The sequence below is a fragment of the Oryx dammah genome, unplaced genomic scaffold (assembly GCF_014754425.2).
Source record: "Oryx dammah isolate SB20612 unplaced genomic scaffold, SCBI_Odam_1.1 HiC_scaffold_28, whole genome shotgun sequence".
In the NCBI taxonomy this organism is placed as follows: Eukaryota; Metazoa; Chordata; class Mammalia; order Artiodactyla; family Bovidae; genus Oryx; species Oryx dammah.
Genome location: NW_024070212.1, coordinates 20,566,934 through 20,711,112, shown reverse-complemented (window position 1 = coordinate 20,711,112; position 144,179 = coordinate 20,566,934). Strand labels below are relative to the sequence as shown.

The following is a 144,179-nucleotide window of genomic DNA, read 5'->3' as shown; positions in this document are numbered from 1 at the left end:
AGATTGTTAAGAATGATGGATTTTAGATCTTTGTCAGACCAACAGCTAAGTGTGTTAAGTTAAATACTACAAATGTACCACTATCCCCTATTGCAATTTTCTTTCGTTGATTATATTCAATGTTATCATCACTGTGGTTATTATTTCAGTGGTTCTTAAAGTTAGAGCCACATTAAGTCCAGTCTTAAACTAAGCTAATTAACTCCTAAGCAGGTATAATCACGAACTCTATTTGACTATGCTAGTGGAAAAAGGGCCAGTTTAAAGAGGTTATAAAAATTATTAAACTTAAAACTAACACTAGGGAGAAAAAAGATCCCTTCAGGGCAAAAGCTTTTTTTATTTCTAAGAATAGAAGATATGGCAACAGGCAAAATCATACAGTTGGAAGTTTAACATTTTATAAGGCATCTGGGGAGAAATCAGAGGAGAAGGCAGTCCAAGGTTGATCTCTTAGGGACAGTACGAAATGAAGGAAGACTGGAGACCAGAAATCCCCAGACACTATAATCTTCTCAAGGTTCTTACCTTGCTCTCCCTGCACAGTTCTTCTACAGCCTCTTCTTCCAATCTACTTTAGCAGTCAGCCAAATAGCAGCCGACTGGTCTGGTTACAAAGGAATTCCCCACCCCCAGGAATGGCTACAATAGGGTTTCAAAAATGCAATTTATAAGCAAAAATTTACAGCAGGAAACATGAAAGGAATCGGGTTATGCATAAACCATGAGACATATCTGCCAGGGCTCTCTTCCTTAAAAGGTTGGATCTAATTATACAAAGAGCCATAAAGGAGATGAGTTAGCGTGAATGACCCCCAGAGTTTCACATTCCCAAGACTAAGGGACAAGGGGAAGGGGAGGACTTTGGTGTCTCTCTAAACAGAAATAACTCCAGCTTAGCAATGAGCTATGTGTCCCTTCTTTCTGTGATCCTCTGGGTCTTGGTCCCTTTTATGCTCTTGTATATTTGCCCAGTTATGTGTCTCGGTTTCTTTTATCCGAGCCCTCTCCTGACTGATTACATTTTATCTCTCGCTTTAATGGGCATGTTAGAGTACAGGATCTTCCACCCCCATGTCAGAGCAGACATCTTATTTCCTAGTCTTTCATTCCAGTGCCCACCTAATAAAACACGCTGAGCTTAAAATGATGTAGGATCTGCTTCCACGAACCCCCAGTTTAAAGCTTAGTTGTAGACTCTTTCTTCCCCTCCCCTGCTTGTCTCTTTAACAAGGGAAAGCAAATAATGTTACCAGAGTCTTGAACTCCAGCTCTTATCTCTATCTCTGCATTCTCCAAAGTATCACGTGATGGAAAAAAACACAAGCTTTAAAGTTCAGGGGGACTTGGGTATAAATCCTGATTCTGCCACCTCTTAGCATTGTGACCTTGGACGAGTGAATCAATATATTTAAACTTCATTCCCCCCCATCTGTACAATGGGAATAAAAGAGCTACTTTGCAGGGCTTACATGATTTAATGAAATGATAAATGTAAAGGTGCGAGCCATATAATGTACATTTAGTAAGTGCTAACTATTAGAGAAAAAAAACTCTTCAATTTTAGGTATATACTTTTTTCATCCTCACAATAACATTGAGGTTCATATCCACAGATGTCTCACTCTTAGAATGTTATGGCAAATGAGACCTACATTGTGTCAGTTCCTGATAGCATGAGTGATGGACAGTAGCAAACCTTCTTACTTATAACTTTGGTCAAAACGTTGTCGTGCTTTCTTTTTGTGTCAGATTTCCAGCCAAACCAGGTGATGAATTCGCAGAGCTGAACCCGTATCTCTGCTCCAGTAATGGACAGAATAATTTCTCAATCTAATCCCACCCAATCCTGGGGTCTTTCTTATTCACCATTTGGAGTTTGGAGAAGAAAGTTGGCCTCCTTCAAGAGAGAAAGTTCCAGCACAAATAACGGCCCAGATTTTAACCAGGAAAAACCTGGTTCAGAGACTTATCATGAGTCCAGAAGCAGGGAACTGCTCTATCATTCAGTAAACACTTGAAAAGGGCTTTCATATTTCTAACCTTCTGGGAAGGCCAATTCTTAATTATTTGCATATTCAACTCTCCCCATGTCTCCTCCATTGAGAAAATACTAATTAGTCTGTTACTTATCCATATTATTTGGTCCATGTCAATCTCCAGGAGGACTGACACCATGTGTAACTGATCTAACATTGTATTTCTAGCTTCTAGCCCAGTGCCTGGTACAAAGTGGGTACTCAATAAATATTTGGTGAATGAAAAGAAGTTACAATACCCATATGCCCATCAATCTCTAATAAACTATTTTTTATCAGGCTAACAAGTTTAGTTGGAAAATTAATCTAATGTCAAGACAAATGTCATGACATTTCCCAAAGCCAAAAGTAAGTATCTTTTTGGATAATCCCAGTTACTGCTTCACAGATCATCAGAAAAGGACTGTAGACACCCCTAACTCTCTCCACTAATGAATTATCATCTCATTTAAGAAGCCAGCTGAGTATTTTCTTCCCAATTCCATTTCATCAGTTTTACTTAAACAGCTGTCAACTCTAATAGGTTGTTTCTCCAGATTAATTCTGCTCACTTTAAAAAAAAAATTTATTTTATGTTGGAAGTATAGCTGATTAACATTGCTGTGATAGTTTCAGGTAGACAGCAAAGGGATTCAGTCGTACATATACATGTATCCATTCTTCCCCAAACCCCCTCTCATCCAGGTTGCCACATAACATTGAGCAGAGCTCCTTATGCTGTACAGTAAGTCCTCATTGGTTATCCATTTTAAATATTCTGCTCACTTTTTTAGAATAACTAATGACACATCACCCCCATTCTGATCTTTCTATTCTTCAAGATCTTCCTTCTAGAAGACAGAAATATCATTTAGAGACTGTCTTATCAAAGTGATCCAGGACTTAGGAAGCATCCTAAAATTCATTATACATATTTTTTTAATTTTAAGAAATTTTTAGATTTCTCTAGAGTGGTCTTTTCTGATTCCTCCCCCATAGCTTTTTCTTTTTCTTTTTTTCTTTTTTTTAACATTTTCCTGTTAGAGACTCTCAAAATAAACAAGTACTGAGGGAGGTGTGATAGAAGCCCTGAGATGTGCTTCATTCCTGGCCTTACCCCAGATGCACTGCAGCTGTGCCCGAGGCTGCCAACACGGCTGAATGACATGTCATACACACTGTCCATGACCTGTCCTGTCAGCCAATGCCAAAAGTTGCTTTGATTAATTTTATTTTTAAATGCAATTGCTGTGTGGGTGGAGCATAGATCCTGCTTCTGCAAGTTTGGAACAGGGCTCATAATCTGTCTCTTTCACCTCTTTGTCCACTTGCAAAACTGGTATGGCAATAAGATTTGTCTTTACACATTGATATATAGTAAGACATAAACTATCCAGGACCACTGATAGTTTGACCGTGAAAAAGTGCCATGCGAACAGCTCAAAATGATGTTTTCTGAACTCTCTGCATCACACCTTCTATCTTTAACAAGGTTCCCTTGGCTGTATACTAAGTCCCCAGCCCCAGCCTTTAATAATTGTATAAGCAACAAACACAGATTCATCTTAGTGCAAATGAAGTCAAAAGAATTCCCCTAAAACATACATCGTGGCATTCAAAGGAGTTTGGATCATCTAACCCACAGCTCCACAGGCAATGAAGGCTGGCCTCCTTTGGGTACTTACTCTGTGCCAGGAACTGTGTTCAGTACTTTACATGCATTAACTATTCAGTCCTAACAATTACCCTATTGCTACTGCTGCTGCTAAGTCGCTTCAGTCGTGTCCGACTCTGTGTGACCCCATAGACGGCAGCCCACCAGGCTCCCCCGTCCCTAGGATTCTCCAGGCAAGAACACTGGAGTGGGTTGCCATTTCCTTCTCCAATGCATGAAAGTGAAAAGTGAAAATGAAGTCGCTCAATTACCCTATTACACAGGTGCTATTATTAAACTTCATTTTATAGATCAGGAAACTGAGGCACAGAGAGATTAAATGGTTTGCTTGATATCACACATCTAGTACGTGGCAGAGTCCAGATTTGAGCCAGCTGGCTTAGCTGTCACACTGTACTGCATTTCCAGATAATGAGAGTGGTCATTCATGTGCCAGCCATCGGGCCAAGTACTCTACAGAGACTATCTTGTTAAATCCCCATAACAGTGATCCCCATCTACAGATGATAACACTGGGACTTCAAAGAATAAATCTGCCAAACATCACAGAGCTAGAGAGTGGGAGGCTCAGAGACAGGCTGTCTGATTATAGTGTCTGAGAGCAAAGGAAATACTAGATCATGTTGAGAAAGTCAGTGATGAACTCTAACTACAGGGTCTTCCATGCAAGACACCCTCATCCTTCAGAAGGTCATGCAAATGTCCTTGCTGGATCTGGTGAGGAGGGAGATTCCTCTGGAGTCTGCACTCTAAGGAATGTGCAGACAAGCCAAGGGCAGAATGAACTTCCACATAGGCTCCTGGAGTCTATTGAGGCAGGCTTTCACCTGTGATGAGCCAGCAGGCTTTTGGAGGGCCACGCTAAGGGGGGGTAGCTCACAGCTGAGGAAGCCCCCTCCCAACACCTTCCACATGGCCCCAGCATCTCCACCCACCCACCCCCAGCAACAGAGGCTGCGTGTAGCATTCAGGTGGATGGGTTAGATTCACAGAATCGCAGCCTTAACTCTTAAAATGGACACTCTGCTATTCTCACCAGGATGGCCCAGAATGTTTCTGTCTTCTGTGAATCTAATCTCTGAGATCAGTCTTCCATTTGCTGAAGTTTATCCTTTGCCATCACATGAAGCAACACTCTATTCAATCCACATTTGCCTTTTTAAATTTTTTTTAACTTTTTATTTTGTATTGGAGTATAGCCAATTATTTCATGGCATCACTTCATGCATGCATGCTCAGTCGCTTCAGTCATGTCCGACTGTGAGACCCTATGGATTGTCGCCTCTTCTGTCCATGGGATTCTCCAAAGCGAAAATACTGGAGTGGGTTGCCATGCCCTCCTCCAGGGGATCTTCCCAACCCAGGGATCAAACCCGTGGCATCTCGTGCATCTTCTGCATCACAGATGAATTCTTTACCACTGAGCCACCCAGGAAGCCCTGGCATCACCACTTCATGGCAAATAGAAGGGAGGAAAGTGCTAACAGTGACAGATTTTATTTTCTTGGGATCCAAAATCACTGTGGACAGTGACTGCAGCCATGAAATTAAAAGATGCTTGCTCCTTGGAAGGCAGGTTATGACAAACCTAGACAGTGTATTGAAAAGCAGAGACATCACTTTGCCAACAAAGGTCCATATAGTCAAAACTATGGTTTTTCCAGTAGTCATGTATGGATGTAAGAGTTGGACCATAAAGAAGGCTGAGCACCAAAGAACTGATCCTTTCAAATTGTGGTCTTGGAGAAGATTCTTGAGAATCCCTTGGACAGCAAAGACATCAAACCAGTCAATCCTAAAGGAAATCAACCCTGACTATTCATTGGAAGGACTGATACTGAAGCTGGATCTCCAGTACTTTGGCTACCTGGTGTGAAGAGCAGACTCATTGGGAAAAGACCTGATATTGGTAAAGACTGAAGGCAGGTGGAGAAGAGGGAGACAGAGGAAGAGATGGTTGGATAGCATCACTGACTCAATGGACATGAGTTTAAGCTAACTCCAGAAGATAGTGAAGGAGAGGGAAGCATGGCACCCTGCAGCCCATGGGATCACAAAGAGTCGGACATGACTTAGTGACTGAACAACAACAACATAGCCAATTAACAATGTTATGATAGTTTCAGGTGAATAGAGAAGGGACTCAGCCATATGTAATACATGTATCTATTCTCCCCTAAACTCCCCTCCCATCCAGGCTGCTACATAACATTGAGTAGAGTTGTCTGTGCTCTACGGTAGGTCCTTGTTGGTTATCCATTTTAAATATAGCAGTGTATACAGGCAACCATAAGTTTGTTGTCTAAGTCTGTGAGTCTCTTTCTGTTTTGTAAGTTCATTTTTAGATTCCACATATAAGGGATGTCATACGATGTTTCTCCTGCTCTAACTTTACTCATTACAACAACCTCTGGGTCCGTCCATGTTGTGCATAGATTTGCCTTTTTATGATCAAATATTGCCCCCAGTATAATAAGGAATACAGCAGAATTGTGCAGGACCAGAGGAAACAAAGACAGTCCTGGGAGAGGGAAGAGAGAGATGTAGAAAAGAAACTCAGGTTTGGTGGTTTGGAATTCTGGGGCTGTGGGAGACAGGACAAATATTTCAGTGATGAAAGGGGCTAGTGAGTAGGATGGGGGAAAAGGGGGCAAATGGGGGATATCCTCCTCGACTTCCAGCTCCACCAGGGAGGGCACCAGAAAATGTGGTCACACAGTATACAGTTCACCAAATGTGGCCGGCCCGGGTCTTTCTCTTTTGCATTTCCTATCATCTCAGCCCTTCCCACTGAGACCAAGTCCATCTATTCTGGTGTGATTAAAAAGAGCTCATTCAACTCCCTCCTCCTTCTATTCAATAGACGGTCTACCGTCTATTGAATTATTTTTTGGCCGGCCCTCTGAATTTGTCCTAAAAACTGTGCCTAGAGCAAAAGAGAGACAGCATCGCCCTCTAGTGACTCAAAGCCAACCCCTGTGGTGCTCTGGAAGCTTTCCTGGACACCTAGGCAGAAGCACATCGCCAGAATGGAAATAACTCCCTTAGAACCTCTGACTGTTAAATGGCTTTAACAGTTGTTTTACCCAAGTGATGAGGTCTCCACATATCCCCCTGTTCCCCCTATCCTGCCAGCCAGTTTCCTGTACAGACAAATGAGGACTGACTGTCTGCAGTGTTTAGCTCTTTTTTCTTTTAACTATATTTCAAGTTGATTTACAGTGTTGTGTTAGTTTCTATTGTATAGGCTTCCCAGGGGGCTAGTGGTAAAGAACCCGCCTGCCAACGCAAGAAATGTAAGAGATGCGGGTTCTACCCCTGGGTCGGGAAGATCCCCCTGGAGAAGGGCATGGCAACCCACTCCAGTATTCGTGCCTGGAGAATCCCATGGACAGAGGAGCCTGGCAGGCTTTGGTCCATAGGGTCGAAAAGAGTAGGATACAATTGAAACAACTTAGCACATAAATATATGCTCTTTTTAATATTCTCTTCCATTATAGATTATTACAAGATATTGAGTCTATTTCCTATTCTATACTGTAGGTCCTTATAGGTTATCTATTTTATATATAGTCGTAGTTGTTGTTGTTTATTCACTAAGTTGTGGCCAACACTTTGTGGCCAACTCTTTGTGACCCCATGGACTATAGCTTGCCAGGTTTCTCTGTCCATGGGATTTCCCAGGCAAGAATACTGGAGTGGGTTGTCATTTCCACCTCTAGGGGATCTTCCTGACCCAGGGATTGAAAATATGTCTCCAGCACTGGCAGGCAGATTCTTTACCACTGAGCCACCAGAGAAGCCCATATATAGTAGTATGTATATTTTAATCCCAGACTCCTAATTTATCCCCTCCTCTTCCCCTTTGATAACCATAAGTTTGTCTTCTATGTCTGAGTCTATTTCTGTTTGGTATATAAATTCATTTGATTCATTTTTTTATGTACATTGCTTCTGTAAGAAAGCTTGTGGGTTGGTAAGTCAGCAGATCAGGACTGGAAAGAAAAAGGGAATTCTGATGTCTTTGTTTCCATTTCAGTCCATTTAGCCAGGTTGAAGCAGTCTCCCTTTCATTTGTCTTAAGTCCAAATAAGTAAATAAACCTCTCAAATCAAACACCATCACATATTACTCCTAAGGAATAATGAATTACCTTTTTAGGTAAGGGAAAGAAAGGCCCAGGGAATCCCAGCCAAGCCGGAGGTGAGTGGAAGGAGGCAGGGAATAAATTTTGTTGACTAGGGAAAGGTCTGGGTCTTGAGCTCAGAAGCCAGTCTAGAGGCATCAAGCTCTGTGCGCCTAGGTCTGTGCTGTTCCCGCTGCAGACAAATGCTCTTCCTGCTGCAGGTCGCTCTGGGACCATCGGAGGCTTTGCCACCACACTGAGGTCACCATCCTCCCAGGACCTCCTCTGCCTCTGATAGGAGGAGGTAAGTGGAGGGTGGATACCAGAGGACAGTTGGGGTGCAGCTGGAGCCACCCCTCCATCAGAGCGCAGAGCTCCATCAGAGGGCAGAGTCTAGACCCATCTTGGCCAATGCAGAAGCGGGGAGTGAGAGAGGCAAAAGGAGCCAGCCCGTTTCCATAGATACGGATTGCAGTTGCATTTTATGACAGCCGTGCCCGGCTGCGTGGAGAGGCATCGCGTTTGGATGCCTGGGGACCCGCTCAGAAGGAAAAATGAAGAAACAATTCAACAAAAAATAAATTCCAAGTGGCTTCCCTCCCAGATTCAGGCCAAGAGGCCCCTGTGCCCTCCAGGGAGGTTCCTATTTGAAATTAAGAGGGGAAGTCATTTGCCTCCCTGGAGCCCTGGGTTATGCGAGCAAAGCTGGCCATGAACTGCACTTACCCACTAGCGGAATTCTTCCTTTTGGAGGATTTAGAACTCCACCTCTGCTTTCTCAAACCTCTTCTCTATCCTTGGCCAGCTCTCACGAATAAGATAAAATAGGACCTGTTACCAGAATGTTCCCCTAGACAGTTTGGGGGTGTAACTAAAATGCCTTGCTGTGTTCCAGGGGCATATGTGAGGCCCTCTGACCATGGGAATGCTAGAGTGGGGGGCGGTTACAGGTCCCTCCTCTGGAGCTCCCGCAAGCCTCCCTGTTATGTGTCCAGAGTCCCTTCATGCCTGTGAGACTATAACCTGGCTCTGACCTATTTTGATGGACAGCCGGGGGAGAGAGGGCCAGGTGTCTGCAGACGTGTCAGCAAGTCATGTCAGAAGCACAAAAGTTAAGGGAAACCCCAACTTCCTCAGAAGCCACAGAGTATCTGAGGAAGTATAGAGACCCAAGATAGCCAGTGTTTTGGAAATGGGTAGCCTTTTTCCCCAGAGAAGGCAATGGCACCCCATTCCAGTACTCTTGCCTGGAAAATCCCATGGACAGAGGAGCCTGGTAGGCTGCAGTCCATGGGGTCGCCAAGAGTCAGACACGACTGAGTGACTTCCCTTTCACTTTTCACTTTCATGCATTGGAGAATGAAATGGCAGCCCACTCCAGTGTTCTTGCCTGGAGAATCCCAGGGACGTGGGAGCCTGGTGGGCTGCCATCTATGGGGTCGCAGAGAGTCGGATACGACTGACGTGACTTAACAGCAGCAGCAGCCTCATTCCCAGCATTACCTGGGAGAGTGGGGTGGGGTATTAATTGGCCAGAGACCTTCAAACTAAACTTTCTCAGGTCTTTATAACCTCACAAGGTGAGAAAGTAAAGATTCCAGGTTCCAGATGACAGGACACTGTGGTGCCATCCTCATGGGAGAAGCTCAGGAAGAGGCAATGGGAAGGCGACATAATACCTCAAAAGGCTGACCTGGAGCCATTTAGCAGAGTGAGTCTGCTGCTTAGGGAGTACCAAGGCAGTGTGTGTGTGCATGCTAAGTCGCTTCAGTCATGTCTGACTCTTTGCGACCCCATGGACTGCAGTCCACCAGGCTCCTCTGTCCATGGGATTCCCCAGGCATGAATACTGGAGGGGTTTGCCATGCCCTCCTCCAGGGAATCTTCCCAATTCATGGATCAAACCCATGTCTTTTATGTCTCCTGCATTGGCAGGTGGGTTCTTTACCACTGGTACCACCTAGGAAAACCCAGTGAGTACGGCAATTCCATTGCTGTTTTCAGAGGGAACACAAGTCACCCAACATTCTGAAAACTTCATGCCCTATAGGGCCAGAGAAGGTGATGGCTTTGTGGTCAGCTCTCTTTGTCCCCACACACAGTGCTAGCTCAGGACTGAGTCCCGTATCTGAAACCTACATCAGCCCCTCATAGCAAGGTCACTTTCATTAACCCCAAGGGATCCTGTTCTATCCTTCTCAGGTACCCTCAGTGGACATTCTCAGGTATCTTCTTCTCCCAGGAAAGGAAGGAAAAAGAGGATTCTGGCAAGGGATCATCCCTGGCAGGATCGTTTAAGTACAGCCTCTATCACTCCTCACCCTCCATCCCAGAGTGAAAGTGAAAGTCACTCAGTTGTATCTGACTCTTTGGGACTCCATGGACTATATAATCCATGGAATTCTCCAGGCCAGAATACTGGAGTGGGTAGCCCTTCCCTTCTCCAGGGGATCTCCCCAATCCAGGGATCAAACTCAGGTCTCCCGAATTGCAGGTGGATTCTTTACCAGCTGAGCCACAAGGGAAGCCCAAGAATAATGGAATGGGTAGCCTATCCTTCCTCCAGGGGATCTTCCCAACCCAGGATTTGGACCAGGGTCTCCTGCATTGCAAGCAGATTCTTTACCAACTGAGCTATCAGTGAAGCTCAGGTCAGTCAAAATGATTCTTAAGAGCAGACCACGGCTGGGGCTTCTTTTACAGCTGCCACAGGTCTGAAGGAGTTAACAGTCCCCCAACCCCTAGTGACCCATCATGAAGGTTACTATGGGAGCTGTGAGAGGAGAGGTTTCACCCTGGCCTCCTGTGGGTGGCTCAGCCTGCAGCCTGAGAAACTCATCTTACTCCCAGATACAAACCATCCACTCCCTGAAGCACTCCTTCCCTTTCCCACTTATACGTCTTCATCTCCTATCACCTCACCTGCTGGGATGACTCTTCTACTTTACACTTATTCATATATCTGTTTACCAAAAAACCACATTGAGTTCTTTCATTTGCCTGGCCTTCCTAAATTAGACACAAGGAAGACACATTTCCTGCCACTCAGAAACCTCATAGACTAGTTGGGGAGACAGAAACATAAATGAATTATTGAAAAACAAAGTAGATAAGGTCAGAGACGAATTCCTGGAGAAGGTAAAGCCCAAACTGAGCCTTAACAGATGAGTCAGAGTCAAGGGAGGGAGGATGAAGTAGAGGAGACTGCATGGGCAAAGGAATGTAGGCAAGAATCAGAGTGACATGTACAGGGAACGTGTAGATCATAGATGATGAAGGTCAAGTGCAAAGCTCTGAGCTGGGAAAGATGGGCTGGAGTAATAGGCAGGCTTCAGACAGCAGAGGGCCCCGTTCACCTTGTTAAAGGGCACAAGCTTCCTGCAGTGATTCTTTTTTTAACGATTCCAAGTTTCAATTTATTTTATTTTATTATTGGAGTATAATTGCTTTACACTGTTGTGTTCATTTCTGCTGTACAACAAAGTGAATCAGCTGAATGTATACATAGTATACATATTCTCCCTCCCCCCTGAGTCTCCTCCCACCCCTCTAAGTCATCACAGAGCACCAAATTGAGCTCCCCGTGCTATGTTGCAGCTCCCCACTGGCTATCTGTTTTCCACATGCTAGTGTATCTATGTCAATGCTCCTCTCCCAGTTGGTCCCAGCCTTCCCTTTGCACCCCGACACTGTGTGCATATGTCTGTTCTCTACCTCTGCATCTCTATTCCTGGCTTGCAAATAGGTTCATCTGTAGCATTTTTCAAGATTCTATATATATATATATATGCGTTAATATGTGATATTTGTTTTTCCTCTTTCTGACTTACTTCACTCTATATGACAGACTCTATCTCCATCCACATCACTACAAATGACCCAATTTTTTTTTTCTTTTTATGGCTGAGGAATATTCCCGTGTATATATGTACCACATACTCTTTAACCATTCACCTGTTGATGGACACTTAGGTTACTCCCATGTCTTGGCTATTTCAAATAGTGAGGCAGCAGAGGGCCCTATTTGCTTTGTTAAAAGGCACAAGCTTCATCCTGAAGTGGTTTTTGAACCTTGTTTCCTGGAGGTCCTGAGAGGCAGGACTTGGGGCCCATCACCCCTGACTCAAGTGACTCAACTACACAGTAAGGTTTAATTTGAAATAAAAATATGGAACAATACCTCTATGTGCAACCTACGGAAGGGTTTTTAGTATAGGGAAGGCCAAATTTGTGTTTCAGAAAGACCTCTCTGGCCTCTGGGTCCCACTTCCAACCATTCCTTAGGGAAAGTCTATTGTTTAAGAAAAATTTTGACAGTAATAAATTATTTGAAGCAAAAAATGAAAGCTAGACCGTGATAACTGTTGCCAAACTTATTACATTCAGAAGAAAATGAAATAAGGATCCCCTTTCTCCACTTGGACGGCAGACAGAATCATCTTCGTCAGCTCGCTGTGTTGATGACGCCATCTAGTGGTATGAGTACACCATTACCCTAAAAGGAACCAAGATTGCTTCCTAAGAACCTTGGTGTCACATTTGTAAAATTCCCTATTTTCTTATTTAATCCTCAAAATATCTCGGTAAGGTATGTGCCATTTTTCATCCATGTTACAGGTCAAGAAACAATGGAATTTATGGGAAATAATGTTTCTTTTCTTTTTTTTTCAAAACCACTCAGATGGTGTCCTCTCCCTCTTACTCTCCCAAAGGAAGAAAAGAAAGATCATCAATGGCCAATGGCAGCTGCAGAAGCAACACCAAGGACCGGCTTCCCGCTCAGGAGAGAACACTGCACCTCCTCCTCGTGGAATAATGTTTCTTTTGAGTCTTCTTTGGATTAGGAGCCATGTTAGATGATTTACAAGAGATTGGCATTATCCCTACTTCAAGGATGAAGAAACTAAGTCCTTAGTGATTGAGAGATCTGCTATATTAAGCCATAGACAATGAAATTTTTCTGCTGCCATAAGCATACTCTTTCTAATGAATCTGGTCAGATTCAAACCCCTTACTTAAGTCAAAAAGAAATCAAGTAGTAGTAAAGGAATGAGTAAGAGGCAGGCTTTTTTTTTTTGGAATTGTGGGTAACTGTCCCAGACTATAGCTATTTTATTTGCCACCAAATAGAGGGTGGGGAGAGAGGCAAAAAGATAAAGATAAAAGTTGCTCCTTATAAAAGGGTAGAAAATATGACTGTATCATGCTCTCTCTTTCTCCACCCACCCATAATATCTGAATATAAGTAAAAAATCAGGCATTCAGAATGATAAGGAGGCAAGACAAAAACACAAAAGGACACAGATTATTCCTACGTTTGGTTTCCTGATTTGTAAATCAGAATAGGTCCTTGAAAATGGTGATGATGATGAAATCTGTTGCCACTTACACCAAGTTGATAAATAAAAATTGTAGAATTTCTTTATCAGTTTAAAAAAAAAAGGCCAATAGAAAAAATAAAGAGGCTAAAAACTAGAAGGAGAATAGACAGTACTCATATCGCTCTGACAATTCAGTTTTTTCAAGGGTCCAGGCTTAAATGCTGAACTAAAACAGAGTCTACTCTGGCAACTTTTTTTTCCTAATTGATTTCCTGAATTTTAATGAGACATAGAGGCCTTTCCAAGCCAGGCACAAAGTCAGGAACCATAAATTTTCAAATGAGAGATTCAATTATATAAAAAATATAAATCCTCTGTATAGCAAAACATGCTAAAAGCGAAGTTACAGAAATTACAAGTGATAGTTTTTAAAAAAAAGTTACGACATACATGACAGAGAAATAATAACCATAGTCTATAAAAAGACCTTATGAATCAATGGGGGAAAGCAAATAACCTGTCAAAACTGGACAAAGGATATGAGTGGGCAACTCAGAGGGAAAAAGAAGCAAATGGCTAGTAAACATGTAATGAGTCACTCCATGTGTCTAGTAAGCAGAAAAATGCAAATCAAAAAATACTTTCTGCCCAGCCTATTGTCAAAAAATGTAAAGACAGACAATAGTAAGTGATGATAAGAATATGTCATGAAGTGCCCTCTCACAACCTATATCTAGAACACTGGTGCAGTCTGGCTTGAGAGTAATTGGAAGTATCCCATGAACTTAAAAATTTTACCTATCTTTTGAATAACCAATTCTACCTCTAGGAAGACATCCTTCAAAAATATTCCAGTGCATGCTGGAATATTGGAATATATGTATTCCAAAAATATCTATATGTGGGTATTTACTTTAAAAATTTGTAACAGCAAAAAAAAAAGAAGAAGAAGAAGAAGCAACCTAAGTGTCCTTCAATAGAGAACATACTGAACAAATTTATAAGATGTGCTTTTGATGGAATACTACTGCAGACATTAAAAGGATGCCATTGCTTTATATGTATACTTCAAATATATCAAGATACATTAAGTGAAAAAAGCAAAAAGTGTCTGAGAAAACACATAATGAATTGTCAAGCACGGTTACAGTGCTCATGGGGAAGAAGGGGGTAAAAAGAGATCTTTACTTTTTATCTTATAGGCTCCTATATTGTTTAATTTTTTTTCAATGTGCAAGTATTCATGCAATACATTTGTAGTTTTTTAATATGGATATATGCCAAGAGAATTCATCTATTTAGGAAATATTTGCAGCTATGTTGGTTGTCCAGAACAAGCAAAAAAAATAAAAGTTAAATACCCAGATATTAACTGGTTAGAACAAAGACCAGAGACCCCAAATGCTCTGAAAGGTCAGCACTGTAGTACTGAATCTCCTAAATAAAGGAGACAAGATGAGCAGCCAGAGCAAACACGGGCTTTGGAGTCAAGCAGATGTGATTTCTGTTCTTGCCCTGCCCCTTTCTTTCTGTGACCGTGAGCAAATTACATAGCCTCACTGGGGCTTGATAAAATGGAGATAAAAAGTATAAAAATGTTTTTATCCCCTTCTGATTTATGGTATTATAGACGGTTGTTGTTGCTGTTTAGTCGCTCAGTCGTGTCTAACTCCTGCGACTCCGTGGATTGTGCCTGCCAGGCTCCTATGTCCATGGGATCCTCCAGGCAAGAATACTGGAGTAGGTTGCCATTTCCTTCTCCAGGGGCTCTTCCTGACTCAGGGATCGAACCCACGTCTCCTGCATTGCAGGCAGATTCTTTTCCACCGAGCCAACAGGGAAGCCAGTATTACAGATGGAAGATGGGCTAATATGGCAGCTGAGAGCCATCAGGGAAATCACAAGAGTTGTGTTTTCTGGATAGACTCAAAGGTTTCTAGGGTTTTGTCTTGGCAGCAGAGTGTCAGGAAAGGCAGTGGATATGGGAGAAGGCTATACAAAGAAAATTCTGGGTACCAGGACTGGGATGATCAATTCTAGTAGTGGGGGCTACCTCCAGCAGTCTCAGAATCACCTGAAGAGCTTGTTAAAACAGTTTGTTGGACTCTCACCCCAGAGATTTTGATTCAGTAGATCCAGGCTTGGTCCAGGCTTGAGAGTCTGCATTCCAGAAAGTTCACAGGCAGTGCTGATGTTGCATGCTTAAACTATAGTGCTGATGCTAAAACTACAGTTTCAGGCCCACTGCCTAGAATATCAATAACTGCTCCCACACCAGTGAATTTTAGGTGGCAGCAGCCTCTTTCCCTACCCTTCTGCTGAGATGTTGTCTCTGCGAGCCTCTCTTGGGCACCTAGAATGCCAGGACGCTCCCTAGGCTCACCCCTGGCCAGCCAGTGGCCACTGTCTGCGGCCTGTGCTCCTCTTGCGAAGATGATGGGGCAGCCGAGAAGAGCCCAAGACTTTGAGCAGGGAGAGGGAGGGAGATGAAGAGAAACGCCCACCCGCGGCCCTGGCCCGGGTCCTGTCTGCTCTGTGTGCTCAGCACAAGGACGGGAAGTGTGTCCCTCTTCTGTCTAAGCAGATTGGGAAAGATAACTTTGTTAGCAGAAGAAGCCAGTCTAAGGGGTCGTGCTCTACAGAACTGGCACAATCTGCTCTCATGCATGAGTTGCTCTGCTCAATAGAGAGCCCGGCCTTGTCCTGACAGCTCGTCTGTGTGTCTGTGAGGGAAATCCTCTCCCCAGTGAAAGTACCCCAGATCCACCCTCCACCCAACCCTTTGCCCCTCAGGGCACAGGAGCCCTTGAACTTCAGCCAAATAGCTGTGATGAAGAAGAATTTCTGTCTGACAACCAAGCTTGCCAGGGAGGAGGCACAGAGAGGGCCATGTGGATAACAAGAAGCAGCAAGTATTGATCCCAGTGCTGGTGAAGCAAGGGACCCTTGACCTCATTCCAACAATATCCAAACCTTCTTCTTAACAGTGGGAATATGTATCCTGAAAGCTCAGATGGTAAAGAATCTGCCAGCAAAGCAGGAGACCCAGATTCCATCCCCGGTTCAGGCAAAGCCTCTGGAGGAGGAAATGGCCACCCACTCCAGTGTTCTTTCCTGGGGAATTCCACGAACAGAGAAACCTGGCAGGCTGCAGTCCATGGGGTTGCAAAGAATCGGGCACGACTGAACAACTAATATACACGTTTATCAAGAGCTTCCTGAATGCCAAATACTGAACTCACATTGGTTTATTTTTTACGCACATTGGTTTATTTGATCACTGTAACTCTTTTTCGGTGGATATGGGTTCTCATTTTTCATAAGAAAAAGCTGAGGCGGAGACATGGAAGTCACTGACACAAGCTTAGGCCATGTGCTAGTGGCAACACTGACACGGTCTCATTCCAAACTTGGCATCATGGCTAGTCAGTCTCCTACAAGACGGAGGCCCCATCCCAAGGCCTGCTCTGCAGGGGTGGGGCTGGGAGGCTAGACTCCCATGGTCCGCTGTCTCCTTGAGCAGATCTGCACGTGGCAGCATCCCATCGGGGCCTGTGCCTTATGCGTCTTTGTGCTCCCAGCACAGCGCCAGGCAGAGTGACAGCTGAGCAAAAAGTATGACAGCTGAATCACTTTGCTGTACACCTGACACTAATACAACATTGTAAATCGAGTATAACATAAAATTTTTTCAATTTCTTAAAACCTATAAGGGCAGAGAATCGGGAAAAAATAGATTTATATGTATGTATGACTGAATCACTTTGCGATACACCTAAAACCAGCGCAACTGTGTAAATCAACTATATTCCAATATAAAATTTTTAAAGTTTTTTTTAAATGTGTAAGGAAAAATAATCTTCAAAAAAATTTATTTATATGTATGTATGACTGAATCATTTTGCTATACATCTAAAACCAACACAACCACACAAATCAACTACATCCCAATATAAAATAAAAAAGTGTTTAAAAAAATCTATAAGGGAAAATAATTTGCAAAAAAATAGATTTATATGTATGTATGACTATGACTGAATCACTTTGCTGTATACCTGAAACTAACACAACATTGTAAACCAACTATACTAAAGCTTTTTAAAAATTGAAATTAAAAAAAAAAATTTTTAAGTGTGTAATGGAAAGGAAGAGCAAATGTGCACATCGGATGCTGTGTAGGATCTCGTCTCTTGGTGGTACTGCAGTTTTAAAGAATGCAAGTGAACAAACCATATGTGGACAAATAATCAAGAGACAAAAATTTTCATTTCCCAACAATTTCTGTCCTTGCCTACTCTGATTCAGCCCCTCGGGCCTGTTGCCATGGCTGACAGCCTTCCCTCAATACCCCACGGCTCCATCCCTTCCAAGCAGACCTTCTTTATAGTCTGTTCAAACCTTATGTTCTCAGTAAGTTCTATGTCAGTACCACCTCCCCTCCCTCTGACTCTCCCAATCCCTCGACTCTGTCATAGTTTTTTCATATTTGGTAGCACTTATCAGCTTCTAATCTACTAAGTGATTCCCCAGCTTTTTGTATTTAATGAGTATTATCTGCCTCCCCCACAAAATATAAGCTCTGCTGTGACAGGGATCTTTGTTTTATTCACCAATGTGTCCTGAACATCTCAGAGGGTAGGAGCTTAACAAATACTTGTTGAATGAATCTCTGAACATTGCCCACTAACTCAGAACCAGACCTAAGACGCTCAGGAAAGGGACCCAATTTACCCACAAGGTCCGGTCCTAGGTTTCTTAGAGGCTCACTCCCTCTTACACCTTAGCAGCTGGAAGGGAATAGATGTGTGTGTATGTTCGTTTCTCAGTCATGTTCAACTCTTTGAGACCCCATGGACTGTAGTCCATTCCACTGTAGTCTGTGGAATTATCCGGGCAAGAATACTGGAGCGGGTAATTCCCTTCTCCAGGGAAATCTTCCGAGACCAGAGATCGAATTTGAGTCTCCTGCACTGCAGATGGATTCTTTACCATCTGAGCCACCAGGGAAGCCCAGAGGGGAGGAGATACGTGTCCCCCAATTGCAGTCACTGGGATTGACTGAGGACGATCTCCTCTGGCCCATGTAATCACTTGCCCTTCTACTCATGCCCAAGCTCACCTGCTTCTCCCTAAAGAACCCTCTGCTTATATGAGACACGGAGGCACCAGAGCCATGGACAGTGCCTGAACCTCAGAGCTGCAACAAAACATCAGTGTCATTTCCACACCAAGCCTGAGTTTCCTCGTCTATAAAATGAAGGCAGTTGGAGTCAGTGATCTCTTCTGGTCTTTCCCAGTTCTGACACTTCCTGCAGGAAGAGGGGAGTGTTGGACCTTGATCAAGGTACACTTTGAAACAAACCAACTCAGGTCCCAGGAGTGTAGGACTCGGAGCAAAAAGAGATCACAGCAAACATGACCAGCAAGTGAACAGGGATTCACAGCATTGCATGGGCTAGATTAGCAGCTGCCACCATTATAAAAGGTTCTCTTTACCAAACAAAAAGGCCGGTATTAGCCTGTCTATTTCACTAATGAGAAAACTGAGACTCGGAGAGGCCAAATAAACAGCCCACAAACAAGAAGCAGAAGAGCCACACCCAGAGCCAGGCCTCCTGACTACAAACCCCATAATCTTTGCACACATGTAACTGCTTCACTGTTTCCAAAATGCACCCTGGTAGAAAAATGCCACCATTGAATTATTTAAAATGTTAATAATCAATTCTAAATAATTACGGAATATAAAAAAATTGGAATTTGCATTTGAATGTGGTTATGTGCCATGTTTTAAAGATTTATTTACATCCAATGAGCTAATAGGGCCATCATGAGAAAACATCCCTCTGAAAGACCTGAGAAGCTGACTCTGATTCCTTTAGGATTAGGCCGCCCATCTCTCAGCAACAGCTAAGATGAGTCTCTCTCCCCACGTCTTTCAAAACATTCCTCAAGAGGTTTGGGATTAAGTGTTTATATTTTCAAGGACTTTGCAGCTGCCAACAAATATATTTTAATCAATTGGGCACTATTAGCAGAGTGTCTTCAGTGTCAACAGAATAAATAAGCAAAGAAAGTGCTCGATTAGAAAACTTAATTCCTCCAAACCAGAGAGACTGACTGGTTCAGAGCAATGTGGACATTCTCTGTTTTGCCAGACACAAACATGTGCTCTACTATCATCTCTCACACAATGATGTCAGGAGATGGGGCCACCCCAGCACATAGCCAAACTGGGCCGGGATGCCTTGAGTGAGTGAAGTTCATTTTGAAAGTTCTGGGATGCCTCAGGGAAAACACAAGCGTCGGGAATCAACAGTTACTGAATGTTCTCAAAAGAAAGAATGATTGGATTTCTTTCCCTCTCTGCTCTATCTTCTTGCCTTACTGATATAGGGAACTACTATGACTGGCTGTTTTCAACAGAGGGATTCCCTGGAGGGCATCATCTCAATCACTGTAGGCCCTTAAACCTAGAAGTTGGAAAGAAATCAGAATTCTAGAGAAAATAAGGCTGTGGGCTAGTAAACATTTTAATAAAAATAGAAGTTGAGACCCACAACCTTGGTACTCTCCTTCAAACTGCCACCATCAAAATGCAATATGCTGGAGAAGGAAATGGAAATCCATTCCAGTATTCTTGCCTAGGAAATCCCATGGACAGAGGAGCCTGGAGGGCTACAGTTCATGGGGTCACAGTGAATTGGACACAACTTAGAAACTAAACATCACCAAACTAACAATACCTAGGGCAGTGGTTTGTTGTGAGATTAAAAATAAAGTATGCCTGCTGCTGCTGCTAAGTCACTTCAGTCGTGCCCGACTCTGCCACCCCAGAGACTCTGCGACCCCAGAGACGGCACCCCACCAGGTCCCCCGTCCGTGGGATTCTCCAGGTAAGAACACTAGAGTGGGTTGCCATTTCCTTCTCCAGTGCCTAGGACTTGAAAAATAAAATGCAATATGCCCATGATACCAGAAAGGACAGGAAATAAGGCGTGTGGCTGAGGCAAGTGCCCTTTTCCCCCTGGCTTCATCTCAAAGTTGCCTTCGATTTAGTAATCACACATTGCAGATTTCTTAAAACAATTCCAGTTTCAACTATTTTGCTCTATTTTTCCACAAGTAAGTTTGTAGAATAAAATGCCCCAATTTTTGTTTTGGAAAATGTGGTCACAACAACCATTTTAACATAATACCAGTGCAATAGTGGAAAGGTAGCAGGCTCAGAGAGGCACAGAACATGCACTCAAGCCCTCCGTGCCAGCTTCCCAGCATCATTCCTCGTTCAGTCATACTCGTGTTTCATCCACCATTCTCTTGGTGAGCAAAACTATCAAACCCTCATTTCACAGATGGAGGCACTAAAGTCTAAAACTCTCACTGACGTTTCTTCAGCTTTCTTCCCCTTGATTGTTCAGCTTCTCAAAAGTATTTATGAGTGAAACAAAGCGAGAAACGTCGTTACCTTGGAAAATGGTGCCAGAATTCTTTGGAGTATTAAGACTCCTTTCCAGTGAGGGAGACTGCCCTGCTGAAAGTTATGAGACACAAGAACAAACCACCAATGGAAGATGAAATATCATCCTTTAAAGGGATCAAGTTTACTCTTTCTGGAGTGGCTTTGGCCCTGTCTGACTCAGTGACCTCTGACTGTCCCTACATCCCTAAGATTCTCTAAGCCCACGATAAGGTGCTGGGAAAATACGCCCAGGGCTCATGTCCTCTGGAGAGAAGTCAAAGATCTCCTGTTGCAGAGGGCCAGTCTGCTGCTAAAAGAAACTTTTGGAGCTGCAGAAGGCCCAGCTAAGCTTTCCCACATCAGCTTTTCCCCACTCTCCTCCCCTCAATGCCTAACACAGCTCTCCCATTCTCTCTCACCTATTGTTTTCCAAACATCCCTCCTTTCATAAAAGCTGTCTGGCTGGGAGCTTAAAATATTGCTGGACAGTAAAACCTACCCATCAGGGCCAATCCAGTCATATCTGCTCAGTCGTGCAGCACAGTAGGGGCGGGGTAGAGAAGTGGGAGGTGGGCTTTTAGGCGCCAAAGGAAAGAGGCCAAAGTTGCCATTTTACCGCTGAGCGCCAAGAGACGAAGAGAACACGTATCTCTCCGGGAGACCTACTCCTATTGGCAAGTTTTCCCTGGGTGATATTAGCTTGAAGGCTTCCCAACCCCTCCCATCCCCCACTTCTTTCCCAGCTTAATCTAAGGGCTACATCTGGAATTCTTCAAAAGGAGAAAGGTTGCCACTAATGTTCAGTCTTGGATTAGGATGGCTGGATTTCGAGTTCAATTCCAAAAACCTTGAAATTGGCCTAAGAGTTGGCAGAGGTTTGGAAGGGAAAGAAATGCGAGAATGGAGGGACAAGGTGGGGTGGTGGCAGAGATGTCCAAATTCTAACTACAACTTGACTTTCTAAGGCCTTTCTTTTATCAGAATGAATTAACATGCCCCCGGGTAGCCCAAGGGATCTAAACCATGTATTTGAGGTTATGAAAGTTTTCTGTACTTTTTCATTCAAACTCTGCCATAGAAGTAGCAGTGATATTAATATCTGTTGAGTGCCATGGGGGTAGGAGAGGCTTCATGCTCAGCATTTTCAATGTTGGAGTATTTACTGGAGCATAGGAACGGGTTTGTTAAGCACTGCTAAGATCATCCTGGGGGCAGGTTCTGACAGCTGGTGGTTAAAGGGGCTGTTCGAGAAACGTGGCGGCACATTTACACTGCCTTACCCACTGGAGTGGTGCTTGCTTGCTTGCTCAGTTGCTCAGCCCTGTTCAACTCTGCAACCCCGTGGACTGTAGCCCACCAGGTTCCTATGTCCATGGAATTTTCTAGGCAGGAATACTGCAGTGGGTTTGCATTTCCTACTCCAGTGGTTAAGTGGCCTCTAATCCTTTTTATGGAACTAGTTAACACGGATGTATATGTGTTGTTCTGCCTCTTCAAAGCCAGAAGAAGGCTATGCTATCCTGAAAATCACCCTGGGCTTGCACGGCTCATGTCCTGGCTCTGCCTTCACTAGCTGAGCTCCCTTGGGAGACTTAACCTCCCACTCCATCTCCCATCCTGGTAAATGGGGCTGATAATGCCAGGTTCCCTGGTTCTCAACTATCCATCTGTAGACCTGTCAGCTCTGGTCCAAGATGAATTATTCAGCTGCCTGTGACTAAAATGTGACAGTGATGTAGTAAAACAATGGAGTAAATTGTTCACCAAGTTAAACGTGTTCGATTTCAAGGCCTATCTTTTATTCCAAAATTTTGTCCTATCTAGGTTTATAGTCTTATAATTCCCCTTTTTTGAGATGATGGTGAAAAAAGACTGCAGTCATAGTAATTTTTAAAGTTTTTTGGCAAAATAAGGAGTCAGTAGCAATATGTTGGAGTCAGTACCCTATTTTGTTGTTATTGTACTAGTCTCTGAAATCCAGGCCTGATGACCACCGGCCTTAGTTCACAGGTTGTTATGAAAACTGAAATAAGATATGCTAAAATGTATCAGTTATAAATAGATAAGGGCTACCCAAACATAAGGTATTATTTTAATCATGACCTAAAACCATAATCCTCTGGTGGGGTGTTATGGTGGATAGCTTGAGGGTGGAGGCTCGAACTCTGTCAATTTATTTTCCACCTGTAATAGATTTTAACAATAGATTTTAAAATAAATGAGAGAGTTGCCTCCTTGAAGAAAAGGGAAATCCTTTGCTTCAGATTTTGCCATTCCAATGAAACAGTTTGCCCAGATTTACTCTTATCTGACTTCCTTTAATTATAATTTTCACTTTTAGAAGTCAAGAACCCAGAGCACCTTTCCTTAGCACTTCTAAATCTTTTCTCCTTAATGGTATTGTTGGCCTGTTTCAATAGCATGGAATTGGAAAGATCTTGTCCTCAATTATAGTTTCTCTTTTTTCATTATTACAAGAAATTCTGTAACATAGACATTTAAAAAAGAAAGAAAACCAGTCAAACAATACTAGCATTGCAGGGTGAGGTGTGGAAGGACACAGCTCTGTCTGGTTTTAGTTTGGAAATTACGAATGGGGTAGTCAGGAGGGTCTTTATGTATCATGAATGTGTGTCATGATACATGTCAAGAATTATTGGCCTTACAGCTTATATCTTTAATTTTATACAAAACAATACCTCAAAACAGTATTAGTTCTGGATCCATTTACCATCCTTTTTTTGAGTTTACTATTTCTTTTTCAAGTTTTCAATCTCCCCACTGCTAGCCACAGCAAAGAGGATTGAAGTTCCTTAGGAATTGGAGCTCCCTGTAGGTAAGACTAGTATTACATGCACTCAGGGATTGAGAATTTCAGATTTCAAATGATTACCACTGATCCTATCCACTGGTATCTATGGAGCTCCCACTCTGTAAGGTCTTTGTTCTGTGTCATGGTGGTTCACAGAGGATAAAGACAAAATGGTCCCTGTTCTCCAAGAGCTTTTGATTCTAAAAGGGGGAAACAAGACTAGTAGACATACAGTCCTGAGAGTTGGTGCTCACCACACACATTCATGTGGGTACATGAGTGAAAAACACAAAATTTCAAAGGGACCAATATGGTACAAAACAAGTAAGCTTGTAAACTGAGTTGATGTATCAATGGGGATAAGACACTAGCAACGTGACATTTAGAGTTCATTAAAGCCAGACTTGATCTCCCAGGAGTAAATTACATAAATTATTGTTTTGACATGAACTTTAGATTGAACTAGTTGATTAAAAAATATTGGATGTTCCCAGCTCTGTCACCAGTAGGATTTATGCATAGACTGTTTACATGATTGTTTCCCACCTTCTTCCAGAAGGCAATGGGAATGGCTGCCACTTTTCATAGGGCAAAAACTAAATTTGATTGCCATCTGAGGAGTATTAAAGGCAGTAGTATCACTAGATGCATGTGACTGGGATTCTGAACAGCTAGTTTTGAGTCAAGAACCCTTGCTGCTGCTGCTGCTGCTACTGCTGCTAAGTCACTTCAGTCGTGTCTGACTCTGTGCGACCCCATAGACGGAAGCCCACCAGGCTCCCCCGTCCCTGGGATTCTCCAGGCAAGAACACTGGAGTGGGTTGCCATTTCCTGCTCCAGTGCATGAAAGTGAAAAGTGAAATTGAAGTCACTCAGTCGTGTCTGACTCTTTGCAATCCCATGGACTGTAGCCTACCAGGCTCCTCCGTCCATGGGAGTTTCCAGGCAAGAGTATTGGAGTGGGGTGCCATTGCCTTCTCCGAACTCTCTCTACTCTCCACCAAAAAAATAGATAGCCAAGAGCCTAGGTTGGTCACTGTTCACCCCTGCCATCAGTATCTGCCACCAATTCTTTCTGGCCAGGCTCCAAACTACAGGTTGGAAGAAAGCTTTCAGATGTAATTTTGTTTACCCTCTCCTAAAAATGACAATCCCACTTAATTTAAGATACCACATTTCATCACTCATCCAAATGTTTAGCAAATATCACTGTCATTAAATGCGATGGGCATATCCTCTGGCCCCAAGGACTTCTGACCCTATAATATAGGGGTCGGCTAGAGAAGCCCAGACCAGCATCTCTAGCATGGGCTCTTGCCCTGATCTGAGGGCAGTGATGAGTAAACTCCACAGCTCTAAAGATGTTCAAGCTGGAGGAACATAGCCAAGGTAGAGGTTTTGACCACAGTCTTTCAGAGATTACCAGCTTGCACCACAGGTTTGCACTGGACAAATGACCTAGTTTGCACACATCACCCCCATCAGTTCAATCCCATGTCCATTAGTCATCGCCATTGCTAGGGGCATTGTATACTATCATGTTTAATGGTATTTTTTTTTCTGACAGATGAAATTTTAGCTCTATTAAAGCAGCCACATGTTACAGACCCTAAACCCTTTTCACTCTGTGGGACAGTAAAACCATCTTAATGGATTTTTCTCACCCTGTCACATGATTTCTTCCCAAAGCACTCTCCCCGTTCTTTGGATTTAAAAGAGTGATAATAAATAAATATAAATATATATGTACATATATATATCACTCTCAATTTGAAAAGCTATTAAGAAAGGTTTCCAGATTTCAACCTAGAGAAGAGAAAACATAAATGAAGAGCACAGGAGTCACAGAACTGTATAGCTCCAATCACAGGCAATGAGTCCCAAAGGGGTGGCAAAAAGAACCTAACAGAAAGAACTGCTGCTAGCTATCTGATCTTGGACAATTTATTTAAACTCTCAGAACCTCAGTTTTCTCATGTGATAGAATCAAATTAGTTAAACATTTATCAAGTTTTCATTATGTGCTGGGCTCTGTAACACGCATTGAGTAGGTCTCGAAGTATCAAAATGAATGAAAAAAATGTCATGTCAAAGGTCGGCAACAAAGCAGATATTCAAAAAACATGTTTCCTTCCACTTCCCTTTCAACATAAGATCATTGTATACCCCAACACAGTCACAAGTAAGGTGACTACAGGCAATTTCATACATAGGAAAAAATTTGGCGGGGGGAGGGCAGACACCAATGGATTAGAATATTTATTCAGCATTACGCCTCATGAACCTCAGTTCAGCTTGTGGTCTTGACTTAAATCCATGAAACCATGACTTTCTATTTATGATCAACAATGATTTATTTGATATGTAGTTCAAGGCTTATACAGACGCTGCCTCTTTTATCCTTTCAGGCAGCTTGTGAAGTGAATGGGAACCCATTTTACAGATGAGAAAGCCAATGAAAGCAGATTCTTTTATGCCTCTTTTGTTCCCTAGTACTAGTACTAGTCTGCACTGAGGAAACACTCAAAAGATACTGCTTACCCACTGACCGTTTCAGCCACCCATGAAGGGAAGGTACCCCGAGAGTTAGTTTAAAAAAAAAAAAAAAAGATGGATTGCACTGTGGCCGCTCAGCTTTGCCTTCTCCTTCCTGTAGGTAGGTGAATCATGGGAGACTGGAGTTTCCTGGGGAACATCTTGGAGGAGGTGAATGAGCACTCCACGGTCATCGGCCGCGTATGGCTCACGGTGCTTTTCATCTTTCGGATCCTTATCCTCGGTACTGCTGCAGAGTTCGTGTGGGGGGATGAGCAGTCCGACTTCGTGTGCAACACCCAGCAGCCAGGTTGCGAGAACGTCTGCTACGACGAGGCCTTCCCCATCTCCCACATCCGTCTCTGGGTCCTGCAGATCATCTTCGTCTCCACGCCGTCGCTGGTGTACGTGGGGCACGCGGTGCACCACGTCCGCATGGAGGAGAAGCGCAAGGAGCGCGAGGCCGAGGAGCTGAGCCAGCAGTCGCCGGGCAACGGCGGCGAGAGGGCGCCCCTAGCGGCGGAGCAGGGCAGCGTCAAGAAGAGCAGCAGCAGCAGCAAGGGCACCAAGAAGTTCCGGCTGGAGGGGACCCTGCTGAGGACCTACGTCTGCCACATCATCTTCAAGACCCTCTTTGAGGTGGGCTTCATCGTGGGCCACTACTTCCTGTACGGTTTCCGGATCCTGCCTCTCTACCGCTGCAGCCGGTGGCCCTGCCCCAACGTGGTGGACTGCTTCGTGTCACGACCCACCGAGAAAACCATCTTCATCCTCTTCATGCTGTCCGTGGCCTCCGTGTCCCTCTTCCTCAATATTCTGGAGATGAGCCACCTGGGCCTAAAAAAAATCCGATCCGCCTTCAAGAGGCCGGTGGAGCAGCCACTGGGGGAGATTCCTGAGAAGTCCCTCCACTCCATTGCCGTCTCCTCCATCCAGAAGGCCAAGGGCTACCAGCTCCTCGAAGAAGAGAAAATCGTGTCCCATTATTTCCCTTTGACGGAGGTGGGGATGGTAGAGGCCAGCCCCCTTTCTGCCAAGCCTTTCAGTCAGTTCGAGGAGAAGGTGGGCCCGGGTCCCCTGGGAGACTTGTCCAGGGCCTACCAGGAGACCCTGCCTTCCTACGCTCAGGTGGGTGCCCAGGAGGGAGTCGAGGAGGGGCAGCCCATAGAGGCGGCCGCAGAACCAGAGGTGGGCGACAAGAGTCAGGAGGCAGAGAGAGTGAGCACAGAAGGCCAAGAGACCCTGGCCGTGCTGGAAGCAGAGAAAGTGGAGCCCCCCGATGTGGAGAAGGAGGCTGAGAAAGAAGAGCCGCCGCCTGAGAAGGTATCAAAGCAAGAGCTGACGCCTGAGAAGGCGCCTTCACTATGTGCGGAGCTGCCAGGGGACGACACCAGACCCTTGAGCAGGCTGAGCAAAGCCAGCAGCCGGGCCAGGTCAGACGATCTCACCGTGTGAAGCGGTGCCAAAGAGAGAAAGAAAACGCCTGAGCTAACACAAGGCAAGATGAAACCTAAAGTTGCCGACACGATTTGAGTCTTCTCTCCCTCCCCTCACACCCACCCTGGTTGGACGGCCCGTGATGGAACCGTGGATGCAGTACAACCAGGAAACTGCCTTTCCCGTGTACAAAGGCTACCCAGATAAACCCATTGTCCCATCAAAGTTCCCAGTCTCATGACTGCCCTGGCCCTCTCCACAGCCACGGGCAATTCTGCTTTCATCCTCAATTCCCCATAGAAAGCCTTTCAATCAGAACTGATTGCCTCAGAGCTTTTTACCAGCCTTGTGGCAACTTTACAAACTCAGCTGAACTTTATCAACTCAGCACTTCCCTAGCAGACACCGTGTGGCATATATCAGCGGTCCCAAACTTAACCGCCTACAGGATGCAGGCGGTTTAATTGGTGAAGTGGTTTAAATTGGGGAAGTGCACCTGTTCTAATGCCATGCGAGGGCTGGGGCTGTGAAATTTGGAGAGCAGAGGGCAGCTGCTCGGTTTCAGGTAGCGATTACCAGACAGTGTTACCTGGCCATCTGATTTTTCAAGAAAAGCCAGAAATCCAAACGTTCAGGTGAAGTTTTCCACATTTTTAACGTTGCCAACTAAACTTTAAATATGCCATGTGAGCCTCCCCCCCCAAAAATGTGCAAGCCAAATTTAACCTGCAGGGCACCAATTTGCAAGTTCAGCTTATACTTGTGAGCCCAGCTTTCCTATGGAATTCGTCATATTATTTATGGTCTCAACTCATTTCTGTGGCTTCCAACCTCATTTTACCATTTTGGAGTGTTTAGTTTAAATCATCAGTCCAGGAGATGTCCAGAGTTCTCACTGGCCTTTTTTTTGGGTCACTGTAGCCCTGGGTTCTGATGCAATTACATCCCTTATATTAGTGGGAATTCTGCACTGGGTACCATCAGAAAAGGAGAACAAGACTCCATACCCTCTCCCTGAACTGCTGCTGCTACTGCTGCTAAGTTGCTTCAGCCGTGTCCGAATCTGTGCAACTCCATAGACAGCAGCACACCAGGCTCCCCTGTCCCTGGGATTCTCCAGGCAAGAACACTGGAGCAGGTTGCCATTTCCTTCTCCAATGCATGAAAGTAAAAAGTGAAAGTGAAGTCGTTCAGTCGTGTCCGACTCTTAGCGACCCCATGGACCGCAGCCTACCAGGCTCCTCCGTCCATGGGATTTTCCAGGCAAGAGTACTGGAGTGGAGTGCCATTGCCTTCTCCGTCCCTGAACTGAAAAGGTTTAAAAATCCTGGTTGCAGTTTTCTTCCCTAAAGCAGAAAAGGTCCCTTTCTTTCCTGTCCTCTTATAGGTGCAATACTCAGCCTGAAATCTACACCTCCTTTTATCAGGGACTGGGAACAAACCTAGCTCTGAGCTAGACGATACCTCCTTCTGGCTTGTCTTGAGGAGAATCAGCCCTCAGGCCTTGCTCAGGCACAAGATGTATACCAAAAGAGTCATCAGAGGGCCACCAGTGTGAGCCTCTTACAAACAGGTCAGACTTCATCCCTGGAAGAGACCTAGAAGCTGAAGGGAAAGATCTTCTACCCTTTGTGCCCTCAAGCAACACTCCGCATATCTAGAGGCCAATTAGAGGAAATCCTCAGGTATAACTACATATTTCTCACACACAGTAATTTTAACTAGAGCCAACCAGTTCCCAAAGCAGAGGGAGAAATTGATAATCAAGATGGTTCATCTAATCCAAAGCTATGCTTCATGGGTTGCAGTGCCAAGGCTAAGGTAGGAGGGATAGAAACCAAGTTGACATCACAGGGAACTGGACAGGAGAACCCCAGAGACCCAGAAAAACGGCCTTCGTTGTATCCCCCCCATCCAGCACCCTCCCCACCAAAAGCCAAATCCCTTGTGCTGACCTCTGGTTAGCACCTTCCTTTTAAGATACTCATTCTAGATATGCCCTCCAGACCAAAGCCTCCTCGAAAACTATTCCTCCCCTGTGAGAGTATTCCCACTCCTTGGTGCTCCAACCTAAAGCAAAATGGTCTAAAAATTAAATTCATTCTAAGGTATGATTTTTTTATAATTACTCCAGGGAAATTCTACATTTTAAAAGAGAAAGCCTAAAATGTATTTTGCCTAGGTTAACTCAAAGTGACAAACTTTCAGTGAAGCAATGTATCAGGCGGTGGACAGTTGAACAGGTGTATTTATCTTGTGGACCTGTGGCTTTCTGGCTACTACCTGAATCTTCCTTCCCCTTTCCATCAGTGCTATTCCAAACAGAACTTCTCCTGGATGGTGAAAGAAATAAAATCCCACGCCTGAGAACTGAACATCATCACACTCCCCTGCCCCCAATGGCTTGCACTATTGCTCCTACAGTTTTGCTCCTGAAGACTCATTTTAAGAAGATGTAAACTCAGAGCCCGAGAATAGCTCGATCACTAGCAGAGTAAAGTATCTATCTCAACTAGGACCTAATCCAGAAAAGAAAAAACATTTCATCCTCTTCTAAGTGAAAAGTGCTGGTGCTCTTTGGGACCAGCAGCAGATGTATAGGTGAAGGCTGCTGGTCTCCTTGTCTTGTTGCTTGTTCAGTCACTCAGTAGTGTCTGACTCTTTGCGACCCCATGGACTCTAGCACGCCAGGCTTCCCTGTCCTTCACCATCTCCCAGAGCTTGCTCAAACTCATGTCCATTGAGTCAGTGATGCCTTCCAACCATCTCGTCCTCTGTCACCCCTTCTCCTCCTGCCTTCAATCTCTCCCAGCATCAGGGTCTTTTCTTCTCGTCTTGGCTGAGGCCTAAGTGTGTGTGTGTATTTCCTTGAGTAAAGTGGCATCCTGCTTCAGAGTCCGTACCTACCCCACCATCGTGGAAGTTGCCATTGTCCCTCTCAGGCTTCCCAACAAGCAAGGAAGCCTCTTTCGGAAGAAACAGACCCAGGCATCAAGGGACCATGAATTTTTCTTTTTTTCGCTCTCTGCCACTTAGGAGTTGTGTTATTGTCGTCTCTTAACCTCTCTGTACCTAAGTTTTCTGTCTGCAAACTAGAGATAGCATTTGCCACCAACCTACCTCCAGGGGTATCAGAAGGATTAATGAGTTGGCTGCCAACTCTAGCCCCTGCTGAGTGGTGCCTGACTGATTCCTCAAACAGCAGGAAGACTGAGAAGAAGGGCAGGTGGGTAGCTTCTATCTGTCAGGTGGGTAGCTTCTATCTGACCCTCCTGACCTGCCTTACAGTTTTCTGGTGACAGCTTTTCAGTGTGGACTGGACACTCTGGAGATGTTTTCTCAGAGAAGACTCAAAACGGAATCTTGACCCCATATGTTTTGTAGGAACCTATCTGACCTTGAGACATAGCTGGGGACAGAAGGGTAATTACTTTCTACCTGGGGAAAGTGTTCCTTCATGCTCCATCTTAAGCTACACACAACTGTGTCAGGTTCCATTCACAGGCAGCAGTGTGTCTGTGGAGGATCTTACCCAGCACATCTGGATCCCTCAGCATCTATTCTGAGGCAAATAATTATGACTGACTCAGGATTATCACCATCCCTGGGCTCCATTAAGGCCAAGCTTTCAATTCTAATCCTGGTCCTGCCTTTGTTAGACTAAATCTTTACGGTACATGGAACTACCAGTACAAAGAAGCATTACAGAAGGCCATCAAAGGTGCAGCTCTCTCCAGAAGCAAAGGACTAACTGCCCAATAGCAGTTATACCACCTTCATTAGGAGAGATCTGTGACCAGGAAGGATAGAGTTCTTCAAAGCTCAGTGAGAAAGTTTCAAGCTTGGCTCTGGTAATCCCTGGGTCTCATGTTTGGGTCATTGTACAAAGGCCTGTCCACTTTTCATCATGACTTGGTTACTTGGCACCCACATGAAGCATGCAACACAGAGTTGGGCAAATATTACTGAAGGTCAGTGCAACCTGGGGATCAGATTTTCCCACAAGGAACACTGAAGGTCAAATAAGAAGTGTGGGCTGTACCTCTCTGACTCTGGGAACCCCAAGATGTCATTTACCTGCTCCATATGACAATTTTCCTTAGGTAAATTGTGGGTAATAAGTTCTGCCCCTCCTCCACGGGATAGATCCAGTGAATTGATATGCAAGAATTTCAAGGAGCATACTAGAAGAAATAAGTGGGGTTTTTTAATTCACTTATTGGAAAATGAAAGGGGGGAAGGTCTTATCCAAATCTGTCATAAGTCCTTATTCTAAAATGTTGACTGAAGAAATAACAGTCACCACTTTCAAATGCTTCACAGACTGTAAACTAAGCAACTGATTAAAATTGAGCCAATGAGTAAAAATGAAAGAAGAAAATGAGGGTGATGGGGGAGGTCAATTTTTCTGTAGTTTTGAATTCCTGAGAATTATAGTGCAAAAAAGAACATCTTTGATCATGCATGACATTCATTTTTGAAAGTGGTGCTGAAGGATTCAGCTCACTAGGACCGCTGCGGAGAGATGTACCAGCTCTGGGGCAGTCTTACTCCAGGTGGAAGGAAGTTCATGGAATCAAAAGAGCTGCACATAGCAGCTCTTAGTTATAGCCGTGAGGAAGGCCTGGGGTGAGACTTGGACAGCTGCATTTCCTGAGTTCCTAAGGAGGGTCTCGGAGGCAGCTCCGATACCACTCAGACAGCACCTCCCACCCACCCCCAACTCCTTCTCCCTCCTTCCCCTAACCTTGAGTTACCCCCACCATGTGTATTGTGTGCAAATGATCACACAATCCAAAGTAGCAAAGTGTAGATGAAAAACATTTGCTTGGTTGGATGGAAACTCTTCTAAGCATAAATAAAATGTGTAAAGTGAAATAAGTATGTGCCTAGAGATGATAGTCAAATAGGCAGGGAGACTGTCCCTTCTTATAATTATTGTATTATAACTAAGCATGTAATTGGGGGAGAAAGGAGAAAAAGGACGCAAATTTCTAGGTTCAACAGTTAAACAGCAGGAAAGATTTTTATGAAAGACAAGTCATCTCCACCATCTTAGACATTGCTGCTCCCAAAGTCTGGAGAGAGTGGTACTCAATACAACCAATGAGGGAACAATGGGCTACATTGCAAATCTCCAGCCAAGGCATTCTGAAAGTTCTCCAGAACAAAGGATATTCTGGAAGAATTCATAAAGTCACCTGGAGAGAAAAGTAGATAGCTTCATTGCCTTTTTCTGCAAAATTTCCATCTATGAAACAGGATTAGTAAAGACTCAGCTAAGAAACATAATCAAAACAAACTTCCTGGGGAAAACCTCTGGCAAAGGCATTATTGGGATTGTGTCCTGAATTCTCCAACCTTCCACATCTTTATGTCAGAGCTAATAGTCACATGTTAGACTGTTACAAAACAATAAACCTAACTTGACTTTTCACTGTCTTTGTGTTTTCTTTTGTCCTGTCAGCCACGCTACCCTGTCAACAGACTTCCCAGTATCTGGTGTTCTTCCTTTGAAATTAAGGGGTTGAAGAACAAGAGCACCGGGAAAAGGGAGGGAGGCAGTGGTAAGATTGTAAATGTGTAACAACCAGCTCTTTCCAGGGTAAAGAGGCCCTGGTTTGTAGTGTTTGTCAATTTCCTCGGTGTAAATTCTCCCACCATCTCCAATTTCAACTCACCAACATAATGCCACTGAACATAGAGATGAGATGTACAATAGCACAACTATATAAATATTTCTATCATACAATAGATATAAATAATATCAAGAGCATAAATAATAGTAAAATAATTAAGACGTGATAAGCTTTGAGTATTATCTTTATATCATTTTTAAATTTATATAATTTAATTGTTAATAGGGAGGCCTGGCGTGCTGCAATTCATGGGGTCGCAGAGTCAGACAAGACTGAGCGACTGAACTGAACTGAATGACTGTACTTAGAACTGGCTCACAAAATTCCAAGAAATTTAGCAAATAACTCTTACAAGCCAGTACAAGTAGCTCCAGCACACCGCTAGGTGGAATGGAGGAGACTCTGATTGAGAAAGAACACGAACACTCTCTTTATTAGCTGAAGTTTGGTCAGTCTGTCCCCTCCCTTATTCTACACAAATCTCAGGAAAAATCAAAGTATACTACTTTGGCCATTTGAGAAGAGACAAAAGAATAGGATTTGTTCGCTCTTATGTCATTGACAACTGTAGAAAGAAGTAAAGTTATTCATTACAGATAAAAATACATCAAATAAAATTAGCCAAAATATTCTGCCTGAGATTTATCACGTCACTTCTCTGCCTAAAATCCTTCAGTGACTCAGTTGCTTACCTCAAATTCTAAATTCCTTAACATGACTTACAAAGCCTTTGTAAGTGACTACAATCCACTTAGAAAAGACCTCTGTATTTACTTGCCCAGAATCTATTCTCCCTTCTGCTCTAAAAACATCTCTATTGAGATTTATGCTTTCTCAATTGGATATAATCTTGGTGGGATTCTTAGTAACATTGTTTTTTCTTCTGTTTACAGCTCAGAGTTTTATTCAGCAAACAAAGGATAGTACACCCTTGAGGCGGGAGGGCAGGCTGACCCCAAAGGAGAGCCCTCAATCCATCATGGGTCAAGTTTTGTTTGTTTGAACTCAAATGGGCAAATCATACACTCTCTCCCTGGAATGTGAAACTTGAGTGTGGTAACAGAGACTGAAATGTAGTTGGGATTCATTTATCTTGACAGATCCCCTTGAAGAGATTCACAATTAGTTCCTGCTTACCTAGATTTCTGGCAAATGCTTAGTTCCTCTTTTTACAGATCATGGTTCATCAACCTTTCTTCAGTTTGCTAAGCTACTCCAGAGTTCCTTTTTTTTCTAATTTAATGTTGCCAAAATTATTCCTGTTGCTTACAAGCTTCTGACTGATAGGCACACCACATCCTAGCCTCATCTCTCACATTTCTAGCCTCATTTCCCACATCCATCCACACATGTATATGCCCCAGTCTTACAGAGCCATTGGCTGGTCCCCAATATGGACAAGCCTGACATTTAGTGATGAAGGAATTTCATAGTATTTCAGGACTCTGCCCTGTCCAGCCTTTTTTCTGTAATCAGCTCCTTCTCATCCTTCAAGATTCAACTCAGTTGTCTCCTTCTTTATGAAATTGCACAAAATTCCCTATGTAAAGTGAGTTGTTCCCTCTTTTTGATCCCTTAATATTTGTGTACACTTGATCATAGCACTTATCAAAAGTGACTTCAAAAAGAGACTTCATATCATCGCTCCAAATCTTTGTTGTGATGAGACAGAACTGAGGAGAATACACTCGCCTGACAATATTATTATATAATCTCTGAATATTCAGTACTTAGCACAGTGACTGGAACATAGTAATGTCTGGGGAATGAATGAATACTACTCCCAGGGCAGAAAAGAGATAATTGGCTATGCCCCAGCACCAGAGCAGGCTGACACTATAAGGAATGTATCTGAGGAAGAGCTTCCCTGGAGGTCCCAGGAATTCCAGGTTTAAGGCACTGGGCTTGTTTTATCATAATTACAGGAAAAAAGAGAAATTTTTGGATGAATTGCTGGCTGTCATCACCCAAAGCAGCCTTGGAAGCCATATGTCGACAAAGGCAGTCAGTCTTCAAATAACTGTAGACTAGAGGATCACTGCCACCCCCACCAACACCTCTTCCAATTCCCATGAATTGGACTTTTGGATTTCACATGAAACAAAAAATAAACTTGTGTTGCATTAATTCTCTGAGATCTCAAGATTTATCTGTTACCGGGCCTAGCAGTATCTTTATAGAAATTGAGGTTAGATGTAGATAACAAAACCCTAAGATATGTGGCTTTATCTTGACAGTTGAACAGTGAGTGGTGAAGAAATGAAAATCAAAGGTTACAATGATTGAGGGCTTCCTTGGCAGCCCCGTGGTTAAAAGTCCAAGCTCCCAGTGCATGGGGCCTGGGTTTGATCCCTGGTCAGGGAACCAGATCTTACATGCTGCACCCATATACCACAACTAAGACCTGCACATGCAAACCAATAAATAAATAACTTAAAAAAAAAAAAGGTTACAAAGATAGAGCCTCAGACTATGCCATGCAAATATTTAGTAAAAAATGTAGTCTGTGATGAGTCATATATTAGTTATCTATTGCTTTGTAACATATCACTCCAAAACTTCATGGCTTGAAACAGCAATGTGCATGTGTGCCAGCTGCTTCAGTTGTGTCCAGCTCTTTGCACCCCCATGGACTACAGCCCATCAGGCCCCTCTGTCTATGGGATTTTCCAGGCAAGAGTGCTGGAATGGTTTGCCATGCCCTTCTTCAGGGGGATTTTCCCAATCAAGGATCAAACCCATGTCTCTTACATCTCCTGCATTGGCAGGTGGGTTCTTTACCACTAGTGCCACCTGGGAGCCCCTGAAACAATAATATGTATTATCTCTTATAGCTTCTGAGGGTCAGGAACTCTGGAGCAGCTTGGGGTCTCTCATAGGTTTGCAGTCAGATATTGACAAAATCTGCAGTCATCTGAGGCTTCCACAGAAGCCCATCCCTGGGATTCTCCCGGCAAGAACACTGGAGTGGGTTGCCATTTCCTTCTCCAATGCATGAAAGTGAAAAGTGAGAGTGAAGTAGCTCAGTCATGTCTGACTCCTAGCGACCCCATGGACTGCAGCCTACCAGGCTCCTCTGTCCATGGGATTTTCCAGGCAAGAGTACTGGAGTGGGTTGCCATTGCCTTCTCCAAAATGAGGCTAGATAAGAAGAAAGAACTAACGCACATAGCCAAGAAGTTTTGGAAGAGTGGTGACCAACTTACAAAGAAGTTCAGTCACGTGGATGTTTATCTACTGTGAAGATTTTTGGAGACATTCTAAAATCAAAAGCAGGGGGTAGCAGTTCCTTGGGTCACCCACATCAGTCCTTGACCTGGACACAGGTGTTAACAGTAGGGAGAATTTTGAATTGTTGCTGTTTTTCAGTCACTCAGTCATGTCTAACTCTTTGTGACCCCATGGACTGCAGCACACCAGACTTCCCTGTCCTTCATCATCTCCTGGAGCTTGCTCAAACTCATGTCCATTGAGTTGGTGATGCCATCCAGTCATCTCATCCTCTGTCATCCCCTTCTCCTCCTGCCTTCAATCTTTCCCATCATCAGCGTCTTTTCCAGTGAGTCAGCTCTTTGCATCAGATGGTGGAAGTATTGGAGCTTCAGCATCAGTCCTTTCAGTGAATATTCAGGGTTGATTTCCTTTAGGATTGGCTGGTTTGATCTTGCAGTCCAAGGGACTCTCAAGAGTCTTCCCCAACACCACAGTTAGAAACCATCAATTTTTTGGCACTCAGCCTTCTTTATGTCCAACTCTCACATCCATACCTGACTACTGGAAAAACCATAGCTTTGACTAGATGAACCTCTGTTAGCGAAGCAATGTCTCTTTTTTATATGCTGTCAAGGTTTGTCATAGAATTTTGAATGGTGTCTTTCAAAGCTTTATACAGCCCTGGGGCCAGTGGGATTGTATGTATACCTTTTTCTGCTGCCAGCTTCACTGAGACCCTGATCCCCACCATGCATTCCAGTAAGCCACTAAGGTAAAATGTTTGCCTTGATAGCTAACACAGCATTCTGCACTATCACACAGCCTTGATAAGTGAGAGTCTAACTCATCATCTGCTTACACAGATGCTACTTCTTCCCCTATAGATGTAGCCAGGGACACACAGTTCTCTGGCTAAGACTCTCCCTTAGTATGGATGTCTCCACTGCTCCCTGGCCTTCTGGATTGGGGACAGGACATCTGAGAGGTGTTTGGGCTGCTTAGCATGAGTAGAATTCAAGTCTAAGAAAGATACATTTCTTTGTGTGTAATAAATCTGAGTCTCAGTTATTCAGACTGTAGTAAACTAAACACTCTGGTCCAAGTTGCAAGTATTGACTTCCAGGTATTGACTGTAGCCTTGAATGCAGCCAGTTTCACATTGGGTGATGGCTGGGGCCAGCTTCAGGATGAGATTATAGGTAATTCATGGACTAGGTAGAGGCCTGGTGGGAAAGGATAAGCCCCACAGCAGTGCATTAGGCCTTCACGAAATGAGTATTGACTCGATAAATTAGTGATTCTGTCTACATTTGAGCAATTCCAACATGGGTGGGGCAACTATTTCCTAAAATAACTCATCTTCAAACTCTTAAAGAATTATTCCTTGTTTTGAATTAAATCTATCTTCATTTAACTCCCAGTCCTTTGCCCTACAAATATCTTTTGAGGCCATATCAATTCTAGCCATTCTTTCAAATAAAGACAACTGTCAATGTTCCTGAGCCTTCTTTCTTCATTTCCTTTCATCTGTCCTTATCTGGTGACTCACCTCTGAGCATGCTCCAATACATCTATTTGCCTCTCAAAAGAGTGATAATAGAATCAGAAATTTATTTGATTAGCTATATGTGCTAAAACCTGCCTTTATATTCTTCCCTCTTTATGCCATTGTTTGTGGACCCAAGCTAAGTTGTGACATGTAGAACACAATGCCTGATTTGTGGTATAATCCATTATTATTAACTCCTCCATTATGAGGACTTCACTGGTGGCTCAGACGGTAAAGTGTCTGCTTACAATGTAGGAGACCAGGGTTCGATCCCTGGGTCGGGAAGATCCCGTGGAGAAGGAAATGGCAACCCACTCCAATGTTCTTGCCTGGAAAATCCCATGGATGGAGGAGCCTGGTAGGCTACAGTCCATGGGGTCGCAGAGTCGGACACGACTGAGCAACTTCACTTTCACCATTATAAAAGAGAATTAAAATAAGACGTTATCTCAGGCCCCACCTCCGTTAGCCTCAGAAGTGGAAATGCTACCCTGTATTACATCTGCTTTCGAATTTTCAGACCTCGTGGCTGTACTTTGCTCCTTTTAGCCAGGCCCCCTCTAATTAAGCCCCGCCCCCAGAACGCCCCTGGCCGCGCCCCCCGCTCTCAGCTCCTCAGCGTCCCTCCCACTCGTAGCCAGAGGCGGGAAGCGCTGGACGTAGTTGCTGATTGGCTGGCTGGGGCGCAGCTTGATGGCGTCGGGCTGGCGAACCCAGGCTCCCGGGCGACTGACGCCTGTGTGAGGGGGTCTGTGGTCTAGCGTGCTGTGGCTTCGGGGAAAGTGGAGGCACGAGCCCTCCTTACTCTTGGCCATGAGTTTCCTGATCGACTCCAGCATCATGATTACTTCCCAGGTGAGCCACCGCGTCCCGCCTCAGGACTCCTCAACCTCTCTCCCGAGTCGTCTTCTCCAGGCCTCCGTGGTGCGGGCTGGCCCGGAGTCTCGCCCTTCTCGCCTGCGGCTAGTGCCTGCCGCACCCGCGCTCAGCTCCGAGAGGGTGTGGGATTTGCTGCTCCCTGCTCCCTCGCTGTCAGGAGGAGTCCCGCGGCCGTCCGCGCCCCACTCATACTCCATTCCTCCTCCCATCCTACCCCACCTCCCAGTTTCCTTTCCATTTGGGGGAGAGGTCAGGTGGCCTTAGGGCTCAGAGCCGGTGCCGCGGGAAGGGAGCTGTCCCCAAAGCGCCCCGAAGCTCTGGGCTACGCGGCTGATCCATGGATTAGGGAAGAGTGTGGTTCCGGGTGCAGAGTGTGCCACTCGCCAATCCGGCTGGCTCCTGGGGACACGTGAGGGTTTGGTTGGTTAGTTGTCAAATTCTGAATCCGGATGCGGAGGAATTTGTCGCCGTCACTTCAGAGATCTAAGTATCCGTTTTCGTTTGTTAATACCTCCAACGTGTATCCTCTGTTTGCGGCCACGCTTTCGGATCTTTTTCTGACCCTCTTTCCTTCCAGATTAGCCATCTTCATTCATTCGTACAGTCAACAAACACGTTTATGGAGCATTATATAAAGTTCTGAGGCTTGTCCCTGCTGTATAGAAACTTCGCCTAGTGAGCTTTTTGTTTTTACTATGTAAATTTTTTGAGTTACTCTTATTTTCTCCACAGCATTTATCATAGCACTGATATCATTTATGTATTCTTTTATTTATGAATTTATTTTTTTGAGAGCCTATCTTTTTAATAGCTCTACCCTCCCTCCAGGTGCAGGCGCTCAATAAGTATTTATTGGCCAACTGTTAAAATTTGTAGAAGCTCAGACTGCCTAATTACTGATCTCCCCCCTACCTCATTTCTCCACTAACTTAAGGTATTTTTCTTTAATTGCTCTTTTTTTCAAGTGGCACAGGACAGAAACAGTTCCTTCTAGGAGTTTAAAGTAAACTAAATCTTAGGGTTTTTTTTTTTTTTCCTGTGTTTGTATTACTTTATCCTAATGCTTCTGTCTTTGGAGTGGAGCATTGTCCCTGTTTCTTGAAAAAGTTTTATTGAAATACTTTATGAAACAACATCCCGATAACAATTTTTTTATTTTTAAATTTACCAACTTTTATAAGTTTTCATATTGCTTTTATTGGCTACATAATATTCAGATGTATCAGTGTACAAAAATCTGGACATGTAATTCTCTTGCTTTTCTAACTTTTCTAAGGCTTCCTGTTTGCCCTTTATGACAACTCAGGGTTATTTTTAGCCCAAGTATCAACTCAGGAAAAATGACAATATTTAAGTAGCATTTTTTTTTCATTTAGAATAAAAATAAGAATGTCATTGAGGAAATTGGCATTGTATTGTAACCTTTAAGATTTATAGTATGGATATAATTGATAAGTTAAGCCAAGAAAGTGGCTTTCTGATCTTATGTGCCATATAATATTTTAACTTTCACACATGCATTAACATGCAGTATTTAATTCTCAAAGCTTCTCTTTACAAAGGAGGAACTAAGACCCCAAAAATCCTTTGTGTGGTATGTTCTCTGTCCAAATATTTATGTGGCTACTTCATCATCATTTAGATATCAGTAAAAATGTCACTTCAGGGAGGCTTCACCTGACTCCCTACTCCTAGTCAAGGTTAACATCCATTCTAGCCACCTTCTGTCTCATGTCCTTGTTTTAGTTTCTTCTTCATATCTGTCACTGCTGTTTGTTTGTGTTTGTTAGAGGTAAACTTCATGAGTTCCAGGATACTCTCTGTCCTTGTTTCTGCTGTATTTCCCAGCATCTAGATCAGTTTCTGGCACATAGTAGAGGCCTTTTTGTTGTTGTTGAGTTTCTAAATTGTGTCTGACTCTTTGCAACCCCATGGACTGTAGCTCACCAGGCTCCTCCGTCGTGGGTTTTCCCAGTCAAGAATACTGGAGTGGGTTATCATTTTCTTCTCCAGGGGATCTTCCCAATCCAGGGATGGAACCCTTGTCTCCTGCACTGCAGGTAGATTCTTTACCACTGAGCCACCTGAGAAGCCCTATGGTAGAAGCCTAATAAATATTTAATAAAAAGCACCTTTCTGGAGAGGTGTGATTGCCTTAGAAACATCTCCCCCTCATTTTTCATGTTTTATATGAACTGAAAGATTTATTTGAAAGGAAATCTGAAATCAGAGATCATATATGGAAGCTGGTTCACCGCAGGCAACATCTTGGTATAGAGATTGTTCATCATTCCACAGGATAAAATTCACATCCTTAATTGGCTTATGTGGTCTCTTATGATGAGATTCCACTCTTAACCTCTTCAGCCTTGGCCTTCACCATTTCTCACTTCAGTTTATACACTAGCTTTACTGAACTTCATTTAGTTCCTTAACCTGGCCATGCTGTCATGCCTCCAGGTTTCCGCCAGTCTGTTCTCTTTCTGGACCTTTTTCCCATACTCCTTCTTTCTCCCGACTGACTCCTACTTAGCCTTTGTTTCTCAACACGGATATCCATAAAACCTCTTCCAGACTGGACTAGATATCCCGTGACACGTTTTCCTAGTACCCTTTGTCCACTTGCCTTATAGTAGCACTATAGTAGCCCTGTCGCATTGTTTCATAATTCCTTGTCTATCTCCTCCATAGGTTACAAACCTTGAGACAGTGTCCATGCTGTCTTGTTCACCCTTCTACCCTTAAGACCTGGTACATATTAGATACCAATAAATATTTGTTAAATAAAAGTGTAAATAAATGATCCAAGAAAGGAATCTTTTTCTAGTCAGTTCTTTAAATTATCCTGCTAATGGCCTTTTTCTTTTAAATTCTGTAGCTAATTTTCTTTTATTTATTTATTTATTTATTTATTTTTTATTTTACTTTACAATTCTGTATTGGTTTTGCCATTGTAGCTAATTTTCAATTTAGGAGTTATCTTTCATGAAAGCAACTGTTATCTAACCTCTGTTTTCAGCCTTCTCTACAGTTATAAGACTTATCAGTTCAAGTACACTCTAAGTCTCAAGGTCAAGACTGCACAATTTCAAAAATATTCTCTTTTTTGAATAAATGCAGTGCACATTCTTGTTTTATTTGCAAAATGTTTAAAATTGCTTTTCCCTTTTGCATGCTTTTTAGATCCTGTATAATCTTGCCAGAATTTGTATTAATCTTGGACTTCTTGAATTTTCCTGGTATTTTTTTATATTAGTTGTATAAAAGTCTTTTTAAACTTTGTCAATATGAAAGGAAGCCACAATGAAATACAAAGGAGCATATCTCTTTTCTCTTTTTCTCCCATTTCCCACCCCCTCATAAAGACTTATCAATTTCATTTGTTTTCTTTTCTTGTCTAAAGTCCCATTTCAGAGTGATCTTGGTGAAATATTTTATTTTTTATTATCCATCTCACCATATACACTACCCTCTAAATGCCTAACTTCAACTGCAGTCATGACTTCAGAAATCATTTAAATATGGCCTCTAAACTATGAATTTAAATGTCTCCACTGGTGATGATTTACAATAGCTAAAGGATCTCATAAGTAGTCTAGGGGTATTTTGTCCTAATCTATTCACCCTCTTCCTTTTCTACTCGGTCTGAAATCATGGATCCAAGCTCTTTCATAGTCACTTGTTTCTTTGCCTGCATGTAAAGTCCACAACTGGATCACTGCTGTAGCTTGTGTACTGCTAACTTAGGAGCCAATACTTTGGCCACCTGATGCAAAGAACTGACTCATTGGAAAAGACCCTGATGCTGGGAAAGATTGAAGGCAGGAGGAGAAGGGGACGACAGAGGATGAGATGGTTGGATGATATCACCAACTCAGTGGACATGAGTTTGAGTAAGCTCTGGGAGTTGGTGATGGACAGGGAAGCCTGGTGTGCTGCAGTCCATGGGGTTGCAAAGAACTGGACATGACTGAGTGACTGAACTGAACTGAACTCAGGAGCCTGAAGGCTTTCGTAGAAAATCACATATGTGCAGATTGCTAATGCCTTGAGTTTATGGACACCTTCAGGTCACTGATTCTTTTTTCTTCCCTTGACTTTAATCAGCTCCTTGTTCCCTTCCTTTCATAATTTCTCTGAGTTTTTAATCACTCTTTTCAAAGCCCCTTTTTTCAATTTCACCTCTCCTGCCCTTAGCAGATGACCTTGCCTCCTACTTGATCAACAAAAGTGAGGCCAAAAGGTGTGAGCTCCTTCTACATCTTAATCTAAGCAGTTGTCTATGTCCCTGACCATCCCCAACTCCTTTCCCCCCATGTCAGAAGATAAGGTGCCCGTTACTCCTGTTTAAAGTCATGTTTTCCACATGTACCTTAGATTGTGGAGCAGCTTATTGTGAAGTGATTATAAGCACAAGCTTTGGAGTCAGCCACACAGACTTCAGCTTGATCTTGATTCTGACACCCGCTATAAATGAGTTAACTTCTGTTAAACCTCAGCTATCTCTGTAATGCTGCTGCTGCTGCTAAGTCGCTTCAGTTGTGTCTGCCTCTGTGCGACCCCATAGATGGAAGCCCACGAGGCTCCCCCATCCCTGGGATTCTCCAGGCAAGAACACTGGAGTGGGCTGCCATTTCCTTCTCCAATGCATGAAAGTGGAAAGGGAAAGGGAGGTCACTCAGTCATGTCTGACTCTTAGCGACCCCATGGACTGCAGCCTACCAGGCTCCTCTGTCCATGGGATTTTCCAGGCAAGAGTACTGGAGTGGGGTGCCATTGCCTTCTCCTATCTCTGTAATGAGGACAATCAAACTTATCTTGTCAAGTTTTTATGATTTAATGTAATTGCAAGGCTAAGCACTTAAGAGTTCCTGGAATATACTAAATGGTCAGTAAAAGATAGCTGTTGCTAATAATAATAATAACTCACATCCAGTGTTTCTTCTCATATTAGTTTATCTCTGTACTGCTTTCTTCCCCTTGGCCTATAAATTTTTCTCTTTACCCCACATTCTTCTTTAGGCTAACGGTCTAATGTTTTCTGTCTTTCTCATTCTTGGCTGTCCCTTGAGTAATCTGTGTTTATTGTCTCTACTGTGTTACCCCGCATGCACCCCCAACTCGGTGAAGTCTAGTTCCTAGTGCAGTCACATTAAATCATGGATGGAGGAGCCTGGCATATTGGCATATTGCTCTCTTCACTCTATATACTATTCCTGAATGATCTCATATTCTCTGACGGTTTCAACTCTCAGGTGTATTTCAGCCCTCCTGTCATAATCTTTTATGTCAACTTGGATGGCCCTCAAGCACTTAGCATATCTAAAAGTGAACCCGTCATCTTCCTGTCTCCCATCCACATTCCCAAAATTTTTTTTCTCCAGTAGTCTTTATATAAAGTGGATGGCCTCCTTCTTCATCGTATATTCCAAACTAGTCATCCTTAATTTCTCCCTGCTGATTTTACCTTTGAAGTACTTAAATCCGTTGCCTCCTCTCCAACCACTGATGTTTTAATTCATTTCAGTTCAGTTGCTCAGTCGTGTACGACTCTTTGCAACCCCATGAACTGCAGCACACCAGGCTTCCCTGTCCACCACCAACTCCCGGACTTTACCCAAACTCATGTCCATTGAGTCGGTGATGCCATCCAACCATCTCATCCTCTGTTGTCCCCTTCTTCTCCTGCCTTCAATCTTTCCCAGCATCAGGGTCTTTTCAAATGAGTCAACTTTTCACATCAGGTGGCCAGAATATTGGAGTTTCAGCTTCAACATCAGTCCTTCCAGTGAACACCCAGGACTGATTTCCTTTAGGATGGACTGGTTGGATCTCCTTGCAGTCCAAGGGACTCTCAAGAGTCTTCTCCAACACCACAGTTCAAAAGCATCAATTCTGCACTCAGCTTTCTTTATAGTCCAACTCCCACATCCATACATGACCACTGGAAAAACCATTTTTTACTGTTTTAATTCAGGCCTTTGTTATCTCTCATCTGAACTGCTGCAGCAACCTCCTGTTCTGTTTCTTTCTCTACAGTGTTGTTTCCTTCAGAGAGCCCCAATAGTTTCTCTGTAAAGTAAACCTAGCCATGTCTTTTCCATCCTTCAATAACTCATCACCTACAGACTATGATTCAAGCTCTTTACAGTGACCTTGGGGCTTTCTGTCATTGGTCCTCTATTCCTCCCCTCTTTGCCTCATTTTTTAACCACTTTTTTCTTTGAATTTTGTCTCCCAGCAGCACCAAACCATGTGTAGTTACCAGTATATACCATGCTATTTCTCACCTCTGTGCCTTTACTCATGCTCTTTGCTGTCTGAGAAAGACCTGTCCACCCCCACTGCCTGTCTTTTACCTGCCTAATTCTTTTGCAACACTTTAAGAGAGTGTTTGGTTCTTTTGTTTGTTTTAAAATATTTTAGGGACCGTGGGAACCTTTGAGTGTATGTGAATACCTTGAAGCCTCTCTCTAGAAAAATACATATAATCCTCAAATTTGCACATGATACCAGGTTTAAACTCTAAATTAAAACCTCCTTCAGCCAAGGTATTATCTTCCCCAGAAAAATCTGTCGTAACCCCATACTAGATTTGTTTAGTCTCCCTTTTGCATATTCTTTAACAATATCATGTACATGTCTCTATCATTGCATGTCCCATCAGTTCAGTTCAGTTCAGTTCAGTCGCTCAGTCGTGTCCAACTCTTTGCAACCCCATGAATCGCAGCACACCAGGCCTCCCTGTCCATCACCAACTCCCGGAGTTCACTCAGACTCACGTCCATCGAGTCAGTGATGCCATCCAGCCATCTCATCCTCTGTCATCCCCTTCTCTTCCTGCCCCCAATCCCTCCCAGCATCAGAGTCTTTTCCAATGAGTCAACTCTTCTCATGAGGTGGCCAAAATACTGGAGTTTCAGCTTTAGCATCATTCCTTCCAAAGAAATCCTAGGGCTGATCTCTTTCAGAATGGATTGGTTGGATCTCCTTGCAGTCCAAGGGACTCTCAAGAGTCTTCTCCAACACCACAGTTCAAAAGCATCAATTCTTCGGCGCTCAGCCTTCTTCACAGTCCAACTCTCACATCCATACATGACCACAGGAAAAACCATAGCCTTGACTAGACGAACCTTAGTCGGCAAAGTAATGTCTCTGCTTTTGAGTATGTTATATAGGTTGGTCATAATTTTTGTTCCAAGGAGTAAGCATCTTTTAATTACACTATAATTATTTAGTGTCTTTAGCACTATACTATACCTCCTTGAGAGTAGTAACAATCTTACTCAGCTTTGTGTCCTCATCACTTAGCACAGTATAGAAGTTGTTACCAAAGAATTGAGGTTGAATGTTCCTGAAGAACAAGCCATCTTTCACTGTGCACCATTTATCCATTCAGCAAACATTTATGGGGAGCCTGCTATGTCCTGGGCATTGTGCTGGGTGCTGAAATACAAAGATTGGCAAGACAAACGTGACTCTTACCCTCACAGAACTTACAGTCTTTTTAAAAAGAATGTATTTAAATTAGACATTAAAAAACTGTGTGACAAGTGCTTTGGTAAGGGAAATACAAGGTAGGATAATAGGATTATGTAAAAAGAGAAAATTATCTGTATTTAGGAGGCCAGAGAAGGTCTTCTAGATGTAATAATAGTTAAGATTTGTAGGATAAGTAAGGAGGGGACTGGAGAGAAGTTCCTGTCAAAGGATAACATCTGGAAAGGTCTTGGTATGAAAGAATGTTGTATCTAAAGAAGCACAGTCAGTTCCATGTGGCTGAAAACATGAATTTGGTGGATAGGAGGGACACAGTAAGAGGAGGAAGAATCTGCTAAACCATACTCTAGAGTTCACACTTGCTCCTGAAGTGAGTTGGAAGGCATAAAAGAATTTTATTCTGAAATAATGCCACTCACAGCAACATGGATGGACCTAGAGATTATCATACTAAGTAAATCAGAGAGAAAGACAAATATGATATCACTTATATTTGGAATCTAAAGTATGACATGAACGTACTTATGAAATAGAAACAGACTCACAGACATAGAAAACACACTTATGGCTACCAAAGGGGAAAAGGGGTGAGGGAGGGATAAATTCAGTTTTCAATTAGCAGGTGCAAACTATTATATATAAAATAAGCAACAAGTTCCTACTGCATAGCACAGTATTGGAAACCATATCCAATATCCTGTAACAAACCATAATGGAAAGGAATATGAAAAACAATATGTGTGTGTGTGTATATATATATGTATGTATATGTATAACTGAATACACCAGAAACTAACACAACCTTTTAAAGCAACTATAATTTTTAAAAAGAATTTTATTCTTTGATAACATTCCTAGCCAATACAAGAAGAAGAGTTGTGTCAGAGTATGTGTATGTAGAGAAGGTATTTACTAGTGAAAAACAAATGAGCTTTAGAACAATCAACAGAGCTGTCATGTGGCTACTATCTTAATTTGTGCCCAACTTAAAACATGTTCTAAAACAAGGATAATTTCAAAAATTGAAGAGCATTTCAACATCTGGTCCACAGTTGAGGACTTTAATAAGTAGGTGTTATATGAGTGGATGTCACCTTTAATCTCTAAAATAAGCTATTTAGTTAGGTAACCTTTTATCGTAAAATAGTCTGTAAAAGGCATTTCTCAAAAGATTATGTATTGACATGCTGATCTTCTATCTTCTTTCTCCCCCAGATACTTTTCTTTGGATTTGGGTGGCTTTTTTTCATGCGACAGCTGTTTAAGGACTACGAGGTGAGAAGAGATCATTTTGATTATGCTAATATTATCTCAACTTATTGTTTTAAATGGGAAAAGAAAAATACCTCCATTAAAGAAAAAATCGTGTTTGAGAAAAACAATTATCATATTATATCACTTATATGTGAAATCTAAAAAAGTGATACAGGTGAACTTATTTACAACATAGAAGTCGACTCACAGACATAGAAAACAAACTCTTACCATGGGGAAAGTGGAGGAAGGGGGAAAAGGGATAAATTGGGACTTTGGGTTTACAGATATACACTGCTATATATAAAATAGATAAGTAACAAGGGTCTACTGTAGAGCACAAGGAATTGTATTCAGTATCTTATAATAACCTGTAATGGAAAAAATCTGAAATGTGTGTGTGTGTATATGAATCACTTTGCTGTACACCTGAAACATTTTAAATCAGTTATACTTCAATGAAAAAACCATTTATGCTTGAACTTTCATGACCTGTGATGGTCAAAACAAATTTAAAAAGATAATCATGTTCACTCCCAAGATGGGAAGCTTTTGCTACTATAATATATAATTCTTAAATTGGAGAATATAATTAAACTTAGTTGATTTTTTTTTTAATGCTAGTTGTATATAGCCCAGAAGCCAGGTTCAAGAAATATCATGGTTTAGTCATATTAGTATACACACCAATAGCAAATAGTTCTTTGGGAGAGAATTTAACTTGTAATGTCTCATAAATGTACTCATTCATTTGGGTATCTGGCATTCAGTGTTAATTATCAGCCTGACATCCTAAGTTAATTCTAAGGCTGGTCTGATTCATATCTTAGGGTTTGAATTCAGAAAGGCAACAGCCTACACTGGACATTTCCTGATTAATCTTCCTCATTTAGTAATAAGCTCAATAGTCATGGACTATCTGGGGTCATTTCTAGTATGTTCTCCATTAAACTTCCCCAGGGAGTTTGAGTTGTTGACTGAAGGAGCCCAGAATTCTAGAGATTCTCTTCTGCTCACTACTGTAAGGCCTCCTAGGAGAGGTTCTAAAACTGTTTCAAGGTCTGTGCAGAATGTTGAAGAAACCCTTTTAGAACTAACCTGTATATCTAAATCTGTCATTTTTTGTCACTGTACATCAGGAATTCTAAGTGCTACTTCTGACCTTGTCACTTCATCTTCTTGTGCTTTAAATTTTTCATCCACAAGAGGATGATGGTAATAGTGACCTATGAATTAGAAGTAGAACCTATTTTCATTTATTCTTTTAGCTCTAGACAGGTTACTGTCATGGTCCTGTTTCTAATAACTTGAGAATTTCTTCAAAATAAGTTTTCTGACTTGTAATCATCAACTCAATATTTCACACAAGGAAATGACTTTTAGTCTCTATTTGACTTTTAACAGGTGCGTCAGTATGTGGTACAGGTGATCTTCTCTGTAACTTTCGCATTTTCTTGCACCATGTTTGAGCTCATCATCTTTGAAATCTTAGGAGTATTGAATAGCAGGTAAGTAAGAGTATTAATTATGTCTCCTCTTAAAGAGACCTATGTTACTTTCTTTATGGTGGAAGATTTACTGGGATCCCGTAGCTGAAAAAAATCCACGTGTAGTTAGTTTAGTCTCAGTAACTATAATAATCATAGCCAATATGGGTTCCAGGAACCTAGTAACTGGCTTGACAAAGATTGTAAAATAGCAGGAAAACAAGTCTCTGAACATTAGTTCTGAAGTACTAATTGAGACTGGGCTGTGAGAACCTAGGTCCCAGGCTTTACTACAAGAAGTTTTATTTTTCTCAAGCTGCTCTCTGATTGAATCCAAGGAAGAGCTCTTCACATTATCCTGCTGATGGAGAAATCTCTACCTGAAAAGATCCAAATTCCTCAGAGCTAGTTAAGGGCTTCTATGAAGACTAAACTCCAGTTCTTACCAATCTAGTTAATTTTGTTTATTTCATAGGCATGTTCAAGTCTGATTGAACTTAAGAGTGTTCTTTAAAGCAATTTTAAAAAGTAACTCCTGTCCTCCTCCAAAAAATAGACCTGTTATGAACAGTCTATCCAAAATATTTCTTGCTTGTTAAACTGCAAGCTGCCCTTTTTTTAGGGGCCAGTATTTGTGTTTAGAGTACATCGACTATTCTGTGTAGAGTTTTGTTGTACTTTTTTAAAATCACTACATGGAAAATTCTTAAGAATAAAGTGGCATTGGCTCTGTAGTCAGAAATCAATGCTGAGCTAAGCTGTGTAACTCATTATATATAGATCCCTGAGTCTTGAGACTTATAAACAGATTATATTCTCAAATTCCTATTTTGAGAATCAGAGTTGATGATTATAGTCTCTTGATGGATAAATTAAGAATTTGTAAAACAGGAATATGTTCTGACTTTGTGGTTTTTAAATTTGTTCTTTAATAATCCAAACCTTTCTTGGGTGAGCTAAATATAGATCCTATGACTATTGAGACTAGGCAGTGTTATTTTACATGCTAATTATTAAATTTTATGTAAGGGTCCAGAAATAAACCAAAGCATATACAGTCAACTGTTTGACAAGGGAGCCAAGAATACTCAATGGAGAAAAGACTTCAATATCTTTTCAGTATTGAAGAAAACATCTTCAATAAAAGATGGAGGGAAAATTAGATACTCACATGTAATAGAGTGAAACTTGACCCCCATCTTATATTACTCACAAAAATTAACTGGAAATGGATTCAGTTCAGTCACTCAGTTGTGTCTAACTCTGCAACCCCATGGACTGCAGCATGGACTGGTTTGATCTTCTTGCAGTCCAGGGGACTCTCAAGAGTCTTCTCCAACACCACAGTTCAAAAGCATCAATTCTTCAACACTCAGCTTTCTTTATAGTCCAACTCTCACATCCATACCTGACTACTGGAAAAACCATAACCTTGACTAGATGGACCTTTCTTGGCAAAGTAATATCTCTGCTTTTTAATATGCCGTCTAGGTTGGTCCTTATTCCAAGGAGTAAGCGTCTTTTAATTTCATGGCTGCAGTCACCCTCTGCAGTGATTTTGGAGCCCCTAAAAATAAAGTCTCTTGCTGTTTCCCCATCTCTATTTGCCATGAAGTGATGGGACCAGATGCTATGATCGTAGTTTTCTGAATGTTGAGCTTTAAGTCAACTTTTCACTCTCCTCTTTGACTTTCATCAAGAGGCTCTGGCTCTTTAGTTCTCCTTCACTTTCTACCATAAGGGTGGTGTTATCTGCATATCTTAGGTTATTGCTTTTTCTCTTGGCAGTCTTGATTCCAGCTTGTGCTTCATCCAGCCCACTGTTTCTCATGATGTACTCTGCTTATAAGTTAAATAAGCAGGGTGACAGAATACAGCCTTGATGTACTCCTTTCCCTGTTTAGAGTCAGTCTGTTGTTTCACGTTTAGTTCTAACTGTTGCTTCCTGACCTGCATACAGATTTCTCAAGAGGCAGGTCAGGTGGTCTGGTATTCCCATCTCTTTAAGAATTTTCCACAGTTCGTGGTGATCCACACAGTCAAAGATTTTGGCATAGTTGATAAAGCAGAAATAGATGTTTTTCTGGAACTCTCTTGCTCTTTTGATAATCCAGCGGATTTTGGCAATTTGAACTCTGGTTCCTGTGCCTTTTCTAAATCTAGCTTGAACATCTGGAAGTTCACAGTTCACGTACTGTTGAAGCCTGGCTTAGAGAATTTTGAACATTACTTTACCAGTGTGTGAGATGAGTGCAATTGTGCGGTAGTTGGAGCATTCTTAGGCTTAGAATGAAAACTTCTCCAGTCCTGTGGCCACTGCTGAGTTTTCCAAATTTGCTGGCGTATTGAGTGCAGCACTTTCACAACCTCACCTTTTAGGATTTGAAATAGCTCAACTGGAATTCCATCACCTCCACTAGCTTTGTTTGTAGTGGTGGTTCCTAAGGCCCACTTGACTTCGCATTCCAGGATGTCAGGCTCTAGGTGACTGATCATACCATCATGATTACCTGGGTCATGAAGATCGTTTTTGTATAGTTCTGTGTATTCTTGCCACCTCTTCTTAATATCTTTTGCTTCTGTTAGGTCCATACCATTTCTGTCCTTTATTGAGCCCATCTTTGCACGAAATGTTCCCCTGGTATTGCTAATTTTCTTGAAGAGATCTTGAAATGGATTAAAGACTTAAATGTAAAACTTGAAACCATGAAGCTCTTAGAAGAAAATATAGCAGAAAAACTCCTTGAAAATATTTTTTTTGGAAATCACGCCTAAAGCACAAACAGCAACATTAGAAACAAACAGGTGAAACTATATCAAACTAAAAAGCTTCTGCACAGCAAAATGAACCATCAACAAAATGAAAAGACCACCTATAGAAGGGAAAAAACATTTGCAAATCATGTATCTGATATGGAGTTAATATCCAAAGCATATAAAAACTTGTAACTCAATAGCGAAAAAAGAACAAATAATCCAATTTTAAAATGGGCAAAGGACCTGAATAGACATTTCCCAAAGATTTATCAGGCCAACGGGTACGTGAAAAAATGCTCAACATTACTAGTCATTAGAGAGATGACACCTCGTATCTGTTAGAGTGGCTATCATCAGAAAGACAAAAGATAACAAATAGTGGTCTTGTAGAGAAAAGGGAACCTTTGTGCACTGTTGCTGGGATTGTAAATTGATACAGCTGCTATGGAAAACAGTGTGGAGGCTCCTAAAAAAAATAAAAATAGAGCTACCATATGATCCAGCAATTCTACCTCTGAAAGTATGTCCAAAGAAAATGAAAACACTAACTTGAAACACCTCATGTTCATTGCAGCATTATTTACAGTAGTCAAGACAGGAAACAACCTCAGTGTCCATGGAGAGATGAATGGATAAAGTATGAAGTGTATATACAGTGATGAATGATGAAATCCTTCCATTTGTGACAACATGGATGGACCTTGAAGGCATTATGCTAAGTGAAACAAATCAGACAGAGAAAGACAAATACTGTATGGTTCCACTTATATGTGGAACCTAAAAGCAAAAACAAAATTAAGAACACCAAACTCTTAGAAAAAGATCAGATTAGTGGTTGCTAGAGGGAGTTTGGTCGAGTACTCTTGCCTGGAAAACCCCATGGATGGAGGAGCCTGGTGGGCTGCAGTCCATGGGTTCGCTAAGAGTTGGACACGACTGAGAGACTTCACTTTCACTTTTCACTTTCATGCATTGGAGAAGGCAATGGCAACCCACTCCAGTGTTCTTGCCTGGAGAATCCCAGGGACAGGGGAGCCTGGTGGGCTGCCGTCTATGGGGTCGCACAGAGTTGGACACGACTGAAGTGCAGCAGCAGAGGGAGTTGGAGGAGGGGAAATTGAAGGAAGGTGGCTAATTTGCTGTGTGATGTGTGGGAAAGTTAAGAGTAAATCCTAAGCGTTCTCATCATGAGAGTTTGAGAGCTTTTTTTTTTTTTTTTCCTGTATCTAAATGAAAGAATGATGTTGACTAAACCTTTTTAATCATTTCACAATATATGTAGATCAAACCATCATTGTGGACGCCTAAAGCTTATTTAGTGGTCTGTGTCAGTTATTTCTCAATAAAACTAGAAAAAAATTTTTTTATTATCACAACCTGAAAGTTTTACTGCTATCTAACCAGAGGTCAGCAACCATTCCTGTAAAGAGCCAGAGAGTAAATATTTTAGGCTCTGTGGACCACACTATTTCTATTGTAACTACTCAACCTTGCTATTGCAGAGCCAAAGCAGCCAGAGGCAATATGTAATCAAATGGGTGTGACTGTGTTCCAGTAAAACTTCATTTATAAAAACAGGTGACTGACTGGCCATGAGTAATGTCTAGGTAGTTTAGAAAGGACTTTGACTCAGTCTAAAACCAAAATTATTGTTTTTGGTAGCTGATGTCCCCCAACTTTTGACTCATTTATTGTCAATAATCCCATATAGTAAGATATGTCACTCAGTTACTTGAATTTATATTCCTCAAATAGCTTATCTTAAAGATTATGAAAGTAGCATTGCTAAATCTGGTTCTTCTGTAGGTCCTTTTTGGGGACTGGGTAGGCTTCAGTTATACCTGTTTTTTCATACTAACAGTTGGTCCTACAATGTAACAGAATTATGGATTGTGATCATATATTATTAACTGTGCATTGACTATTCAGAATAGTTTTCAAAGGAAAATCTTTGACCTAAACAAGAGTATTCTTTTGGCTCTAAGCAGAAGTGCTGTAGCCTCCTATTCAAATATGTAATCTTATTGGTATCCTTAATTTTCTTAAGAGACTGTCACTTTACCCTCAGCTCAAATTGCAGTTAAAATATATGGTTTGCTTTTAATGGGCAATATGGATTACACTTGTCATTTCAAACCCACTGCCTCCCAGTATCTTTTAGAAACTTAGTTGAAATGCTGAGTACAGTTGCCTGGAGGATGTGCATGTTGTTTCTCTAAATGCTCAAAAGTGGGTAATCCAGATGAGCAAAAGCTGTCAGTTTATCTATACTAAATGGTATTGGCTCTCTGTAGGATAGCCTTTACTAAATAGCTCTGTGTTTTATGATTCCTGCCATATCCACTAAGGAGTAAAAAGTAAGAAATAGCCCACTGAAACTCACTGATGTTTCTCTTGAAAGGATGGTGTGGAGAACATTGTTAATTGCCCTCATATTTTCTTCTTTAAGAAATCTTTGGAGAAATTTCAGTATGATCATGGTACTAATTCAGTTATAATTAGTAATAATTATGCTTCACTTATAATTTGTTTTTCTTACATACACTATGATGTATCAAACTGATCGAATTTTCTATTTTACATTGGCCATTAGAAAATGTAAGCTAAATTTATGACCCACCTGTAGCAAGTTTCTAGAACTCTAAGGTGTGAATTTTCATAATAACCATCAGGCCTAGCCTGATATTCTACCTATATTTTGCCATTGTTTTTCCTTCCTTTCATATTACCTTATAGTTTTTTTCATCATCTTGTATTTAATATATACTCATAAGCCATTTAACTACTTAACCTCCTTTGAAACCAGGCCTAGTTTTAAGTAAGTTTAAAATCAATAAATACAAAGGACACCATCAAGAAAGTTTACAGATATCCCAGACATGGGAGAAAATTTTTGTAAACCATAAATCTGATATAAGACTTCTATCCTGAATATGTAAAGAACTCTAACAACTCAATGATTAAAAAAAAACAAATAACACAGTCAAAAATTAGACAAAGGAAAAAAAAATGGACAAAGGATCTGAGTAGGCATTTCTCCAAATAAGATATGCAAATGGTGGAAAAGCTAAAAAGTGGAACAACCAAATGTCCACCAGCTAATGAATGGATAAACAAAATGCGGCATATCCATACAATGGTATGAATATTCAGTTCAGTTCAGTCACTCAGTCGTGTCCAACTCTTTGTGACCCCATGAATTGCAGCACGCCAGGCCTCCCTGTCCATCACCAACTCCCGGAGTTCACTCAAACTGAAATCCATCGAATCAGTGATGCCATCCAGCCATCTCATCCTCTGTCGTCCCCTTCTCCTCCTGCCCCCAATCCCTCCCAGCATCAGAGGCTTTTCCAATGAGTCAACTGTTCTCATGAGGTGGCCAGGAGTTTAAGCTTCAGCATCACTCCTTCCAAAGAACATCCAGGACTGATCTCCTTCAGAATGGACTGGTTGGATCTCCTTGCAGTCCAAGGGACTCTCAAGAGTCTTCTCCAACACCACACTTCAAAAGCATCGATTCTTCGGCGCTCAGCCTTCTTCACAGTCCAACTCTCACATCCATACATGACCACTGGAAAAACCATAGCCTTGACTAGACGGACCTTGGTTGGCAAAGTAATGTCTCTGCCTTTCAATATGCTATCTAGGTTGGTCATAACTTTTCTTCCAAGGAGTAAGCGTCTTTTAATTTCATGGCTGCAGTCACCATCTGCAGTGATTTTGGAGCCCCCAAAAATAAAGTCTGACACTGTTTCCACTGTATCCCCATCTATTTCCCATGAAGTGATGGGACCAGATGCAATATGAATATTATTCAGCCATAAAAAGGAGTGAAACATTGATAGATACTGCACATGGATGAACCTTGAAAACTTAATGCTAAGTTAAAGAAGTCAGTCACAAAAGATCATATATTACATGATTCCATGTACATGAAATGTCCAGAATGTGCAAGTCCATAGAGACAGGGTATATTGGCACTTTCCTAGGACTGGTGGTGGTGGTGGTTTAGTTGCTAAGTTGTGTCCGATTCTTGCAACCCTCTGGCAGGAGTCCAGCTAGTCCTCTGTCTATGGGATTTTCCAGGCAAGAATACTGGAGTGGGTTGCCATTTCCTTCTCCAGGGTATCTTCCTGACCCACGAATTGAACCCAGGTTTCCTGCATTGCAGGCAGATTCTTTACTGACTGAGCTATACAGAAAGCTCCTCTTCCTAGGACTGGGGAGCTTGAAAGGAAAGGGGAGTGATTGCTAATGGGTACTGGTTTTCATTGCGGACTGATGAAAATGTTCTAAAATTGATTGTAGTAATGGTTGCACAACGTGAATATACTGAAAACCCTTATATTGTACACTTTAAATATGTGAATTATGTCTCAGGAAATTGTTATAAAAAGTCCTAAAAATCAATAAATAAAATAATTTATAAGCAGTAGTGAAAGTAATCATGCAGATTAGATGTTTAGTTATACTGAGGTTATACAAGAAGTATTTATGTGTCTTTATAATGCATATTATTAACATTTATTTTCTTTTAACTCTTATATTGAAATATGACTCCCAGTGTTAAGTGAAACAATAGTCATCTACCAGTAATAATATATATTGATATATGTTATTATATATTGCCCTTGAATATAACCAGAGCATTAACAGTCTCAATTAAAAAAATGAAATTCTTAGGAGGTTACAATGGCCATATATACCTTTCAGAACTTTATAATAAATTTTTTAATCTCTATAAATGAGTAGATAGTAACAGCCTAGTTGACTAATGAGATGAAATATATTCAGTATTGAGTTCAAAGAGCAAGAGAGCCTTTGGAAGACTAAAGAGAGTGAAAATAGCTGCCCTTTTCCCCTCCTAGTGATAATTCTTTGACATTTGTTTCAGCTCCCGTTATTTTCACTGGAAAATGAACCTGTGTGTAATTTTGTTGATCCTGGTTTTCATGGTGCCTTTTTACATTGGCTATTTTATTGTGAGCAACATCCAACTACGTGAGTATTTTACCCTCATATCAGCACATGATTAAGATGAGTGTTCTTAGGGATTGAGGCTGCAGAGAGCTTCATTTCTATATTACTTTCAGTAGCTACTGTTATTTGGGGGCACCTCATACACAGCATCTTTAAAAGGTTAGCACAAAATAAATATTAAATGAATGATTAGGTTATTTGTTCTGCCACAACTTTATTTCTCTTTCTACTAGAATGTCTTTCATTTTTCCAATTCAGGGTACTATTTGTACTTTTTGATTTGTACTGGGGATTGTTATTAGTACTTTATCAGAAAATGACTTTTTCCCCCTCTTCAACTGTCATTTTAAAAGACTTCTTCATTCTTTAAAAAAAGACTCCCCTAATTCAACTAGATTTCTCTTATAATGGTAAGTTTAGAAAACAATTTCTAAAACTTAGGTTGTTCCATCATTCATTTACCAAGTGAGCAAGGCAGCTAAAATTAGGATGATCCTGTAAACTTATGTAAAGAAAACTGTTTTATATATACTTATTTCACCTTGTCTCCTCTTTCTTAGTACATAAACAGCGACTGCTTTTTTCCTGTCTCTTATGGTTGACCTTTATGTATTTCTTCTGGAAACTAGGAGATCCATTTCCCATTCTCAGCCCCAAACATGGTGAGTGTATGTGGTGGGGAGAGGAAAAGGGTTGTTTATCATTTTCTACTTTGAAAAAAATCAATTTTTATAAACTACTTATTATGGGAAACACAGCAAGTTATTTCTCTAAAAAATGTCTGGTTTTGAACTAAATTTTTCTTTCATCCTAGGAGGTATTAGATGCTGGTTTGGGAACAGACTTCTGTCATTTTAGAGCAGGAGTTTTGACTTTAGGTTAGTGAATGAACTTTAAGGGAATAATGGATTGAGAAAGGTATCCTTAACTTTAGCCCCCTAGTATTTTATGCAGAATGATGGGAATGTATATGTATATTTGAAAGTGAAGTATCCATAAGCTCTTATGAGATTCCCAAAGTGGTCTGTGACCCAGAAGGTAAATGGTCGGTGCTCAAGTGATAATGAAGATCATCTCTAGGGAGTGTATGTATTCTAGGAAAGAGCAATGACATAAAACTCTACTAGTAGATGAAAAGCTTTTTAGGAGTTAGTGTCTCTCCACACAAAAAAGTTCATTTTAAATACAACAACCGGTCGTGGACAGAGCCCTGCTTTCTATGCTCATCAATGGGCAAAATCCCTCAACAAGCAAGTTCTTCTAGAACTACTTCAGAAATAAACACTCCTCCAGAATATATATATATATATATATATATATATATGTTAGATTAGAGTACCTACCTGTAATGGATCTACTGGGACTTTCATATACTGAAGCTTTTTTTTTAATACACATCTTTTCATTTTACTGTCCTGCTGTACCTATCGGAGAAGGCAGTGACACCCCACTCCAGCACTCTTGCCTGGAAAATCCCATGGACGGAGGAGCCTAGTGGGCTGCAGTCCATGGAGTTGTTAAGAGTCGGACACAACTGAGTGACTTCACTTTCAGTTTTCACTTTTATGCATTGGAGAAGGAAATGGCAACCCACTTCAGTGTTCTTGCCTGGAGAATCCCAGGGACGGCAGAGCCTGGTGGGCTGCCATCTATGCGTCGCACAGAGTCGGATACGACTGAAGCGACTTAGCAGCAGCAGCAGCTGTACCTATCAAGGTTCTTATAGCAGAAAACAGATTCTACTCTGTTTAAAGCAGGAAGTGGTTTATTACAGTGTATTGGGAGTTTTCAGAAATTCTGGTAAAGCAGAGTATCAAACTTGAGTGTGCAATGTCAAGAGAAACACCCAACCACATAGTACTAAATTAGGAGGAAAAAGAGAACCACAGAAGTTGTCACCTGCCACTTAGGACCTATGATCGGGGAACAGACATTAGAAATGGCTCCAGCTGCTCCAGCTCCCAAGTGCTGACATCACTCCCACATTATTCACGCCTGTGTTTGAGGTCTTACCTGGGCGCGTGAATATGAGGCAACCCAGGTGACATTCAGAATCTCAGCTTCAAGGAGATCTGGGAAAGAGCTTTTGGCTTTCCAGATTCTATAGGAAAAGAAGTCATGCTAGAAAGGCACGGAGATGAGTGGTGCCTAAGCCAGTATCTGGAATCTGCCGTACCTCCCATGTGTCCTTTCATGTCTAGTCATTGCCTAGAGCAGGGATCTGGGGGAGAGAGGTTTTAAGACTCTTCTCCAGAAGTGTCAGAGGAAATGTGCAGTTTTTAAAAGCATGTGCAATGTCATAAATGTGTATTTTTTTCATAAAAATAGTTATTTTGAAATTTCACATAACATCAAAAAGTCCCCAAAAGTTAAAAAACACCAGCATACCAAAATCCTTCATATTCTTATCGTGTCATACAAGACTTCCCGCGTCCTGACTGTTCTCTTTCTCTATCTGTCCTCCAGTCCTGCCAAATTACTTAAAGTTTCTAGAACTGTTCTATCAGCCTGGATAGTCCTTCACCACTGTTCTGCCTGGAAAATACCTATTTATTCTTTCAGTATTCAACTCTTGTCAATTCCTCTAAGACTTTCCTGGCCGTCATTAGGAGATGTCAGTTTCTCCTGCCTCAGTGCACTTATATCACCTTTAAAACTTGTGATTAGTTGTTTCCTTATCCAACTTCCTCATTAACCTGTGAGCTTCCTGAGGTCAGAGACTACGTCTTATTTATCATTATATCCTTAGTGCCTGTCATGGAACCTAGCACATAGTAAGTGTTTAATACATATCTATTGAATTAGTGAATGAAAAGAAAATTGGTTCTCCAAGGTGGTAGATCAGTTCAAGAATCTAACACTCTGGGTAGGAACTTAAGATTTGCTAATGTGATCAGCATGCCCATGTCATTGTATGGAAAAATTTGGAGTAGAGAGGCCCTGATGATATACTTCTCATATAAACTGTTTCAAATGAATGCCCAGAGAGAGATTTGTCTGTGATACTAGAAATGAGGAACACTAGTGGTAAGAGGACCCCAGGGTTGCTAACAGTGATAGTGCAAGCTCATGTGTAGTTCAAAGGTGTGACAGATGCCTTTTTCCAGCCTTCTGGAGATCAGTCAACTCACGTGACCAGTGCAGCCAGACAGTGCCTGAGAGGAGATGAAGACTATCACATCTATTGTAACTTCGTCCATCCCTTTTTAAAATTCTGTGGGGATATCCTGAAGAATACACCCGGAAGAAGAGCTAAGGAATAGTTTCAGTGTTAGTCTTTCCTTTGTGCTCCAGTAAATAAGCATTTTGGTTTTATTTTGGAATGTTCAAGTATCTAATTAATTTGACCCTGTAAGAGAAATAAGGAGGAAGAAAAATTTAGGCAAAGCTGAGAAGCAGCGAGGCTTACACTGCCTTTTTAGAGCTTTCCCCAAACTGGCCCAACAACCAGTGTGGTTTGTTGCTGTGGAGACCATGGAAAAAACTATAAGATGCTGTCTTGACTTATATGAAAAAATGTCTGTAAAAGTATTCCTTGTGCAGTGCCTGCACCTAGGAAGGTTGGAAGACATTTCATGGTAGGAAAGAGTAAGAGAAACTAAGAAGTCATATGAAGCTATAAGGAATCTGTGTGAACAAATAGCAGCAAATCACTTAATCCATCTGACTTTCCATTTATGAACTAGAAAATAAGAATTATAATGGTTAACCTTTACTTCATAGAAATACTGAGATTAAGTAGATAGTATTAAAAGTACTTTAAGCCAGAAAAAGATACTTAATAAAGGGACCGTACCTTAAAGAGAATAAAAGAGAGGCCACATTTTTCCAGTTTTTTATATAACCTATATTAATCCCTTAGGGTTTTTTTTTTTTTTAATGTAACTTGGTGATAGTTATGTATCACAGTCAACAAATATTTGTTGAACACCTTTCATATGCCAGGCGGTAAGTAAAGATCAATAAGACATGATTCCTTCCTGTAAAATGGATATAAATTAAAGAGATATGTGAAGAGTACCTTCAACAGAATTTGGATTTATTCATTCACTTAACATTTTACAAATATTTGTTGAGCACCTAGTTTATATTAACTGCTAGAGATACAACCATGAACAAAAACTATCATAGAAAATAATGCAGATAAGGATATCAAATTTATTGCAAGCCCTTAGCATCAACCTTTCTGAGGAAGTGATATTCAAACTGAGATTTAAAGGACAAAACCAAAGGTATATTCAGCAGGAAGTCACAAGAGACATCCTGTAAAGCCCTGAAGTGTATTCAAGACTGAGTTAGAGACCAAATAGAAACTAATGGTATAGATTTTTTTAAATTGGGTGACCAGATAGTTGATGATGTCATTTGCTAAGAAAAGTAATACAGAAAAAGGAAGATAATTTTAGTTTAGGATATGTAGAATTTGTGTTGCCTGTGCACATCTAAGTGATATTCAGTAGGTAATTAGATACACAAATCAGGAACTTAAAAGTACAGATTTATCTGTCCTCTTGGAGATAATCCCAGGAATCTAAAAAATTAGATATCATCAGCTAAATGCTATTAGGTGAAACTGGGGAAACAAGCAAGATCACCCAAGGAAAATGTATAGACTGAAATGAAAGAGGGAATTCTGGTCCATGGAGAGCAAAAACAGACCAAGAAAAAGCAAGTAGAGAAGGAAAACAGAAATGGTAGTATAAAAGCCAAGAAAGGAAAATAATGTAAAATAGGAAAGTATAAAAGCCAAGAAAGGAAAATAATGTAAAATAGGAACAATTCATTGTCATAAATGATCAAATAAAACAAGGATTGGAAAATGTTGAATTTTGCAGTCAGAAGAAAATTCCTGACCATATTATGATAATGGCTAAGAGTCCAGGCTCTGGAGCTAGGCTGTTTGGGTTTAAATCCTGACTCTACCACTTATTAGCTATGTTAGCTTGACTAAGTTACTTAACTACTCTCTGCCTCCATTTCATCATCTGTAAAATGAAATCTTCAGTAATATCCACCTGAGTTGTTATGAGAATTAAGTGAATTAATACAAGTAGAATACTTAAAACAGTATGTAGTATATAATAGGTGCTTGGTGAATATTACCTATTATATTGCCATTGTGATTTTTCTTGAAAGCACTTTCATTCAGTGTAGAACAGTGGGATGAAAGCTGAATTGCAGCCAGTTGAAGAATAAATGGACGTGAAAGAATCTCCTCCATTTAAGGGGTAAATAGAGAGGGTTGGTAACTAGATGTACACTCAAGGCCAAGGACAGACTTTTTCTTAGGAAAGAAACTTGAAACTGAAAGGAAAAAATCAGCAAAGAAGGAAAGATTGAAGATAAAAGAGAGGGGGGGAGAGAGAGTGGACAGGCAGTAGAACAAATTTTAGAGGAGGTAGAAGGGGCATTAGATCAAAAGTACAGGAAGAGAAGCCTTAGCTGTGGACACCATCTTGTTCTGAAGGGGGCAAGTTAGAAGGATGATTGCAGATGTAAATGTTTCAAGGTAGTTGATGTCTAATAACTTCTTCCTTACATGATAAGCACATTAGCTAAAAAGAACAAAGATTAGAAAAATGGGTTAAAGTATATCTGCTAAGGGGTAGAGGGAGAGATGGCTGACCAAGGGCAAGAAAAGGATTCCTTAGTAGCAAATGATTTCTGTTAAGACTGTTATAATGGCATCAGTGTCAGCATGCATTCTAGTAGTTTTGCGCAGCTCAGGTGTGGGCACTGGGAAGGCAGAGTGTCAGGTTGATCTAGGGTTAGGAGTTTGCAGGATCGATGCTTTAGGAGAAGAGTAGGGGCTAAGGGTCCTGACAAGAGAAGTTAAACAAGCTTGGAGTCCAGGTTCAGCAAAGAAGGAATTGGAAGGTCAGGGATGCAAAAGACTAGAAACCAGAGGTCACAGTGAGCTCTAAAATGAGATAGTGGAAATACAGGCACAAAAGGACTTAAATATTAAATAAGTACAGTTTCAGAGCCCATAGAATTTCTGAATGGTCCCTCTGGTGTTAGGCCACAGGAGTGGATGGCTGAAGTCGACTCTATCCTAGAAATAGGAAGTGAGACCAAATTTAAATTAGTTTTTTCCTGTGACACCAGACTTCCTGAGTTACTCTTAGCATTGCTTTCTTTTACTTATTCCAAATACATCAAAAATAACATTTCTTTTAACTACCATGCTGATTTTCAGCATTCTCAAAGAATAGGAAACAATTGATAATTGGAATAAAATTGAGTATCTAAAACTCACATACTTACTCATTCTATAAATTCAACCTATTTATTAGATGCATTATGTGCTTATTGGTGGCAAAAATGAGTAAGACATAGCTAGAGAACTAATGACATTAGGGGAAAATATGTAGACTGAAGGCAACTATAGTGGAAAGTACTATCTCCTGTTTATACTTTTCCAGCAGATTTGCTTTCCTAAAAGTACTACTTTGTTAGAGTCCACGTTACCTTGAGTAAATAGTCAGCAAATGTTATTTATTGTTATTTTACCATTACCCAAGAATAGAGATGATTCTGGAAGCATTTGGGATAAGAAGAAAATCAATAGACTTTTATATTTATTAGAGAAAAATCCACATGTTAATAATTAATTTAGCTTATGTAAGTTAGCTAAAAGTAATGGTTGTTGTTTTCAGTGATGTTTCCTTTTGCTGTGAGATGAAAGCCGGTTTATCTGTATCACCTGGCATTAATGTGCTTTCATATTTTTAGGGATCTTATCCATAGAACAACTCATCAGCCGGGTAGGTGTGATTGGGGTGACTCTCATGGCTCTTCTTTCTGGATTTGGTGCTGTCAACTGTCCGTATACTTACATGTCCTACTTCCTCAGGTAATGAGAATTTTGTTTTTCTTTTCTTCCCATTACTTCTTGAATACATATGTAACATCATGCCTCCATCATTAATACTTAAATATTAGATCTATGATACTGCCTTTTTATTCTTCTCTGTTCTTTTGGATATTGGCCTAGGAATCTTTCTAAATGAGTCTTATTACTTATATATTGCTTGCCCTTGTTATGTATCCTACATTTATTTTTAAAATGGCAATTTCAATCTGACCTTCTTCAACCCCTTTCATTCCCACTTTTTAAAGCACATTTCTAGTGGACAGCAATGTGAGCCAGTCCCAACTTCAGCAAATTGGTTCCTCTCAAAAGTAAAATAGTAGACGACAATGCCAAGTTAAAAGTGTAGATACATATATATCCTAAATGTCACTGGATCAAGTCTAAGGAAATCTATAAAATAGCTAGTTACCTTCTGCTCCCCTGAGGCCCCAGGAGTACTGGCTATTAAAAAGTGACATAAAAGCATTTTTTTGCTTATTATACTTATTTTAATATTCCCCAGGAAAAGTATAGTTCCTTAAATTACTGGGTAATGATTGAGGTTCCTGTGTTTCTCCAGCTGCCCTATATTATGCCCAAAGATGGAACCCCAAACTCTGCTAACAGCTTATGCTTATTATAGGAATGTGACTGACACAGATATTCTAGCCCTGGAACGGCGACTGCTCCAAACTATGGATATGATCATAAGCAAAAAAAAAAGGTAAGCTATCAGCACATTAAAAACTTGTGCTGTTCAAATTTCTCAACAAGGAAATTTGACATGACTGGTGGTAACAGGGAGTTTCATCTCATTTATTTTTTTTATTTTTTTTTTTCTGCAGTTTATTTACTTTTTTTTTTTTTTTTTTATAATTTATTTTTTTTACTTTACAATTCTGTATTGGTTTTGGCATACATTGACATGAATCCACCACAGGTGTACATGCGTTCCCAAACATGAACCCCTCTCCCACCCCCCTCCCCACAACATCTCTCTGGGTCATCCCCGCGTACCAGCCCCAAGCGTGCCATATCCTGCATCGGACATAGACTGGCAATTCGATTCTTACATGATATTATACATGTTTCAATGTCATTCTCCCAAATCATCTCACCCTCTCCCTCTCCCACTGAGTCCAAAAGTCCACTATACCCATCTGTGTCTTTTTTGCTGTCCTGCATACAGGGTCATCATTGCTATCTTTCTAAATTCCATATATATGTGTTAGTATACTGTATTGGTGTTTTTCTTTCTGACTTACTTCACTCTGTATAATCAGCTCCAGTTTCATCCATCTCATCAGAACTGATTCAAATGTATTCTTTTTAACGGCTGAGTAATACTCCATTGTGTATATGTACCACAGCTTTCTTATCCATTCATCTGCTGATGGACATCTAGGTTGTTTCCATGTCCTGGCTATTATAAACAGTGCTGCGATGAACATTGGGGTACATGTGTCTCTTTCAATTCTGGTTTCCTCCGTGTGTATGCCCAGCAGTGGGATTGCTGGGTCATAAGGCAGTTCTGTTTGCAATTTTTTAAGGAATCTCCACACTGTTCTCCATAGTGGCTGTACTAGTTTGCATTCCCACCAACAATGTAGGAGGGTTCCCTTCTCTCCACACCCTCTCCAGCATTTATTGCTTGCAGATTTTTGGATCGCAGACATTCTGACTGGTGTGAAGTGGTACCTCATTGTGGTTTTGATTTGCATTTCTCTAATAATGAGTGATGTTGAGCATCTTTTCATGTGTTTGACAAAGGAGGCAAGAATATACAATGGAGTAAAGACAATCTCTTTAACAAGTGGTGCTGGGAAAACTGGTCAACCACCTGTAAAAGAATGAAACTAGATCACTTTCTAACACCGCACACAAAGATAAACTCAAAATGGATTAAAGATCTAAATGTAAGACCAGAAACTATAAAACTCCTAGAGGAGAACATAGGCAAAACACTCTCCGACATAAATCACAGCAGGATCCTCTATGATCCACCTCCCAGAATTCTGGAAATAAAAGCAAAAATAAACAAATGGGACCTAATTAAAATTAAAAGCTTCTGCACAACAAAGGAAAATATAAGCAAAGTGAAAAGACAGCCTTCCAAATGGGAGAAAATAATAGCAAATGAAGCAACTGACAAACAACTAATCTCAAAAATATACAAGCAACTCCTGCAGCTCATTTCCAGAAAAATAAACGACCCAATCAAAAAATGGGCCAAAGAACTAAATAGACATTTCTCCAAAGAAGACATACGGATGGCTAACAAACACATGAAAAGATGCTCATTTATTTTTAAGTTAGGGAACCACCAGAGACTTTAGTGTCTAATCTTGTGTGAAGGAAAATTTTCAAATCAACCTTACTTCCTAACTTCAAATATAAATTCTCTTAGATAAGTTTTAGAATATCTTTTATATTTGAAGGTATTCTACATTGAGTGTTTTAACAGTCTATTGTCCTGCATTTTTATAAACTTTTTCATACTTTGTTTCAACCTCCTTTTCTCCAACTACTTTATAAAATCCTTCAGATCTTCCAACTATTGTTGTTGTTTTTATTATTTAAAAAGTACTTTTAAAATGTTTGTTTTCAAAGTGGCATTTCTAGAAATTTGTGTCTCAGTGGGTAAAAGCACAGACGCTAGATTCAGACTATCTGGATCTGAGTCTTTGGCCTACAACTCAGTGTGACTTTAAGGTAGTTGCTTTATTTCCTTATGTCTTGATTTACTTATCTATAAAATGGAAATAATAATAATGAGTTGACTGACATGCAGACTTCTTAGAATAGTGAACTATAAATAGCTCAGGGAAACTATTTATTAATAATCTCGGCAGGACAATCATTTGATTTTAATATTTTGCCTTTATTCATTCATATGAATGAATCATTCACTTAATAATTGTAGAAAGCCTAGTTTATGTTGGACACTGTACTAAATGCTGAATAGTACATGGAGACAGAATGATGAGCAAGGTAATCAATTCCTACCTTCGTGAAACTTATTAGTCTACTGTTTTTATTAGAGTTAATATTACTCATATAAAAATGATGTCATAGAAATTTTAAGTTGATGAGTGTTTTTCCATTTCATGTGTCTTCTTTCAACACTTTCCTATAGTAAGATACATAATCAAGTCAGAAGACAATGTAAGAGAGAACAATAGATATTGGAATGATAAAGAGGCCCAGATTCACCAACTAATTCTTTATCTCCATTTGTATACATCTTCACTAGGGGACCGGAAGTAGATACACATGTGTATACCTTTGTTTACTTGTATATGTTTCATTCACATTCAAACTATACAGTTTATTTTACATGAATGAATATGAATGTTGATTTTTAGAATACAACAATAAGAGCAATGTTATTCAGTATTAAAACATACTGTTTTATATAGAAACATACTGTTTGGATTTCCAGGATTATTCTCCCTTTGACTATATTTACTTTATTCATGTAGAGAGATGAATATAAAGTCATGACCCACATCAAATGCGGATGTGTACTTTTAAGCCATTTCATCACTAATCTTTCTTAATATTTGGCTCTGATCTATACATGAACCCCTATAGACCTTGGTAAGTCAGGATCTAGGATGCCCTGTGGTCCTGCAGCATGTCTTCATAATTTGAGTTGCTCTCAGAAGAATCAGCCTCCCAATTTGAGCTAGTTATCACAGTTCTCTACATGGTAGAGCTAACAGTTCAAGTACAGCTAGATAAACTGCTTGCTAGAACAAAAAAATAACAGTCCTCAGAAAAATAAAACAGATTACAAAGTCAGTGAAACATAATATCTACAAAGTCAAGTCTTCAGTCAAAGCTTGCTGGGCATACAAAGAAACAGAACTGTGCAACCCATATTCAAGATAAAAAGCAACTAACAGACACTTAACTCCAGGTGGGCGCAGATAACAGCTTTAACAAACAGACTTGAAAACAGCTATTATAAATACATTTTAAAAAATGAAAAAATATACAGTATTAATTAGTGAACAGAAAAGGAGTCTCAAAAGAGAAATAGAAACTATATTTTTAAAAAGAAGCAAAAGGAAATTCAAAAGCTGAAAACAACAGTAACTAAAATGAAAATTTTACTAGGTAGGCTTAGCAGAGTTGAGATGGCAGAAGAATCAATTAGTGAACTTGAAAGTAGGTCAATAGAAATTATTCAGTCTGAAGAATAGAGAAATAAAAGATGAAAGAAAAATGAATGAAAATCTTGGAGTCCTCTAGGACTAAGGAGCAAAAAAAAGTACTTAAATAATGGCCAAAAGCCTCCCAAATTTGGTGGAAAACATTAATTTACAGATCTAAGAGGCTTAAGTCAAACACAAGTTTGACTAGTTTTATATAGTCAGATCGCTAAAAGACAAAGGTAAATAAAAAATGATGTATAGGTATAGTTGTTTGTTGTTCAGTCACTAAGTTGTGTCTTTGCAACCCCATAGACTGCAGTATGCCAGGCTTTCTTGTCCTTCACTATCTCCTGGACTTTGCTCAAACTCATGTCCATTGAGTCAGTGATGTCATCCAACCATTTCATACTCTTGTCACCCCCTTCTCCTGCCTTCAGTCTTTCTCAGCATCAGGGTCTTTTCTAATGAGTCTGTTCTTCACATCAGGTGGCCAAATTATGGATGTTTCAGCTTCAGCATCAATCCTTCCAATGAATATTTAGTACTGATTTCTTTTAGTATTGACTGATTTGATCTCCTTACAGTTCAAGGGACTCTCAAGAGTCTTCTCCAGCACAATTCAAAAGCAACAATTTTTCGACCCTCAACCTTCTTTCTGGTCTGATTCTCACATCTGTATATGACTGCTGGAAAAGCCAAAACTTTGAATAATATTTGAACCTTTGTCAGCAAAGTGATGTCTTTGCTTTTTAATATGCTGTCTAGGTTTGTCATAGCTTTACTTCCAAAAAGCAAGCATCTTTTAGTTTCATGGCTGCAGTCACTATCTACAGTGATTTTGGAGCCCAAGAAAATAAAATCTGTCACTGTTTCCACTTTTTCCCCCATCTGTTTGCCATGAAGTAATAAATCTAGGGGAACCATGAAGAAAGTAATACAACTTGAAAACTACATTCCATTCACTCAGTATCCAGGTAAAGGTCATTTTAAAAGGAAACAGTTAAGTCAGTGTGGCCAATACACTTAACATTCTTTTTTTTTTTTTAATGCTTTTTAAAAATTTTTGTTTATTTATTTATTTTTGGTTGCACTGGGTCTTTGGTGGCTCTGTGCAGGCTTACTCAGGCTTACTCAGGCTTACTCCTGCAGCGAGCAGGAGCCACTCTTTGTTGTGGTGCAAAGGCTTCTCATTGCAGTGGCTTCTCTTGTGGAGCACGGGCTGGCTCTAGGGCACACGGGCTTTAGCAGTTGTGGCACATGGACTTAGTTGCCCCAAGGCATGTGAAATCTCCCCAGACCAGTCCTGTGTCCCCTGCATCGTCAAGCAGATTTTTAACCACTGGACCACCAGGGCAGTCTTCTTTATTGTTATTATTTTAGCCAATGGCTTAGTTTAGCCGACAGAAATGCCATATGGTATTTGATACCATTGGTACCGTTTGTATTGGTCCTAACCATGAACACCAATGCTGTTTCTTTATCCTTACCACTTCTATCTCTTGTCACTCTTTTGAGGTTAACGTTGAATTAAATTCTTCTTTAGTTCTACAAATCTACTTTTATTTAAACTCATCCTGTGTTTGTTTGTTTTTTTAAGCCAATAGGCCTTGGCCTATTGTACCCTTCAAGTAACCATTTATGAACAAATGGTCTATTTTTTCTCACAAGGACCCTGTTCTTAATATCTGGGTGATAGGCTGGAACATGCCAGCTGCCACCACTAACGTGGTAGGCCCTTCCATAAACTGATAGGAAGGACAAATGTCCCACTGATTTATTCAGTAGTAGGAAGAGATTGACATTAGAGAGAGAATGGTGCTTTAGAAGAGGCCAGGTTTGTGTGTTTTCTGATTTTTTTTTCTCTTGTCAGCTTCTGAAAGGGAAGGAAAGAAACATTTATTGAATTCCTACCCTATACCTGATCTTTTATCTAGGCATGTTAGCTATTATTTTATTTTGTTCTTAAACGATAATGGTCATAAGTAAATATATTGTTTCATTGATCTTCATAATCATCCAGAGATGAGGACATGAGAACTCTAAAGCCTCACAAGTGGCAGATCCGTCTTCAGATTTATTGCCAACTCCAGTTCTGTGCTCCTTCACCTATTCCACATTCCTTCTGGGAGTGTATAGTTTTCCCTCAGTTGTAAGCAGTAGAAAAGTGGGACTCCAGAATTCAATCCTTCCCTGAACAGCTCAGCAAATGAAAGGAGCAGCTATGAGACGACAAGAATGGACTTTGAGGGTCCGTACTCCTTTGCTGAGGTTTTACATTTTCTTTTTTTAACAGTAGGTCCTTGTTGGTTATCTATTTTAACTATAGCTGTGTGTCCATGTCCATCCCAGACTCCCTGACTGTCTCTTTCCCCCATTCTTACCTCCCACCATTCCCCACCCCCGGCAACCCTAAGTTCATTCTCTAAGTCTTTACATTTCCTTTTATTTCAGGATGGCAATGACACGGAGGACTATGTTCCAGAAGGGGGAGGTGCATAACAAACCATCAGGATTCTGGGGGATGATAAAGAGCGTTACCACTTCAGCACCAGGAAGTGAAAGTATCCTTTATCCATTGGCTTGTTTCTTTTTCTCAACTCTGGACCAAGAGCAGAAGAAAAATTAGTGTTGGGACAGGGACATTCTCTTCTAAGATACCTGACTGCATCAGAGTTCAGCTGGCCAGGACTGGGCTTAGGAAATAGAAAGCCATAGATAATCCTAAAATAATAAAACCATTGTCTTTGAGCTGAAGGGATCCAAACAAATCAGTCTTTCCATTTTACAGATGAGAAAATAGACCCAGAGAAGTTAAGTCACACAGTGGTTTGTGGCAAAGGTAAGGCCAGAACTGTGGTCTCCTTAGTTCTTTCCACTACACTATTTCATTTCCCAACTCCAAAAAACCACCACAAAACAGTGGCTCCCTAAAATGACTGGTTTGTATATCGATTGTAAGGGCCCATTTCTAAAGCAGTCAGTTTTAGAAACAGATTTTAAGCAGCTCTTTATCTCCAGTAACTTTTTGGTTTAAAGAATCAAGGAGATTGTGTTAAAGACTTTGTCTTGGCTCAGCTGCTTGCAGTGTTAAACTAATTCCCAAATTGAGTAACCACATTTCTTTGTGGCTACCAGGCTGTCAAGCCAAAATTTGGTGTGAGGGACTAGAGGTAAGATTGCTTATGCGTTATTCCTCCCATCTCTGGCCTGAGGAAGAACAAATTCCCTTTGCCTCAATTGGAGGAAAAAAATGTAACCTGTTCTTGCTATAAATTATGACACACCTTTCTAGTGTGAAATGCAGGTAGGAATTAGAACAAACAAAATGGGATGACCACAGGAGGGGTTGGGGGAGAGGTGACTTTAAATTTATTTAAACATTTATTTCACGTCTCCTATTTCCAGACAGAGGACTAAACTGATGAGCAGAAGATAGGCTCTCTCCTCAAGGAACTTACTGCCTAATCATGGGGGAGCCAGACATGTAACTGAACCATGGTATTCAGTGGCCTGAACTGTACCACCAACAGCAGCCACTACTGAGGAGGGAGCTGAAGGGCACTTGCTGATTTGGGTAATAGAGGGAAAAATCACAGAGAGGAGGGAGGATTTAGATTAAAACCAGTTAAACTTCTGTTTTAGAAAGGGCTATCTTTACTATTTTTATTACTTAAAAATTCATAAAAGCCAAACTTTAGGTTTAAGCTATCTTAGCAACACTAAGCCAAGTAACAGGGTTATTTAACCTCTCTGAGTCCTTTCCTAAATGGAGAGGTTAATCACACAGCCTCACTGAGTTCTTGGAAGGTGGCATACAGTAATGGAAAGAGCAGACCTTGGAGTAAGGCAGCTCTGACTTTGCTTCCATGCCTATTAGCTGTGTGACTCTGAGCAAGATATTTGACTCTCTGAGCTTTACTTTCCTTATCTGCAAAATGGATAAGGACACCTATCTCATGGGATTGTTGTGAATGATAGAAGATAAGATCTGTAAAGAACTGAAGAAGGTAATGTCTATAAATCCCAGCCTGTATTACAACTCAGTAAACATTAGATCCATTTTCCTAGCATCGTATTTATTCAAGATAATTCAAGAGAAAAGTTTGCTGTATATTTTAGGCGTTTTTCTTACTATGTAACCTTTTGAGATTTCAAAAATGACATTTGACTTAAGCTAACTAGATAAAGCAAAAATAAACAGAACCACCTACCCGAGCCACTTTCAAGCTAGTGTAAAACTGAGTGGTAGGTGTTTGGTTGTGGTGCTCTTAATGGTAAAACTTTTATACACCTGTGTCTGAGATTGGAAAAATAGTTCTGAAATAGTATTGCTGGCTATGAAGCAGGAAATTGAAAATACGGGCAGTTCCTAGGACCCGCTATAGAAGAAACCAAAAGCATGTGCCTTCTTCATTGCTATTCCTTGAAACTTCTGTGTGATTATACCTTGATGCCCATTTTGTGCCAGATCTTACTCTTATTCAACAGGAAGTGGATGCTTTGGAAGAACTAAGCAGGCAACTTTTTCTGGAAACAGCTGATCTATATGCTACCAAGGTACAGAGCAAGGAAACTGAAGTGTGGTTTTTACCAATGTGATTGAAGAGATAGCAAGACTAAATAAGCTTTGTAGCATCCTCTTTGGCCAAGCCATGTAAGAGGCACCTCAGTAGCTTCAGTATCAGTCATGAAGCATTGATACCTGGATTCTTTGTGACATTCCTCCTACCAGTAGCAAAACCCTTAATGGAACACTCTCAAAAATGGGAATTATTGGAATAGTCAGAAGAAGCTTTTAATCATCTAGAAAGGTTGCACACATCACTTCCTACTGATGGCCAAGATCAAGAGGGTGGTTCCTATGGTAGCTTCTGTGATTGTTTTTTATTCTCTTGCAAGTTAGTAATATTGTAAGAGCAGTAAGACATCCATCTGCCATGGTCTATTGTTACTGTTTATTCCCTAAGTCATGTCTGACTCTTTTGTGATCCCATAGACTATAGGCCGCCAGGCTCCTCTGTCCATGGGATCTCCCAGGCAAGAATACTGGACTGGATTACCATTCCCTTCTCCAGGGTATCTTCCTGACCCAGAGATCAAACCCAAGTCTCTTGCACTGGCAGGTGGATTCTGTACCACTGGGCCACTAGGGAAGCCCTTGCTGTGGTCTAGCTCTAAAGGAGCCAGATTAAGAAGGAACCTAACTACAAAAAGAAACTTTCCTACGTACACCTAAAATGCAATATAGTATAAACATGCAAAATCTATTATTTAAGGTTGTTCAAACTATTTTAATCCTTTTTGAGGATCACTTCACAGAAATAGCTGCATAGGATGGAGATAAACATAGGCTTTGAAGACAGGTAGACCTGAGCCTAACTTCCCTTACTCACTAGCTGTGTGTCCTTAAGCAAGTTATTTAACCTTTCTAAGCCTTCATTTTCTCATCTGTAAAATTAAAAAGGATATACCTCATAAGAGTTGTTATGAAGATTAAAGTAGATACTGCATGTAAGGTGTTTATCCTAATTTTTGGTTTAAAGTAATCATTCAATAAAATTTCCCACTACTACTATTATTGTTATTTTAATATTATTATTGTGTGTGGTTTTAATCCTTAGCTTGAACAGTGATTCATAGAGACAGAAATATCTTTGTAGAATGTAAATATACATTTTGCTAAGTTTAACCGTGTTTTGTGTTTGTTCTCCCTCAGGAGAGAATAGAATACTCCAAAACTTTCAAAGGGAAATACTTTAATTTTCTGGGTTACTTCTTCTCTATTTACTGTGTTTGGAAAATTTTCATGGTAAGTATATTTTTTTAATTGTCGAGGTTTAGATAATTTGCTCTAGTAATGACAGAGAGAAAATGGGGTTTGGTTGAAGCCGTGAAGTAAGTTCTAAATCCAGCTGCATCAACAGAGCATGTCATCTTTCACATATCTGAGCCTCTTCCCCCTCTTCTTTTTGGGTCACCTATAAAAGGGAGGTTGAGTTTTTCTTCTGTCAGAAATTATTAGTGAGTTCTTAGGTTGTGAAATATATGAAGTGACTATAGAAGTTTTGTGTTTTACACCCTACTCTTCATATTACTCATGAGTACATGACTGTATGTAACACGACTCCAGCCTTCAGCTCAGAATAGAAACTACCTGTCCTTTTTAATAATCTGTATATACCCAAAAAAGTAAATTCTAAAACATATTCCTACAGATAAATTCATCTTCTGTGCTTCCAGCTTTTACTCTTTCGTGGCTTGCCCTCCTGCTCTATTCTTTATGTGCATTTTATGCACTGCTTTATTTGTCTTTACTTGTGACCCCATCTGCAGGTATTAATGGATTTCAGTGTGATTATAAAAAAGGCTGATTTGACTTTCTGGTTTGATGACTTTCCCACTGAGGCTGTGCTTGCACAAAGAGAAGCTTTGTCAGCTTGTTAGTTAATTTTGATCAGTGTAGATGAATGGAGGATTCTAGATTTAACAGATCTAAATATTATAAAAAAATGATGTTAATACCCATGCAGATGACATTTTAAAATCTTGACTTTTTCAGTGGGAGAGGATAAATGAAGATAGTGTATTCAGTTATCAAGTATTCATATTATTAAGCTACTAAAGGTTTTCCCTGAGATGCAGCCTTTAGGAGAGTGTAACATTTTTTAACAGCTTTATTGAAATATGATTGACATTCAGTAAACTGTACATATTTAACATATACAATTTGGTAAGTTTTGATATATACATATACCTGTGCAACAGCCATCACCCAGGCAACATAGAGAACATATCCATCCATTACTTCCAAATGTTTCCTCAGGCCCCTTTGTCTCTCTATACTTTGTAGTATTTCTACTGTATGGATGCACCACAGTTTGTTTTATCTGTTCACCTGCTGATCAGTATTTGTTTGTTTCCCATTTGGAAATATTAGAAATAAAGTTGCTGTGAATATTTGTCTACAAGTCTGTGTTTGGACATGTGTTCTCTTTTCTCTTGGGAGAAAGCATTTGCTTGTAGAATGGCTGGATCATATGGCAGACATGTTTAACTTTTGAAGAAATGGCCAAACTTTTCCAAAGAGATTGTACCATTTTACATTCCTACCTTCAGTATTTGAGAGTTTCAATTATTCCACATTCTTGCTAACACTGTGTAGTCAGTCTTTTAAATCTTAGATGTTTTAATAGATACGAGGTGGTACTAAATCATTTTAATTTGCATTTTCCTAATGCCTAATGATGTTGAACAACTTTTATGTGCTTTTTTGCCACCTGTGTATCCGCTCTGGTGATTTATCTATTCAGACTTTTTGCCAGTTTTTTAATTGTGCTCGGTCATTCAGTCATGGACCATCAGGCTCCTCTGTCCATAGAATTTTCCAGGCAAGAACACTGGAGTGGGATGCCATTTCCTCCTCCAGGGGATCTTCCCAACCCAGGGATTGAACCTACATCTCTTACATCTCCTGCACTGGCCTGCGGATCCTTTACCATTGGGCCACCTGGGAAGCCCATTTTTTAAATAGGTTGATTGTTTTCTTTTTGTTGGGCTTGAGAGTTTTTCAGTATATTCTGGTAACCTTTTATCAAATATGTGATTTTAAAATATTTTCTCCCATCAGTGACTTGGCTTTTCATTCTGTTAGCAGTATCCTTCAAAAATCAAAACGTCTTAATTTCTATGGTGTCCAATTTATCCTTTTTTTTATTTTTTAATTTTTTTTTTAATTAATTTATTTTTTATTTTACTTTACAATTCTGTATTGGTTTTGCCATACATTGACATGAATCCACCAAAGGTGTACATGCGTTCCCAAACCTGAACCCCCCTCCCACCCCCCTCCCCACAACATCTCTCTGGGTCATCCCCACGTACCAGCCCCAAGCGTGCCATATCCTACATTATCCTTTTTTTTATTATAGATTATGCTTTTTGTTGTATCTAAGAAATCTGTCTAACCTGAGGTCACAAAGATTTTTTTTTCATATGTTTTCTTAATATGAAAAATATAAAATAGAAATTTTATAGTTTTAGGTTTTATATTTAGGTCTGTGATCCATCTTAAGTTTAATTTCTAATATGATATTGGAGTATGAATCCAATTTCACTTTTTTCACATAGATATCCAAGTGTTCTAGCACCCTTTGTTGAAAGAGTATCCTTTCTCCATGGAGGCAATTTTGCAATTTTGTCAAAAACTAATTAACTTTATGTATGTGGGTCTGTTTCTATTCCCTTTTTTTCTATTGAGATTTATATGTATCTTACCACACTGTCTTGATCAATATGTCTTCCAATCCATGAACATGGTACAACTCTTCATTTATTTAGATTTTCTTAGTTTTTCTCAGCAGTGTTTTATAGTTTTTGGTGTTCAGATCTTTCTCATCTTTCATCAGATTTATCTAAGTATTTAATTTTTAGATGCTATTATATATGACAATGTTTTTATAATTTCCATTTTCAAGTGTTAATAGTATATAGATATACAATTGATTCTTATATATTGATTTTATATTGTTACCTTGCTAAACTTATTGTTTTCCTATATAGACAATTCCATACTATCTTTTCCTCCTCTTCAAGCCTTACTGCACTGACCAAATCCTTCAGTAACAGAATTAAGTAAAGCAGTCACCCTGATCTTGTTCCTGATCTTAGGGGGAAAGCATCCAGTCTTACACCATTAAGTATGGTGTTAGCTGTTGGTTTTTCCTAGATACCTTTATCAGATTGAGGAATTTTCTTTTATTAATAGTTTCTTAAGTGTTTTTAATCATGAAAGCATGTTTGATTTTGTCACTTCTACATCTATGGAGATGATCATATGGTTTTTCTTTTTTAGTCTGCTAATACAGTAAAATTAATTTTTGAACATTAAACTCACCTCACATTCCTGGAGTAAACCTTACTTGCCCAGGTGTATTATCCTTTTAATGTTTTGTTAGATTTAATTTATTAATGTTTTGTTGAAGAGTTTTTATATCTATATTTATGAAGAATGTCAGAGTGTAGTTTTCTTGTTAATGTCTTTGGTTTAGGTGTCTAACCTTAAAGAATAAGTTGAGAAGTATTTCTTTCTCTTCCAATTAGTAGAAGGGTTTGCATGGAATATTAATATATTAATAAATTAATGAATGTGATATATAATTAAATTCTATAATTGAATGTTGACATATAAATATATTAATAACTTTATTAAATGGAATCATGCGATGTGATCTTTTGTGGTTGGCTTCCTAACATAATGTTTTCAAGGTTTATCTATATTGTAGCCTCTAACTATAAATACTTCATTCCTTTTTATGATCAAATACTATTTATTCCATTATATGGCTATGCCACATTAATTTGAATTATCCACTCATTAGTTGATGAACATTTGAGTTGTTTTATTGTGACAGTCTTGGCCAGCGTAAGTAATGCTGTTGAGCATTCATGTATGTCTGTTTGGGGGCTGTGCTGGGTCTTCATTGCTGTGCAGGCTTTTCTCTAGTTGCCGCGAGCAGGGGCTGCTCTGTTGTCGCAGTGCACAGTCTTCTCGTGGCGGTGGCTTCACTTGTTGCAGAGCACAGGCTCGAGGATGTGTGGGCTCAGTAGTTGCAGCACATGGACTTAGCTGCCCTGTGGCATTTGGGACCTTCCTGGACTAGGGATCAAAGCTGTGTTTCCTGCATTGGCAGGTGGATTCTCTACCTCTAAGCCATCGGGGAAACCCCATGTATAAGTTTTTATGTGGACATGTGTTTCATTTCTCTTAGGTATATATCTGTAGAAGTAGAATTTCTGGGTTATATGCTTACTATATGTTGAACCTTCTAATAAACTGCCTAACTACCAAGCTGTTTTCCAAAGCATCTGCACCATTTATATTCCTGCCAGCAATGTGTGACGGTTGCAATTTCTCCACATCCTCTCCAACACTTATTATCTATCTTTTTAATTATAGTCATTTTGTTGTTGTTCAGTCGCTGAGTCATTTCCAACTCTTTGCAACCCCATGGACTGCATGCAGCACGCCAGGCTTCCCTGTCCTTCACTATCTCCAGTGTTGGCTCAAACTCATGTCCATTGAGTTGATGATGCCATGCAACCATTGTACCCTCCGTTGCCCACTTCTCTTCCTGCCCTCAGCCTTTCCCAGCATAAGGGTCTTTTCCAATAAGTGAGCTCTTCACGTCAAATGGCCAGAGTATTGGAACTTCAACTTCAGCATCATTATCCCAATAAATATTCAGGGTTTATTTCCTTTAGGATTAGATTGGTTTGATCTCCTTGCTGTCCAAGGGACTCTCAAGAGTCTTATCCAACACCACAATTCAAAAGCATCAATTCTTCAGTGCCCAGCTTTCTTTATGGTCCAGCACTCACATCCATACGTGACTACTGGAAAAACCATAGCTTTGATTAGATGGACCTTTGTCAGCAAAGTAATGTCTCTGCTTTTTAATACTCTGTCTAGGTTTGTCGTAGCTTTTCTTCCAAGGAGCAAGCATCTTTGAATTCCATGGCGGCAGTCACTGTCTACAGTGATTTTGGAGCCCCCCAAAATAAAGTCTGGTACTGTTTCCATTGTTTCCCCATCTATTTCCCATGAAGTGATGGGACCAGATGCCATCCATGATTTTAGTTTTTTGAATGTTGAGTTTTAAGCCAGCTGTTTCACTATCCTCTTTCACCTTCATCAAGAGGGCCTTTAGTTCCTCTTCACTTTCTGCCATGAGGGTGGTGTCATCTGCATATCTGAGGTTATTGATATTTCTCCCAGCATCTTGATTCTAGCTTGTGCTTCATCCAGCCCAGCGTTTCTCATGATGTACTCTGCATAGAAGTTAAATAAGCAGGGTGACAATATACGGCCTTGACATACTCCTTTCCCAATTTGGAACCAGTTTGTTGTTCCATGTTCAGTTCTAACGGTTGCTTCTTGACCTACATACAGGTTTCTCCTTACAGGAGGCAGGTCAGGTAGTCTGGTATTCCCATCTCTTGAAGAATTTTCCAGTTTCTTATGATCCATACAGTCAAAGGTTTTAGCATGATCAATGAAGCAGAAGTCGATGTTTTCCTGGAATTCCCTTGCTTTTTCTATGACTCAATGGATGTTAGCAATTTGATCTCTGATTCTTCTGACTTTTCTAACCCCAGCTTGTACATCTGGAATTTCTTGGTTCATGTACTATTCATGAACTAGGTTCATGAAGCCTAGCTTGAAGGATTTTTAGCATTACCTTGCTAGCATACGAAATGAGTGCAACTGTGCAGTAGTTTGAGCATTCTTTGGCATTGCCTTTCTTTGGGATTGTAATGAAACTGACCTTTTCCAGTCCTGTGGCGACTGCTGAGTTTTCCAAATTTGCTGGCATATTGAATGCAGCACTTTAACAGCATTATCTTTTAGGATTTGAAATAATTCAGCTGGAATTCCATCACCTCCACTAGCTTTGTTTGTAGTGATGCTTCCTAAGGCCTACTTGACTTCGTACTCCAGGATGTCTGGCTCTAGGTGAGTGACCACACCATAGTGGTTATCCAGGTCATTAAGATCTTCCTTGTATAGTTCTTCTGTGTATTCTTGCCACCTTTTCTTAATATCTTCTACTTCTGTTAGGTCCATGCCATTTCTGTTTTTTATCGTGCCCATCTTTGCATCTTTGGTGTCTCTGATTTTCTTGAAGGGATCTCTAGTATTTCCCATTCTATTGTTTTCCTGTTTCTTTGCATTGTTCACTTAAGAAGGCTTTCTTATCTCTCCTTGCTATTCATTGGAACTCTGCCTTCAGTTGGGTATATCTTTCAATATTTTGGTGGATGTGAATTGATATCGCTCATTCTTTTTTTTTTCCTGATCAATCTAGATAGAAGTTTATTGATTTTATTGAACTTTTCAAAGAACCAGCATCTGGGTTAATTGATTTTCTCTATTTTTCTGGTTTCTACTTCATTGATTTCTGCTCTGATCTTTATACTTTTCTTCTGCTGCTTTTTTTGGTGTCTTCTTTTTCTGATTTCTTAAAGAGGAAGCTAAGATCATTGACTTGAAACTTTATTTAAATATAGGCATTTTAATGCTACAAATTTCTTACTAAGCACTATTTTATTTGTATCTCACACATGCAACTTTTTTGATAGGTTTATATTTATTTTCATTCAGTTCAGAATACTTTCTGATTTCTTCTTTAACTCATCGGTTATTTAGAAGTACATTATAAAATATTTGGGCATCTTCTGAATATCTTTCTGTAAATACTTTCTAATTTAATTTCATGTGGTCTGAGAACATATTTTGTATGATTTGAATCTTTTTAAGTCTCCTGAGGCTTGTTTTCTGGCCCAGAATATGGTCAGCCATGGTTAATGTTCTATGTGCCCTTGAATGGAAAGTGTATTCTACTCTGGTTGGGTGGAATAGCCTACAGGTGTCACTTAGGTCAAGTTGATTGATAATATCATTAAGTTTTTCTGTACTCTTACTGATTTTCTGATGCTTGTTTATTGAGAGGGGGTGTTGAAATTTCCACCTATTGTTGTGAATTTGCCTTTTTTTAATTATATCATTTTTTTTTCCTTCATGTATGTCATGTAGGGTCACTATGTACCCCTTGATGAAACGATTCTTTTATTATTATGAAATGACCCTTTTAGTCTCTGGCAACATTATTTTGCTATGAAGTCTACTTTGTCTGATATTAATATAGACATTCCAGCTTTCTTTTGATTACCATTAGCATAATCTTTTTCCATGCTTGTAGTTTTAACCTATATGTATCTTTATATTTAAAGTGAGCTTCTTGTAAACAGCTTGCTTTTATATCTAATCTAATGGTCTCTGCCATTTATTTGTCATATTTGGACCAGGAGTCAGCCATCTGCAGCCCCTAGGCCAAATCCAGCCACCACCTGCTTTTATTTAAAACGTTTGATTGGAACACAGCCAAGTCCATTTATCTACACAGTCATATGACTGTGGCAGAGTTTGCCAACCTCTGGTTTCGACCATTTATATGTTTTTTAGACTTTTTTATTTTGTACTGGAGTATAGCCAATTAACAAACAATGTTGTGATAATTATTCTCTCCAAACTGACCTTCCATCCAGGCCACATAATACTGAGTTCCATGTGCTATACAGTAGTAAACCATTTATAGTCAATGTGTTATTGTTATGGTTGAGCAACCCTGTTGCTGCATGTTTTTATTTGTTTTGTGTTCCATAATTCCATTTGATCTTTGTTGGCTCGTCAGCTATAATAACTCTCGTTGTTGTTTTAGTGATTGCTATTAGAGCTTTCAGAAAACAACCATAGGGAATGACCCTGGAATCACTTGATTCACCTTGTGTTTTACCAGAATGTTACCTTTCTGGATCCTAATAAATTGAGGTGTATATGTCATAGCCTTATCCCCCTTTACACTCTACAGAAAAGAAAGATAGCGTAGATAGGGACTTATGTTTGCCAATATATGAATAGCAAAAATAGATTTCTTATGTATGATTTAGATTGAAAGTAGAATTGCACTTTTAGGAATATCCACCTGTAAGAAACACTTGGTGATTCATTATTTTGAATCATTTTTTGAAACTGATTTTTGAGATGCTCTAATGTAAAGGTCTGTGTCTCTGTAGGCAACCATCAATATCGTTTTTGACCGAGTTGGGAAAACTGATCCAGTCACAAGAGGCATTGAAATCACTGTGAATTATCTGGGGATCCAATTTGATGTAAGAATTGTATCCAAATCTTTGTTTGTTATGTTTAGATTCTACGTCCTCACTCTAGGTACTTGTTTCTGCTTTCATTCTTCTCCCTCTCCTATGTTTTGGAATATTCACATGGCAGATTCGTAAAGGGCCTAAAACCATAACTAATGACTGGCAATTATTATTTTCATGGGTAGTGATCATTTCTACAGTTCCTTCTCTTCTCAGTCATAGCTACCACTCTCCAGCTTCTCCCTACCAAATATTCAAATACTTCTGTCTGTGATACTTGATGTTATCTTCAAACATATAACTCACCTTTGATTCCTCTGGTAGAAAATTACCTACTAATGTTTTTGTGTTAGAACTAAAATGATTTCTGCTATAAAAAATTATCTGTATCAGTTCATATGGGCTTTGAGCTAAAAATGGTTAACCACACAAATCTTCTACCTGTTTTATAACTGGGACAGTCTTGTCCCAATTTAAGTTTCATATCTTTATTTGTAGAATAGTGTATTTTCCAGGTATTTTTATGGCCAGTGATTCTAGCTGATTAGCACTTTGGTACTAAAACCAGTGTCACATTCTTAGTCCTCATGAGTGCCATTTAGTTGTTCTATGAGCCTGGCCATAGTTTGTATGGTAACCCTCAGCTGGACATGCCCCTGGTAGCTGGATAAAATGAAAATACACCAGAGAAAATTGAGCTCCAGTCCTTGAGAAACAACTCAAGGCACACATTTCTTAGATGATAAATCAACAGTATATCCTTTTTCATGTGAAGGAGCATGGTTTCTTTCCTTCATGTAGTATATAAATTATATGGTAAAGCATGCTTCACTCGTATTTCATATGTATTTTCCTTTAAAAATTTTTTTACTGGGGTGAATTTTTAGAAATGCCCTTCCTTGTTAGTGCTTTCTAGGGCTAGTTTCTGTGTATGTATATGTGTTCCTTCTGTAATTCATCTGCACATCACTCCACATTTCATAAATCTGAATAACATCTCTCAGATGTTGGCAATACAGCTCCCCTCTGATGCTTTTCAGCCTTGAATCAAGCACAGGGTATCACAGCTGCTTCTCTCTCTGAAGCAATCCAAGAGAATAAAAAGGTATCATCCTGTGATTCAAATAAAGGTCAGCTACTTCCTAGACCATAGCTGAGAATGTCTACATACTCTATTATTATTTAAGTTTTGGGTGATCAGAGAACTGTCATTCGCAAATATTAAAAATTATCAGGCTGCTATTTAGTTTCTTTTTAATTCATGCTTTTTACTTGAAGCTATGTTACTGGCTTTGTGTTTCTTCTGATTTATTAGTATTGTTTTCATCACTTCACTGCACTTGCTATCTTCTGTCCTTAAGTTTTAGGTCTGCTAATTAAGATACCCACTGAAGTCTTCGTATACATGTTTTTATTGCCACTTAATCACTAATGAAGTTCCCTCTCACAGTCGCATAAGTGATAATAATGTATCATCTTAGCTTTCCCATCTCTCTGAACAGAGATTTAACAAATATTTTTTTCTTCCTCTTGTCTTGACAGGTGAAGTTCTGGTCCCAACACATTTCCTTCATTCTGGTCGGAATAATCATAGTCACATCTATCAGAGGACTGCTGATTACTCTTACCAAGGTAGGTTGTATCATGGAGTTGAAAAGTAGTTAATTACATGTGGCACTGTGAGATAACTTTACCTAATTATGATTTCTGCCTTCTAAGATCTTAAACAACAACTACAAATTTGTAAAAGACATGCCACAGAATAAAAGAAAAAGTTAGACTAGCACATAAATTGATGATAATGTATTTACATCATACACCAGACAGATAAGTAGTTACCAAAGGTCATAGAATGAGATCACAGTATGTTTCATTCACTGATATGTCACCAGCATCTGGAACAGAACCTGGCGCATGGTAGACACTGAGCAGATAGTTGGAATGAATAAATGAGGTAGTGTTTGAGGTGAGACGAATAACTGGGAGAGTTGCTTGTAAAGAGAATATGGAAGTAGGAGAAGCTGAATGTTGGGCAGTTTTCTGATCAGCATAGGAAGGTTTCATGGAACTGGAAGGTAAATTCTCTGGTAGAAGAGGTGGGATTTCAGAATCCAAGAGCTGTTGAAATGAAAGGAATGAAGAGGTTGGGAGGGGGAAAGGGCTCTGCAAGCATTCAGCACAATTTTAGGAAGAGCTCAGGAGCCCAGAAACAACTACAGGGGCTTGGAGTGGTCTGGTATAATTTGCTTTAATGTTATATAATGATGCTAAAATCATATGTATCACATGGTTCCTGGTAAGTGGGAATCTTTTCACGTTATGATACTTAAACCCACCAACTTACCCATATCAGTTCAGTTCAGTCGCTAATTCCTGTCTGACTCTTTGCAACCCCATGCACTGCAGCATACCAGGTTTCCCTGTCTTTCACTATCTCCTGGAGTATGCTCAGATTCATGTCCATTGAGTCGGTGATGTCATCCAACCATCTCATTCTCTGTCGCCCCCTTCTCCTGCCTTCAGTCTTCTCCAGCATCAGGGTCTTCTCTAATGAGTCGGCTCTTTGCATCAAGTGGACAAAGTATTGGAGCTTCAGTTTCAGCATCAGTCCTTCCAATGAATATTCAGGAATGACTTCCTTTAGGATTGACTGGTTTGATCTCCTTGCAGTCCAAGGGACTCTCAAGCATCTTCTCCAACACCACAATTCAAAAGCATCCATTCTTCAGTGCTCAGCTTTCTTTATGGTCCAACTCTCATATCCATACATCACTATTGGAAAACCATAGCTTTGACTAGATGAACCTTTTTTGGCAAAGTAATGTCTCTGCTTTTTAATTTGCTGTCTAGGTTGGTCATAGCTTTTCTTCCTAGGAGGAAGCATCTTTTAATTTCATGGCTGCAGTCACTCTCTGCAGTGATTTTGGATCTGTTTCACTGTTTCTCCATCTATTTGCCATGAAGTGATGGAACTGGATGCCATGACCTTAGTTTTTTGAATGTTGAGTTTTAAGCCAGCTTTTTCACTCTCCTCTTTCACTTTCATCAAGATGCTTTTTAGTTCCTCTTCACTTTCTGCCATAAGGGTGGTGTCATCTACATATCTGAGGTTATTGATATTTCTCCCAGCAGTCTTGATTCCAGCTTATGCTTCATCCAGCCTGGCATTTTGCTTGATGTACTCTGCATATAAGTTAAATAAGCAGGGTGACAGTATACAGCCTTGACGTACTTCTTTCCCAATTTGGAACCAGTCTGTTTTTCCATGTCTGGTTCTAACTGTTGCTTCTTGACCTGCATACAGATTTCTTAGGCGGCAGGTAGTGTTCTGGGTATTCTCATCTCTTGAAGAATTTTCCAGTTTGGTGTGATCCACACAGTCAAAGGCTTTGGTGTAATCAATAAATCAGATGTTTTTCTGGAACTCTCTTGCTTTTTCTATGATCCGACAGACGTTGGCAATTTGATCTTTGATTCCTCTGTGTTTTCTAAATCCAGCTTGAACATCTGGAAATTCACAGTTCACGTATTGTTGAAGTCTGGCTAGGAGACTTTTGAGCATTATTTTACTAGTGTGTGAGATGAGTGCAATTGTGCAGTAGTTTGAGCATTCTTTGGCATTGCCTTTCTTTGGGATTGGAATGAAAACTGACCTTTTCCAGTCGTGTGGCCACTGCTGAGTTTTCCAAATTTGCTGGCATATTGAATGCAGCACTTTAACAGCATCATCTTTTAGAATTTGAAATAGCTCAACTGGAATTCCATCACCTCCACTAGCTTTGTTCACGTGATGCTTCCTACAAAGCATCTTGTCGTGATATTTTCCCATACTTACCTGTATGGGAAAACTATAAGTGGATCCCTTTTGGGGCAGTCTGTTTAAATGTCTTATTTATAGCCTTAATTCTTATGAACGGTTCTACACAAGATGGTGGCATGGGAAAAAACACTTTTATTTACATGCCACTTAATGTTTTTGACACAGGAATCTAGAAGTACTGTATAATCATCTTTCCTCCCTTTCTTGACAGTTCTTTTATGCCATCTCCAGCAGTAAGTCCTCCAATGTCATTGTCCTGCTATTAGCACAGATAATGGTAAGTTTAATGAACTAGCTTTATGTCTAGAGCCATAAAATACCAGAAATGTTTCATACTTATTGTAAGTATTTCCTTTGTCTGTCACTGCATTCAAAGTCCCTTCTGGATTCATTTGACCTACAGGGCATGTACTTCGTCTCATCTGTGCTGCTGATCCGAATGAGCATGCCTCTGGAGTACCGCACCATCATCACTGAAGTCCTTGGAGAGCTGCAGTTCAACTTCTATCACCGTTGGTTTGATGTCATCTTCCTGGTCAGTGCTCTCTCCAGCATACTCTTCCTCTATCTGGCCCACAAACAGGCACCAGAGAAGCATATGGCACCTTGAACTCATGCCTATTACAGACTGCTACAAGTCAGTGGTGTCAGAATTTGGATATAAGAGGGGAAAACTGGAGGGACTAAGGCCTAACATTTTTAAAACAACATAGTGCTGTGGTAGCATATTCTACCTGCAGCTTATGCCTTCGTCCTCAGATGATACTGTAATCATGAGTAGCTTCAGCTTCTCATTTGTATGAGAGAGAGAAGTAACTCAAGCTAGCACTCATCCAAGAGTACCCTGTTTGGCTTGAGGCTGGTAGAGTATGCCAGGTGGTGGGGCTAAAAGGAGCCAAGAAGCTAAAGGGAGAAAATACACTGGAACTCTTGGGTAAGAGAAATGTAAGGTAGCTGGTTAAACACTTGAGATTCTGTTGAAATCAAGGATCCCATGGAGGAGGTTATGAGTTTCCCTTGAGATTGACTATCATTAAAATCAGAGATTGTTAACACTTGGGCCTTACTGTCATTCTGTCAGGGATAGCTTGGTATTATTGCTTATGTGGTCTAAGTCAGCATCCCAGCCCTCCTCCCCATCCCCTTCACCCTTCAAATAACCAAAAGTTCATCTATGCTGGAGAAGGAATGGTATGCAACTGAAATAGAGTGTACCAAGAGAGACTTCAGAGTATGACATTTTTCTTGATTTCCCTTCAACTTAGTTCAATCCCTGGGTTGGGAAGATCCCCTGGAGAAGGGAAAGGTGACCCACTCCAGAATTCTGGCCTGGAGAATTCCATGGACTGTATAATCCATAGGGTCACAAAGAGTCGGACATGATTGACCAACTTTCACTTTCACTTTACTAGTATTATTTAAGAGTGAATTACTCTAAATTCAAGTCACTGATGATATTTCATTTTTTCTTTTCATCTGCCATTTGTGGAGTTGTGGGGTAAAACAATGAATAACTTAACTGGAATAGGACACTTTCCTATCCTAGGGCTCAATGTCTTCATCTGTAATAGGAAGCTTTTGGAAAATTTGTAGGACACTCAGAAATTCAATTTAAGAAAATCTTGAATTTTATTACCAGGAAGTCTCTCTTTGTTACTGAGATCTTATTCTGAGTTTTGTTGTGTTGGGGGTTTCTAGAGGCAAAATGAAGGTTAAAACATAAAAAGTTTACCAGAAACAAAAGCACTATTAAGGTTCTATCAGCCAACAGGAAAAATTCAAGCATACTCAAAAGGCATTTTTAATGGCATTTATTTCAGCAACAACAGCATTCTTACAAAAGCATAGTTTTAATAGGCTTATCTGCTCAGATACGTTAATCAGCAGTTCTCACATATACAGATTTATGAATCATCTTTGGTGCTCTGGGAACCTATAGAGGAAATAACATCAAACAGAGAAGAGTAGTTAAGTTGAAGGTTGGAAGAGATCGCATGAAAAGCATCTGGCTCGTATATTAACTTTTCCTACGTTGGCCATAAATAAGCTCTCTGCAGTAGCCACCCCTGAGACCGGTGACAGCAGAAGACAATCACATGTGATGAACTGGTTTCCAAGGAGTTCTTCTCGAACAAAGACAGTAAACGGATGTCAGCCCATTCCTTGGGAAAGGATTCCTATTAAATACCCAGAAACAGCTGTCAGCCAAAGCCAGGGCTTGCTCTCATCACATCTCTGTGTCTTCAGAATTGGAAGAAGAATGAGAGGCTGTACTGTGGGCCTGTGCAAAAGAAAACAGAGGATGTGTAAGTGGTAAGAGTGTGAACTTAAGGAGATGGATGGTCTATTTTAGATTTGCACCTCTTGAGTCAGGAAGAAGAGTCACTCACTAGAAGCTTGGAGACCAGAATTCTGCGCTTGGCTTCATTTCCAGCTTCCTGTTCGACCCTGACACATTCCTTTTAATATCTATATATATACATACTTCTTTTCTATAAACTAGCATAGTACTGCAGTTGACTTTCTATAGAGTTATTATAGAATTCTTTTAAAGACATCTATAATACTTTCTTTGTGAAACAATACAGGATACAAGGTCAATGGCAACATGTATGCTATGGTCTGCATGTTTGTATCTCCCCAAAGTGCAGAGGTGGAAATCCTGTTTTCCCAAGGTGATGAGGAGGTGATTAGGTCAGGAGGGCAGAGCTCTCATGACTCAATTAGGCCTTTATAGGTGGCCTCCCAGAACTCCTTAGTTCCTTCTGCCCTGTGAAGGCAAGCCAGAAGTCAGCAGTCTGCAACCCGGAGGAGCGCCTTCACTAGACCCTGAATCTGCCAGTGCCGTGATCTTGGGCTTCTGAACCTCCACAACTGTGAGAAATAAATGTTTGTTGTTTATAAGCCACCAAGTCTGCGGTATTTTGTTTAGCAGCCCAAACAGACTAAGACAGCTTGTATTCATTAAAAATGAGTATTTGCTTTTTAGATTACCAATCTGCAAAAATAATGTAATGAAAAAAAACTGTAAAACTTTCATTTAGAGTCTTGCCTTTGTCATACATTTCCTTTATGAACTTGGATAGTTTACTTTCAGACCTCAAGTTCATCTATGAAGAGAAATTGAGACTTGTCAAGGAATTTATCTAAATGAAATACAAACAGAATAATGTTTATTCTTCCCCAGTAATGAAACTTGAATACCTGCCAGTTATTTTAAAAAGAATATTATCTCTAACCACCACCATTCATTCTCATGCTCACCATGAACCAGGCACTGTTCAAAAACTTAAAAGTCTTAATATATCCTGATAACAATCCTACAAATTATCTTTGTTTTATAGGTGGGGAAACTGAGGCACAGAGAATAAATCCATTATTTTCTATTACTTGTTACCCACGGCTGGCAAATTACCCAGCCTATTACCCAAGAGTGATAAATGGCAACTCCAGAATTTGTATGTAAATAGTCTGATTCGGGTTCTTCTGGTGTTTTCATTATAATTTTGATAAGTTACTGTCAACTCCATGCTGTGAAAAATAGGTTTAAACTACCTTCTCTCACCCATGGTAACTGAATTTGCTAGTTCTCTTTACACTGTAATTTTCTAGTGTTTTAGGAAACCTGTGGTAAACATAGATACATGGTGCACTTGTTAAGGACGTTACCATACTCTGGTTAGTTAGATCACTAAAAGCAATGTATCACCACTCACTCGTTCTCGTTCTTCTGCCGTATGTGAGTCTTGCTCTGATTCTTCCTGCCTTCCTTCATCGGGATCAGGGTCGTCATCCAGCGGATCAGCCATGGAGGAAACGATAGGGATTTTCTTAGCCTGAAAATAATCATAGGCCTTCTTTCCACAGACTAAGAGTGTGACAGTCTTGCCACTGCTCTGGATTCTGTCCACCACCTTCTCATAGGGCTCATCCAGCATGTTCACTCCGTTCACCTCAATGATGACGTCCTCGTCCTCCAGCCCCGCCAGGTCAGCAGGGCCGCCCTTCTGCACCTGTGAGCAAAGTTCTGCGTTACCACTTCCAAACAGAGACCACAGAGTGTTAGACTAGCAATTCTTCAGAGGAGAGGTGAGGGCTTTGAGAATTTATTCTCAGTCATGTTGAGAATACAGACATTTCCCCTTGAGGCACCGAAGTTTAAAATGGTGCCCTAATGTTTTCTGCTTATGAAAGCTATAATTTCATAAGCGCTACTCAAAAGAATAGTGTTCACAATGGTTGAATATCCTATTGTGTATCTTTCATACAGTGCTTTCCAGGGTGAAGGCATTAGATTCCATAGGTCCCCCTTCTTCATTCCCAACTTGAGAGCTACAGAGAGAGTTTTCTGTCAGTCTCTGCAGGGTGGCATTATGCCAGACACACAGAAGCAAACAAGTATTACTCCCAGACAAGAGTTGTTAGTAGTGACTATCAACTACAGTCATGTCAACTCACTCTGTTTAATTTGAAATGTCTAAAGAGACAGATGTTTCAGAAACAAATGATGTGAACTTTGATGTACTCTTAGCTATCTTAAGGGGTATGAGACCAGTATTTACTTGAACCCAAGTGAGACACTCAGTGTAGGCCTTTGGTGTAATCTTTTTCCTGAGCCATTAGTGAGTGGGAGAAACCGAGGCTCTCCTCACTGTGGCTGTGTTCACTGGGCTGCTGCAACCAGCTCACCATACCTCTTTGACGAATGGGCCTGGCTGACCCCCAACCGCATTTAAGTGAAAGCCATAGCCATCTTCACCTCTAGCCAGCCTGCAGAGTTTAGGCTTATGATCTCCTACTTCCTCTGTAGTTTCCGGGCTTGAGACCTCCAGAGGAGCAGGAGTAGGAGCTGGAGCCTCCTTGACAGAACCATTAGGCAGCTCTTGGCTTTGATAGTAGAAGAACGGAGAAAAGCCAGCCTTTTGAAAATAAAGTGGGAAAAACATTAATGATAAGTATGAGAATTTACACTTTATTAAATGTGCTGGTTTAATTTATAAGGTATCCTCTATGTTCCACTCCTCTTTCAGATACATCTGGTTGAGGGCTGTAAAATATCTCTACTACCCCAAACAGAAAAGGTATAAAGGAAGATTGAACTTAGTTACAGAATAATGAGCATAAACATGTAAGCAAATGTACATACATATAACATAAGAGCAGTACAGAATGCTGTACAAGGATCCAAATCTAACAGAACTGCTAGTTTATTCTGATTCCACGATAGTGAGCAAGTCACTGAACAAATTGTCAGCAGTCTCCCTGTTGGGAGATTGTAAGACATTGAGTGACTTACCCAATACCTCACGCAGAGGAGGTTCACCTGGCCCTTTGCCTCAGTAAAATGGTCTTCAGAACTCTTCAGAGCTCCTTAGACACATTAGAGAAAGTGAAACAGGAGATGATATTTTTGTCACTATTTGATTTACAGTAATCAATTGGGGGAGTGGGTAGAGGAAGTTGGCATTCACAGTCACATATGGTAACAAAAGTCAATTCCAGTCATTTACTACTTGCTCCTCCCACTCCCCACTCCAGTCCTGTGTCTGTTGTACTCTATTTTACTATTTGCTGATATAACCATTAGCTGATACTCTGCTATGCTAGACTCCTCACTATCTTTTCTTTTTTAAGCTTTTTATTTTGCATTGGCGTATAGCCAGTTGACAATGTTGTGTTTCAGGTGGACAGCAGAGGGACTTCAGTTCAGTTCAGTTGCTCAGTCGTGTCCAACTGTTTGCAACCCCATGAATCGCAGCACGCCAGGCCTCCCTGTCCATCACCAACTCCCGGAGTTCATTCAGATTCACGTCCATCGAGTCGGTGATGCCATCCAGCCATCTCATCCTCTGTCGTCCCCTTCTCCTCCTGCCGCCAATCCCTCCCAGCATCAGAGTCTTTTCCAATGAGTCAACTCTTCGCGTGAGGTGGCCAAAGTACTGGAGTTTCAGCTTTAGCATCATTCCTTCCAAAGAAATCCCAGGGCTGATCTCCTTCAGAATGGACTGGTTGGATCTCCTTGCAGTCCAAGGGACTCTCAAAGAGTCTTCTCCAACACCACTGTTCAAAAGCATCAATTCTTCGGCGCTCAGCCTTCTTCACAGTCCAACTCTCACATCCGTACATGACTATTGGAAAAACCATAGCCTTGACTAGACAGACCTTAGTCAGCAAAGTAATATCTCTGCTTTTGAATATGCTATCTAGGTTGGTCATAACTTTTCTTCCAAGGAGTAAGCGTCTTTTAATTTCATGGCTGCACTTAGCCGTACATATATTTGTATCCATTCTCTCCCAAACTCCCTCCCATCCAGACTCCTCACTATCTTTAAATACTTCTAATCCATCTCAACTCCCAGACTGTCCACGTGAAGAAGGCAGTGATGGTCTTAAATATAAAAAGGCAGAGAAACAGGAAACATAGGACTAGTTTTTGTTACAGAATGAAGAGTTTAGCTGACTGTGGGTTATAGTTACGAGAATTAAAACTTTGTTTTATTTAGTTATGTATCTTATATAGTTGTATATTTGGATATGGTAAGATCTTGGATCAGCAATTGAATTACTGCCCACTGATGTTCAGGACATTTGTTAGGCAATGAGTAGGAAATCAAGCAATTGAAGCTGAGCCTGGCCGACCCTGAACCGCGTTTAAGTGAAAGCCATAGCCATCTTCACCTTTAGCCAACCTGCAGAGTTTAGGCTTATGATCTCCTACTTCCTGTTCAACAACTTGGCTAAAACTGGATTTGGGGTCTTAGTATCATCTGTTTTACCCCAAGACCACATCTTCCTTTCTAAACAAGAGTAGCACCAGCACAGGACTTCCCTGATGATACAGTGGATAAGAATCCTTCTGCCAGTGCAGGGGACATGGGTTTGATCCCCGGTCCAGGAAGATCCTGCCTGCCTCAGGGCAACTAAACCTGTTCATCACAATTCCTCAAGCCTGTGCGCTCTCGAGTCCGCAAGCTGCAGCTGCTGAAGCCCGTGTGCTACAGCCTGTGCTCCACAAGAGAGGCCCCCACAGTGAGAAGCCCGCACACCACAACCCAGCACAACCTAAAATTAAAAAGATTTTTAGAGTAGCACCAGCACAGAACCTCCTACTTACCCAATTCAGTGAACCTCAGATCTTTCAATGCTATACTTGCAAATCTTCCCACATTTCTTTCTCTTTAAAATGTGGGAAATTGTCAGAGTGACTCATCACATGCGAAAATACTTCTGCTGTCACTACAGATCAACTGTATCTGACAGTAGCAGCTAATCTTGAGGCAGAGGACAGTGATGAGTCTTTACTCATTCTTCATTCAAATATTTGGGTGTCTGGTATGTGCCAAGAACTGGTCTAGGTGTTTGTTTTATTCACTGATATATATATCAAAGATCCAACCATCATGCACCTACCCACCTATGGAACTTACTCTGGGAGAGAAGAGGGAGGAAGAGAATGGAGACAGACACCTTTTTAGATCCAATTTCTCTCATATTAATCAAAACATTAAAATTATAGTTAAGTCATTGGAGGCGTTGGAAAGGGCTTGGGACTTCCCAGGTGGTGCTAGTGATAGAGAACCTGCCTGCTCGTACAGGAGACACAGAAGACGCAGGCTTGATCCCTCGGTTGGGAAGATGCCCTGGAGGAGGAAATGGCAACTCACTCATTTTCTTGACTGGAAGATACCATGGACAGAAGATCCTGGCAGGTTACAGTCCATGGGGTTGCAAAGAGTCGGATGCAACTCAGCAAGCACACAAGCAAGCATGCATGAAGAGGACTTGATGCCTGAATTCCCTTTACAGCAGCTACTGTAGTGACCTGACTTCTGTTTGATTTTTCCCTCCATCTGGGAGCTTCCCACTCTGCAAAGCTTTTTCCTGGTACCTTTGGTTGTCTTTAAGCCAAAAGCTAGCTCCTTATGCCTTCTCTATTTGGTGAAGCTGTGCCTCATAGGACACCTCAAAAATAAGTCTATTTCCCACATGTAATAGCCTTTCAAATTCGTGTGTGTGTGTGTGTGTTATTTGTGTTAAATCCATTTATCTGTCAATGGACACTTGGGTTGGTTCCATCTTTTGGCTCTTGTGACTTGATTTGTGGCCTGGCACATGGTCTGTTCTGAGGACTGTCCCATGTGCCCTTGAGAAGAATGTGTATTCCATTGTTGGGTAGAGTATTCTGTGTATGACTGTTAGATCTAGCTGGTTTGCATTGTTAAGTCCTCTAGTTCCTTACTTCTGTCTGGTTATTCTATCCAGTATTGAAAATGGGCTATTGAAGTCTCCAGCTATCATTGTAGAATTGTATTTCTCTTCAATTTCATCAGCTTTTGCTTCATGTATCTTCCCAGCTCTAACAATGTATAATTGACAGTTACAGTTGTATATGTTTGAGGTGTACACATCATGATTTGCTAGACATATACATTGTGAAATGATTACCACAATCAAGTTAATTAACACAGACCCATTACCTTACATAGTTACCATTTAGTCTTTTAAATTCTTGACAATGTTTTCCTTTCTTCCCCCAAACCTATGGTTATTCAAACTAAATATTCACATAATGTCTTACAAAACCTCTTCCCTGGTTACCTTTCTTGACATTGGCCTAAAGTGAGGTTGCCAGGACTGGGCTCACTGTTGATTAACTCATATAACACTTAATAACTACCCTTCGCCATAGATATACCTACTTTACAATGAAGGAAACAGGCACAGGGAGGGTAATTTACCCAAAATTACATTACTGGTAATTTCAGGTATAGTCTGATCAACTCAGAACAGTAATACTATCATCTTCAAAAGCCAAGTGTCAATTAATGTAACCTTAAATTGAGTTTTTTGGGTAGGGGCAGCTACTTAGAGTGTCATTAAGTTTTCTGTACTTTTTTCTATAGTCATCAGTTCAGACCTCACCATTTGGTATTTATACAATTTACTTTTAAGTTAGTTTAGTATTTGAAATATATTCCTGATTAAACTTTAAACTTACTAGTTTTTATTCTTCTATCTTGACTAGATATTTTAAATACTAGTCTCTAGTAATTATCCATCAACACATTAAGTCATCTGTATGATTTAAGTATATTAAATATGTTTTCCATGTCTCCATCCACATTTAATAATGTGCTAACTTAGGAACAAACAGCATGCTATTAGAATCTGTTTGGGTTGACATTTGGTCCAGTATCAAGTACTCTTAGGTATGGTTGTTCAGCTAGCTAAAAACCCATTAATTTTTCTATCTCCAGTTCACTCATTAGTCTTCTTTACACAAATGTCTTGAAATATCTATTCAAAATGTGCTGGGAGAGAGTATGGCATAATTAAAACTTGCTTTCAAATACTGACTTCAGTCTTTGCTAAAATGAGTGAGTTTAGCCAATCTCTTAGTCTCTCTAAGCTTCAGGATTTTTTAATCTGAAGGAGGCTAATTCTACCACCCATAATATTCCTCCCTCTATATCATTTATATGCCTTTGGATGCTTCTATTGTATATCACATAGAACAAGTTCATCTTTGTTCATTTTTGTGACCAACACCCAACAAGGCAGATGGTACTTTAGAAGGCCCCTGAATGTCTGCTAAGCTAGAGTGAACCTCAGTTCTTGTGATAAAAGTGTTATTAAAAAAAAAATTTAAAATATGCAGACAATAGCTATTGTGACTAAGAGATAAAAGGAAATAAGGTTAGTTTGGCACAGCTTGGTCTTGGTGAATCTATGTTTCTGCTCCCTTGCTAAGGGTTCCCTGTGGACTTCCCTGGTGGCTCAGATGGTAAAGCATCTGCCTATAATGCAGGAGACCCAGGTTCGATCCCTGGGTCGGGAAGATCCCCTGGAGAAGGAAATGGCAACCCACTCCAGTATTCTTGCCTGGAAAATCCGATGGATGGAGGAGACTGGTGGGCTACAGTCCATGGCGTCGCAAAGAGTTGGGCACTACTGAGTGACTTCACTTTCACTTTCTTTAGGCTTTTACATGGGATTGGTAGAACACATTGGTCTACAGGTTAAAATCCAGTCATTCCCTATTTGGGAAAGTTAGGACTACATCTGTTTATTTCCAGGCTATTGTTCATAGATTTTTTCCCAGGTCACCAAGAGAAATTCTGCAGTTATATTTGCAAATTCTTTCAGAAATCTTATTTCCAAGGACTTAAACCTCATGAACCCATCACATTCTCTTATCTACCAATTTGAGCTTCAGTACAGCCTTAGTGATGATTGTTATGCCTCTTCCAGTATGAAGATCCAAGTGGTAACTTAACCAAAGTTTGAGGGCATGAGTGAATGGACCCAACCTTAATTCATGAATATGTGACCTTGTATTACTTACCAGTTTATATATGTTGTCTGTCTCTTTGTCTACCACCAGCAGAGAGGTCTGATCTCCACCCTTTCTAATCATTTCCACCACAGTGTCATGATCAAGGGACTCCACAGACTTGCCATTGACAGCAACCACCAGGTCATTGTTCTTCAAGCCAGCCTTTTCTGCTGGACTTTTGGAATCTATGTCCTTGATGATTTGACCTACCCACCCCCCAGAAAAAATTTAAATAGAATTATCAGAAAGATCCATAGAAAACAAACTGGGGGATTTCTGCTGGGGCCTAAAGCCCTTATAAAATAGATATAAAAGGCATGCTGAGTACAACTGTCCTTCCCACTAGGATATCTATACACATCCTATCCACCTCGCTCTTTGGTCAGAACTAATTCCAGGAATAAACCCAGTCATTAATAATGAAAGAGTCTTAAAGAAAAGAATGTTATTACTAAAAGTGTTTGGGATTCAGTCTTGATAAAACAGCATGCTAAGCAGTAAGGGTCAGCAAAGTCCCAGGAAATCAGTGTGCATACTTGTATGCTTATGTAGAAGCTAAGCCATAAAAAAGGGGAGAGGATGGGAAGAATGGTGAACAAAACCAAAGAATTCAGACCCCAGGAAACCTAAGCTAGCCTTTTAGTAGCAGTTGGGCAAATTCAGTTGTGAATGGATTTGTGAGTGCGTACCACACAGATGGGTGTTGAGTCTTCAGGAATTGAACCATCTTCACCAGAAACCTTCAGATCTCTCACCCTTAATTTTTTTTTTTTGCCCCTCATACAGTTTTAACAAGCTCCAGTTTCACTTTTCCGGCTAGTTGCTTGGCATCTCTTGGTCACCTGTCAGTGGGAGCACCATCCTCCTGTCACTGACAGGCAGCATGGTTCTCCCTCAGCACCCACTCCCTGTGTCTAATCAGCCAGGTCCTTCAGTGATACCTTAATATTTTTACACATCTCTTCTGCAGCCCTACTTCCTCCACCTGAAATGCAGTTTGTATTCATTCCTGCCTTGAATTCTTCCTAAACTGCTACCTTACCAGTTGCTCTCCCCTCCTTGTTTGCCTTCTCCAGTACAGAGTCATCTTGATGCACCGTCTGAGCGAGTCACTCCCCAGCACGACAGCTTGAATGTGAGCTTTGGAACTAAACAGACCTAATTTTGATTCTAGCTGTACTAGAACTATTTGACCATATAAAAATTGTTGTATCTTCTTCAAGTCCCCAGTTTCAGCAATTCTTACAAAATTATTAGGAGTAATTGAGATGTGTAAAGCCCCCAAGGCAATGTAGGTTTAATTTTTCTTCTCTCTCACACTGTTCAAAAAATAACTCCCCACTAACTCTGAAAATAAGTCTAAACTCCTCAGCATGCACTAACAGTCCATCATATGTCTCTCCAACTGACCTTTCTAACTTGATTTTCTGTGCTACACTTTAAATGGCAGTCAAACTGAGCCTGTGTCTTCCTGCTTTATTCACACAATCCTATCTTCATGGATCGGACGTATTTGTCCCTACCCCTCAACTTGCCTAAATTCTATTCATACTATAAAGCCAGAGCTCAAGTGCTACCTTTACTTTGAGGTCTCCCAATACCTTTTTAGTGAGGAAAAACTTGCTCCAGCATTGAATTTCCATAGTATCTTACCTGCCCTGTTTTAAGATGTTTCTTACCATCTACCTTCAGTTATGGACATATGTGTCTTATCTCCTCTAGTAAATAGGGGTCTTCTTGACTGAAGAATTCTTATCACATTCATTTGATATTCTCAAAGATCCTGAGGATGTTTTTATACCATATGAGTCAAATTAATGTTTCATAAATTAATGTAAATATATATGATGGAAAGAAAATGGTAATTCTGGGTGAATAACAGTTTTCATGGCCTGAACCTACATTTTTTTTCTCCTAATGTATTCAGCTTGTGTAGGAGGACCTTAATTCTTATTGAATTACAGGGAATCAGAAAGACTCCTGGTTCTATTCATGTCTCAGATCCCCACCCACACCCCTGCCTCAGATCTAGTAGGGTGTTGGCGCTGTCACACACCAGCTCAAAGTTGAGTACTTCTCAACTTTGCGTTCTATGACCGCTGTTGTAGCTTGAAATCAGACATGGTGGGAGTATTTATACCACAACGAAACAACACATACTACAAATCAGGGCTTTTTCCCCCCGCCCCCCAGAGAGCCAATTTACTGGCATGCTACTGCTCAGATCCAAAATTCTGCTGTATAATTCTGCTATGAAAACCTAAAGATACCCTGATGGGGGGCTGGGGGGCCTAATGGAACTCTGGAGTCAGACTGGGATGAAGAATTGGGTGGTTACACTGCCAGGTTTTCTGCTCTTCAAGTGCCTTACCTTTCTGTTCTGGGCTTTCCCTCAGGTAGAAACCATAGCCATTGCTTCCCTTCTTCATCTCTACAACACGGGGCTGGCAGGGTAGCAGTTTCAGACTGGCTGTTTCTCTCTTGACTTTTATCTTCTGCTCGCTATGGTGCTTGTCAGTTTCCTTGTCCACAAGCAGGAATGTGATGCGGCTTCCAGACTTCTTCACCTGCAACAACACTCACAGGTGAGGACCAACATCAGTCTCCAAGAAAGATGCTGGGAAATAGGAAAGTTTCTGTGTTGAGGCACACAGTCTATAGATTAAACAGGATATATGAGATGTAAGTCCTGAAAGCTGTAATACTGTTTTGTACCACCTCACTGGTATTTATTTATCTTCCCTTATATAGTTGTTTTTCCCTTTGTTAAGTATGACGTCACCCACACAGATGCTAACTGAACCCAAGTGAAAGCTGGAATTCAGAAAACCCAGAAAGGTACTTAGGTGAAGACTAGGAAAGGAATTTGGAAAAGAAAGTAAAGGCCTACTTTGAAATATCATTCTACCAAGAAAAGATACAGTTGGTCAATTTTCAAGGTTCCATATGACCCCAAAGAAAAACCTCTCGAGTGTTTTCCATGCATCATGCTGGGGCATAAGACTTGGGGTCTAGCACATCAGACACTCCCCATGTGCAACTCGGCATTCATCACCCACACTCGTCATCTTCCAGCTTGCATTAAAACACTTTAGTAACATTGATTCAAGATCGAATTTGTTACAAGTTTAGAGAGTGATTCCAGTAAATTACACATAAGATCCAGAAGATAATGGTTCTTTAGAACACTTTTCTTCAAGACAGCATGAAACTAGCAAAGGCCTCATTCCAAAGCCCTATGTTAACACTGCTTACACCACTAGTGAGTCTATTGGCTCTTAATACAAAGGTTTAGCTTCCCATATCACAGTCTTCCCATTAAAAACTACCATTCCTGTCTTCCTGGCACTTCCAGTGAGAGCAGAGTGAATGTTAAAGGCGAGAAAGTGCTCCTTTGGGATAGACCTTTTCCACCACCTCCTCGTGGCTGGCATCCTCTACATTCTCTCCGTTCACTTCAATCAAGTGGTCATCAACCAGCACTCCAGCTTTCATAGCCACACCTTGAGGTTTTATATCAGTCATGTACACTCCAGTTTTACCTGAAAGAGTAGGGGGTAGACAAGTGTCACAGCTCCATTACACTGAAAGTCTTAACAGCAAAGGGTTTTCTCCCAATAATATAAAACTAGAACTTCGCATTTTAGGACTAACTCAGATAGACTTCGATACAGAACGACAGTTAGAGCTCAGAGCACAAACTTGACACAGCCATTACTCAGTTGGTTTTTATTGATTTGAATAGGGTTTCTGAGCCCAAATAAGTACAAAGAAGGAATCTCAAGTGGCACTGGCCTCTTGAACCAGAAAGTGGCGAATCGTGCCCACTAAGCATCGCTGTGTCATACTCCCTTTCCTTTGCATTTGTAGAATTAGATGGCATCTGCTCTGTTCTGTCCTCTTTAAAACTATCACCAACTACCACATCCCAGTGGACTGAATAAATCTCACTGATGCAGGCTAAAGAAAACAGGCACAGGAAGAGAGGAAAGCACAGACACATACAGTCAGGCTGGGTTAGCAGGGAGGAGGATTCAGGTGCTTCTTAAAGAAGTGCTGTCAGTACTGTCAAGATATTAATATTTCAGCCTAGGCAAAGGGTACCTTCATTATGGCTATATAAACCATTTGTAAATGATAATAATAATTTAAACTCTGCTTTCTCAAATACTTGGCATTTCTCCTATTACCTTTTAATATGTTTGTCATGAAGAAAACATCTCCATAAAGCTAATTTAAACCTTTGACCACAGATATTACACAAAGGCCAAACGAATAGCCTGAACTGCAATTTCTTTCTTTTTTTTTTTACCATATTACTGATAATAAACCTCTGAGAAATGCCAAGCTTCCCTTGACCACCTATATCACTGTGTTTTAACAACTGACAAACTCAAGAGATATCTCTTATAGCTAGTTTATTTCTCTTGCTAACAGGTTAAATAAGTCTTAGAAACTTTTTGCAACCCCATGGACTATATATAGCCCACCAGACTCCTCTGTCCATGGAATTCTCTAGGCAAGAATACTGGAGTGGGTTGCCATTTCCTTCTCCAGGTGATCTTCCTGCCCCAGGGATCAAATATGCATCTCTTACATCTCCTGCTCTGGCAGGGAGGTTCTTTACCAATAGAGCCACCTGGGAAGCTCTTTATCACTTCAGCAAATTATGACCCACCACCAGTGCCTCTCTAGTACAGAAAGAACAGGGAAGGAGCAACGCCAGAGGTGGAACCAAAACCCTGACCAGCTATGGTTCCAACCTCAATTCCAGTGAAATCAAAAAAACCACGGGCAACTGTTCATGGGTCAGCCTGCAACTCTGAAATTCTAGGAACAGAATCTAGTACTTTCTGATGGTTGGGGTTTCTCAAATCACTGTACCTCTCAGCTAGAGGTCAGGGAGACATCTCAAAGCATAGCCACAGCTGAGGGTACTACCTTGATGCCACAGGAGGATGGGGATCTTGGCCGTGCCTGTGGCAACTCTTAACAGCAGCTGATACATAAATAGGTGCTCAAGGATTTTTTGAATAAGTGACCACCTGGACACTCAGAGATGAAAAGAGATATCATTCTAATTCAAAAGTAGCTCATGGAGAACCTCCTTTTTCTTGCCTCTTATTCTCCATTCTCTCCTCCATCTTTACCCCCAGAGAAGCATCAACCCTCTAACCCTCTGGCCTTGAGGACTCAGCTTAACAAGCACAGGGAGACGGGAGCGCCCCGTGTCCCTCCACTGTTGCCCACCATCCTGATCCCTCTTTGCACAGCTGTACAAAGGAAGGGCCGGGGAGAGAGGCTGCTGTTGAATCTCCATAGCAATTGACAATTAGTCAACGAAGTCATTAACAGATACCAATCTCTCTCTTCCAGAAAGCTGCTTGTCCCTGCCCCACCTTCAAGCTCACCTTGGACAGTTTTCAGAGAGAAGCCATAGCTACCCCCCTCCTTCACTAGGTAGCAGAGCCGTGGCTGCGTCCACATCTGTGCTCCTCCGTTCATCACAGAGGGTGGCTTCTTATCGTTCAAACTCGACTCCTGACTTTGACCCAACGCTTTCAAGTCTACTTGCTTTTTCATGGCTTTCTCGTAGGAATCCCCATCCAGAACTAGTAAAGTCACTGAATTCCCACTCTTTCTGACCAGATCCACAACCTAAGAGGAAGAAAGAAAAAGATTAACTTTAACCAATAACCCTCTATCAACCACCAGGGTTGTGGGTGAGAGAGCAGTGCTCACCATCTGACTCTGCAGATTCTATCAACTGACCCCTGACATCCGAGTAGTCAGCAGATCATCCCCCAGCCGTCTCCACCTGGGCCCCACTAAGATCCAGGGACAAATTAGGCTGGGTCTTTAGCACCACTGGACTCTACAGAGTGCAGCCCAAGCCCAGCCCAGGGAACTTTTACTAGGACAGGTCTTCTCCCGGGATGAATGCTGCCCCAAAGCACAGCAGGTCCTCCTGAGTCTACGGAGACTGCACAGTACAGTGAAAGGAGCACCCACTTAGAGGCAGATAGACTCAGGGTGAGGTCAGACACTCCCATATGTTCACTGTGTGAACACATTAGCAAGCTAGGGTGTCTGAGCTTCCACTTCTTCAACTGTGAAATGGTACCTCATGGGTTGTGCCAAGGATTTAACAAAATAATGAATATGAAATTGCCTAGTATAGTCCCGTTCACATAGCAAATATGCAATGCACATTAGACCTGACACTATTCAAACCTAGGAATAACTTTTACAGTTCTTGGTTAATCATAGGAGAGTGATTAGCTGGCAGAGTATAGCTGTAAAGGTATCCTGCCCTACCAGTGGCAGCCAGGAAAGCTCCACTAACACCCAGAACTAAAATAATCAGAGAGATAGGGGCTAAAGAGATCCTCGAAGAACTCCAAATGTCTTACTTACCTGCATATGCTCTTCCTTATCCACGAAGACACCATTAATCCTAAGAACTCTGTCTCCATCCTGGAGACCCGCCTTCTCTGCTGGGCTACCTTTCTCAATCACCCGGACCAGGTGGCCATCAGTGTCCTTCTCAATTCGCAGGAAGAAGCCATAGCTTTTCCCTTCCTGTTTGGTTAGCTTACATTCTCGGGGGTTGAAGGTGGAGGCCATTTCTGTGATGAAAACCAAATGGGTGAATCCTCGAGAAAGAGTCTAACTGGGGTGAGAAATCTGTACTTCATCTCCTGTACATCTTTTCTTCTAATCACACCAGCTCCCAGCTGTTCAGGTAGCAACATTTGGGGTATGGGAGGTCACCTTCCAGGACTTGCTAGTGATTTCCAAATCTATTCCTCCCCAAAGATGACCTTTCACTTGAGTTTCAGACCCATGTATTCAGCTAGGTACTGGACACAGATGCTTCAATTTCAGTAGTTCCAAAACCAAATTCCCTTTTGTCCCATGACCAAAAGAAATTAGTTCCAAATATATTACCTAAAATTTTAAAGAAAATCCAAGTCCACTTTCATTTAAATATCTGAAGAGCTTGCCAAGTTCAAGGTATTGAAGATAAATCTGTGGACAAGACAGATCTATACTTTTCCTCTTGTGTCAGGGAGAACATGTTTTTACAGAAATGTGAATGATCTACTAGGGAAGAACAGAGTGATAAGGGACAATATAACAGAGTCTTGGGAGCAAGGAATGGAGTGGGAAGAATAAAGTACTGCTTCCTAGAGAAATGACGTTTCCAAGACCTGAAGAATTAGTCAGAGTGGTGAGATGGGACAAGATAAGGAAGACCTCAAGCAATTAAAAATCAGAGAAGTCAGACCTTAGAGCTGACATGACGCACTGGAAACAGCAAAGTGGTTTCCAGGACCGTGGAGTTCTGGTCAGAGAGGAGTAGGGATTTCCCCCCAGAGAGGGCCCCCACTGCCAGGTCAGCTTTATCCCTCCTGAAGCCCCTTCCTTTTCCACCCATCCTGCTACTTTCACTCCATGTAGGATCAGGTTCTGGGCCACAGGATGAGGAAAGGGAAAGTGTAAAAGCTTGGAGCCCTGTCACCCAGTCATTAAGTGTAAGATTCCTGCCAGGCACAGGAAGCCATATTCACTATCCTCTGATAAACCATAAAGGAAAAGAATATGAAAAATATATATATGTGAATCACTTTGCTGTACAGCAGAAATGAACACAATGTTGTATATCAACTAGACATCAATAAAATTTTTTAAAAAGATTTCCTTCCAGGGGTCCCCAACCCCTCCTGGTAGAAGCAGTTTTTTTTCCATAGGAGATTGAGAACAGAGGCCAGAACTGCTGGTGTGTGTAAAGCAGAGGCTAGACTCTGCTGGGCCAACTGCCTGCCGGGCAAACCCTCATGTTCCCCTCCTCACAGCTCCCCACCAGTAGCTCAGAATAAACCATCCGTCTCTCCTGGAAGGACAGGAGCCGAAGACTGCACAGGGCATGGGTGGGGAGTGGGGGGTTGAAGGAGAGACAACAAAGCGCTCCAGGCTCCCTGGAAGCCACGCATGGCGTTTCCAGGTGGCCATCTTGGACCTCTGTGCCCACAGAGACACACAGGACACGTGGGGCAGAAGGCCTCCCATGGCCTGACCCCTTGGCTACCTCACTTGGTCTCTGCAGAGTCTGGCAGACAAGCCACCAGGGGCGTGGATGACTAAGCAGCCAAGGAAACAAGAAACAGTGTTTCAAATAATGTCTTACAAGAGCCTGAACGTAAGGCTGAGCTCACCCCACTGAGGACCAAGGGCAGAAAAAAGTGAAGACACAATCACCAAGGTTGCCACCCACACTTGGGAGAGTGTTAGCTGCTCTACTGTATCAGGACCAGCCACCAGGAAGATGCTGCTTTGGGAGGAAAGGGGAGAAGTAGGGAGTTAGGGGAGAAGAGGGCAGCACCAGAGTGGGGCTTCTCACACACAGGCATCTGTGTGTGGTCCCTCTCACTCTGACCTTTGGCTTCTCTTTCCACTGATCATCTATCCCACAAGCATCGATTCCATTTTCCAACTTGAATCCACATCTATGTCCAAACTTACTCCTAGATTCCTATCAGCCCTCAATTTCATAGGCCTGCAAACTCTTCAAGGAAAAGAAAGAAAATCCCTCTGAAATTTGGAGGTAATTAATAGAGAAACTTCATCCAAATCCTACAAAATTCTAAACATGTCCTTATAATTATTCAAAATAAAGACCATTAGATGAGATATTTTCATCAAGAGATGAGGCTGTTTGTGACCAACATATGAATGCTCATTTCTAAAGTTGTTTTTTTAAACAATAAGTGCTGGAGAGGGTGCGGAGAAAAGGGAACCCTCTTACACTGTTAGTGGGAATGCCAACTAGTACAGCCACTATGGAGAACAGTGTGGAGATTCCTTAAAAAACTGGAAATAGATGCCATACGACCCAGCAATCCCACTGCTGGGTGTACACACTGAGGAAACCAGAAGTGAAAGAGACACATGTGCCCCAGTGTTCATTGCAGCACTGTTTACAATAGCCAGGACATGGAAGCAACCTAGATGCAGAAAAATGGATAAGAAAGCTGTGGTACATATACACAATGGAATATTACTCAGCTATTAAAAAGAATGCATTTGATTCAGTTCTAATGAGGTGGATGAAACTGGAGCCTATTATACAGAGTGAAATAAGTCAGAAAGAAAAACACCAATACAGTATATTAACACATATATATGGAATTTAGAGAGATGGTAACGATGGCCCTATATGAGAGATAGCAAAAGAGACACAGATGTAAAGAACAGACTTCTGGACTCTGTGGGAGAAGGCGAGGGTGGGATGATTTGAGAGAATGGCATTGAAATATGTATATTATCATATGTGAAACATCACCAGTCCAGGTTCAATGCATGAGACAGGGTACTCAGGGCTGGTGCACTGGGATGACCCTGAGGGATGGGATGGGGAGGGAGGTGGGAGGGAGGGTCAGGATGGGGAACACATGTACACCCATGGCTGATTCATGTCAATGTATGGCAAAAACCACTACAATACTGTAAAGTAATTAGCCTCCAATTAAATTAATTTTTTTTAAGTAATAAAAAAAAAAGTAATAAAATAGTTGTTTAGTCATTAAGTCATGTCCAACTCTTTGCAACCGCCGGGACTGTAGCCCACCAGGCTCCCCTGTCCATGAGATTTCCCAGGCAAGAATACTGGAGTGGGTTGCCTTTTCCTTCTCCAGGGGATCTTCCCAACCCAGGGATCGAACTAGAGTCTCCTGCATTGCAAGCAGATTCTTTACCACTAAGCCACCAGGGAAGCTACACATTTCTAAGGTACCCACCCCTAAAATTGAGCCATCTCACACTCTGCAGTAGCAACCACAGGATCCTACTCTCTCAAGGATGGAAAGTGAAACCTCCTTGATAGAAGGACAGTCTAGTGTTTGGGGAGAAGAGAAGAGCAAAGCTTTCCTGTATCTCAATAGAGACCTGAAAGTCTGAAATAAAAGGAGACACAAATGCGTTTCTGGGCAAATTTTCAAGTTGTTTTGTTTGTTTGTTTGTTTCAAGTTTCAAACAGAGAGTAATTACTCAGATCTGCACTTATGTCTTTGAAGAGTCAGGTGTTCAAGATCAGAGTTTCTTTTTAACATCTATAGTTGAAGCCCAGAGAATTAGAGCCAGTTCACAATGATAAAAATACTGATAGAAATGCTACCACATTGATGGGGAAACAGCCACTCCTCCAACCTCCAGGTCACATACATCCTTTCACTCTGTTTGCCTTCCCCACAATTCAGCCACTAAAGGATTAATGCTGGTGCCCACCTCAAATATTTAACACTGTCAACTGTATCAATGCAGAAAGCCAATCAAAACCTCCAAAGCCTGGACTTACATAGAGCCCTGAAACTATTTGTCTCCTTTGCCATCTTGTAGAGATGGTTCAGCTAGGAGTCAAGAGGACTGGGCTCTGGTACAGATCCAGTCCTGGTGGGTCCGGTCCACACCCTGGTGTTCCACTGGCCCCTAAGGCAGGGCTGGGATCCGTCACTTTAGCAAGACTGTCACTGCTCCATGATGAGGCTGCCTGGGACTCTGGAACCTGGGGCTGAGCTAGGAAGGACCTTTGTATTCAAGAATGCTGTTTCCTCACATATCATATATTAATGCATATATATGGAATCTAGAAAAACGGTACTAATGAACCTGTATGTAGGGCAGCAGTGGAGACACAGACATAGAGAACAGACCTGTGGCCACAGTGTGGGAGGGAGAGGGTGGGGTGAACTGAGAGGGCAGCATTGAAACAGGTGCATTACCATATGTAAAGCAGACAGGCAGCAGGAATTTGCTGTATGATTCAGGGAGATCAACCCGGTGCTCTGACAACCGAGAAGAGTGGAATGGGGTTGGGGGTGAGAGGGAGACTCAGGAGGGAAGGGATATATGTATACCTATGGTTGATTCACACTGATGTATGGCAGGAACCAACACAACAGTATAAAGCAATTATCCCCTAATTAAGAAATAAATTTTTTAAAGTACTGTTTCCTGTTTCTTCCTCCTTTTCTTGCAAATCAAAACCACAGTGAGATATCCCCTCACATTCATCAGAATGGCTGTCATCCAAAAGACCGCAACTAACAAGTGTTGATGAGTATGTGGAGAAAAGGAAACCCTCATACGCTTGTTGGTGGGAATGTAAATGGGTGCATGGAAGACAGTCCTCAAAAAATTAAAGAGTCCTCAAAAAACTAAAAATAGAATTATCATATGACCCAGCAGTTCCACTCCTGGTATATATCCAAAGAAAGTGAACACTAATTTGAAAAGATACACACCCCAGTGTTCATAGCACTGTTATTTACAATAGCCAAGATACAGAAGCAACCCAAGTGTCCATGGACAGATGAATGGATAAAGAAGATGTGGTACATACATACCATGGAAAACTACTTAGCCACAAAAAAGAATGACATTTTGCAACAATATGGCTGGACCTGGAGGGTTCTATGGTTAGTGAAATAAGTCAGACAGAGAAAGACAAATTCTATATATTATCACTTATATGTGGAATCTAAAAAATAAAATGAATATAACAAAACAAAATAGACTCACAGATATGAAAAAAAACTAGTAGTTACCAGTGGTGGGAGGGAAGGGGAGAGGGGCAGTACAGGGGTCAGGGATTAAGAGATACAAACTACTGTGTATAAAATAAATTAGCTACAAGGATATATTGTACAGCACATGAAATATAGCCAGTATTTTATAATAACTTTAAACGGAGTATGTATGTGCTCAGTTGCTCAATCATGTCTGACTCCTCAAGACCCCATGGACTGTAGCCTGCCAGGCTCCTCCATCCATGAATTCCCCAGGCAAGAAATACTGGAGTGGATTACCATTTCCTACTCCATTAAATGCAGTATAGACTATAACAATTTTGAATCAGTATGCTGTACACCTGAAACGGAATAGTGTAAATCACTATACTTCAATTTTTAAAAATTAAAAACAAGTAAAGGTAATGATTTAAAAAAAAAAAAAAAAAGATCCTGTTTCTTTAGTCCCCCACCCCCATCTTCCACTTCCTGAGAATACAGGAATCAGAGCCCTGTGGTAGATAGATATGTAATTAGTGAATGCCCATGGATTTCTACAACATCATATGAGCAATCATCTGAAACTGGAGTCCATCAAACCCTCAAGAGGCTTTATTCCCCAGTTTAAATAGCCAAAATAAAGCACTGGAAATCAAAGAAAGCTCTAACCATTTCTGAGCTCTGAGAAAAGTCAATTCTTGGCAACAAAGTTGCTTGTCTGTGGGAAGGAGAACAACGTGCCCGCTGGTAGGTAGGAAAGACTCCAGGTAAGAGCCAGAGATTTTTTTTTAATCAAACTTAATTATTAATTGTACCTTTAGACCCCACCTTCTAAAAGGATTAGAGCATTGCTACCAGGAAAGGGAATAATATGTCCATGGTCAAGGAGAAAATGCAGGTACGTCTTAGAAGTTAGGAAGGCTAGGTAATGACAGCAGAGGAGGGCAGGTAGGCCCTATGAAGGTGGCCAGAGAAAGAACTGAAGCCACCAAGTGATTTTCCACAGCAGAGAAATATCTGGTAGGATCCAGGGGACTCTTTCAAGGCCAAGGCAGGCAAGGGTCTCCCAGGTCCAGGCAGCCATCAACATGGGCCCATTCCCGGTCCCAGGGGAACACCCACCCTCCCCGCAGGGCCGGGTGGAGCCACAGGTCTGAGCAGGAGCTGCTCCTGAGAGGATCATGACCACAAAAGTGAGACTCAAACCACCAGAAGGGTTCAGCTTAGCTGGCCAAGGCTAGCAGGAAGCCTCATTTTCCCCTCAGTTTGTGTGTTTGCGTCTAGGACCTGCAGGACTTCCCCCAACAAGCCTAGTTTGTGAAAAGAGTGAGACTGCACTTTAACTGATCCCCAGGTCAGCGGGATCCCCAGCAGTGAAGTGCCGCTGCCTTGTCACTGGCGCCTCAGAAAGCCCTCCATTCCATGATAGTTGCTGCAAGTAGAAAGGCCCAGTTAAAAAATACCATGGGTGTGAACGCTCCTAAGCCCCCACTTCCACTCAGTGCAGGGGAGGACCAGAAGTGAGGGCATTTAAAAGGTACTGGCTTCTCTGGTGGCTCAGAGGTTAAAGCGTCTGCCTGCAATGCAGGAGACCTGGGTTCGATCCCTGGGTCGGGAAGATTCCACCTGGAGAAGGAAATGGCAACCCACTCCAGTATTCTTGCCTAGAGAATCCCATGGACAGAGGAGCCTGGTGGGCTACAGTCCACGGGTCACAAAGAGTCGGACACGACTGAGTGACTTCACTTTCACTTTATCAAAATCCTTTGTCTCCTGAGAAATATTTGAGCATCTCAAGATCAGTGGGAACCTGACAAGAACACAAAGCATCTCCCCAAACAAAAGGAAACAGGGTTTTCTGAATTACTTCCTGCTCTAAAGCAGTTATCTAGTGAAGTCGCTCAGTCGTGCCCGACTCTTTGCGACCCCATGGACAGTGGCCTGCACCAAGCTCCGCCATCCGTGGGATTTTCCAGGCAAGAGTATGGAGTGGGTTGCCATTTCCTTCTCCAGGGAATCTTCCCGACCCAGGGATCGAACCCAGGTCTCCCGCATTGTGTTTCCAGGTATTATTTTATAAAAGAATACTGAAAATAGAAACAGACCCACAGATCTTGAAATCAAACTTTTGGTTACCAAAGGAGGAAAATGAGGGAAAGTGATGAATAAGGAGATTGGGACTGACATATACACACTACTATATATAAACATATATATATATACATTTATAGGGAGGCCTGGCGTGCTGTGATTCATGGGGTCACAAAAAGTCGGACACGACTGAGCGACTGAACTGAACTGAACTGAATAAGGACCTACTGTATAGCACAAGGAATTCTACTCAATATTTTGTAATAACCTATATGGGAAAAGAATGGATATATTATTATATATATAAAATAATGAATGGATATATTATATACTTTATGTATATATATATGAACAGATATGTATATTATATATACAAGTATATAAGATTCACTTTGCTATACACCTGAAACAAACAAGACATTATAAATCAACTATACTCTAATAAAAGTTTAAAAAAGAATCCCCAAACTGCTACAGATCAGATCAAACACAAGTCAGGGAAAAGCAAATTTTTCTGAGGAAGGAAAGGAAGGAAAAGATAACTCCTGGAAAAGTGAAGTCAGCAAGAATTAGAGGATCTTCATTCATCTCCTCAGTCCTGGGAGTTGTCTGCCCAAAGGCAGCAGCTGGTTTCCTCTGACAGAACAGATTTACTCAGTGGTTAGCATAAATCTATAGACCATTTAAAATCACATTATTGTTTAAAACTCACCATGCTATATTCACGCATGCTACATGATCTCATTAATCCTCACAATCACCTTAACATATTTAATCTCAATCCTAGCTGGCCCTCAGAATCACTAACAGAGACTTATAAAAACATGCTCAGATAGGCCCCACCTCACATCTACTGGCTCAGTCCAGGCCTGAAACCGGAACATGGGCATGTTTAGAATCCCCGCGAGTTTAACAAGCTCATGCTCCAAACCACTCTTTCTGCTCCCAGCTCCCCTTCTCTCCCCCTCAGCCTTGGGATAACACCCTCATGGATCAGAGAAGAATGTCAAGGCTGGGTGAACTATTAACAGCTACCTTGAGCTCACCTTTACTCAACTTGAGAAACCAAGGTGGCAGCCTAGTTAGGAGAGGTTCTCAGGATCCTGCTCTGCCCACGATTCCGCCTGACCTGCAACATAGGAGTGTGTGACAACCTAAAGCCTGTGCCTCTGCTTCCCACCACATTCTAGTTCTGACCCAGGCAAACAGAATCCAGCAGATGAAAACAAACTTTAATAGCTGCCACAGGCTCTTTGTTCTGTGAATTAAGTCCGAGGGGACCCTTTCCAGCCCCCCTAAACCTAACCACCTTAAGAGCTGAGGCTAGGACTTCCCTGATGGTTCAGTGGTTAAGAATCCGCCTGCCAATGCAGGGGACAGGGGTTCAGCCCCTTGTCGAGGAAGATTCCACATGCTGTGATGCCACAACTGCGGAAGCCTGCCTGCCTTAGAGCCTGTGCGCTGTGACAAGAGAAGATAGCACCATGAGAAACCCGAGCACCACAGTGAAGAGCAGCTCCCACTCACCTCAACTAGAGAAAGCCCACATGCAGCAACAAAGACCCAGTACAGACAAAATAAATAATTTTTTTTTAAAAAGAGTTGAGGCCATTTCTCTTCCTCCATCATCCAATGGGTGGAAACCCAAGTTCCATTCGTGTCTGAGGCCAAACAACTAGATTCTCCAGTGAGCATTCTGGAGTACATGCAACTTGTTTGGGATCATGAACAAAGATCCCTCAAAATTCTACTGAACATCAAGAAGACATACTGCCCCAAATCTGATTTCATAAGTCCAAGCCACAAATATTTGCCTCATACTGTGGATGGTGATTGCAGCCATGAAATTAAAAGACACTTGCTCCTTGGAAGAAAAGCTATGACCAACCTGGACAGCATATTAAAAAGCAGAGACATTACTTTGCCAACAAAGGTCCATCTAGTCAAGGCTATGGTTTTTCCAGTAGTCATGTATGGATGTGAGAGTTGGACTATAAAGAAAGCTGAGCGCCAAAGAATTGATGCTTTTGAACTATGGTGCTGGAGAAGAAAGACTCTTGAAAGTCCCTTGGTCTGCAAGGATATCCAACCAGTCCATCCTAAAGGAGATCAGTCCTGGGTATTCATTGGAGGGACTGATATTGAAGCTGAAACTCCAATACTTTGGCTACCTGATGTGGAGATCTGACTCAATGGAAAAGACCCTGATGCTGGGAAAGATTGAGGGCAGGAGGAGAAGGGGACGACTGAGGATGAGATGGTTGGATGGCATCACCGACACAATGGACATGGGTTTGGGTGGACTCGGAGTTGGTGATGGACAAGGAGGCCTGGTGTGCTTTGGTTCATGGGGTTGCAAAGAATCGGACACGACTGAGCAACTGAACTGAACTGAACTGATCTGCAAAACACTGTTAAGTGGTTGAAGGAATAAAGTAAAACAACACCTCTATCCTCATGGACTTTATAGTTAAATAGGGGTGAAGAAAAGTTTTAGTACAGAATGAGCAACCACTATGAGCAGAGTATAAATGCTATGAGATCTACATGAGACAAATTAAGGAAAGCTTCGCAATTTACATAGGATTTGATTTAGACATTGACAACAGATGGGCAGGACTTCAGTGGGACAGAGGTAGGAAAAGAATATTCTAGCCACAAAGAATAGTATGAACCTCAGGCATGGAAGTGGCAAAGTTCTTGGGGATGGTCAAAGAAGAGCTAAAACCCAAAGTGACTGAAGAACAGCCAACAGGAGGACAACCAACACATCCTTTTGTCATGGGTGACAAGTTAGGCTTTAAAGGCCTCTAATAACAGTCCAAGGGATCTGGCCTTAGTTTGGTGGTCAGCAGGGACCAACCAGGGGCGTCCATGGTGGCGCTCACGGTAAGGAATCCACCTGCCAATGCAAGAGTCGCAAGAGATGCCTGGTTCAATCCCTGGGTCAGAAAGATTCCCTGGAGGAGGGAATGACAACCCACTCTGGTATTCTTGCCTGGAGAATCCCATGGACAGAGGAGCCTGGCGGGCTACAGTCCATAGGGTCACAAAGAGTCGGACACAACTGAAGCGACTTAGCACACACTCAGGCATGGACCAAGCAAGGCTTATAAGCAGAGGAAGGACAGGATCAGAGCTGGGCTCCACAGGTGGTAGGAGGGATGGCTGTTGTACTAATCCTCCTCACGTGCAGCCTGACCCCGCACCTCTACCTGTGAATAGAGGTGAAAGAGCTGGAGGAACTAGAGAGGACTAAGCCACACGTGGTACTAAGTCTTCGATCCTGTCCTCTCAGATTTCTCCATACAGAGATGGCCTCAGACAGGACAGGTACAACAACACAGGTGTACAAAACACTTCTTTACACTGACCACGAGACACACCAGGTCCCTGTGACTCTCCCTAATTACTGCCTACCTCACTCACACACAGTTTTGTTGTGGATTTGAGAGGGTAAAAGGCCAGAGGTCCCCAAGCTGCAGGAGGAGATAAACTGCAAGTGGCAGTTTTTTTCTTCTCTGCACACAGTTAAAAGAGGCTTCTTTTAATTCTGCATAGATTACACCTGATTCTGCCTTGAGCTAACCAGTGCATTTTTCTTATGGAAATATTCTTCTTAAGCTATGTTAATGAAACTACGTATTTGCTTTGGAATCTGCCTTTCTTCAAAATGGTTCTGCTTAGACTAACTTTTTTTTTCTTTTCTCAAACTTTGAGCTGATAATGGCTTAACAAACCAGTATTCATATCAATCGTTTTGTGACCAGGAGATAAAACTCATATTGTGGGAGAGGGGCCTGATGAAACTCCCTCAACCTTGAGGTGTCTCTCTTATCTGATTAACAGCTTTCTAACAGACATAAACACCTTGCTAAAAACTAGCAAGGGGGCATTCTTTCTGCTCCCTTCTGATGTCTATGTCAGAAGCTTTTTCTCTCTCTCTCATACTTTAATAAAATTCTGTGACACAAAAAGCTCCAGTGGTCAAGCCTGGTCTCTGGCCCCGGACTGAAATCCTCTCCTCCAGAGGTTGCTCAGAGAGGTACGTGCACAATTCTGTCTTCTAAGGTCACTGCCCAATGTGAACACAGCTCTGTGCTTGTGACTCCTCTCAGCTCTGAGTTGCAGAACACCCTAATTCTGTGGTTGTTTCTCATTCTGTCTGCTTCTCCACAAGTGGCATACTTTCCCTGGACTTATCACCCTTCTCCAGTTTTTTTCCTGCGCTTCCCTCTTAGCTCAGTCAGTAAAGCATCTGCCTGCAGTGCAAGAGACCTAGCTTCGATCTCTGGGTCGGGAAGATCCCCTGCAGAAGGAAATGGCAGCCCACCCCAGTATCCTTGCCTGGAAAATCCCATGGACGGAGGAGCCTGGTGGGCTGAAGTCCGTGGGGGTCCCAGAATTGGGCACAACTGAGCGACTAACACTTCACCCTTGATACTTTTTCGACTTCAAGCTTTAGACTCCCCGTCTGTTATGGACTCAATTGTTTCACTCCCAAAATTCATATGTTGAAGCCTTATGACTATTTGGAGATAGAGCCTTGTCAAGAGATAATCAAGGTTAAAAGAGGTCCAAAAATGTGGGTCTGGCATCTTTATAAGAAGACACAGAAAAGCATATATGCAGAGAAAGGGCCACGTAAAGAAACAGCAAGAAAGCTGCCATCTGCAAACCAACAACAGAGGCCTCAGGAGAAACCAGCCCTGCTGGCACCTTGACTTTGGACTTCTGGCCTCCAGAACTGTGAAGAAAGAAATTTCTGCTTAAGCAACAAGGGATTCTGCTATGTGGTATTCTGTTATGACAGCTAGGAGACTAATGCATCTTCCAAGTAACACTGCCTACTTGGGCTGAGTGTTAGAAAGGAAGAAGTTAGAAAAAGAAAGAAAAAGACCCACAGGTTCATGCTTTGGTGACTGACAGATAAGTTGTACCATTAAAAGATGGTATAGTCATGAAGAATGATATGGCAAAGCCAGTTTGAGATGGTTTTAAATCAGAGGACTGAAAAAAAAAAAAAAAGGAATTGAATATCTACTTCACTTTACACACAAAAATTAATTCAAAATCAAAGAAAAAATTAAGAGCTAGAACTGTTTCTTCTAAACTCTTAGAAGAAAATATGGGGATAAATCTTCAAAAGGTAAAAATTTTTAAAAATCAGAGGACTTGGCAGAACATCCTGCAGGTAGACAGAAGTGTGGGCCTGGAGCTTGGGCAACAGTGGCCTAGAATCCTCACAGCAATGCTCTTGTGACGCCCGGGAGTAACAACATGAAAGGAAGAGAGCCAAGGATAAAGCCTTGGGTAATACTGATATCTAGGTGACAAGAAGGAAGCTGCGAAGGAGAATCATCAGATGGCCAAGATTTTGCAGTCCAATCTAAAAGAGGATTTTCAAGACAACATAGTTAACAGTGCAAAACCCTGCTAGGAGGTAACAAGAATAAAAACAGAAAATGCCACTAAGTTCAGAAAATGGAAGTTAAGGGCAGATAAGGGACTTAAGAAGCAAGTGAACCCTAGTAAATAACAGAGGCAAGGAATACAGATACATCCTGAAACAGATACATGAGAGGACTGGGATAGCAGTTTGAGGGGGAAGTAGGGTTAGTGGATGGGTTTATTTTTAATGTTTGTATATCAAGGGATGATACAGACAGCATAGAAAATGGGTTTGGCCTTGATGAGATGGAATACTTCTACTGAGGCAGGAGAAGAGTGGGAAAAATGAGACAAAGAGGAAGATAAGGTCAACTTAATGAGACAAATGAGGAACTTTGAGAATGTAGACCATTCCACATTCTCCACTGGGCCCCAGACTGATAAATCGGTGAAGGTGACTAGGAGAGGAGTGTGGATTAGCGGTATTTACCTCCAAAGGCCACTGCACCAGTCCATCCTAAAGGAGATCAGTCCTGGGTGTTCATTGGAAGGACTGATGCCAAAGCTGAAACTCCAATACTTTGGCCACCTCATGTGAAGAGTTGACTCATTGGAAAAGACCCTGATGCTGGGAGGGATTGGGGGGCAGGAGAAGGGGACGACAGAGGATGAGAGGATTGGATGGCATCACCGACACAATGGACATGAGTTTGGGTGAACTCCGAGAGTTGGTGATGGACAGGGAGGCCTGGCGTGCTGCGATTCATGGGATTGCAGAGTCGGACACGACTGAGTGACTGAACTGAACTGAACTGATGAGGAAATCAGAGCCCAGCATGCTGGATCTTCCAGTCTCTCAAGAGAACTCAAAAGTCCAGACTTATATGAAATGTCCCCATATTTAAAAACAGGCAGCTATTTCAAAGTTGTAAAATACTTTATGTAAAGTAAACAGAACTGGACCCCTGGGCTGGCATTTTATAATCTTGGCAAAAAGGCTATCCAAATTAGCATTGTTTCACTATAAACAGGCAACATGTTGAATAAAAATTTCTAAGTAACAACTTAGGCCAAATTAGACAGATAAATATGGATCTCATGAATTTATACAAGACCAATCAGCATGATTTCTCATGGCTTTTTCTATGTATCGGGTTTATCAAAAAGTTAATTCTGGATTTTCCATAAGAGCCTATGGGAAAACTCAAACTTTTTGGCCTACCCAAGACATCAAGAATAGAAGAAGAAAGTGGTCACTTTTACCCCAGGTTGGAGCATGACATGTTTAAAAACAGACGGCTAGGAGGTGAGGGTTTCTATGTTTACAATGAGCTCTGCTGCTGTTTGCTGCTAAGTCACTTCAGTCGTGTCCGACTCTGTGCCACCCCGTAGATGGCAGCCCACCAGGCTCCCCCATCCCTGGGATTCTCTAGGCAAGAATACTGGAGTGGGTTGCCATTTCCTTCTCCAATGCATGAAAGTGAAAAGTGAAAGGGAAGTCGCTCAGTCGTGTCTGACTCTTCGCGACCCCATGGACTGAAGCCCACCAGGCTCCTCCGCCCATGGGATTTTCCAAGCAAGAGTACTGGAGTGGGGTGCCATTGCCTTCTCCATACATGAGCCCAGCGTTTATAAAGATGTGAGACTATGAGGCTGGTGTGAATTGTGAGGAAGAGAAACTGCATGAGGGCTTCCCAGGTGGTATCAGTGGTCAAGAATCCACCTGCCCATGCAGGAGACACAAGAGACTCAGGTCTGATCCCTGGATCAGGAAGATCTGATGGAGTAGGAAATGGCGACCCACTCTAGTATTCTTCCCTGGAAAATTCCATGGACAGAGGAGCCTGTTGGGCTACAGTGCATGGAGCCACAGAGTCGGACACAACTGAGCAGGCACGCAGCACTGAGCTACAAAGACGGAGCAATGGAAAAGATGAAGCGTTCTAGCTTCTGTTCTAGTTCTAGCTTCTATTCTAGTGTTCTGGCTGGGCAGGGTGAATGGGAAGAGGGAGGAAGAGGGGACTGAGGGAACAGTTTTGACAATTAAGCGGCTGACATAGGAAAAGTCATCTTAAACAATGTTTAGAACAGAGTAGTTTCCAGTAACAAAAAGTCTAAACATAGGTATGTGGCTGATGTGAAGGGAGTTTGTTTTTATTTCCATCTTCCCTGAGCATTCTAGTCTGGATAAAGTGCATTAGAAAGAACCAGAGTTTTACAGCCAAACCCAATTTTAATTCCACTGTCACCACTTGCTAGCTATGAGAACATGTGTGGCTTCCTTAATTTTGACCTGGAGATAGAAATACACCAGAAATAGGAAATGCACATGGATCAGTGCACCGGGCCAGCATCACAGAAGATGGATGGTCTAGAGCAACCTAAGCACAGTGTCTGGAGCAGAGAAGCCCCCTCCAGGTGGACCATATTCCCTGCTCTCTGGTGGAAGTCCTGAGACCATGGGAATCCCGTTCCCTGTGATGACATTTGAGCAGTGTTTCTGATTTTCCTTGTGAAGCAGACAAGAGATTGAGCGAGGGACTAGGGATGAGCAGGCCTCTTGATTGTCAGGTCAGAGATTCTCTGTCTCCTCACTCTGGACCATCTCTGCAAAGTTAGTTTTAGCTGCTGAAAAGTCGGCTGAAGATTTTGTTCCCCCATGAAATCAAGTTCAAATAATGAACTCAGATTTCCCTAAGAACTATCATGTAAGACTGAAAGCTAGGGAATTACCAAAATGGAACCAAATGCCATGTATTAAGGAGCTAAAAGATTCTGGGGAGCTTTTACAGAGCTAAGCTGGCCAGAGAGTCCAAACATCTGGAGAAAATTAGTTCTAACAGATCTGAGTACAGATAGAGCAGCCAACGGACCCACATACAAGGGTGGAGAAGATGGACTGAGGGAGTATACTGAGGTGTGGATGATCGTGGTCACCAGGGAGTGACCAGGGAACAGGTTCACTCACTGGACCGACATCACTGGATTTCCAAAAGATTAGAGAAAGGATGTGGGAGGAAGAGCATTCTGCTTGGAGGGGGAAATCAGAAAGGGGCTGTGAGCAGTGACAGCCAGGTGCAATAACTACTGTCAAGAAAGAAAATACCCAGTGCTATCTTCTTTGTCTTTCTCCTCAAATCTAGGATGTAGTGGATCATTCTATCAATACAGTAATCTACTACCATCAGTCATGAGTGCTTTGGACCAACCACCATCTTATCTAGAGGAAAATAGTTAGGAATCAATGGTGCAGACACTGTCAGACTGCAAAGAAAACACAACCTTTCCTTACAAGGTGCTTATGTAAACAACACCCAAGGCATAAAAAAGTCAAAGGACAAAAATTGAGCAAGACAGTGGGGAATAATGTTTAATCCTAGTTACTGCAATTGTAGGAGGATATTCGTATAACCTAGGATGTAACCAGAATTTCTGTGTAATGAGTTAGACAAAGAAATCACTAGACTTTTGTTGGGCTTCCCTGGTGGCTTGGTTGGTAAAGAATCTGCCTGCAATGCTAGGAGACCTGGGTTCAATCCCTGGGTCGGGAAGATCCCCTGGAGAAGAAAATGGCAACTCATTCCAGATTTCTTGCCTGGAGACTTCCATGCTCAGAGGAGCCTGACAGGCAAGTCCATGGGGTCACAAAGAGTCGGACACAACTGAGTGACTATCACAGACTTTTGTTGGAAAACTACAACTGGTAAAGACTGGTGATGTTATGTCAGCACCTAAGGGCTTCTGTGCTGGGCCAGGTGTGTCTGCCTTCTTTCACAGCCTGCCTAAGAGCCTTGGGAGACACTTTCTTCCAACAACATAAAAGAAATCCTATTGTATCTCAGTTGGTCTTGACAGATGTCTCAAGCAAGGAGGAGATAAATGAAATTCAACTTCATCCTTCTTCAAAAATATTTACCTAGAGCAGATCCAGTATCTTTGCTGCAGATTATATTTAAGCCAGCTGGATTCCTCCTTTAAAAAGCAAGAGGTGTGGAAATTCAAAACACTCAAGTGTATTAGTTTTAAATTAGTATCAAAAATAGAAAAATAAGTGGGGCCCCAAGATATGTTTTTGCCAACTGTACTTTCCCACTGTAAAGATTCCTGTTTGGTCTTCAGTTCAGTTGCTCAGTTGTGTCTGACTCTTTGTGATCCCATGAATCACAGCACACCAGGCCTCCCTGTCCATCACCAACTCCCGGAGTTCACCCAAACTCACGTGCATCAAGTCGGTGATGCCATCCAACCATCTCATCCTCTGTCATCCCCTTCTCCTCCTGCCCCAATCCCTCCCAGCATCAGGGTCTTTTCCAATGAGTCAACTCTTTGCATGAGGTGGCCAAAGTATTGGAGTGTTAGCCTCAGTATCAGTCCTTCCAGTGAACACCCAGGACTGGTCTCCTTTAGGATGGACTGGTTGGATCTCCTTGCAGTCCAAGGGACTCACAAGAGTCTTCTCCAGGACCACAGTTCAAAAGCATCAATTCTTTGGTGCTCAACTTTCTTCATAGCCCAACTCTCACATCCATACATGACCACTGGAAAAACCATAGCCTTGACTAGATGAACCTTTGTTGGCAAAGTAATATCTCTGCTTTTAAATATGCTGTCTAGCTTGGTCATAACTTTCCTTCCAAGGAGTAAGCTCTTTTAATTTCATGGCTGCAATCACCATCCACAGTGATTTTGGACTTAGGCAGCCATAAATTCAAGTATGGGGAATTAATGAAATGTGTTCCGGTAGAGAAGAGTGCTCAGAGGCTTGGTGAATGATTCTTGTTTCTCTTTTATGATAAGGAATGGAATCTGCTTATCTTGAAATTCATTTGGCCTGCTGGCACTGGATGCCCCTCCCCCCACCCACCCATCATACTTTGTCCTAGAAGACAGGACTCCTGGTTGGAGTTCAAGGCCTTCCCCACTCGACCTGCTGATCTAAGAGTTCTGCGAGTTGGGAGAGAGACGAACCCAGTGTCACGTGGGAACAAGAGCCGCCCTTGGAGAAAGGATGCTTTGTGCTTCTAACAGAACTGGTACCTGAAAATAGCCAAACTCTCCGGAGGATTGGCCAGAATGAGAGTGTCTCCCAAAGTAGGTATCTTACTTTTCAAATACCTTTTGAACCTGCATTTCTGCCCCCTGGCTTTTTTCCCTATAACGTAAAGTCCTCTGGCCTCTCCCAGTCACTACCTCAAGACAAACTGCCTGGTCTTTCTTTCACTATGTTAGTCTCTAAAAATAACACTTAAGAACCTAAAATCCACTACAGATTGTCATCCTGAGAGAAGTAAGTCAGACAGAGAAGGAGAAATAGCATTTGACATCCCTTATATGTGGAATTCAAATGATACAAATGAACTTACTTCCAAAACAGAGAACAAATTTTTGGTTGCAAGGAAGTGGGGAAGGATAGGGGGAAGGGATAGTTAGGGAGTTTGGGAAGGTCATACACACACTGATATATTTTAAATGGATAATCAAAAAGGACGTCCTGTATAGCACATGGAACTCTGCTCAATGTTATGTGGCAGTCTGGATGGGAGGAGGGTTTAGGGGAAAATGGAAACATGTGTATATATGGCTGAATCCCTTCACTGTTCACCTGAAAATATCACAACATTGTTAATTGGTTAACTCCAATACAAAATAAAAAGTTTAAAAAAAGAAGAAAAGAACCTAAAAGTCCAAACTCCTTGATCAGGCTTTGAGGCACAACACAATCAAGCCCAACTTTATCCTCCTCTGCTCCTCAGTGTCACCTTTTGGCACACATGTAGTCACCCACACCCAGCCCGCCCTTTGCTCACCCCACATGCTCTGCCTGAAACACCTCCAGCCCCCACCCCTAATTATTTATTTATAGTAGGTCACATTTTTTTTTCCAAGTGGATGAATTAAAGACCTAGCCATATTCAAGGCTCAGTTCAAATTTTAAAAGTGAAAGTGAAGTCTCTCAGTCGTGTCCCACTCTTTGCGACCCCATGGACTGTAGCTTACAATGCTCCTCCTTCCGTGGGATTCTCCAGGCAAGAATATTGGAGTGGGTTGCCATTTCCTTCTCCAGGAGATCTTCCCAACCCAGGGATCAAACCCGGGTCTCCCACATTGCAGGCGGACGCTTTACCATCTGCGCCACCGGGGAAGCTCAAATTATAGATCATATACAAATCCTTGCCTGACCACTACAGTCTGAAGGAATCACTCCAGCCTCTAAATTTCAACTAGAAAAGAAAATTGTTATACACATTTATTGAGCTCCTACTAGGCTCCAAGCACCAGCCTGGGTTACAGTTTATGAGTTCTCACTTAATCTTTTTTTTTTTTTTTACTTTACAATACTGTATTGGTTTTGCCATACATTGACATGAATCTGCCACAGGTGTACATGAGTTCCCAACCCTGAACCCCCCTCCCTCTTTCCTCCCCATATCGTCTCTCTGGGTTATCCCAGTGCACCAGCCCCAAGCATCCTGTATCCTGTACGGAACCTAGACTAGCGATTCGTTTCTTACATGATAGTATACATGTTTCAATGCAATTCTCCCAAATCATCCCACCCTCTCCCTCTCCCACAGAGTCCAAAAGTCTGTTCTTTACATCTGTGTCTCTTTTGCTGTCTCGCATACAGGGTTATCATTACCATCTTTCTAAATTCCATATATATGTGTTAGTATACTGTATTGGTGTTTTTCTTTCTGGCTTACTTCACTCTGTATAATCAGCTTTAGTTTCATCCACCTCATTAGAACTGATTCAAATGTATTCTTTTTAATGGCTGAGTAATACTCCATTGTGTATATGTACCACAGCTTTCTTATCCATTCATCTGCTGATGGACATCTAGGTTGCTTCCATGTCCTGGCTATTATAAACAGTACTGCAATTAACATTGGAGTACACATGTCTCTTTCAATTCTGGTTTCCTCAGTGTGTATGCCCAGCAGTGGGATTGCTGGGTCATAAGGCAGTTCTATTTGCAGTTTTTTAAGGAATCTCCACACTGTTCTCCATAGTGGCTGTACTAGTTTGCATTCCCACCAACAGTGTAAGAGGATTCCCTTTTCTCCACACCCTCTCCAGCATTTATTGCTTGGAGATTTTTGGATTGCAGCCATTCTGACTGGTGTGAAATGGTACCTCACTGTGGTCTTGATTTGCATTTCTCTGATAATGAGTGATGTTGAGCATCTTTTCATGTGTTTGTTAGCCATCCGTATGTCTTCTTTGAAGAAATGTCTATTTAGTTCTTTGGCCCATTTTTTGATTGGGTTGTTTATTTTTCTGGAATTGAGCTGCATGAGTTGCTTGTATATTTTTGAGATTAGTTGTTTGTCAGTTGCTTCATTTGCTATTATTTTCTCCCATTCTGAAGGCTGTCTTTTCACCTTGCTTATAGTTTCCTTTTTTGTGCAGAAGCTTTTAATTTTAATTAGATCCCATCTGTTTATTTTTGCTTTTATTTTCAGTATTCTGGGAGGTGGATCATAGAGGATCCTGCTATGATTTATGTCGAAGAGTGTTTTGCCTATGTTCTCCTCTAGGAGTTTTATAGTTTCTGGTCTTACATTTAGATCTTTAATCCATTTTGAGTTTACCTTTGTGTATGGTGTTAGAAAGTGTTCTAGTTTCATTCTTTTACAAGTGGTTGACCAGTTTTCCCAGCACCACTTGTTAAAGAGATAAACTCACTTAATCTTAATGGTCCGATTCACAAGAGAAAAGTCCCTGAAAATGTAAGCTGGTTTTCCATGGCTATTTGGATAAGCAGCAGAATCTGGATTTAAACTTAGTTGAATCCGGGTTCCTCCCACCATCTGCCCAGCCTCCCAACCATGAGGGCTGTGTTAAGGAACACAAGTAGTTAGATTGGGAGGAGGAAGGCACTCCAGGCAAATGGAATAGCAGAGGCATGTTCACGAATCGGGTTGGGGGGCCAGGGGCGGTGCTTCCTTGGTAGCTCAGCAGTAAAGAGCCTGCCTGCCAATGCAGGAGATGTGAGCTCGATCCCTGGGCAGGGAAGATCCCCTGGAGGAGGAATGGGCAACCCGCTCCAGTATTCTTGCCTAGGATATCCTATGGACAGAGGAGCCTCAAGGGCTACAGTCCATAGGGGAGCAAAAAGAGTTAGACATGGTTTATTGACTAAGCAAGCACACGTTCACGAATGGTGAATCTCGGACCACAGCTGCCATGGAGTTGAGTAGGAGCTCTCTTTCATATTTATCAAAACTCCTCCCCACTGCCTGGGTTCCTTCCTTCCTTGGGGTCATGCCCATCATAAAACTGTCTGATGATCATCAGAATAGTAGCACTTAAGGTGCAAGAGGCCCTATGTGCTTCTCCAGTCTCATTCTCATAACATTAGGAACTAGGTTCTATTACACCCATTTGACGGATGAGGAAATAAGTGATTTCCTCATTTCCTCATGAGAGTAAGAGTACATCTGTTCTGTAATTCAGGTTTCTAATACTTAATCATTTCGTGATGAGGCTCACCAGGCAAAGAGACTATCATGAAGGGCCAAGGAAAGGAGATGCTGAACTCTTTAGGAAAATATGTCTAGTTCTGGCTCTGCCTTGCCACTCTCATCAAATTCCTGTGCAACAAATGTGAAAATCATTTAACCAAGATGTCCAGAGATGTCCATTCCCATTCTATCAGACTTAGGACCTTAAGGGCCTCCCAAGTGGCACTAGTGGTAAAGAACCCGCCTGCCAATTCAAGAGCCACAGGAGTCACAGGTTCGATCCCTGGGTCAGGAAGATCCTCTGGAGGAGGGCATGGCAACCCTCACCAGTATTCTTGCCTGGAGAATCCCATGAGCAGAGGAGCCTGGCAGGCTACGGTCCATGGGTCACACAGAGTTGGATACGACTGAAGTGACTTAGCACGCATGCAGGCAAGGACCTTACCTGCCTGAGAGAGTATCAGAATTCTTCAGCCTCCTCCATCTTGATAAAAAGCATTATCCAAACATACTGACTCTATTCTTGCAGCTCTCTCCCTGCCACACTAACTTCTATTTATCGGCGAAGCTAAGCATCTACTGTATGCCAGGTATTGTTCTAAGAGCAGGTAACACAAAAGTCAAGACCCCTGCTCTCTAGAGCTTAACATCTGCCAAAGGTGACAAAAAGTAAACAAGATGATTTCTGATGATAAAGGCTACAAATGATGAGATCTGGTGGTGAGGTGGAAGGAGGATGCTGAATTTAAAAGCCATTCCTGGGAAGGAAACATTTCCATTCATACCCAAATGACAAGCAGGAGCCAGCCTTCAAAGCTCCAGTATCTATCATATTTGGGGGGCTGAAAAGGACACCAGCAATCATCTAGTCTCAGCCCCTTACTGATAGATGAGTAAACAGAGACTCAATGAGATGCTATGCAAATTCGTTCCACATTTCTTAAGGACTTCCCTGTTGGCTCAGACGGTAAAGAGTCTGCCTGCAATGCGTGAGACCCAGGTTTGATCCCTGGGTTGGGAAGATCCCCTGGAGAAGGAAATGGAAACCCTCTCCAGTATTCTTGCCTGGAGAATCCCATGGACAGAGGAACCTGGTAGGCTACAATTCATGGGGTCGCAAAGAGTCAGACACACTTAGCAACTAACACTTTCAACGAGATTAAAACACAAGATCTCCCAGCTGACAGCAAGGCTGCCCTACTGCTCCACAGGGCCTTTGGAGACACATATTTGAATGTAAGCACATTTGTGGTTATGCTTGAACACATATTTCTAATTTTATTTTCAATACACCCTTGGGGAAAAGATGAGAGGCTTTGATAGGCAATAAACTTGAGGCTCCAGTTGGCAAAGGGACTTGTCTAATGGCCTGTCACTAACAACTGAATCAAAGCCCAAGTTATTTGTATTCCAGTCCTGTGTTCCTTCCCTGGGATGAGAAAGAGTTGTCTAACCAGTGGTCTATGAAAGTAAGACATCATTACTAGCAACTTCATAGTTTATGGTGCAAAGAACAAACAAAAGAGCCAAAGATAAGAACAATTTACTTTGTCATAACACAGAGACTCAAAGTCCCTGAGTTATTTGCTGCAGGGAAAAACACGTGACTCCAGGTGACCAGACAACCATGGCCTAAGACAAAGAGCCCCTGTGCCTTTTGGAAACGGGACTGAGATTTCACTCATGGGTGCAACGTTGCAGCAACTGTAACTGAGGAGATGTTCCTGCAGAGCCGGCCCAGACCAAGAATCTCCTCCACTGGGGAGCCCCGAGACGACAGTCACACTTAAGCCTCTTGACCACTTCCGCTTAGGAAATAAGTTACTAAGTAGTGGCTCCCAAACGTCCCTTCCCACAAGAATCATCTGAAGGGATGTTGCAGAAGGGAAAAAAAAAAAAAGATTTTTCATGGCCTCACAAGATCCAAAGAACTAGACGCTCTAGAGGGTAAAGTCTGGGGATCTGTTTTAAAATTCGGTCAGCCTAAAAATCCACGGACTTTTCTTATTTCTCAGAGCTATAACATGATAAAAAGCATTTTTATTATCCAGTGAGAAAGTTGTTAGGTTGTATCTCTTAACGGCTGCTTCCAAAAGAAAATCTCTACTACCCAAAGCCCTTGAACAGTGGGAAGGTCTGTGAGAGAAAGAATCTCCCTGGAAATCTGTGAAGTTTGTTGTCTCCCTCCCTCTGGCTACACATCAAACGCCGGTGCAACCCTGGGAAACCTTGCTCTGAGGGTCAGATTACCTATTCTCTTGTGAAGCAGACTCCAGACTGTGAGGGTCCGGGTGTCTCATGCACAGAGAACCTCAGAGTGTAGAAAATCCCTCATCCCCCAATCCCACCATCACCAACGGGGCCTGCCTGGCTTCTTCCCCACCAGGCTCTCTTCTGCCCTGGACAGCCAGCTACTGCATAGAAATGGAAAAAGAAAAAGAAAGAAGGGGGTCTGGGCCTAGGTGGTCAGGGCCCTCAGTCACAGGGACCCCGAGTCAGTTCTTACCTAGGTCCTGGAGGAAGAAGAGCTACTGGCCTCACCAGGAGGTTCTCTCTCTGCTGGTGAGCTCTAGTTGGAACTCACTGGACTTTGAACAAAGGTTGATTTAAAAGCTGATATATTTAACAGGGATCTGTGGTCTGAGTTCAAATGACCTCTGTCCAGCTTGCTGTCAGCTGGCTGGGCTCTGAGCTGGGCAAACCTGGAAAACCCTCAGCAAACCCAAGGCTCAGGCCCACCTGCCTAGAGAGGGGCGCAGAGGGGGGAGGGGAGGCTAGCCAGGGCGAGGGGCCTTCCGCTTGGCAGATGCCTCAGTCACACTCAAGCAATACCCAAGCCTCAGAGCCACCGCTGTCCCCCAGGCCAAGGGCAGCGGTGATCGCCAGCACCTGAGCACCCTGAGGTCTTCCTGGGGAGCAGTACCTGTGCCACCTCACCCGTCGGAGGCCACAGGCCAAGAAGTCCCGGTAAAAGGAGCAAAGCTCCGTGTACGCCCATCCTGCCTCCCCTCCACCTGGCGTTCTTACTTTGCAGGCTCGCTAGAAGCTGAGCCAGTAAAGCCCCTGCTCTTATTTCTCAACTCCTTTGCTTTCCTCCTACACTCTCCCCTCTCTCTCTCTTTCCTTTCTCTGTCTCACCTGAGGGTGCTCTGTTTCTCTTCTCCGACAACTGGTTTCCCCGTCCACGCTCAGAACCTCTCAGGCAAGCCCTGCTGGGCAGGTGGAGGCACTTCCACAAGCTCCTGGGCCAGCGCCTGGGAAGCACAGTGGCGTCCTGAGCTCAGCCCCTAGCCCCGAGCAGCTGACCCCTATCAGCAGCACCCACACAAGCAGACCCAGTGCTGGGCCTCTCACTGACCTGGATCCTCAGCCCACACTGGAAATCAGGGCAAGAGATTGCTCCGAGCAGTGAAGCAAAGAGAACCACAGGCTGAGGACAGGGTGGCCTCGCCCTCCTCCACCTACATTCCAAACGCGCCTCTTGTCTTTGCTGGGCCTTGGCTGCTCTCCGGTGAAGGCACGGCAGGAGCCAGAGGGTAAATGGTCAACAATGACAGACATCTGAGTAGCTAGTTCATATCAGGTCATCTCCACCTTCACATCTACCTGGGCCTCCTACATGTCTTCCAAAGTAGACAGTAGGAGGGGAGGAGCTGGATGTAAGATCAGAACACCTGGATTCAAATTCTGACTCCATCACTTACCAAGTGTTTGATCTAGAGGAATTTATTTATTTTGACTGCCCTGGGCCTTCGTTGCTGCAGTCAGACTTTCTCTAGTTGCAGTGATGGGGGCTACTCTTTAGTTGCGATACGTGGGCTTCTCACTGAGGTGGCTTCTCTTCTCTTGTTCTGGAATTCAGGCTCTAAGGTGGGTGGGCTTCAGTAGTTGTGGCACACGGGCTTAGTTGCCCTGCAGCATGTGGGATCTTCCTGGACTAGGGATTGAGCCCATGTTCCCTGCATTAGCAGGTGGATTCTTAACCACTGGACCACCAAGAAACCTGAGGAATTCATTTTTAACTCTGAGTTTCACTTACTTTCATCAGGTAAATGGTTGTTACAACATTGTTTTTAGAAGTTTTTTTATATTGAATCAAAACATCTCTCACTTCTGCCCCTGAGTCCTCACGGCTCCCTCTGAGCTACACACTAAGTGTACTCTGTTCTGCACAGCAGCTCTTCAAATATTTGAAGGCTGATGTATTTCCCATGTGTGTGTTAGTTGCTCAGTCGTGTCCAACTCTTTGCGACCCTATGGAATATAGTCCTCCAGGCCCCTCTGTCCATGGAATTCTCCAGGCAAGAACACTGGAGTGGGTTGCCATTTCTTTCTCCAGGGGATCTTCCTGACCTAGGGCTCGAATCCTGGCCTCCTGAATTAGGCAGATTCTTCACCACTGAGCCACCAGGGAGCCGAATCGCCCATAAGCCTCCATTCCTCTGGAGTCAATGGGTCCCTTCATTCCTTCAGGTGGTCTGCCTTTGCCATGACTTCAACACTTCTTGCCCTGGATCCCAGCCTGTCAACTCCCTCTTAAAATCAAAGGCCTGAAGGGGAAACTTGGAGGTGAGGGAATTGGTTCTTTATCTTGAGTGTGGGTTTTGTCTACAATGACCAACCAAACTATACACCTACAAGTGGATGAATTGTGTTGTATTGAAATAATTCTTTAATTTTTAAAGTAGCCAAAGTCAACAGAATTATTCTTGAAATTTCTAAAATTAAAAAAATTTTTGAATGATTAAAAGAAAAAGCAACTTCACAATGCAGTTTACCCTTGGTCTGTATTCAGAGACTTCTCAGACTTACTCTTCACCCCAGGCCAGATGGGATAGATAGCAATAGCCTGGAAACTGGAAATAGAAGAGGCCTTGATATACAGAGACACTATTAGTTCAAAATTAAATAGAAATGAGCAATTGTTTGTTTTAATGACAAAACTCTTCCCCACTGTTACGTGGAACTGAATGAGATTTGCCCTCACTAAAATTTGGATTTTAAAAAATCTCATGGCAATAACTGGCTGTGATTTGGTTAATGCAAAGGAGAGTAGGTCTTTTTGCTGATTATTTAAATCAATTACTTAGATCTAGACATTAAAGCCAAGGGAAAATAACATTGTCTATTGTGTGTGCCTGGTAAGCCTTTATATCCATTATTCTGTTAACCCTCAGCATGATCTTATGAGAAAATATCCCCATTTTACAGATAAGTGAAGTGAAGTTGCTTAGTCATGTCTGACTCTTTGGGATCCCGTGGACTGTAGCCTACCAGGCTCCTCTGTCCATGGAATTCTCCAGGCAAGAATACTGGAGTGGGTTGCTATTTCCTTCTCCAGGAGATCTTCCTGATCCAGGGATCAAACCCAGGTCTCCTTTACCATCTAAGCTACCAGGGAAGCCCCAGGATAGCCCCTTATCTTAATTTACAGATAGAAAGAGAGAAGTCGCTCAGTCATGCCTGACTCTTTGTGACCCCATGGACAGTAGCCTGCACCAAGCTCCTCCATCCATGGGATTTTCTAGGCAAGAGTACTGGAGTGGGTTGCTGTTTCCTTCTCCAAATTTTATTTCTTCTCACTTTACAGATAAGAAGCCTTTAAATCCATCTGGTTAATTATCTTATCAGATCTCCTGGCTCCGAAGGCTTACAGAGCCTGTCTGTCTCCTTAGGTAAAATTGTTTTTCCTCTACAATAAGGCCTCCCACTATCCAAGGAATGTGCTCTCCTTCCCTAGAAGTACTCAAGAAGAGGCTGGCGATAACCTGTGTCATGTTACAGAAAGAAGTCCTGCGTTGTTAGGGGATTGGAGTAGGTGATTTCTTGGGTTGCTTCCAACTCTAAGATTCTGTGAACCTAAATGCTGTGAGTCCTGCCCTGGTGTGTGTAGGGGCAAGAGTTATGAGCATGGAATTTGGCATCAAATAGATGCTGAATTGAATCTTAAATCTGCCATTAACAGTATTATGTTTTTTATTGTGAGCTTAAATTTGCCTGGGCTTTATCTATGGAAAACCTGGCAGCTTGGGTGGAGGGTTTTCTGTTTTGTTTTTGTCAAGCAGATCTTCTCCATACACATAGAATGGTGAAGAAGGACACGAAAAACCTTGGGTCAGTTTATGTTGGTTACTTGCTGTAGTGCTTCTAGATCATGAAGAAAATGAACGTCAGTTACAGCACCAGCACCTCCTAAAAGCAGATCCATGGTCAGGAACTTGCAAGAGAAGATTCTTTTTCTTCTCAGAGTCCAGGCCAAGACAGGTGGTTTCCTTCGTATTCCTGATCCATTTTACCCTGTTCTGTTTTTTCCATAAACCTATCTCCTTTTATCATGTTTATATAATGTTTATTAATTATATTCTGTCTCTTCCCCACCAGAATATTATCTCCCCAGGGGTAGAGATTTGTAATTGTTTTGACACTGTATTCCAAGAGCCTAGAATATAAGCCTAGCTTATAGCAAGCTTTCCAAAAATGAATGAGTGAGTGAATAAATGAATCAATCTCCTTTTGCCAACAGGATTGGTTTTTACCCCACCCTTTCGCTGAGATTGTAGCCTTCTGAGATTCTGGGCTCCCTGCAGGGTCTCAGTTCCTAGGTCTTAAGTCCTGTCCCAAAGTGACCCTGGGAAAATAGACTACTTGGTTACTGGTTTTCAGCTTTCTCCTCACTTTCTTTCACTTCACTTTCTCTTCACTTCTGGACCTTAGCAGTTTCTTCCCTTTTTTCCAAGTTCAACTATGTAGTTGAAAACAATTTTTTTAAATATATTTTACCCAGTATTTCCATGAACTTTGTAGAGAAAGGGATTTCAGATTTTCTAGTCTGCCATGTTTCCAGAAATGATTCTATCACTTAGCATTACTTTGCCTCTCAAAATGTCAGCTTTAGACAATGCTGCAAACATACAACAGAGAAGGCAATGGCACCCCACTCCAGTACTCTTGCCTGGAAAAATCCCATGGATGGAGGAGCCTGGTGGGCTACAGTCCATGGGGTCACTAAGAGTTGGACATGACTGAGCAACTTCACTTTCACTTTTCACTTTCATGCATTGGAGAAGGAAATGGCAACCCACTCCAGTGTTCTTGCCTGGAGAATCCCAGGGACGGGGGAGCTTGGTGGGCTGCCGTCTATGGGGTTGCACAGAGTCGGACACGACTGAAGCTACTTAGCAGCAGCAGCAGCAAATATACAATAATCAAAACAGTGTGGTATTGGCACAAAAACATATATGGACCAAAGGAACAGCCTAAAGAGCCCAGAAATAACCCACACACTGATGGTCAATTAGTCTTTAACAAAGGAGACAAGACTATACAATGGAGAAAAGACAGTCTGTTCAGCAAGTGGTGTTTGGAAAGCCAGGCAGCTGAATCAATGAAGTTAGAACACTTCTTCACACCATACACAAAAATAAACTCAAAATGGCTTAAAGACTGCAATATAAGATATGATATCATAAAACTCCTAGAAGACAACACAGGCAAAATATTCTTGGACATAAATCATAGCAATGTTTTCTCAGGTCAGTCTCCCAAGGCAAAAGAAATAAAAGTAAAAATAAATAAATAGGACCTAATCAAACTTATAAACTTTTGCACAGCAAAGGAAACCATAAACAAAGTGAAAACACAACCTACGGGCTGGGAGAAAATAATTGCAAAGAATGCAAACAACAAGGGCCTAATCTTCAAAATATACAAACAGCTTATTTAGCTCAATAAAAAAAGGGGGGGGGGGGGCAAAAGACCTAAATAGACATTTCTCCAAAGAAGACATAAAGATAGCTAAACAGCACATGAAAAGATGCTCAACATCACTAATTATTAGAGAAATGCAAATCAAAACTACAATGAGGTTTCGCCTCATACTAATCAGAATGGCCATCATCAAAAAGTCTACAAATGATAAAAGCTGAAGAGGGTGTGGAGAATAGGGAACTCTTCTACACTGTTGGGAGGAATGTAAATTGGTACAGCCACTATGGAGAACATTATGAGGGTTCCTTGAAAAACTAAAAATAGGATTTCCCTGGTACTCCAGTGGTTAGGAATCTGCCTGCCAATGCATGGGACATGGGTTTGATCTCTGGTCCAGGAAGATTCCACATGCCACGGGGTAAATAAGTCCATGCTCTAGAGCCCACGTGCCACAACCACTGACGCCCATACTCTGCAACAAGGGAAGCCACCACAGTGAGAAACCCACACACCACAATCAGCGAGTAGCCGCCTTTCACCACAACTAGAGAAAGCTTACAAACAACAACAAGGACGCAGTGCTGTCAGAAAGAAACTGAAAATATAGTTACCGTATGATCCAGCAATCCCACTCTTGGGCATTGACTCCAGAAAAGACAAAAAACTCTAATTAAAAAAGATACATACACCTCCTCCCCCTCGAAGAAGATACATAGACCCCAATATTCACAGCAGCACTACTTACAATAGCCAAGACACGAAAGCAAACTAAATATCCATCAACAGATGGATGGGTAAAGATGTAGTACATATGCCCAATAAAATATTACTCAGTCATAAAGTAAAAATGAAATAAGGCCGCGTGCAGCAACAAGGACAGACCTAGAGATTATCACACTAAGTGAAGTCAGACAAAGACAGATATCGTATATGACTTGTATATGAAACCTAAAAAAATGATGCAGATGAAATTATTTAAAAAACAGAAACAGACCCACAGACATAGAAAACAAATTTATAGTTACCAAAAGGGAAAGGAGGGAAGGATAAATTAAGAGGTTGGGAGTACACTACTATATATAAAATTAACAACAAGGTCCTACTGTATAGCACAGGGAATTATAATCAATATCTTATAATAACCCATAAGGAAAAAGAATGTGAAAATTACATATGTATAACTATATAGAGATAGAGATATATAACTGAATCACTGTCTACCAGAAACTGAAACAACATTGTAAATTAACTATAATTCAGTTCTTAAAAACTCATTAAAAAAAAAAAAACAACTCCAGTTTTTTCTTCTATGAAGTACAGATACTAACAACGTTAGAGTATTTCTTGGAGACTTAAAAAGACATTTGTAGATCACCCAGAACCTGACGAACCCTCAATAGAAAATAACATTATTGTGGTTTTTGCAAGAACAAGACCTCTTAATTTATGGGCACATGTTGTACAAGCAAGCTCATGGAAATAAACAGGCTAGACGTACACAGTGGGCAACTCTGTTCAGGAGTTCAGAATGTTTGGGGTATCATGGATGGCATTTTTGCCCACACACAACACAGCATTTTGTGCAAGTGGTCAGGAACAGAAAGGTAAAAAGACATCCCAATGCTTTCCATTTTTTTTCCTATCATGTCACATGGAGAAATTAGTAACAGTTGCATAGCTCATCACTAGAGTAAACAGATGAGGCTTTTTAAGGTGGAGTGACCTGCCTAGGGCCAACTATCCCAAGCTCTGCCCACACTCCCCAGAGGGTAAGGGGATCAATATTTGGGTATGCTTGTAGAAAACAAGAAAACATCATTGAGGGCTTCCCTGGTGGCTCAGTGGTAAAGAATCTGCCTGCCTAGGAAACAGGTTGGATCCCCGATCTGGGAAGATCCCACAGGGCACAGAGCAACAAAGCCATGTGCCACAATTGTTGAGCCTACGCTCTAGAGCCCAGTAACTGCAACAACTGAGCCCACATACCACAGCTACTGAAGCCCACACTCTCTAGAACCTGAGCTCTGCAACAAGAAAAGCCACTGCAGTAAGAAGTCTGTGCGCCACAACTGAAGACCAGCCCTGCACTCTGCAAACAAGAAAAGCCCAGGCAGTAATGAAGACCCAGCACAGCCAAAAAACAAATAAAAATACTTTAAAACTCATTGAGAGCAACTAAGTAAAATTAAGCAAATGAAGATTTTACCATATCCATTGATTGAAACTTCAGCACTAAGATAGTTCTCCAAACTGATCTACAGATTATTGAATTTCTAATCAAATTTCCCACAGGGATTGTTTGTTTTTTGGTGAAACTCGACAAACTGTTTCTGAAAAATAAGAATAAGGAAGGAGTTGTTCTCCTGGGTAGCAAGATACTAGAGAGACAATAATTACTACAATATGGCATGGCCGCAAGGTAAACTGTAACACTGGAAAGCCCCCAGACAGACCCATACAAATAGAAGCAATATGACAAAAACGGAGGAAAAGGCAGGTCTTTTTTCAATAAATTGCTCTGCTGTATTCCTTTCGGGTCTGGTTTATTTCATTCAATATGATATTTGTGAGATTCATCCATGTTGTTGTGTGTAGTTGTAGTTCATTTGTCTTCATCCTGGGATTCTGTTATGTAATGTCCAAACAATAGTCGGAACTTGGGGTGATGCCTGCCCAGGTGGCAACACAGTATCCACAATTGGAAGGGATCTATATCTTGGCATTGGCATACTTCAAGAATCTTGGATCTCTCCACCTCAATTGTTTTTATTGTGGTAAAAGTATACATAACATACAATTTACCATTTTAACCATTTTTTAGTGTCAGAGGCATTATGTACTTTCACATTATTGTGCAACAATCACCACCATTCATCTCCAGGACCTCTTTATCTTCCCAAACTGAAACTACACGTCTATTAAACAACTGTCCCTTGTCATCCCCTGGGGCTCTGGCAACCAACATTCTACTCTTTGTCTTTATGAATTTGACTACTCTAGGTACCTTGTACAAGTGGAATCACATGATATTTGTCTTTTTGTGACTGGCCTATTTCACTTTGCAAATATCTTCAAGGTTTATCCATGTTTAGCATGTATTAGAATTTTCCTTTTCAAGACTGAATAATATTCCATTGTGTGTATACACCATATTTTATGTATTCATTCACTCAGTGTTGAGTGGATTACTTTTGGCTATAGTGAATAATGCTGCTATGAACATGAGTGTACAGACATCTGTTTGAGTTCCTGCTTTCAGTGCTTTTGAGTATTTACCCAGAAGTGTAATTGCTGGATTATATGGCAATTTTATGTTTAGTTTTTTGAGGAATTGCGGTACTGTGTTTCCACAGCGGCTGCTCTATCTGCATTATCGTCAACAATGCACGAAACTTCCAATTTTCTCTGTATCTTCACTGACACTTGATATTTTCTGTATTTTTTAAATAATAGTCATCCTAATGGGTGTGAAATGACATCTCATTATGGTTTTGATCTGTATTTCCCAAAAGATAAAAAATGTGCTTATTAAACTTTTGTATATCTTCTTTGGAGAAATGTGTATTCAAGTCCTTTGCCCATTTTTAATCAGATTACTGGATTTTCTGTTATTGAGTTGTACCAATTCAATTTTTTTTACTATGCAAAAAGACTCAAAGAGATGAAGTGACTTAACCAAGTCACTTAACCCCAAGTTCAGAGCAGGGCCATGGATAAAAAACTTGGGATTTTAGGGATACAAAGATGGTTAATATCTACAAATCAATCAGTGTGATAAAACACATTAACAAAAGGAAGGATAAAAATCACATGATCATCTCAACTGACACAGAAAAAATGACAAAATTCAACATCCATTCATTTTAAAGTCTCATCAAAGTTGGTATAGAGGGAATATATCTCAACATAATAAAGGACATTTATGACAGACGCACAACTAACATCATACTGAGTGGTGAAAAGCTGAAAGCCTTTCCTCTAAGATCAAGAATAAGACAAGGATGCTCACTCTCACCACTTCTATTTAACATAGTGTTGGAAGTCCTAGCTACAGCAATCAGAAAGGAAAAAGAAATAAAAGGCATCCAAATTGGAAGGGAAGAAGAATTCACTATTTGCAGATGACATTACACTTAGATAGTACTTTGACAATACTTTGGCTACCTGATGTGAAGAGCCAACTCACTGGAAAAGACCCTGATGCTGGGAAAGATTGAGGGCAGGAGGAGAAGGGGGTCACAGAGGATGAGACATTTGGATGGCATCATTGACTCAATGGACATAAGTTTGAGCAACCTCCAGGAGATAGTGAAGGACAGGGAAACCTGGCGTGCTGCCATCCATGGGGCTGCAAAGAGTAGTACGTGACTGAGAAACTGAACAACAATGACAACAAATGACACTAGAAAACCCTAAAGTTTCCACAGAAAGTTGTTAGAACTTATAAATGAGTTTGGTAAAGTTGCAGGATACAAGGCAAATATGTAGAAATCTGCTATTTTTCTATATACTAATAATGAACTATCTGAAAGAGAAAATAATAAAACAATCTTGTTCAAAACTGCATCAAAAAGCATAAAGTACCAAGGAGTAAACTTAAGGAAGGAGGTGAAATAACTGGAAACTACAAAACACTGATGAAGGAAATTAATGATACAAATAAATAGAAAGTTATCTCATGCTCTTGCATTGGAAGAATTAATATTGTTGAAATGTCTATAACTACCCAAAGTAATCTACACATTTAATGCAATCCATATCAAAATGCCTATGACCTTTTTCACAGAGCTAGAACAAATAATCCTAAAATCTATATGGAACCACAAAGGACCCTGAATTACCAAAGCAATCTTGAGAAAAAAGAACAAAGCTGAAAGTATCACTCCCTAACTTCAGACTATAGACTGTACTACAAAGCTACAGTAATCAAAACAGTATGGTACTGGCACAAGGCATACATTGGAACAGAAAATAGAGCCCAGGAGTAAATCCACACACAAGGGCAATTAATCTAGGACATACAATGAGGAAAAGACAGTCTCCACAATAAGCAGTGCTAGGAAAACTGGAGAGCTACATGCAAAAGAATGAGATTATAACATTGTCTCATACCTTATATAAAAATAAACTCAAAATGAATTAAAGACCTAATTGTAAGACCTGAAACCATAAAACCATAAAACTTGTAGAAGATAACATAGGCAGAATACTCTTTGACATAAATTGTAGGAATTTTTTTTTTATCTATCTCCTAAAGTAAAAGAAAAGAAAAAAAATTTTTAATGAGACCTAACTCATCTTGCACGCTAGTAAAGTAATGCTCAAAATTCTCTAAGCCAGGCTTCAACAATATGTGAACTATGAACTTCCAGACGTTCAAGCCGGTTTTAGAAAAGGCAGAGGAACCAGAGATCAAATTGCCAACATCCGCTGGATCATGGAAAAAGCAAGAGAGTTCCAGAAAAACATCTATTTCTGCTTTATTGACTATGCCAAAGCCTTTGACTGTGTGGAACACAATAAACTGTGGAAAATTCTGAAAGAGATGGGCATACCAGACCACCTGACCTGCCTCTTGAGAAATCTGTATGCAGGCCAGGAAGCAAGAGTTAGAACTGGACATGGAACAAAAGACTGGTTCCAAATAGGAAAAGGAGTACGTCAAGGCTGTATATTGTCACCCTGCTTATTTAACTTCTGTGCAGAGTAACATCATGAGAAACGCTGGGCTGGAAGAAGCACAAGCTGGAATCAAGATTGCTGGGAGAAAATATCAATAACTTCAGATATGCAGATGACACCACCCTTATGGCAGAAAGTGAAGAGGAATTAAAAAGCCTCTTGATGACAGTGAAAGAGGAAAGTGAAAAAGTCGGCTTAAAGCTCAACATTCAGAAAACGAAGATCATGGCATCTAGTCCCATCAGTTCATGGGAATTAGATGGAGAAACAGTGGAAACAGTGTCAGACTTTATTTTTTTAGGCTCCAAAATCACTGCAGATGGTGACTGCAGCCATGAAACTGAAAGACACTTACTCCTTAGAAGGAAAGTTATGACCAACCTAGATAGCATATTGAAAAGCAGAGACATTACTTTGCCAACCAAAGTCCGTCTAGTCAAGGCTATGGTTTTTCCAGTAGTCATGTATGGATGTGAGAGTTGGACTGTGAAGAAAGCTGAGTGCCAAAGAATTGATGCTTTTGAACGGTGGTGTTGGAGAAGACTCTTGAGAGTCCCTGGACTGCAAGGAGATCTAACCAGTCCATTCTAAAGGAGATCAGTCCTGGGTGTTCTTTGGAAGGAGTGATGCTAAAGCTGAAACTCCAATATTTTGGCCACCTCATGCGAAGAGTTGACTCATTGGAAAAGACTCTGATGCTGGGAGGGATTGGGGGCAGGAGGAGAAGGGGACGACAGAGGATGAGATGGCTGGATGGCATCACCAACTAGATGGACGTGAGTCTGAGTGAACTCCGGCAGTTGGTGATGGACAGGGAGGCCTGGCGTGCTGCAGTTCATGGGGTCACAAAGAGTCAGACACAACTGAGCGACTGAACTGAACTGGACTGAATAAAGCTTAAAAGCTTTGCACAGTAAAGGAAACCATCAACAAAATGAAAAAATAATCTATTGAATGGGAGAAAGTATTTGCAAATGATATGACTGATAAAGGATTAATATCCAGAATAGATAAACAGCTCATACAACTCAATATCAAAATAAACTATTCTGATTCAAAAATGGGCAAAAGACCTGAACAGACATTTTTCAAAAAAGAAGAAATATGGATGGCCAACAGGAATATGAAAACGTACTCAACATCACTAACCATCAGAGAAATGTAAATCAAAACAATAATGAAATCCCACCTCACACCTGTCAAAATGATTATCATCAGAAATTCTACAAATAATAAATGCTGGAAAAGGTGTTGAGAAAGGAGACCCTTCAGCTGTTGGTGGGAATGTAAACTGGTGCAGCCACTATGGAGAACAATAGGCAGTTCCTCAAAAAACTAAAACTAGAACTACCATATGATACAGCAATTCTCCTGTTAGGCAAACATTTGGAAAAAGTGAAAACATTAATTTGAAAAAATACATGTACCCCAATGTTCATAACAGCATTGTTTATAATAACCAAGATATGGAATCAACTTGAGTATCTATTAACAGATGAATAAATGAAGAAAATGTGGTATATAAAATGGAATACTAGCCATAAAAATGAATGAAATTCTGCCATTTGCAACAGTGCAGATGGACCTAGAGAGCATTATGCATTTGTGTGTGTTATCACTTGTATGTGGAATCTAAAAACCAACACAAATAAATAAATATAATAAAACAGACTCACAGATGTAGAAACAAACTAGTGGTTACAGGTGGGAGAGGAAAGGGGGAGGGGCGAGATAGGGTATGGGATTAAAAGTTTAAAAGGACTATGTCTAAAATAAGTAAGCAATAAGAATATATTGTATAGCACAGGGAAATATAGCCATTATTTTGCAATAACTTTAAATAGCATATAATCTATAAACATATTGAATCACTATGTTGTATACCTGAAACTAATATTGCAAATCAACTATAGTTCAATAAAAAATAAATCCAAGGCCAATGTCCTTCTACTACACCAGTCTGCCTGGTTTAGTACAAGATTCTAGCCTCCACCCTTTACATTTCAGATAAATCCCTGATACATTCATATTTTTACCCCAACTTCAGATCTGATTATCCTTGTCTTTTTAGTAGCTCATTAACTTACGTGGAGCCTGATATTTTAAGCTCCAGTGGTTTTCTGCCCCTGACAGTCAATGTTTATGACAGTCTCCTCTGTTACTCCCTAGATTACTCTGGCCTCATCCAACACCTGAAGAAGCATTCTGTTTAGTCTGCATACCTTTGGAGGAATTTATTAGGCCAGGGTCCAGATACAGAGTTGAGATAAATGTTTTACAGCAGTACCAGGCAATGGGCAGGAGAAGGGCAAAGTCATGGTCCTCAGTGGGTTCACACGCTGTGGCTCCACATAATTGCTGAGTTACACTTTCTAGTGATTTTTCAGCAACCAGGTGGCAGGTCGAGGCAGGTCTGAGGACCCCCAGAGAGCTGTGACTTATTAATACTTGGAAGTTGGCTACAAAGGATACTTTAGTAGTTATTCCCTCCCTCTTCCTTTTCCCAGCTGTGGGGTCAGAATACACAGTACTTTTCCACTGGTAGGGGCGGGGGCGGGAAACAGGTGCCGAGCAAGAGCAGGCCATGTCCTCGGTTCCTGAATGCATCAAAGTCTGGATACTCTTGGAATACCGATTAGGGTCTATCTTTACCTCTTTCTGAAAGACACAAAAATGGAGGATCAATGGTCCTTGGGGAGTTTCCAGCTTCTCAGGGGCCCCAAAGGGACAAGCTTAGGGGCAGGTAAACAAGGAAAGTGCCAGAGACCTCAAGGCCACAGCCTCAGCCTGACTCCAGCTCTCACAGGGAAACTGAGGACCATCGCATTCGGGAGTGAAAGGCCAATGAGAGAGAGTCAAGACAAGGAACAGATTAATGGACCCAAGTCTGTGGCATGATTTAAAAGACACCCCTGCCTCAAAGTACTGCCTCCTTCAGGATGGTCTCAGGACTTCTTGACACTCTAGTTAAGAGAACCAACTAATTCATGTGCATACTATTATTTTTCCCCATTGCTTAGAATTTTAATATGCCAGAAACACACACATACAATACTCACCTTCATTATCCACTGAAGAAAGTACCTCTTCTCAGAAGCCCCAGTCAGATTAAAGATGATCCCAACTGATATGCCATAAGGTGGTATACAGCCTCTATGCCCCCAGCTACAGGAGTGCCACAGTGGATCCCTTGCTAAACAGTATCTTTTTCCTTTCCCCTAGATCAGCCTGGAAATATTCCAGAGGACAAAATGTTAAGTCCCTGATTCAAAGACTTGGGCATCAGGAGGCCTGGGATTCCTAGGGGCTGTAGGAAGGCTGAAGAAGTGCAGATGTCACAAAATGCAGGAGGCTAGTTTCCTCAACCCCTTTGGCCAAAGACAGAGCGTGGCAGGAGACTTACAACAGATCTCAGGACTGGAACTCATTCCTGCCACTTGTGGGGGCAGCTGTCAAGAGGCCATAAGCAGAGAAAGATGGGGATCTGCAGCTTCAAAGCCACGTGCTGTGTGACTCTGTTGTCTAATAGGCAGTGAACTGCAGAAAGGAGCCGTCTTCCTATTTGCTCACATGGCACAGTGTGGCTTTGTGGTGGCAGTGAGGGGGTACCCCTGCCCGGAAGACACACAGAGCTGTGACTGCAGCCATTTCTGCCACCAGGCTGCTGTATCCTGAAAAAACCTGGTATATCGCCATATGGATCAGCATGTGGAGCAGGCGGCAGTGTTCAGGCTGCCGAGCCAGCAGTTCTGCAGGAGGGAGGCCTGGCTGCAAAGGAACTGGTGTGTCCTCTGTGACCAGGAAGAGGTGAGACACTCTCCTGTACACCAGTGACTTGGGCAGATTTCTTTCTGCCTTCAGTTTAAAACTTGAGGTCATTATTCCCACTAAGCCATTCACTACAGACTGGAAATTGGGATTGAAACTGTGAGAGGCATTGCTCGCAGAGCCTGCCTTGTCACCCTAATACCTACACCCCTGAAGCTGCCACGCCATCCCCATAAAAAACAGCCCTGACTCTCTCCTCAGATGTTACCAAGGACTCTGGGCAAGAGGCCAGTAGAGACAGAGGCAGGGGGTGGGGACTGAAATACCTACACAGCTTTGCTCTAAATGCCCTCTGGCCCTGAAGTTTGTTTTCCTTCCAGAAAACTATTGGCTGTACCAAAGGGGTCAGTTTACCCTTCCCCAGGGGAGACGCTGGGTCTCCCACCAGGCCCATGGAGCCAGGAGAGGCAGAGGCCAAGACAGAGAAAAGAAGTAGATCCCTTTTCTCTGTCAGCCTCTGACATGCTTCTTCACATGGCCTGTTGTCCGGGTTGCTCTCACAGCAGTCACAAAGCAAGTGTAAGCCCCAGGTCAGACCCAAGGTCAGAGTGATCTCCCCAGCCAACACCCCCCACACAGTAAGAGCCCCATGTGGAGGCAGCCAGGGGAGCTTCAAGGGGAAATGTGACAGAATAACAAGTTTTTCCTTATGTGCAGATGTGGCCTCAGGCATTTCATTGCCTAAAAGTCTGATGGGGTCAAGTGAAATGTGGAAATTAGCCACAAAAACTGAAGTGATCTTTGGCGGCAGTGAGTATACTAGGCTCCAGCTATGCTGAGGCGAGTGGCAGGTCTGAGCCCATGCACAGTTGACAAGGGGCTTTACAAACCAGACTCTGTCTGGAACAGAGTAACAAAAAGAAGGAAATATTGACACTGTGCCCTAAGGAATAGGTGAAGAGACTAAGGATATCTATCCCAGAAAGAAGAAATGTTGGCTAAAATGATGAACTTTCTTCAGTGATTTGATGAGATCCCGCATAGAGAAGGGTTTCCCTGGTGGCTCAGACAGTAAAGAATCCACCTGCAATGTGGGAGACCTGGGTTCCGTCCCTGGGTGGGGAAGATCCCCTGGAGAAGGACATGGCAACCCACTCCAGTACTCTTGCCTGAAGAATCCCATGGACAGAGGAGCCTGGTGGGCTATAGTCTACAGGGCGCAAAGAGTCAGACAAGACTGAGAGACTAACACACACACACGGAGAAGGAAATCCGGGTCATGCTAAAACTCACCATTTACTGAGTACTTACTATGTGCCAAAAAAACAAGCTAATTATTTTATACGCACTTTCTCATTTAATCTAAACATCTTATTTAGATATTTTAGAAACATATTATTTCCATTCTACAGATCAGAAAATTCAGAAAAGCTGAGAGACTTGCCCAAGGTCACATACCTAGTGGGAGAGTAAGGAGATGAGCCCGGGCCTGTGACTCAGCCACCATCCACAGACATGTTCTGTGTGGCTCTCTCAGCACAATTAGGAGCAATGGTTGGGTGGAAGTAAAAGGAAGACAGTTCTGAAGGCAACAGGAGCGAGAATTTTCAAACAACCGGAGGGTTCAACAAGGAATAGTGGGTGGATGCTGTGAGCCACACACAACTAGAGATGAAGGCTGAGGATTCAAGAAGTATTAAATAACACAGTTGTCAAGAATTACAGCAACAGCAGCACCTGGGAACTTATTAGGATCCCAGATCCTTGGACCCACCACAACCCTACTGAATCAGAAACTCTGTGGCTGGGCCCAGACATGTGTATTTTACCAAACAGTCCAGGTAATTCTGATACACAATCAGTTTTGAGAACCACTGACAAGGAAGCGTCAATACTCTGCCAGGGACTGTACTAGATGACTGTGTTTGTCCCTTCCGTCTCTAACACATCACAGTTCTACAGAAGTGAGAGGCAAGTATGGTTTAACAGCTAACCAGATTTTCTTTTAACACAGAGCACTTTATAGTAATATCTTGGAAACAATGTATCAGCTGTTAAATTGTGTTATTGGACTCAGGTACCTCAGACACAAGAAGGCTGACAAGATAAATATCTGGGAGCTGTGGACAATGGGGCTGCCCCTCTAGCCAGCAAGCAACCTACATTCTAGCCACCTCAGCCACTTCACTGGTTTCCAAACAAGCCCCGAGTGTCCCCACTCCTTGTTCATTCCTATTGTTCTTCTATCTGAAAAGCACTTACCTTTTGAAATTCTCTCTTCTTTAAAAGCTCAATTCAAATGTCACCGTTCGTGAAAGTGCCCAACAGCGTCTGGTGCACGGGTTAGTCTCTCTTCCCGCTTTCCTTCCTGGGTGTCCTCTCACTTCTGGGTGACTTGCAGCACCTGGTGCAGTCAGTCGGCTCTGGCTCACAGGGGTGGGGCCTCAGCAGAGCGTGTTCTCCTGAGAGGAGGCTGGCACTGAGGCACATCGACCCCTCAGTGCCTACCATACAATGATGCTCAGTGAGGAGGGATCAGAAGCGGCATCTTAGGAAAATGATTTAGGCAACTATTTACAAGATGCACAGATGCCGCCTCACTGTGAGAAAGAAGCCCTCCATGATGCAGTTTCTAGCCCTGAGGTCTTTGCAGAACTCTGAGGTTTTTGTAGTAACCAGTGTGAATACATATCTATGCCGTTGGGGCTCAGGGGGCCCACCTTCGTGCATCTACAGCCCTGTTATGTTCAACTCCTCTTCATGTTCAGAACAGTCTTTGTTATATAATCGCTGGATGGTGAGAAATGCTGAATGCCCTCACAGCCAACCTTCTAAGTACTCCACAGAGACCAGCATGGACAAATCTCCTTTTTAGGGAACAAGGAGGTCATAAATTTGACCACGATTGAATGGACAGCAAAGAAGGATACTGGGTTACCAGATACCAGGTCCAATTTAAGAGTTCATGTCAGCAGGGCCAGGTGTCCTGTGGGCCGTGGTGGGCTGGCCTTGTGACCAGGATGCTGGTGAGAGACATGGAAAGGGGATGAAAGATCCCCCTTCTCAACAAGGGTTTCTATACCAGAGGCTCCTGGAATGGACTCATTCTGAATACTGAAAGCTGAATACTTCAGTGGAATAACAAGATGTTCCTGATGTATGTCTCGCCTGACAACGCCCAGACAATGGTTTCCTTGTCCACTGAAAGGCCCTCAAACTCCAGAAGTCCTGTTACTATTTTGGGGTGGGGCACAGAGTACTAAAAACAGGAATTCCCTGTCCACAGAAGTGGAGAGGGACTCTAGTCATGAAAAACGTCACCCAACCCAATTAGGGCTCCTGGGTAGCCCAGCACTGGTTGGCAATCATGGTAGAGTTTGCTGCAGAACCAGGGGATTCCTGTTGTGCTGAGTCCCCACTGGCACAGGGCCTGGCCCAGCCTTGCAGAGGTTAGAGTCCAGAGTTTCTCATTCTCAGACCAATGCTCTTCCTACCAAAGTACACAATCTAGGTTTAGGAATAATCGTCACGGTCTCCCCAGCCATCAACAACCAAGGAGGAATAGAACCGAATGGAAATGGGTGAGGGGGTCACGAGTGAAGAAATAACGTCAGTCACCCAGCCCCTCACCTCTACGTATAGGACCATTTTGACTGCCACCACCCCTCATCTCCCTTGTCCCCCCCCCCCCACCTCCCTGCATCACTCCTGGCCCATCTTCCCCTTCACCTTGAAGCAGCTCTGTTCTCTGTCCTGTGCTGTGCTTAGTCGCTCAGTCATGTTGGACTCTGCAATCCTATGGACTGTAGCCCACCAGGCTCCTCTGTCCATGGAATTCTCCAGGCAAGAATACTGGAGTGGGTTGCCATGCCCTCCTCCAGGGGATCTTCTCAACCCAGGGATCAAACCCAGGTCTCCCACATTGCAGGTGGTTTCTTTACCATCTGAGCCAAGACCCAGTAATTAGACT

At 41.6% G+C, this 144,179-nt stretch overlaps 3 protein-coding genes and 2 non-coding genes across 8 annotated transcripts; 3 read left to right on the top strand and 2 right to left on the bottom strand.

The window, feature by feature from the left end:
* Positions 1 to 12,491: 12,491 nt before the first annotated feature.
* Positions 12,492 to 12,703, bottom strand: LOC120857161. Its single transcript, XR_005719619.1, has one exon. It is a non-coding gene; the product is annotated as a small nucleolar RNA U3 (small nucleolar RNA).
* A 13,378-nt stretch (positions 12,704 to 26,081) lies between these two features.
* GJA8 (gap junction protein alpha 8) lies at positions 26,082 to 27,404 on the top strand. The gene has a single exon (XM_040230864.1). It carries the CDS (start codon positions 26,082 to 26,084, stop codon positions 27,402 to 27,404), a length of 1,323 nt encoding a protein of 440 aa, XP_040086798.1.
* An 11,018-nt stretch (positions 27,405 to 38,422) lies between these two features.
* LOC120855973 (Golgi pH regulator) lies at positions 38,423 to 86,254 on the top strand. 2 transcript variants are annotated; one of them, XM_040230862.1, is made up of 14 exons: positions 38,443 to 38,642; positions 47,382 to 47,441; positions 48,825 to 48,928; positions 56,559 to 56,665; positions 57,205 to 57,306; positions 63,380 to 63,500; positions 64,144 to 64,224; positions 70,112 to 70,221; positions 72,129 to 72,217; positions 73,377 to 73,469; positions 81,293 to 81,388; positions 82,922 to 83,011; positions 85,411 to 85,476; positions 85,603 to 86,254. In XM_040230862.1, exons 1-14 carry the CDS (start codon positions 38,601 to 38,603, stop codon positions 85,807 to 85,809), a joined length of 1,368 nt encoding a protein of 455 aa, XP_040086796.1. In that variant the 5' UTR covers positions 38,443 to 38,600; the 3' UTR covers positions 85,810 to 86,254. The 2 variants fall into 2 exon arrangements, with proteins under 2 accessions (XP_040086797.1, XP_040086796.1); XM_040230863.1 differs by lacking the exon at positions 48,825 to 48,928 and having other exon boundaries at positions 38,423 to 38,642.
* A 741-nt stretch (positions 86,255 to 86,995) lies between these two features.
* On the bottom strand, positions 86,996 to 142,629 carry PDZK1 (PDZ domain containing 1). 3 transcript variants are annotated; one of them, XM_040230859.1, is made up of 10 exons: positions 126,191 to 126,400; positions 125,559 to 125,640; positions 101,953 to 102,164; positions 100,947 to 101,193; positions 98,941 to 99,077; positions 97,907 to 98,102; positions 95,545 to 95,741; positions 89,894 to 90,118; positions 88,916 to 89,212; positions 86,996 to 87,480 (listed from the first exon to the last, which is right to left on the bottom strand). In XM_040230859.1, exons 3-10 carry the CDS (start codon positions 102,160 to 102,162, stop codon positions 87,427 to 87,429), a joined length of 1,563 nt encoding a protein of 520 aa, XP_040086793.1. In that variant the 5' UTR covers positions 102,163 to 102,164; positions 125,559 to 125,640; positions 126,191 to 126,400; the 3' UTR covers positions 86,996 to 87,426. The 3 variants fall into 3 exon arrangements, with proteins under 3 accessions (XP_040086793.1, XP_040086792.1, XP_040086795.1); XM_040230858.1 differs by lacking the exons at positions 125,559 to 125,640; positions 126,191 to 126,400 and adding an exon at positions 142,472 to 142,629; XM_040230861.1 differs by lacking the exon at positions 125,559 to 125,640.
* TRNAY-AUA lies at positions 94,966 to 95,037 on the top strand. Its single transcript has one exon. It is a non-coding gene; the product is annotated as a tRNA-Tyr (tRNA).
* Positions 142,630 to 144,179: the final 1,550 nt, after the last annotated feature.

Bases quoted from the DNA above. Each gene is read 5' to 3' on its own strand.
- GJA8 (XM_040230864.1), top strand. From the start codon at position 26,082: ATGGGAGACTGGAGTTTCCTGGGGAACATCTTGGAGGAGGTGAATGAG.
- LOC120855973 (XM_040230862.1), top strand. From the start codon at position 38,601: ATGAGTTTCCTGATCGACTCCAGCATCATGATTACTTCCCAG. The intron at 72,218-73,376 runs GTACAGAGCAAG...GTTCTCCCTCAG, and splicing joins CTGATCTATATGCTACCAAG to GAGAGAATAGAATACTCCAA. The intron at 85,477-85,602 runs GTAAGTTTAATG...TTTGACCTACAG, and splicing joins TGCTATTAGCACAGATAATG to GGCATGTACTTCGTCTCATC.
- PDZK1 (XM_040230858.1), bottom strand. From the start codon at position 102,162: ATGGCCTCCACCTTCAACCCCCGAGAATGTAAGCTAACCAAACAGGAA. The intron at 99,078-100,946 runs GTGAGCTTGAAG...CTACTCTTTCAG, and splicing joins CTCTCTGAAAACTGTCCAAG to GTAAAACTGGAGTGTACATG. The intron at 90,119-95,544 runs GTAAGTAATACA...TATTTTCAAAAG, and splicing joins CAGACAACATATATAAACTG to GCTGGCTTTTCTCCGTTCTT.